Source organism: Molossus molossus, unplaced genomic scaffold (assembly GCF_014108415.1).
Source record: "Molossus molossus isolate mMolMol1 unplaced genomic scaffold, mMolMol1.p scaffold_m16_p_11, whole genome shotgun sequence".
NCBI lineage: Eukaryota > Metazoa > Chordata > Mammalia > Chiroptera > Molossidae > Molossus > Molossus molossus.
In genome coordinates, this window is record NW_023425346.1 from 46853626 (window position 1) to 46997804 (window position 144179).

Here is a 144179-nt window from a genome sequence, read left to right on the forward strand (position 1 = left end):
TTGTGTGGGCAAATGATTTGTCCAAAGTCTTGGCCAGGTCTAGAACTTGAAAATCTGTTTACTACTGCAGGGTCCCCTGGGAGTTTCCAAATACAGCCTGGAGCAGTGATTAGAAATTTTAAAAGCTATGTTTTGAATTGCCCATTCCTTTCCAGGTTGTTTTTATTTTTTTTTCACCTTCACCAGAGGCTGTTTCTCCATTTATCCTCAGATAGAGTCAGAGGGAGAGAGGGGGAGAGAGAGAGAGAGAGAGAGAGAGAGAGAGAGAGAGAGAGAGAGAGAGAGAGAGAGAGAAACATCGATGTGAGAGAGACACATCGATTTGTTGCCTCCCACATGACTCCTATTAGGGCCAGGGACAAACCGCAACCTAAGTACATGCCCTTGACCAGAATCGAACCCACGACTCGTTGGTCCACAGGCCGATGCTCCAACTGCTGAGCCAAACCAGCCGGGACCCTTTCCAGAACTTTTGTACGTCATCCTAACACTGCTGGCATTCTACTCCCTTCTCTGGAAAACTAGTTTGACTAATACTATCACTGATGGGATTGTTCTCTGCAGGTGAATGGAGAAAGTAAAAGTATTCTGAATCATCCCTTTGAGAATTAGATGAAGCTTTGGGGTGGTAGCCGATACCCACAAATTTTTGCATATAATTTTCTTGGACTCATAATCTATTAAAACTCACTGTTACCACTGAGTGTTGATTCTCTCAGTATGATATATATATATATATACACACACACATACACATATTATTTATGAGATATACTGAGATATACTGTGAAATATAATGTGTATATATGCATATAAATATGTATATAAAAATACAATACTTTAAAAAAGTCCAACATTTCATAATGTAATACTCACTGCTTTTTTCAGTTGTCAGTATATTGCCTCTTCTCATATCATCAAATATTGAATAATCTCATAATAATATGAGTCTACATTGTATGAGTACATCAAATTATATGATAAATCCTCTATGTCTAAACAATAATTGTTTATATTTTTCTGATATTTATAATGATCACTAGAGTTAAAATTTTAAATATATATATATATGATTATTCTCTCTGCAGAAATAACAAGAGATAAATTTTAAGATTTTGACAAGAAATGCCAAATCAATGAACATTTACTTTGCATACTAGTTTCAAAGGACTGTAGTATTTTGTCTTAGTAATTGATTTTTACATTGGAATACACATGATTATTTAGGAATATTAATACTCTTTAAGATCTCCAATGACAAGTTATTATGGAGTACCCAAGAGAGAATCTGGATGACATTTTTCTGATTTTGCCGAGATTCTGTGCTTTTATAAGCAGCAGTGGACCCTCAAACTCCTCTGAAACAGGTCAACCAACAGTCAGTTCTTATTAGCAGTTGAAATATGTCATGCAGCTATGTCTTCTGAAGAGGCTGAGGGTGACAGCTATCGGGCTTCCTGGGCTAGCTACAACATCAATTGACTCACATTTAATTTGAGGCCTTGGGATTTCCCCACCTTTGCTAGACCAGCTTGTCTCATCCATCTTCCTTAACTGTGCCAGACATCTACCTAGACTACAGAGCCACAGCGGCCTTCTCTCTAAGGTCTACCTACATTCTCATATTTGCTATTTTGGTTAATAGAATTTTTATTTGTTCTGCTTGTTTTATTAATAGAAGACAAGGCCTACAACAAAAGATATTCAACTTAAAACTACACTTTTAATAGAGATAGAAATAAAAGTTTGTTAAAATAATTGATCTAAGATCTTGTGAACATTTAAGTCTATTTTAACCAGAATTTGAAACTAGATAGGTGATGATTACAACATCTTCATTATCATTATGTTGCATCTTAAAAAAAGTCAAATATATTATTTTCTAGATGACTCTGATGAAAAGAAAACAGTGCTTTAGGTTTTGAGGTAATCTTTTTATGCAGGCTATGAGGACTGTAAAATAGAGATGTGTGAAGTAGGGGACTCAGTAGGAGTGGGGATGGAGGGAGTCAGACAGACAGCCGCGACTTGACTTCAGGTCTTTCGTCTTACGTTGTGATTTCAGGCAAGATGCTTACATTTCCTCTTCTACAAAATGGGGCTCATTATAATATCCGACTACACAAATGTGAAACCCTACCACATTCCTGGCATCCAATACATACTATTTTTATTTTGATTCAGAATTATATCATATTTAGCAAATCACCCAAGGTAGACTATTTTTCCAACATGGCATTTCACTTTACATCACCAATTCCAGATTCCTGGATCCACTTACCTCTTTCAGATGATAAGTTAGTAATTATTCGTTGCATTAAATTTAAGAAATACAGGTAAAAGAGAAGAAAATAAAATATCCCATTTACCTAATCAGTCAATTAGAAAATATTTGTTTTGTACTTATTTAATGTGCGAGGACCCATCCTCGGCACCAGGCACACCGGGTAGATGACACAGATATGATCACTATTCTCATGAACTCTGGTTAAGAATTAATAACCTAGAGAGATGTAACAATAACCTACCCACATGCCCCCGACCTGCATGCTGAATCTTGCACTCCTTGAGCTATTTGTAACGACCTTAACGGCCTTTTAAGATTTATTAAAATTTCTCCATTATGCTCCTTTTCCTTTATGCACTTGGTCCCATCCCATTTGACTGTTCAAGGTCACTGAGCCAGAATTGTTTTCGACTCCCACGTCATTAATTTTTTCACTCTTCACTGGGTCATTTTCATAAAAATGTGCTGTTACTTCTCCCATTTAAAAAAGTACTGTCTTCTCCTGACACCACGTCCCCTCTAGTTACTGTCCCTTTCTTTGCTCCCCTTTGTAGCAAAACTTCTTGAAATAATTACCTTCTCATACTCATTACATCCACCCATTCTCTCTTAAATCCACTTAAATTAAACTTTAATCCCACTGGCTCACGTAAACTGCTTGCAAGGCCATCCACAGACTTCATAGAGATAAGTGCAATGGATAGTTCTTAATCTGCCTTTTACTTGACCCACAGAAAGTGACATAACCAATCACTTCTCATTGATGTGCATTCTTCACTTGACGCCTTTTGGGTTTCCTTCTACCTCACTGATTGGTCCTTCGTAGTCTCTACTGCTGGCTACTACTTCTTGACATCTTAATGTCAGGTCTCAGTTTTAAGCTCTTTTCTGTTTATATTTACTGCCTTCGATATCTCCTACTCTGCCATGACTTTACATACTACCTATATTCTGAAGATCCCACAACTCGTATATTTTGTCCAGACTGTTTTCTGAACTCCATTCCCCAATGTCTCACTGCCTTTTCAATATCTCCACTTGAATGTATAATGGACAGTATAAATTATATTCTCGCCTGAACTGAATTCCCACTCAGCCCCGCTACCTGTGGCTTTCTCCATCTCTACAGATCATATTTTGATCCCAGCTGCTCCATTTTTCATCCTTTCTCTTTTTGTAGCACTCACAACCTGTCAATAAATCCCACTAGAACTAACTTCAGAACATATTAAAAAATAGACCACCTTTTACACCTCTACTGCTATCACCCTGGTCCAACCCTCCTACGAGGGTTCCTTTCTTCCTTTTTTTATAGTCAATTTTTAACACAGCAGTTTGCCAGATTCTTTTAAAAATATGTCAGATGTAACCCTCTTCTCAAAGTTGTCAAAGGCTTCCTTCTCTATTTACTCAGAGTAATAAAGTCTTTTATTAGCCAAAAGGGCCTATATAAACAGCCCCCTTCACTTCTCTGACTTTATCTCTGACAACTCTTTCCGCAGTCATTCTTCTTAATGATTCCAGACACTCATGGCTTCTTTACTGTGCTTTGATCACGGGAGCTTGCTCCGCCTGAGGGCCCCTGCTCCTTCCCTCTGCCTGGAACACTATGACTCAAGCAACCCTTGGCCACACCCTCTACTCCTTTCCATTCTTTCCTCCTCTCAGTCAAGTCTACACTGTCTACTTTATTTAATACCACAAGCTGCCCCTGCCCTGTACTGCAGATCACACTGCCCAATTCTATTTTTCTTTTTTCCATATCACTTTTTAAAATACTATAAGATAGTCTGTGTATTCTAAGTATATAACATGCATACATGATATATGTGATATATAAGCATAACATAATATTATATTAATTGCTAATTAATGTAGTATTTACTAGAAAGTAAGCTCCAGGAGGGTAGGTATTTTGATATGTTTTGTTTATTGATATGCACTAGAATGGTAACTCACATCGTAGGAGCTCAATCAATATTTATTGAATTAATGATTTAAAACCAATGATATTTATTGCAACTTCAAAATAAGATAAATGTTACTATTTAAATCAACCTTTACCTTCATCAGAACATAAACAGAATTCTGAATAGGAAGCAAATAATTGAGTTCAATAACTGAGAGGTCTCCACCCCTTAAGCAAATTCTTTAACACATAAATTTTGAACTGTTTTCTAAAAGTTTTGTCTTGGCTCAAAGAGTATTTTTAATTAGTAGCCTTTTAAGAAATGTAAAAGTATATTTCAATTTGTTTTAAAAAATGTCCTTACCCAGCCAGTGTGACTCAGTTGGTTGAGCACTGTCCCATGGACCAGAAGGTCATCAGTTTGATTCCTGATCAGAGCACATGCCCAGGTCGGGAGCTTGATCCCCAGTAGAGGGCATGCAGTGGACAGCTGATTGATTTCTCTCTCATCAATGTTTCTATCTCTCTCTCCCTTTCCCTTCCTCTCGCTCTAAAACCAATAAAAACATTTAAAAAATTTAAATAACATAATGTGTAGCCAGATTGCTTTTTATAATAGGTGCCTACCTTTATAACCCAGGGTAGAAGAAGAGGAGCTTATAATATTGAAACCCATCCATAATTTGGGATCCCCTCCAAAACATTACAAAGCAGAAACTGAATCAATCACTTGTGTTACTCTCAAAAATGAAATTCAACTGACTTAGTGACAAGTACAAAATTTAAATCCATTTTATATATATTGTGATTTTTAAAAAATTGAAGTATATTAATAAGTATTGTAATTTTTTTTTCAAATAATATTAAATGTATTAAGCAAAAAATGAAGTTTTCTCTACATTTCCCTTTGATGTACTCCCCTCCTATGGGTAAGTACAGTCAATGCTGACCGTGTCTCCTTTCGAGCCTTTTTCCATGTGCAGTAAAAAATGTTATCTTGATTTGGGACATAGTGATGAACCACACTCATTTTTACATCTGCAGAGCATCCCATGGTGTGCGTGTGTCATGACTATTTTCATATGGAAGGGCATTTGAAATTCTTTTTAAACTTTCACTATTGCAAATAGTGCTACAGCAATCACCTATGTATTTCCATGAAATATGTTCCTAGCCATTGAATTACTAATAAAAAGATGTGGGCATTTAATAATTTTGACAGGTAATGTCAGATTATTGAACAAAAATGCTGTTTCTCCAGTGATGTCAGCAAAAGCCTGTTATCACAGCCCTTTGCCAACACTGGATATAATCAGTCCTAAATTCTGCCAATCCAATCTGACACGTGTGCAGGTGTGTGTGTGTGTGCGCGCGTGTGTGGGAGTGGGGTGGGGGTGGGGTGTGATCTATTGGTGTCTCTGGGATCTAATTTACATTTCCCTGACTATTGGAGAGGTTGAGCATCTTTTCAAATGTATATTGGCAGTTGGAATTTATTTTTTCTATTAAGTATTTACATAGGATTTAAAATATGCCCAGTTTCTCAATATTTTAAATGTTACTGAAATATTCTAGAGGTACCTGAATTCCACCTAGAAAACAGCATATATGTGCAGGTCATTACTTTCAAAATGGAAAGTATTTCTTTTTGTGGGTATTTTTTTATTACTATAAGCGTAAACCATGATATCCTGGCCGGCGTGGCTCAGTGGATTGAGCATCATCCCATGGACTGAGAGGTCCCAGTTTGATTCCTGGTCAGGGCACATGCCTGGTTTCAGACTCGATCCCAGTAGGGTACGGGTAGGAGTCAGCTAATTGATGTCTCTCTCTCACAACAGTTTTTCTATCTCTCCCTAAAAAATAAATAAAAACATATATATTTTAAAGTATATTATAATAATGGTAAAAATAAAAGATACAGATATACAGAAAACTATTTTTAAAAACTACTAATAATACTGTCAAGAAAACTGTTAAAACACTTACAATGACAGAGGACCCACTATTAACATTTGGGTTTGTATGTATACTTTACATGGTTTAGTAGTATACTATTTTCCAACAGTGACAAAGGGTGCACATATTGTTTTGGAAACTAAAGTACTTAAAATTTTTTAAAATTTATTTTGTTTTTATTGTCAAATTTACTTTCTTAAGAATAATGCCTTATTATTGTGGCATTCAGACGCACTTAGAAAGCCTACCTAAGTGATATTTAAGTGGAAAGTCCCTCAAAATATTCACTAGTAATAATTGAACATAAAATTTTACTTTCCCTGAAGTGTCATGGATAAAACATAGCCTTGGGGTTTGAAGATGTGGTCGAAGTCTCATTTCTGCCGTTTACAAATAGTCTGGCATTAAAAACAACTTCACTCCTACTCAGCCCTAAATGGGATTAGTCACACATACCTCTCTCAAATACTCTGAGGATTAAACGACAATACTGCCTGTCACATGAGAAAGTGCCCAATAAATGTGATTTGAATTTGAATTATCCAAACGGCTCCATATAACTATATCTTATAACAAGATTTATACAGGAAAGATATTCTTTTTACCTTATTTATTTATAACCAAACATCTTTGTCTTATCGTAAATAAGATTTATGTTTAAATGTTATGACATAAAACATAACAGCTTTACAAGGTCATCACATTTATTATTTTGAACAAAAGGGAGTCTAAGTTGTTTTGAAATCATTATGTCCTAAAAATTAAGGAAAGAATAAACATGAGCAAGCACATAAAACCTACCGGTGACCTCTGGGGGTTCTTTATTTGTTTTTTAAGGACATCACAGTGACATTTTTAATCATGGTATCTCCACACTTCTGTAGAGAATCTGTTGTGTATAGGATAGTCTTTAAAAAGAAAATTTAGCCAGAATTATTTTTTTAAATAATACAATCCATATTTGTGGCATTTTTCAGAACTACTCCTTTAAGAATTTCTAATCCAGTCTAAATAAAAAGGGCATTAGCTTTTAAAAATATTTTCCACTGCTTACTTTTCTATTCTTTTAACTTTTTAAAAAATTATTTTACTGAGGTAATGTCTGAATTTTTTAATTTTAAGTAGTAAAGACTTTTATGGCTTACTTAAGGAAAACCACTTTTGAATTCTTGAATTCTTTGAACCTGGCTACTTAATCTACTCTTAGTTATATTGAGATTGCCTGAAAGGCCTTGAAGGAACTTGAGCTGGTGTTTCATATTGTGAAGATGATTCTATTTATAATCTGTGTTAATAAAGACTGCATTGTTGTAAAGTCTACATCTTAGAACCCTATTAAGGAACCCTATTAAGGTAAAGACCAGAAATGGTTGCCATTCTTTCAATATGAAATATAGCTTTGCCAAATTTACAACTGAAATCTATTCATTTAATTGGGAGAGTTAAAAGTCAGGGTAGAAAATGTAAATTTAAATTTAAGAGGCCTGTCTCAGAGGGATATGGGGTGGGAGGAGTGGGAAAAGATAAACCAAAAAACGTATATGCACATATGCACAAGCTGGGGAAGGCAGGAGGGGGGTGGGAGCAGGAAGGAGGGGGTCAGTGGGGGAATATAGGGGGACATCTGTAATACTTTCAACAATAAAAAAATAAATACATAACTAAAAATAATAATAAATTTAAGAGGTCAACTTGAAAGTTTACACCTCTGGTCAATTAATCAAAGTTAATAGCAACTATCTGCTTACAAAACTAGGCTGATATAGGACTAGGGCTCTCTAGTGCTGGGGCTCAGTCAGACTTTTGCTTTGCTTAAGCAATATACTCTCATTACTTACTCAAGCTTAATTTAAGCTTAAATGTGGTATCTCTCAATTACATATAATATTATTGTTCTCAATGAGCTGTTACATTTTTCTTCTATGTTATTCCATTTAAATCTTCACAAAATTGCTGAAAGACATCTCTTCACTAGGACTCAAATTGGGAAGAATTGGGGGAGTGGGAAATATGGCACAATTTAGCATGACAAGGAGATGGAGACTATATTTTTCTACCCATTAAAATCACCCTACAAGACCACACAGGCTCTAGAGTACAATGAAGATCCATTGTTATGGCAGCCTGAAGGAGCTTTTGGTCTTTCTGTAGACCATATGGTACAGATGATGTGTCCTTTTCCATCTGTATTGATGTCTAGAGATAATCATCAAAACGACCTTGGAAATGTTCAGAGGAAATAAAAAACAATCAGACCAGCCCATGTCTTCCCATAGCTGTGGCTCCTCACTGAAGAATCATAACATTTTAGAATGGGAAGCATATCAAGTCTTTAGCAATTAAATTGCCATTATATTGATAGGACCTTGAATAATTTAATATCTAGCTAAATAACTCTAGTCTTAGCAAGGACTTCAAGATGTGGTAAAGTCATAAATGTTATTCCCAGACCATGCTGATCACTGTCAATGATTTGAGGGCAAAAAACAAAGACATTAATAAAAACTCACCAAATTCTCAGGCAAGGCATGAACAAAAAAGGAAAAGGCACAATATTACTTTCCTACTACAGAATATTATTGTACATAATACCTTATTTTAGAGAACAATTCAATATATCAATAGTCCTGTGGATGAATTATGATGTGGCCCTGTGGGAGAAAGAAAACCAACAAGGAAGAGCATGGACAGTTTGTTTTGATCAGAGCATAAATGGTATTAACAGGTCAATTAAGTCCCAACAGTTCAGAATTAGCTAAGAGTCATTGTCTTCCTGGCGCAGATCCATTCTAGCTGTTTGAACTTGCTTTAGGTTTCCCATAAATGTGCGCGTCCATCATTCCTGTGGACAACAGAAAAAAATCAGAGAAGGCCTCACTTGCTGAGTAGAAATAAAGATTTGCCCATCCTTGTTTTCTAGAACATTGTCAAGGCACAAATTCTTTTAAATGCCTACATTTAGACTGATGTGGATAAATGTGGAGAAATGTGGCTGACCTATTCTGTTTCCTATTCCTTGCTTCCTTATGTTCCTTCGTCTCAGCACATGTCTTAGGAGGCCACCATCACTCTAGGTAAATGATGTTTTCTCCTCAGTTCTTCTGCACTGGAGTTAGGACTCTGACAAGAACAGCTGTTTGATAAAATGACAGTGGTCAGCTTTTCCTCACAGTCTCTCTGTCTTTTTAGTTTTGTCACATCACCTTGCTCTCTGCCCCTCACCTCCTAAGGACGACTTTTCTTCCATCTCTGAAGCTGCTCTCAGATCCACCTTCTTTTACCTTTTTCTGTCATCTGCTTCCAGAGCTGCATAGCTTTTGCAGTCCCTTCCGATGCTATCATTCTTCAATTCCAAATCCACCCGAGCTTCATGTGTAATTCCAAGGTCATTTCCACGTGGAGTGTTGAAGCTCATATTTTACACTTGCTAGATCAAGCTAATACCCCTGGTCATTTCAAGTATATTCCGAGCCCTAGGATACATATTGTTATGCGTGCTTCCCACTCCGTATGAACTCTATACAAGAATATTGAATCAGACATATAAAAAGTTCCCACTAAGAGAAAATGAAGTATCTTTCACACCTTAATTCCAAAATGCCTTATCTCCCCCAAAATCTTTTAATGTCCCTCAAGACCCAAGTGAATAGTGGGAATTTTAACTGTCTATCTGCTACTGATCTTTTTCTTTCTCTGTTGTCCCTGAGTGCTAAATCACAACTGGGGATGAAGAAATTGCACATTGAATGTTCTGAAGAGTATCCAGCAATGGTAGAAGTCAGTTTCAAAAGCCCCTGCAGATCTTGATAATAACTGTTCTTTTTTAATTCTAGCTATTCATTGGTAAAATACAAAGCTGGGAGCAGAACAAAGTTGTATTCCCAGAGGAATCTAACCAGTAGCACTTTATAACAAAGTAAAAATTACGTTTACTAAAGTGCATACATGCAAACTCTATGACTATATCATAAATTATTGAGTTATCACTCTGGATTTGATAGCAAGACAGGAGTATGTAGATTATTTTAAAAATAACATACACGTTCAGAACTCCATACGTTTAAGATATAATGTCAACATGTTCTCAAATGAGCCAGATACATAGAAGGAAATCTTCAGAAAACATTTTAAGAATCACTAAAGAAATACAGAAATTCAATAAAACATGTAAAAAAGCCTTTATGTTTATTTTCAATGAAGAACTAGCATTAATTTTCATGACATGATAATCAAAAAAAGAGCCTACATCCTTGGTTGATGGAGATGTTATGAAGAACCACCCTCTAAAGTTTAGGGAACTCACATTGTGAGTGAGGCCAGTGTTCTGACATACAATCATTTCCCTTAGCACACATCTTTCACTTATAAGCATGTTGGATAGGGTCATTCAAATAAAAATTTAAAAAAGAAAAAAAGCTTCTTCTTCTTCTTCTTCTTTTTTTTTTGCAAATAGGTAAATCAGATCTCTGCAGTTATCTTGACCAGTAATCTGGATGGAAACCCAACCATCCATTCCAACACAAAGTTCATCCTTAGTTACATTACTAAGGTGAGTTATTCTTTGATATTGGCAACATAGTTGCCAGCTACAGATAAGGTAGGAAAATAAAAGTCGATATTTATTGGGTTCACCATGGACAGGGTACTCTGGTAATCTCTTATCTCCTTTAATTCTCAGCAACCTGAAAGGTACAAATTACCTTCATTATGTCCCTGTACAGTCATCAACAGACCACATAGTACCCCCTCATTCCTTGATTTTAGCTCTTGTCTCTTCTGAGCCTTGGTGGTAACCACTAATTCTGTCTTATTTCCCTGGTCCACTGAGTCTCTCCTTATGCAGAAAACATTCTCTCTTTTCTTACAACAAAACTTCAGCTCTCCCCACCATCTTCATAATCAATTTATGATCTTGTTTTCTAATTCACCGAGAAAATAATAGCAGCAGAGAATTATTTTCATAAGTTTTCCCGCTATATCTCTGCCTTCTATTTGTCGTGATGGATAAGCTGTTTATGTTCCTATTCAAGGCCAGATTCTAAACTATGCACTTAATCTCATTCCTTGTTGCTTACCCAAAGATCTTGCTCCAGTTGACAGCCAGCTCCTACTTCATCAATATTTTACTCGACTACATCATTTCTATCAGCATAAGTACACTTTTTTTCCCTTTAAAGTAAAAAGTCTCTTTTCTCCCACACCACCTTGCATTTGTTATACCATTTCTATCTACCTCCTTTGCAAAACCACTTTGAAACAGCTCCTTATATTCAGGTCAGGCATCGCCCCTACCACTTCATCAAAACTGTTCGTCAAGGTCACAGTGTCCTTCGTGTTCCTAAACCTAACTGTAAATTCTCAGTCTTCCACTTACTTTACTCATCAGTAGCTTTTGAGACAGTTGACCACAACCTCCTGTGTGTTACCATATGTGTTTTGTTTGTTTTTACTTTGCTGCCAGAAAAACCACACTCTCCTCGTTTACTTCTGTCAAAAGTTCAGAAATAACACACATAAAACCGATGAATCACTGAAGTAGTAATTAGTAAAAGTTTATTGTACACACATCAAAAGGACTGTTTGTAAACCGGAAGCTCTCAAACCAAATGGAATGAGGCTGGGGGAAAATTGTTATAAAGCAGCATAGTAGTGAGAACACAGTGACTAATATTCTTCACAGTGATTGGTTATAACATTAGAGTTTTCAGTGATTACCTCATATTAACCTTGGAAACAGCCCAAGATTTGCTTATGATTTCCAGAGGCATAAGCAAGAAATGACCCAGGTCAAGTTAATCTTGCAAGATAAGCTAAATTAAGCTTTGCTTATATGACTACACTGGATTTGTCTGCTCAGGGAATTTTCAAGGTTAGCCTCCATTTCTTTGTGTTTTTTTAAATTTTATTTTAACACCTCTTACCAGGTTTGCTACCTCTTCTCTGTGTTCTTTGCTGGTTCTTCCTCATCACCCCCCTCATAAGACACTAGAGTACACAAGACTCCGTCTCAAGCTATTTCTGTTCTCTATCTACAATCTAGGGGTCCTAAATATTATACTATTTTTTAATGGAAAATTTTTATTGTTTGCTTAAAACCCTTCTATACACTTCACCCACATGGAGGTAAATTGATTGATGACAGATAGTTAGATAGAAAGAACTACCTATTTGACATCTCCACTTGAATAGACATTTCAAAGTTAATGTGACCTTACTGAACCTTTGCAGTCTTTCTCAGCACAGAATGCTAACTCCCTCCTTGTTATTGCACAAGAGAGACTCCTTAGAGTCAAGGTTGTCTCTTTTCTTTTCCTTCATCCAACATCCATCAGAACTTTTTGATTCTACTCTAAGATATTTTTTAATAAACCATGTATTACCACCCTTACTGATCCATGCCTCCATCATCGTCCTTTCAGATTATTTTAACAGCTTCCTAACTAGTCCCTCTTTCTACTCTCCTCTCCTACACTGTATTTTCACCATAGCAACCAGAGTCAGTCACCTTTAACTTTATTCAGCTCATTCACTCTTCTGCTCAAGACCCTCCAGTGACTCTAATTTACTCAGAGTCAAAGTCAAAGTCAAAGTTCTTACCAATGGGCTACAAAAAATAGCATGTCTACTGCCCTTCTCCCTCCCCATCCTCGACGCCGTCTCTTCTCACTCCTTCCCTTGCTCACTCACTCTTTTCTTACAGTTTTGCCTTCTTGCTATTCCTAGAACATGCCAGTTCCTTTGCATTTGCTATTTCTTCTTTCTGGAAACCTCTTCATCCCAGATGTTTTCATAGCTCACTTCCTCACCACCTTCAGGTGTTTGTTCAAGCATCACTTTCAGAACGGCCTTCTCTAAGCCCCGATTTAACTCTTGCCGGCCGCCTCCAGGACCCCTTCACTCCTATGCCCACTTCTATTCTCTGTGCACTCAACACTACCCAATATACTCTATGTGTTTCTTAGTTCTTTTCTTTTTTACATATTCGTTTTCTTTGTTCCTTTCTTCCCCCTGTTTCCACTAGAATAAAAGGAATTATTTTTTCTGTACTTAGAAGTATGCCTGCAACCTGGTATATGAATCATTTTATTTCAAAAAATTTTTTCTTTATTGATTTTAGAGAGAGAGGAAGTGGGGAGAAAGAGAGATAGAAACATCAATGAAAGAGAACATTGATTTGTCACCTCCTGCATGACCCCCTCTGGGGATTGGGGCCACAACCTGGACATGTGCCCTGACCAGGAATCAAACTGGTGACCTCTTGGTGCATGGGTTGATGCTCAGCCACTGAGCCTTATCGGCTGGGCCTGAGTTTTCATTTTAAAAATGAGATTTAGAATGTACAAGCCCAGAACCACACAGCAAATAGGCTATGCTGCTGGGAATAGAACCCAGGCAGTCTGACTGCTGTGGCTTGTCAAGTGCTCTTCTCCTGGGCCTGGTAACCAGATGCTGGAGTAGGAGCTGGAGTGGCAATGACCAGCTATAACTTACTTACTCATGAATGGTGAACCTGGAATAAGAGAAGTTGTACTTTCAATACAATTTGGTGAATAAAATGGAAACAACTAGGAAAGGCTCTTAGACCAGTCTTACCAACTCAGAAGCTGACCCTTAATGGATGAGTAGGCATTAGCCAGATAGAGAAAAGAGGAGATATATTCGGTGATAGGAACAGCATGTGCAAAAACATGGAGGTATCTAGTTGCATTTTATGTTCAGTTCCTTATTTCTGGGAAATATAAAAAAAAAAAAAAACATATGATTTGATAGAAGAGAAGTCTGAGGCCGGAAGCAGATGGTGGAGGGACTTAATGTCATGCTAAGTACCTGACAGTGAGTCATTCAGGAGTCTAGCAGGGGAGGTCCTGATTACAGGTGTGTTTTTGGATTGCCCACCTGGGGGCGGTGTGAAGAGAGAGACTGGTAAGCATACTAGTGAAGTGCTCCAGCTGAACAAAGAAGGCCTGGACTAAAATAGCAGTGGTTGTGCCGCTGCTGAAGAAGGAGAACAAAGAATCTTTTGGAGGAAAAGTCAGTGGTTCTTAGCACCTAACTGAGTAAAACTAGGCGTGCAGGCAGGAAAGCACTGAGGATGCTGACATCTGTCTTGGCCTCGGCAGCAGGAGCAGCGGTGCCGGAGGAAGACAGCGGATGAAGACAAGCCTGTCTGGTGGGAGCGACGACAGGTGCACTGTCTGACACACTCACTTCGAGATGCCTTGGAAATACACGTGGTGAAATGAATTTGAAGGCCTAGGGAGATGTCATGGTTGGAGACATAGACATGAAAAGCATCTGCAAGAAGTGAAAAATCAAACCCTGAGAATGGACCAGACTGCCCAGGCCAGAAGCGGGCACAGGAAGCAGAGAGCGAACACCGGGCAGTACCGCGAGGGAATACTTGCCCAGAGAGGAAGAACCCGTCAGGGCAATCAGGAATCAAAAGGCAGAGATGTGGAAGATAATTAGTGAAACTGAATGCAAATGATAGAAGTAGAAGATTTTTTTAAAGTGCTGAGAAATAAGAATGATAGTTTCTTCTGAAAAGATCAGTTTTAAAGCAGTGGTGGGAGCAGATGCCTTTTTGAAAAATGGATGAGAGATGACACATTAGAATCCTTTTCAAAAGTATAAATGGATACAGTGAGAAGAGAAGTGAAGCAATATCAAGTTAGTGCAAGAAGGGCTTTGTTTTGGTTTTCAAATGAGATAAGATGTGATCTGGGCTGATATTTAACCTGTACATCCTGACATTACCTACCCACTGGTTGTTTATAGCTGGCACCAGATTTGATTGGCAGGTAAATCTATTCTGATTGGTCAGAATCCAGAGTGACTAGTCAGTGTAGAGTCACTACTAAATATGTTTTATATTATCTTCAGCGCGATTATAGTCTAAGGGGAAGAAAGCAGACAGGAATGATTGAAGACACAGAAGAATGGCAGAGGTCAGCAAACTGGCCAAGAGTCACATTTGATCTACTACCTCCTTTTTTTTTTATGGTCCTCAAACACAGAATAGTGTTACAGCTTTAAATACTTGAAAAAAAATTAAAGTAACAAGAACATTTTACGACACCTAACAGCGTAATGAAATTCAAATTTCAGGGTCTATATATAAAGTTTTATTGGAACACAGACACATCCATTTGTTGACACATCGTCTGCAGCTGCTTTCACATGACAGCCACGGAGCCAAGTCGTTGCGACAGCTACCATGTGTCTTGCAGAAGAACAAAATATTTACTGTCTGGTCTATTACAGAAGAAACTTGTTGACCACTGATTTATAGTACAATTTCTGAGAAGAGAGAAGGAGACGATGGGATCAAGGGCGCAGGCGGAGGCATTGGCCTCCAACAGAAGAAAGGATGCTCCGTCCTATTAAACTGGGGACGGGTGACAGGACTGTGCACATGTAAACAGCTCTGTGGGCGCGAGAGGAGAAAGAGCAGGGAGCTCTGCCCCGCCGCCTACGCTCCACACTCCAAGTCCAACGTGTCGGCTGCCATCGATCACGACGTTCTAGAGGACAAAAACGGTGTCGGGCTCGTCTCTGCCTCCCCCACAGCTTTCGGCACTCAGCCTTTCTTTCAGCTGCTCTCACTACATATTTAATGGAATCCCAGGTGAAACTCTATTATAAGCACATTCCTAGAAACCTCTGCCCTTAGGGCCTTGCGTTTAATTCTCTGAAGACCTGGGCCCACATTGATTCAAGTGCGATGTTGTGTTGAGAGGTCTAACAAAAATGGAAACTGGCTTCTTATTTAGTTCATTTACAGTTCACTAAATGGAGTCACTATAATTAGAGTTCATATTCCTGTTAAAATTTGCCCGCGTTTCCCTTTTTTATTCAGCCTGAATAGTTCTATAAATCACTAAGGTGTTTTGAGAATAATCACTATACAAATAAATGGTATTAATACAGATTTTTTGAAAGCTACTCACAATGTAAAAAAAAAAAAAAAAGAACAAATAAAGTTGAAAATTTAATAAAGAAAAATTGCCATAAGGTAGCATATATGGCAACACTTATTTTATTTTACCAGCATGGTGAGTTAAGCATTTGAATTTATTATTTTTTTTTAATTTATTGATCTGAGAGAGCGAGAGAAATTTTGATTTGTTGTTCTACTTATCTATCCATTCTTTGGTTGATTCTTGTAAGTGCCCTGACTGAGGATCAAGCCCGGCACCTTGATGTATCAGAACAATGCTCCAGCCCACTGAGCCACTCAGCCAGGGCCTTAAATGTTTGAATTTAATACACTTGGATATACACTACTCTTTCATGGCCATTGTCACAATTTCTATGGTCTATACTTGCTCATACAAATATATTGCCAGCTTGTACCTGAAAGGTATTTATATTTGTGATTTCTAATGAGTTATCTGAAAGCATAAGAACAGTCCAGATGACCAATTTGAGGTCTGCTTTTATCATGGCTTAAATATACATCTGCACAGGCACATATGTTTATAGAAATATACATATGTTCATCCTGATTACTCAAATCACCAGGTATTTATAATTCACTTAAAAAGAAACAGCATGGCAGTGATAATCATATTGCAGTATATACATAGATCAAATTAACACATTGTACACCTTAAAGTTACACAATGTTATATGTCAATTGCATCTCATATAAGCACCAAATTAAAACAAAAAAAAAAAGTAACAGCATGTATGTGAAAGTGTCAGTGATTTTTCCTATTAGTCTGTTGTAAATGCAAAAATTAATTTTGCAAGCACTAAATTCTAATGTTCTTTAGTCCCCCCAATAAATCTTTGCATCTCCAAAGGGAGCTATACATGTGATGACCTATAAAGATATTCATCTTGGCATGATCATTCTTATCATTAATCTTCTAGTATGGCATAGATTGCTGAAAGGAATACTCAGGTGACTGATGATAGTGTTATAGTGCCCAATGACAGAGAATATATCTATTCAGGCAACAGAACAGTAACTAGGCAACCTCACATCTACAAACTAGTCTAACTCAGCTATGGTACAGCACAAACTTAAAATAAGGTGATGTGTCAGAAGCTGTTGAGACAGAAAGGGAGAAAGAAGAAAATATGCAAACAGCCCAGATGGTGTGGCTCCAGTGGCTTGAGCATCGTCCCATGAACTGAGAGGTCCCGGTTCAATTCCTTGTCAGGGCACATGCCCAGGATGTGGGCTCGATCCCTAGTGGGGGCCATGCAGGAGGCAGCCGATCGATATTTCTCTTTCACATTGATGTTTCTATCTCTCTCTCCCTGCCTCTCTCTAAAAAAATCAATAATTTTTTTTTTAAATGTGCAAAAATAAACAAATAAAGCAAAATATTTTTCCTGTTAACTCATATGGGAATATGGAAGGTTTAGATTCTTCTTTCTGATTGTATTACTTTTCAACATCACACAATTTTGGCTCTTTGCCATGTTCTTTTTTTTTTTTTATCCTCACCCGAGGACATTTTTCCATTTTTGTTCAGGTAGAGTGGGAGGAAGAGAGAGAGAAAGAAACATCGAAGTGAAAGGAACACATCGAGTGGCTGCCTCCTGCACGACCCCAACTGGGGCAGGGGACAAACTGCAACCGAGGTACGTGCCCTTAGTGGGAACCGAACCCAGGTCTCTCTGGACCGCAGGCCGAAGCTCTAACGCTGAGCCAAACCAGCCAGGGCACCATGTTCTTTAATAAAGCATTCTGGTACCAGAAAAAAACAGTGCTTGGTCCAAGAAGGTGAGAAAGACAGTGATAAAAATAGTCTGTCAACTGTTGATCGCAACTGAAGGACATGTTCCTTTAAAGTCCCTTGTTCTAAATGGTATTAAACTTCTCACAGGTAAAGTCTGGGAGAAACAGGATATGGTTGACAGTTGAACAAGGTTTTTACTAAGTATCTTATTTTAGGCTTTCTAACTGAACAACACTGAGACACATTAGATCAAGATAAATGTTGGGAAGCTGACATTTAAAAAGAAATGAACAAAACATAATTTATTAGCAGACTATTCTTTAGAAGGTGTCCCAGAGTCATCCATGAGTAAAGAGAAGGGATGTGTAATGGAACTAATAGCTGTATTAATAAGGGAAATCAGGCTCTCTTGTCACCGTCTAGCTTTAACATATTATAATTTGAAAATGTAAATTAAGAGATCTGAAAGAACAAATAGGAAAACTATTAAATTTGTATTTTAAGTTATCTTCCTAATCTCCTATTGGTCCCATATTACTGCTACTCTGTATGTCATACTTTTTAAACACCAACAGACTATTTTTTATCTCTCCTTAATCCAAGGACAAAAGGTTACAGTTGGGTGCTATGACTTTTTAGGCAGCTCACGAACCCTTTTATTATTTTACCTGGAAATTTCCCTCTTGTAAATGATGGAATTAATGAACTTCTTTCCTAAAAATAATTTTTAAATGGGAATGTCAATTTCAGAGAGCATAAATATACTCTTAGAAGCATTGGAAATTGCTCAGTGACTTCCGTAAAGCCCCTTTGAAAATGGCCCATTGTGCTGGACTGTGTAGTAAGAGAACCGGGTAGCTAAACTCTTGTTAGCACTCATCTTGACCACACTTTTCATGACCACCCGTGAGCAATCCTTACCTGTCCATCTCTTTTCCTGGATCCTCTTCTGTCATGTGATTCTACAGAGCCAACCCAAGCTTTATGCTATCTTTCCTCTCTCCCCTTAAGCCATGTGTTCTCACTGAGTGATTCCATGTCTGCCCACAGTCCTCATCTCTGACAGTGTCCGCCCAGACCCCCGGAAGCTTGGCTGCCATGTGGCAGCATTTGCTACCAAGCTGAGCTTGAGTTATTCAAGTTAATCTGTTTTTGACAGGAAAAAAAGCAACCCAGTGCTCAGGTGAGAGAGTACTATCTAAAAGCAAAGCTCAAAATATCTAGGTACAATTTGGTTAACTACTTGATCAGATATGAAATGCGGGTCCATATGTTGAATCACACATTCTCCCCTATGTGCTTGGCTTTCAGATCCACTCCATTAGTCATCTGTCTTTAATCTCTACACTGTTTGTTTCACTAGTGTTCATGATGTGATTTGGCTCACTGAGGTATAAACATTTAAAAGATGTAAAATGCTATTATTTTTATATTTAGTTATAGCTGTCCACTTAACATTCCTTTAAACACTATCCATTTACCTAACATAGAAAAGAAAATACTTTAATTCCTTATATTAGTGACTAAGAGCGACTACTTGTCAAATACATTTCTGCAGCAAAATAATAAAAAACCAAAGTACTTGAGAGAAAACAGCATTAGTTTGAGCTACAAAAGTAGCCACTTGAAATATTTATGCCTTACTTTTCCCATCAGTAAAACGGGATAAAGTTACAAGTGGTTTTCTACCTTGCATGGCTATTTAAGAGTAAAAGAAATCTTTCAAACATCTCAGAAGAAAATTCAAGTCCATCAAAAGGTTGAATACATTTAAGTTAGGCAGCACAAACTCCCTTTAAAAGGCCAAATGAAATTGGACTTATAAAGACACAATGGTTGAGCTCTTTTTTCTTTTTCTCTAATAATAATTACTTACTTTTCAGTTCAGTAATGATTCTTCTGATGTTCTGTGTTCTTGATATTCTACAAAATGTCATTTCAATTTTGGCAATATATTCAGTGAATCCAAAAAAGAACTGTTCATTTGGATTTTGTTCTCTCTGCAAATATTATAAAGTTAGGCATTATATTTATAGAAGACAGAGTAAATGTAATTTTATAATTAATACCAGTGTTTATAAAATTACAGCATTGCAAGAGAGGCCACATTATAATCTCTTTTGTCCTAGGAAATGCTCCACAACTAAACTGAAAACTTACTATTTTCCACAGCACGGTATATTCCTTGCCTCAGGAGGAAAGAATAGACAAATGTGTCTGACAAAAACTTCGAAAAGAATGTCTACTTTGTAAAGCCTTTTTCTTTCTGGTCCATCTGTTGTAGGTTTATCAGTGGAGGGAGTTCTCATTATCAATCAATGCCTCAATCAGCATTTCTTATGTTAATGACTATTAAAGTTCAGTAAAATTAATGCTGAGTGAATATAAATAAAAGGCTCTTCTATGTGTAATATTAACACATGGGCATGTTAGTCTATCTTTACATAGTTTTATTGAATACATGCCATGAGTGGACAGAAAGCTTCTGTTGATAGAGCATTCGTAGAATGGCTTACATATTAGCAGATGTGTTAACCCAAAATGTGAAAATGTTTGTGAAGGCCCATTAGTGAAGCCCGAACACAACTCCCCTGGATGTGCGAATGTCTGTACCTTAAAAGAGATCGACCTGTGACTTCAGAGACTTAGATCAATGATCATGTGTAGAATCACAGGGACTACATGAAACAGTGGAAGCACAGCTCTTCTGTCTTTGAAAGAAAACGAGGAAAGATGTTGTCAAAGATGGCAGTGATGACAATGGCACTTGAGAAAAAGGCCCAAGAAGTTGTATAAGTTGGAGGAATTTTTAACAAGGCTGAAAAAATGTGTTACTAGCTGTGGAACAGAGAAAAATTTCAAGATAGCCTGTCTGGTCCAATTCTCATAACCCTGTGGTGAGGGGGTAGGCAGAGGAAGTGTGTGCAATGCCTCCAGCTTTTCATCTGTTTGTTACTTAGACAAGCTCAAAAAAACACAAACAGGAAGCCAGTGTTAAACAATGACTCTGTTCTCTGAATAACAATCTACATGTTCCCAGCATTACCAAGCATTCCACAGACAGCTATTAAAACTTGTGTCACTTTATGTCTATATTCTAAAAACACTTTCTCAAGAACGTGTTCAACAACTTTGAGCATCTCTAATGTGAAGGGCTTGTGGGAGCCTCTAAGGATGTAACTATAAAAGATACAGAGCCTTTATCTTTGTGATTCCAGTTTATTGGTATTTTCTAGAAATGCAAACACCTTAATACAGTTTGAGGTATAATGTATAGCAGAGTAATAAACAGAAAACGTGGAAGAGAGAGAAAGGAATGACCTTTTCCTGCCCTTGTGTGAAGGATATGAGGATAGGCTTTAAGGGAGGGCACTTCTGAGCTGAGACTTGAAGGGGAAGCAGCAGTTAACCTGATGAAGGGAAGAAGTAAGTGGGAGAAATCAGAGAACCATCTTACAGTAAAACTGTGCTATGAACAGAGAATGGGCTTCTATTCCAGGCTCTTTTATTAATAATCAAGGATTTATCGGTCAACACATACTAAAAGTTGCCCCCCAAATCATTGCCTGAGAAACACTCTCCAGCTATGTTGTGTTTGATTCTTTTCCAGTATACAATTGATAATTCGAACAAAACCCACTGTTAGTGTGTCTGAGTTCAGAAGTCCTTAGCATCATGTCTCTCTGGGAGAGCAAGAAAGCAGGAGTTTAACATCTGGGCCTCTGCATCGTGGGCACTCTCCAACTAAAAGGAAGACTTAGTGTGAAGACACTAATATTTTCAATTAGATGCTTTCAACTCAGGCTTTCCAATTTTCCTGCTGTTAAATTTTAGCTGGGACTACATAATGCCTGGCTATAGATGTTATGTGTTTTTAATTCTCAAGATTTCCCCCCAATTTTAACATGTATTACATTCCTCTAGTGTTCTTATCATTTTTCGAGGAGGGGAGAGGGTAAAAGTACACTCTCTTTCCTCCAGACAAGCAAAATAATTAATCGCAACGTAGGGCTCAGCTGGGTCAGAGGAGTGTTGCTAACTGACACGGTATTGTGCCACCTCCAATCACCCCTTTGGTCCACTGCCACTTAGAGAAAGAGTGAAAATATATAGGTGAATCTCCTTGTAGTACCTCAAAAGCGATTTCAGAAGAACATCATAGTGTGTGGTTGCTTGAAGAAAATGTTGAAAAGGAGTCTGTTCATCAGTCAAAAGCGATCACCTTTAGGGAGCCTGGTGTCAGCAATAATCCAGCCGAAGGGTGGGGTGTGCAGGCAGAGTTCAGTCTCCTTGAAATCTGGAAGCTTAAGCTTACAGCAGTTGAAATCATTTGAATAATATTCTTATTTTTAAATGCTTTTATTATTAAATTTATTTTAGCATAATTAATTTCAATATAATAACAATTCTAATATTATTATATTTTATATTGTACTAGTAACAGAAAACAGAACACTTGTAAAATGTAGAAAAATCCAGTCAAAAATCAAAATCACCTATTACTTAATGTCCAAGAGATGACTCTTTTTATAATTTTGGTTCCATATTTCCAATTGTTTTATATTTAAAATATTGTGACCACAGTGTATATGCTGCTTTATACTCACACATAATCCCTCAGTTCCTTCAATTTCTCTCCTGTCTTCTACTATACATATTAGTTGTAATTATATTTGTTTATATTCCTGGCAGAGTGTTTCACTAATTATTATTTTGTGAATATTTTTATTGTTTTTATATACTTGTAATTATTCTGATTGTAATGGCTGTCTGATAGTTCACTAAATTGAAAAATACATATTTAATATATTAAGGTGATTTCAAGTTTAATTATTATAAGTGTGTGTCTTGAAATACCTTTGTATTTAAAAGCCTCATTCTTCTTGTTGTCCATTAAACCATAAATGTATTGCTGCTACCTAGTTCCACAATAGCCATAGAATATCCTAAATTAGAGTAATGAGGAATTAAAGTAATGTAGCCATAGCTTGCTAGGTAAAAAAAAAAAAAAAGCAAACAAAAAATACTGCATAAATACAATGTAACAAACAAATGTAGACAATGTTAAAGTCACCTCACTGTGAATGGCTGGGAAACAGCAGCAATATAAGACCCAGTTTTTCTCTCACCCATCATAACCTCAGGTTCCATAGATAGCTATCAGTAACTAACGAGGCAAAGATCCAAAGCAGCTATAGCCTCCGAAGAGTAGCAATTGCTACAGTGTTCACAATTGTCAGCTAACGTTATCAGTGGTCATAATATTCAGATAAAGTGTGTTTACACTTCTCTCTCTTCTTAATCCTAATGTGCTTTGCTATTCACATAAGAAATTCTTAGAATATCTAGAGTTCATTGAGACTGTGATCAAAACGTTTTTACTAGTTTATTTACAAGACTAATGGTTTTTCCTCAATGGTATGTTGATATTCTAAACTAAAACAGGTTTAATTTAACACCACATTCTAATGTGAAGGAACACATATGTACTATGATCACATGTGTACATAATGATTATAACAGTATAATAAGAGTGTATAATTTCCTTCCCTCCATAGATAAAAATGAGAACCAAACATGTTTGGATCATGGTTTCATGTAATAGTGCTCTTTGATAAAAATAGACATGAATAATGAATACTAAATAGGAAGCTGACTATATGAACCAGAAAGAAAATGCATGCCTCGTTTCAAAGAAGCCAGTCACTAGCATTAATATCAAGCCACAGGATTAAGCTCATTAAAACATTTGCCTAAAGGAGAAATCTAATTTATTTCTTGTATTTCTTCATGTTGTATGATTAATATAAAGCATGGAGGTGGATTTTGTGATCTGGATCATGATTTTAACCTGCATAAAACACTTTTATATAATTATTTTATATGAGTACCACAATTAAGTTCAATTGGTAGTATTCCAGATTTGAAGTTTTATTGCGAAAAAGGTAGTCCCTCTTGTTCTTTCATTCTTTTTTTTTTTTTTTTTTTTTTTGGTATGAGACCCTAGCGGGAACCGAACCCAAGATTCTCTGGTCTGCAGGCCGATGCTCCAACCGCTGAGCCAAACCGGCCAGGGCTCTCTTATTCTTTCTTAACCTTTAATCAGGTCACTGAGAGAAATGCTATACTCTTTTTTTAAAATAGGTTTTTATTGATCTTTGAGAGAGAGAGAAAGGGATAGAAACATCCATGTGAGAGAAAAACATCAATTAGCTGCCTCCTGCACGTCCCCCGCATGTGCCCTGACCTGGAATCGAACAGGGACCTCTCAGACCATGGGAGCCACACTGGCTGGAGAAATTCTCCACTCTTCAAATTTAGCTTTGATGAAGAGAATTGTGTATCTGCATAATAGATTTTGTCTATGAAATCTTCTACCAGGTATTAAGCATTCAGACACCAAGATGGTATCTTTGTATCCTTAGAATCTTATTTTCTTGCCTGGTGCATGGTAGGCATTCGGGATTTGCCATTGAATAGTTCCATAGCTAAACTTCCTCTTGCATTTATAACCTTGGTTAATGTATAATTCATGTTGTCTCCCAAATTAAAAATCCTAGATTCAGAGTTTTCTCTTACTCTCAGGCTCGGTGTTGATTCACTTCCTCAGTATCTTTCTTCTCCATCCCCCGGGCTGCCACTGTCTTCATTCAGATCTTTATAACTTTTCTGGGATATTTTAACAGTCTTATTTGGTCTCCCTTCCAGGTCTTCTCTTCAATTCATTCTCCAGAGTTACTTAATAAAACACAGTTGTAATCAAACCACCTAAACACCTTCTATGAGTACAAACTGAATCACACAAATGCACCATCTCATCAAGATTAAATAACCTCACCATTTTCATAGTGGAGTGCTTAGCTTCTTTCACACATACATTAGTCATGCCTCAGAATCTGTACGCGTTTTATCCTTTCTACTTTTCCACAAAAGAACTCCTGTTTACTGTATCCCTTAACATGTCTTCCCCACGTCACCTCTTCTGTGAAGTCCACCATGAGTGCCTTAGGTAATAAGCTTCCAGTAGAGCCACCCTGCATTAAAGCCACAAGTACTGGATACTGACTCCATTACATTGCCAAATCACTAACCAATTTGTCCCTCAGTTGTCTCATCTATGAAATGGAGATGGTAAAAGTAGCTACCTCATATGCTTTTTGCAATGGTTATATGAGTTAATCAATACATGCAAAGCACTTCAGTCTTAGTAAGTGCTTGATAACTATTTTCTATTTTTATATAGCATTATTCACTCCGGTCTTCATGTTTTTGTTTTTGTTTTTATTTTGTTTTATTGATTTTTTTTTTAGAGAGAGAGGAAGGGAGAGAGAGAAACATCCATGTGAAAGAGATACATTGATGGGCTGCCTCCTGCACGCCCTCTACTGGGGATCAAGCCTGCATCTCAGGCATGTGCCCTGACTGCGAATCAAATAGGGACCTCTCAGTCCATGGGACGACACTCAGTCTACTGAGCCACACCATCTGGGCAGTCTTTATGTTCTTGTATATTCTTCTGTTATAGAACTTATCCCAATATGTTATAACTATCTCATATCTGCTTCTACTTCTCGGTGGAGAGCCACTTAGCTTGCAGACTGACTGACTCATCTCTTTAACCTGTAAGAGAACAGAACCAGGTTCTGAACATATAGTACTCAGTGAATGTAAAATGAATGAATGTATGAGTGAATTAATGAATTCACAAACTTAAGCTGTTTTTGTATGTCTCTGTTATACAAATCAAAGTAGATTCAATATATTAGCCAAGTATTTGTAGACTTTTTCTGGGGCCTTGACCCCAAAAGCTGTCTCATAGGCCTTTTAATTATGGTTCAATGTTCCTATTGACATGAAAAAGCCTCTGGCCCTATTAAATAATAATAATAACTATTATTATTATTATTTCCTGCTCAGTTCATATTTGATTTTTGCATATGCTGTTTTACTCCAAATTTTTTGTCTTAGGTTACACATTTAATTCAGCATAGAAAGAAATCATTATAATCAACTTTGATGGTCACTAAGAAATAAATGTATCCTTTGTGTTCTCAGAGAGGTTTGCTTCATTTACCCTTTTCTCTTCATCAATGCTGTTTTCTAATGCCTTTGTGGTGATAAAGAGACTGAAGGGTGGAGGGAAAATCTGGATACTTTCCTCCCTGGGTCACTTTGGATAAAGACTTCTTTACAGCCATGTGCAGATGATTTATGTACATATTTTGTATGCAGTAACAGCAATTATAGAACTATTCCTGCCATTTAACCTGCATCAGTCTGTGTGGCCACTCACTGGCCGCTTAACACCTGCTACTTGAGTAGCTTAATATCCAGATAGGATGAAGAGTCAGAAGGATAAAACTCCAACAGGCTTATTTACTTGATAGGTAATAGTGTGTGGGAGGGTGGGGGGAGAGGGGGTAGAGCCTTTATTTGCATTATCCAAATTATCTGGGGTTTATTTTTATCTTTGTAGAACTAGGACATGATTGTCTTTCCCCTACATTTTCCCCTAACTTAGAAATAAGATAACAGAAAGAAATGTAAATACTCTTCTGTATGTACTTTATTTTTAAAAAGTTCTATTGTTTACAATCTTTCAGCGCCTCCAAAAACACAACATTCACAATATTTGATATTAACAATTTTTCACAATATTTGAAAGTTGACCAACCGAGGACCATACAAATCAAAATACCTATGAACTTACTAAATCTGTCTAATAAAACTAGTTTAATGCTCTCCACTGGTCATCTATAATTGGTAGATGAATCATTGAACCATTGGTTTTTAAGGTTATAAACGAGATCAGAGACCAGTTTATCCCACCATATTTAAATTCTTTCTTTTCTTATGACAGATTCCTTTCTTCTCAATCTTCAGTCACCCTTTAGTTCAGGCCCTCATATTTCTTCCCATCTCCTCCTCATGAGACTCTCTGCTGCCGCCTCGGTGCCCCACCGGTCTAGTCACTCCTCGGCTGTCATAGTTGTCTTCTTCACTGTGACCATTTTCTTATGCCTTGGTGACTTCCCAACGTCTTACATGTTGCACAAATCTCTTCACCTCAAGCTGCAGACCACTTCAAGGAGAACCAGACTTCCTTTTTCTCCTTCACCTTCCCAACACATACCTAAACCTCCTGTCACCCAATGTCCTCAGAGTTCCTCTCATTCATTAGTAAAGCTCTTGCCCTTGATTCTGAGCTTTTCTCAAAGAATCATTTACAGCTGGGAATCCCCATTTTCCCCCGATAGTTATGCAACCTCTTAACTATTCACTCAAAGACTCCATTCCTGCAATATAGTCTTCTCAGATAATTCCATCCTTCTTTGCTCTGGACACTGCCTAAATTATTTTCTTCTCTTTTCCATCCTCCTAAGTCGTATTTTCTTTTAATACACTCATTAAATGTACCCATTTCATTAAATAATATTCTGTGATTTTGAATATACACAGGACGCTGTCCTTTCATGTACTTTAGGTTTACGCGGCTCTGTCATACACATGTAAATATTTTCCAGTTATCAATGGCTCAGTAACTACCACAATTAGTAGTTTAAAACAGCAACCATTTTATTATCTTATAACTTCTATAGGACAAGAATTTGAGAAAAGCTCAGCTAAGGGGTTCTTCTCCACATAGTGACAGCTAGGATTACTTCGTGGTATCCTTCTGGGGGGCGGGTGGGCCTGGAGGGTACAAGATGGTTTGGCCTATGTGTTAGGCATCAGAAAGGCCACAACACTGGGCCCAGCTGGAACTGTGGACCACCATGCCTGTATGTGGCTTCACCATGGTAGTCTCCGGGCAGTTATTCCTCTCACACGACAGCTCACGGCTCCTAAAGGAGTGTGACAGGAAGGTCAGGTAGAAGCTACCAGGTTTCCTAGGACCTAGTCTTGGAATTCACAGAACATTACTTCTGCAGCCTCTATTGGTTAAACAAATTATTGAGACTAGGTTCGAATAAAGGTGAGGGAAATTAGATTCAACCTCTTCATGAGAAGGATAACATAAAATTAGCAGTCATCATATACGTATATATATTTGACATTTTAACGTATGTAAATTATTTTTAATGATTATAACAATTTCCTGATTTTAAGAAACAATATTGAATATAAAGAAATTGTATGGATTGTACATAACATGCATGCTAAGTCAATAAAATATTCAAAAATGTGTCCCTACTTTGCCACCTTTCCATAACATGCTCAGCAAAGTTTTTTTTTTTTTAGCTAGATAGACTGTAACCTTCTTGGAAATAGTATGTATTTCTTTTTATATCCCTAGCAACTGTCTCAGAGCTTGGTACATGGCAACCTCTCAATAAATATTTATCAAATGGAATCGAATTAGTCCTGGATTTTGAGGCTGTCATGGCCAATTTATTGACTTCCATGAATGTGTTGTAAGGTAGAATGATCTGTAGAGATAATCCAGCCTGGTCAAGGGTAAATCCAATAGGAGGTACTGGTACATACGGCAATTAATACAATTCCAGGAAGCACAGGTCATGGTATCAGTAAATTTTTTCCACCTTCCTTCATGTGGTAGAATATTCAAGGGATTATCCAGTTTATCCATTTAGCATGTTTATGCCCAAATTACTGCATGAGCTACATAGCAAACATTTTGGATTACTTCTGATAAGCTTTAGTTATTTTGTAGAAAAGGGAAGCAAACAAAATGATTCTATTATGGATTTTTGTCATTAAGAAAAAAATAAGCTAACAGAATCAATAGTAAGAATCAAAAGACCCTTTTTCAATTCATAGTAATTTAAAGTAAATGACAACATCCTTTTCATCTTGGGTGAATTTTGCTTCTTTAAACTGTCATCTTGTGTTTCTTTGCTAACTTCAAATTTAAAGAACTCTTGGCTGATGAAACTGTTATACAAGCACAGGCACCGTTGTTCATTGTGTAATGTGAGAATCAGAAACTGCTGCAATTCTCTTGGAAGGACGGGTATATTTTGTAATTTGTTTAATCCTGAAGCAATTTAATGAGATTTGTTTTAAATTACTAAATTTATTTCTATTTTTTTTCTGTATGTATTAGGAAAACAATCCATTCTTGTTTCCAAAAGTCTTATCTATTTATTATATCAATTTGTCTCTGTTATTAGGATAATGCATTTAAAATTATTTTAAACAATCATTAGGATTTACATCATTTCTTCTCATTTAACTAATATTAGTTGACAATGCTTGGTTAAAGCCAATTTAGGGAACTCAAGTAAAAAATATATTGCTATATATTCCAATGACATGCTTTCCAAAGACTTCTCTGTTCCTGTTTTGCAGACTTGAAAACTAAGGCATAAGATGCTAGAATACCTCATCAAGGTCATTTAAGACAATAGCAGACCTGGGAAGATTATTACTATTCCAGAATCATTCTGTTTCTTTCTAGATCTCTCTAGCTCTATTGTCCGCCTTTAAATACCTTTTTCAACATTAATGAATTTAATAGGTTCTTATATTTAACACATTAAGTTTGTAGTCTATAGTCTTTATATTAGAGACTCACTATTTTACTGATAATTTGCTTTCATTGCTATTTCTATATTGCTTGTATTTATAGTTTTTTTTCTTATTGTAAAATATTTTTTACATGCATTCATATTAACTTCAAATATATGTGGTTTTTGTTTTCAATTTTACACCTCTGGCCCCTCCTATTCTCTAGAATTTGGAAGAAACTTAGTTTTCTGCTGATTCTTTTCTTCCATTTGGCAACCATCTTATTTCATTGTTTTTGAAGTGATGCAGTAAGAGAAAAATGGCTGCCTTTTGTTTATTTCCTTGTACATTAACATGATGACATCATCAAAGATATTAGCTAGAATATACATAGCTTAAAAAACCCAGAGGTGCATAATAAGTCAGAAAGAGTCCAGTCTATTTTTTTTTTTTTTCTTTTAATGCCTCAAGGTTTTTAGCTTTAGTGTAGCTCTTGATGCAGAGGGAAAAATGAACATGAGCATTTGGGAACAAATGCATTAAAGCTGTGGCATTTAAAACATATCTGAATATGTTTCAGTGTTAAGAAAACCCAACAAAAGGTATTTACTTGTCATGAAACACTCTAAATTAGTACTAACCCTACAAAAATATTGTAAAGATATTAAATCATTGTATTTAGAGACTGGACTTTTTAGCCATACTTGCCTATCTGGCTTAAAATTATTTTATAAAACTTCAATTGACACAAAAAAATTTTGTTATAAATATTTCCAAAACATAATTTTTTAATGGAAGGCTTAAGCAGGTATATAAATTTGCTATTTTTAAAATTATTGAATTATTTACAACCACTATTAAAATGTACTGTACATCTAACTATACAGAAATTTTGTTTTCTGATCTTTATTTATGGTGCTTCTGACTTTTCCTTCTGTGTTCTTTGTTGCATTTTGCATTATTTTCATAAGATTTCCACTGGGATTAGCAAACAGCTTTCAATTACCAGTTCAACTTAGACAGACTATTAAAAAATATAAGAAATAGATTTTTAAAAATCAAATTCCAATACCTCAATGGTTTTTTCATTTGCAAATCCACAATCCATTTTTAAATTCTGAGAAATAAGTGTTTAGAAAAATAATTAGACTATACAGACACACATATGTGTATCTACATATTAATTTAATATCTATACAACAGAAAATTCCTGTATATGTTGAGTAGTCAGCTCTGAAACTACTTGTTAACACTGAAATCAGATAAGGTAAACCATATGCTTTATTGAGGAAAGCTGTCTAAAATAAGTTACTGCGATTTTAAGAATTAATATGAACCACATGTTCTTTAGATCTTTACATTGAAATCTTCATTGTTCTTTTAAGTCAGCTGTTCTAAGAATGTGTCATCTTTTGAGAAGATAAATTAATCATCTACCTCATTTATATACATCAATAAAAGAGATTCACCCTCTCATCTACTTTGTCAAAAGTAATTAGAAAATCTCTATTTTTATTCATATATAGTATCTGTTAGTGATTGAAATTTTCACAGAGGAGATTTTGAGGGAAACAGCCTCTTATCCTTTTAGAAAATAACCTCCGCCAGGAAAGAGAAACACCAGCAACCTAACGGTTAAAACATACTGTCAAATCATTCAGTTGAGCAAGGCTCTTTAATAACATTTATACAAAAGTACTTTCAGAAAGCAGAAGATAGGAAACGGCTTTTTGCTAGTTCCCCTTCCTTAGACAATTATTCAGCCTCTTATTAAAATAAAATCTAGCTAACTTCTTTTGAATGCTGGCTCAAGCATTTTCTATAATAATAAAAAATCTTGTGAAGGGATTTCCATAAGTTGTGTTGCATTAATGACTTAGAGCAGCTTCATAGTCTGTTATTCCTTCCTCCTAGCAGACCTCAGCTGATAAAAATATCCATAGACACAGTGAAGTCAGTGGCATGCCTGGCTTTCTCAGACAAAACTCCCATGTGATCACATATAGGCAGCCTCACTGAGGCTGATGCCGTGCAGCTAGCAGTAGGTAATGAGTCTTTGTGCAGAGTGAAGCTCTTGTCGCTGAACAATAAAGCATACGGCACCGGCAATAAAACACAGGGCTGGCAAATTTAAGAAGATTCCGCTGAACCAGGAAGAACAGTGCCTTTGGTGATGCTGACACATATTATAAAATGATAATCAATTTATTTTGGATTCTAATGAATAAAGACTACAAGGACTAAGACTACAGCTATTTGAACAGGTCAGTGATTTTATAAATTACTCTAACACTTCTTGGTTTGATTGGATTTAAATTAGAATAGGCTGGTGTTTTGCCTTAAACAAAAACTTTGCAAGATATTTGCAGTGTGTTATACGAAGGATGCACTTGAATTGACCCAGTGTGATTAAATTCTTGATATTGTCAGATGTGATAGAGAAATGTTTATATGATTATAGTAAATTGAAAAGTTATTTATCCTATTTAAAAATTTATGAGTAAGAGAAAAATTCCTCCAATAATTTCTAATATTCTATATATGCAGGAATAATATAAAGCAGAATACTACTAATAAATAGCTCAAATAAAAAGCTTCAAATTTATTTTTCCAGTATTAAAAAATATTGCATTGCAATACTTTACACATCTTATAAATTAGATGAAATATCATTCAGCATTTATTAATGTCTTTCGGTATACTTCAAAAGGAAGGTTTGGAATATTTAATTATTTCAATAAAAATATTTTAAATAAGAATTTTGAAATGCTAGTAATGCTATTAGAAGAATGTATTTTATATTTAAATATAGTAATATATTACATATCTATATTTCTCTGCTGTGTACCTTTTATTTTTCATGTTCTATTTCCTTTGATAAATGGAAAATGTTATTACATAAAACCTTTTATTTCATAGATATTATTCACTCACTAATGGAAAAACAAATTAGCTTAATTGTAAAAAGAGTGGGTTATGTGATGATGCATATTTCCATTGACTCACCATTTAGAAAAGAATATGTGTCTTCATGTGTATTTATAAAAATATGTACACACATGACCTTCTGTATTTAGAAAATAACCACTTCATAGGTTTATGAGCAATAAAGAAGTTTGTGTTTTAAATAGAGAGATTGCTCTGAGTAGGAAGACAAGGGAAGAAATAACTGTAACAAATAATAGCACGACACTGAACATCTTTGCGGAAGGACAAGTATGAATCTTCAGATTTAAATGCATAGTTTAACTTTGCTCTACATTTTTACTGCTGCATTGTTTTAAAGACACCCTGAGACCAAAATCCTTTATAATTAATTTCTTGGACACCATTTAGGATGATTGTCTTTAAGACACTAGGGCACATTTCATATTTGATGAAATTATTATTGTGACTTTATGTATTTGTACAGTGGGAAAGTAAGTTTATGCCTAGAAAACGCCGTTCAAACCACAACAAAAAGAAATACCCTATGCTCCCTGATTGTGTGCAATACTATGTATCTGAAATGGAAAAAAACAACAACAAATCAGCTGTGTTTCAAAAACAAGGGAAGTTAATAAAAAATTTAAATTGGCTTCCACATGTATTTAAATGAAGTATTTGACTATGTGGGTTTCCTTAGTTACCATAGTCGATGTGACAGCTTCCTTCGGTGGGGAGCAGGGAAAGCAGGACTGTAAAACAGAGTTAAAAAACACTTAATCCATTAATAGACCTGGGGGGCCGTGATGCTGCCAGCCCAGGGAAGCCGGTGCCCACTCCCCATCGCAGACTCCAGTTCTCCGAGGTTCAGGTATTCTGGCAGAACTGCAGCTCACAGTCCTTACCCAGCATTCCGTTTCAGCTGCTGGAGGACTGCCCGAGCCTTATGCAAATGAACCAGCTCGGAGGCTCTGACTGCAGAAGCTGCGGAGGGGGGCAGAGGGAGTTCAAAGGTCACGGGGCTGGTGGAAAGCTGGATCAGTTGCTTGAAAAAAAATGCATTGGGCTCTTCTGCAGCAGTTTTGCAGCAGTTTAATGAAGTGCGCTTTATTTCTCAGAGTGAAGATTTTACAGCGTGTGCCGTAATCGTTTAAAGTGCACGCAGGTACGGTGACAGATTTCCCGATGCGCCTGATTTTATTTCTATAAAAGACACTTGATGAGTATTGGCTATTTTAATTCATTGCGGAAATTAGCAATGTAATCCCTGTTTTCAGGCTTCCTTCACCAGTTTATTCTTAATGTTTTCTGGCTTTGAAACATGGGTGTTTTTGTTCAAATGAAATGATTTCATGGGAGAAAATACTGGGTTTGGGCTTTAAAAATTGCAGTTTTTGTTAAAGTGATTGCAGAGAGACACCTGGGTTGAAAAATCTAGATAAATATCAGGACTTACAACTTTTAGAGGATTTTCACATTTTTAAGAAATGTATTTCAAGTAAGAACGGGTTCCTAGCCTATGGTTCTTTCGAGGTATCTGGAATTAAATAACGGGGTTCTTTTGTTCGCATCCCACACGACATCATGACAGTTTTAATAAGTGACATTTTCATTTCATTTTAGGAGAGGGTGTCAGTTTTGAGTGTCTTTACTCTACATTTTATTGCTAAACACCTTATCAGAGAAATTATTTCTTATTTTGGTGTTGCATCCTTTAAGTGTTTCTTTAATTTTTCTAAATGTTATTAATTTGTTTTGGGACTTTTTAGACTATGCTATTTTGAATTCAGCATGTTCAACTTCCTATGACATTTCCTTTTGGTTAACTTAGGTAGTAAAGTGATCCCCATAAATGTCACAGACAGGACAAAAGTCTTTTTTTCTATGCACTAAACATCCCACTTTTGTAAAATGTGTGATTACATCATAGTAGAATCTGACCTTTACCAAACAAATGTGTACTCACTTTTATTGTGTGTATTGCTTTTTTTATTTCTAAAGCATATTTGAAATACATTTAAAGCATGGTTAAACTATGTTTATCCACATCATTAAAATTTTTGAATATATCAATTTAGCAGTTACAATGGTGATGAGAAGTATTGCATCAATTCAGCATCTGTCTACATCACAGGTTGTATGTGTACGAAAATAGTTTGGAAAGATGAAGAGGCAAAATAATGTTTAGTCATGAAATTACTGCTTTATGTTTTCATATTTGCATAAGATATTTTAAAATGAATTTTATGAAGCTTACATACAAAGAGCTAGCACATGTTTAGATAAACTTAATGACTTTCCACCGAAGAGAGATTGTTCATTTATTATCATGATTAAGACTTGGTAGTTTGGCAATGATGACTTGATTTTAAATTGGGGGGAGGATGGACCAAAATAGGAGGTTGACCAATGAAACAGTGAAGGACAATTGCTTTAAATGTCTATGAAATGACTTTGTTGTAGTCATTCAGGTCCAGATTCTCTTACTTTATCACTCTGTGAGGACATTATGACATTTATCCAGGATCCCTGAGATTATTTTAGGAAAAGGAATTCATGTTTTGTCTGGTTTTTAAAAATATAAAAACTGCCAATTTTTTCTCTTTTGAAACTTTCATTAATGACTGCAGCTAAAAGGGGTATATTTCAAATAAATTGTTTTTTCTTACGTTGAATGGAATACGCTGTCCTCTCTTTCAAATAACATATTTGTAAATGTTTGTATGTATATATAATTTATTATGAATATATATACATTTCATATATATGTATAACATATATATATTGTATATACTACCTATGTATACATACATATATATTTTTTCTGACATCCAAATAAAATCGTTCTAATGACCAATCATATTTAATTCAACAATTTGGAAAAATAAAAATTTATTTTATTTTATTTTTAACTGAGGTTGTGCCCGTACTTTGTATCTACTAACCTCTGTGTATGTTCTAGGCAGAGCACAGGAAGGAGGAAAGGACCCAGTTAAAAATTCATTTAGGCAGTCCAATATTATTAACTTTGTAAATGTAACCACTGCCAGTTAGCATATTCTGAATGTAGAGATAAAAATAGTATGGACAAAGGAGAGCCTGCAAAGATTCTTAGAAAAAAGCATGGTATTAGACAAATGTGAAATAAAGAGAATTGTTGAGCTTCAGTGAGCCAGGAGAGAGTTTTATATATCCGGCAGCAAATTTATGGCTTGACTATCCTGGATAATTTGTCTCTATGCAAATTCACTCAAAACTTTGAAGTCATTTTTTGCATTTGCTTGAACCATACTGCCATCCAAATCTCAGCAGCATGTACATACTAAGTTCATGATCTGGATATTTAAATGTATATAAAAATGTATTTGTATAAATGCACTTCAAATCAAATTTGGAAAGTAAAGAGTAAATAGAGAAATGTAAAAACAAGTCATTGAAGGATATGTGGTTGGTGTACCAATAAGTGGTGTTATATCAGACTTCAAAGAAATTTTTAAGGACTTTTCAAAAATTAATTTCCTGCATTCTGATTACCAGTCTGTCTTTGTCATCACTTGAAACTAAAGACCATATTGTAAGCTTGGAAAAGAGTTTAGGGCAAACATGTTGTACCCAGTCTTGCAGTATGGAAGAGAGTCTAAACTCTACAAATGACTGTTGTCATCTCAAAATAGCAAGTGTATGTTTTAAGTTGTAGTATTATTATGTGTGTCCTTCTCCTGAACTTCAAGTGCCTATGAAATCGAAAGAATAACAAAATTATATAGAAAGAAAAGGCTCAAAATAATTGAGTATTCAAAACAATTATATTTGTTTATTTTAACCTGGTATTTCTTAAGAAACAATCAAAACATTGATTGCCTTTTTTTTATTATTTATTCTTAAATTTATATAGAATTATATTAATGTTATTGAAAAGTGTAAGTACAATAAAATTGTAAAATTCTTTCTAAATTTTTATTCCATATTATTAGACACATAGCAGTGCTATAATAATACTTTGTCTAGGACAGTTGGAAAATAATATGTGCTAAATAAACCAATTTTCCAAATAGGTAAAATTTATAACTTTATTGTCCATATTTTTTATGTATTAATAGCTTTCATGAAACAAAATATAATACATATCATTCTGCTTTGTTGAACAAAGTGGTAATCAGTTTATTCTTTTCTTTATGGCATAAGAGTAATTATTCCTACCAGTACATGGACTTATTGCAAAAGATAAAACAGTTCTCTAACACCAAGTGGTGATGCTATTATATGCTTTTTTTGTATATAATTTTATATGTTTTTAATATATTTATATGGTTTTACTAATTTTACTCTGTTGTCGCATATTAATATTTATTGTTAATACAGTTAATAATTGCTGTTTATCTGAGAGCAACTGAAAAACCAAGCGTATGCACTTTGTTTTACATTAAATTTTAAATCATTTAGACTTTGATGGGCAAAGGGAGAGAAATAAACATCCCTTCATACTTCTTCTATGGAATGAACTTCTGACACATGTATATATATATATGTGTACATATATATATACACACACACACATATATATACATATATATATATACATAACTAGTACATTGAGCATAAAAACATAGAAAATAAATAAAATTTATCTTAGTTTTTCTTATGTTCAGGATTTTGAAAATTATGTTTGAACTCTACATAAGTTAGAGTTATTGCTACAATGAGAATCTGCCATATTAAACCATCAACAGGAATTTGAAATTCTTTTGTCTAATAGGGAAATGAGAAATCGCTAACAGGTATACCAGAGAAAACATACAGACCTTTTTTTTTTTTTAATTTGTGGCAGTTGACTCATCATTGGTGTCATATACCTGATCTTGCCAATTTTAGGAGTTGTGGTCTATTTTATGGGCAAATCCTGGGACTTTGAGATTCACCACCTTTCACCACCAAGCTAGCTAGGAAGAGTTGTCACTTGGGCAAACCTTCAGCTCCATGTAAACTTATGAATCCACATATTCATTTAGAATGCATTTAGTCGTGCCTGTGTGTGTGTGTGTGTATACATGTACACACTTTAAATTTCCCCCAAATCACATACAAGAAACATAAAATAACTGAACTTTCTATCCCTATTTCTTTGAAAATATACTAACTTAGTTATGTGTTAAGAATCACAAGGTAGCTAATACCACCCACTGATAAGTGTTCTCATCCACTCTGAAGAATTTTGACAATCTGAAGGAATGTTGTTCCTTGAACTTGGTGTCAAAAGATACTCTGTGAGAATGAGAACTAGTCTAAAATATTGTGGAAAAGCTTCTTATTCTGGAAGCTTTTTTGTCCAATAACTACTTTCACAAACCTGGGTTATATTGTTAAATGCAATAAAACCTTGTAATTCATGAACAACTGAAAAAAACGGGAAAATATTACATGTGTTTTCTTGATAGGTAAGTACTTATATTATGTTTTGGGTATGTGAGTTCAAGCTTTATAATGGAGTGTGAAGAAGCTTAATAGGATAGTGGTTAGGAGCTTAAGTTCAAGTTCAAGTTGCAAACCTGGTATCACTTCTAAAATATGTTCTGCCTCTGAACAATCCTTGTGACCTTGGACACGGTACTTGAAATCTGTAAGCCTCAACATTTTCATCTGCAAAGTGCGGATAAGTGTGTCTACATAAAAGGTTTTTTGTTTTTTCTTAAAATGAAATGGCATAATGCATGCCTGGCATATAATAAGAGTATTATAAACAATAGCTAATATTTCTCAAACCATAGAAATGTATTCCTTGGTGTTGATAAGGCAAGTTCAGCTAAAGCTTAGAGTTAGAGAATCTTGATTAAACAAACACTTTAGATTTCAATGGATGAGAAAAAGACATGTTTTCCAACAATAGAAACCCACCAGGAATTTATTGGAGGTCATACGTAGGTAGTACTGAACAGCCGATGATACCTTCTATTCAGATAGGGCACATAGAGAAGGTAGTCACTGTCAAGTCATCAAGGTTCAGACTGTATGTGGCTTTATAGATACTGTAAATCTTTCTAACTAGGAGAACAGTATCCACAAGATCCTCACATATGTGCTAAATTATACTTTTCTGAGCTCTCTTATTTTATATCCTTTATTGCTTTTAAATATTTCATCTTTGTGTCTTTGCTCTGCTATTTTTCTATTTCCATGTTGACTTTGTATAATTAAGCCATTAGTCATTCATCTCTGCTCTATTTAGACATCCTGTCTCATCCATAGACTATGGACTTTTCGATTATAGAGAGAGCCTAGCCCAAGAAATGTTTGCTGAGCCAATGCTGTTATGGAGCATAATGAGTGTAATTCTACCTAATGATTTAAAATTGCTAATTTGTCTGAATCATGAAACAATTTCTATGTCACAGATCTATTGCTATTTTAAACTTCCTCTATATCAGAATGGTGTTTAGAAATATTACATTAATTGGTCACTAGATTTTTCAAAAGAAATTTAGAAACTATATCTACATTTTTTTTAACTTAAAATTTATTTTAATAGTAGCATAATTAGAACTGCTTTTTGATTAATTTACATTGGTAACAAGTGTTGGATAATTGGTGGGGAGGAATATAATGACTCTCTGCTTTTGTGTAACTTAATTTGAATGGAGAAACTTCTCTAAATAGTGGGTTTCTGACTTTTATCAGATAGTATGAGTTTGGTGTGACTTATTGCTATTGTGAACCCGTTTTAATCTCTGTGAGCAGAACCTTCACCGAGAGTTGAAAATCTAGGTATTTAATTTTACACTCTACATTATTTTTACTAATTGCTGCTTAATGCAATGTCAGCTGCTGAGAGAAGAACTATGTATTGTTCTCTGCCTTAGGTAGTAAAAATCTATATGGTGTTTAAGGTGGTGATTTATTTTAAAGAATGTCCAAAGTACTTTCTTCTACTTATTCTAATTCTAAAATCTCCGTTATTTTCTACACAGTGTTTTTGGCAGGATCCCAGTGCTGGGAAAGGAATGGTTCTAAAGTTTGGACATATTTTATTCCAATGTCTACTTCAGAATACTTTATGAGGCAAATGTTTTCAGGAGTTCCTTTGCCTTCAGACTATTCTGATTATTCTTCTGAAGGAAAAGGGTATCATATCTCTTAAACATCCTTCGATCTACACTGGCTAGTTTACTTTAGTATTCAATCAGAAACATCCTAAAAGTCTGAAGAGAGAAACTTCTTAAGAGCTGAGGAGGAAAAAAAAAAGTTATCTTCCAGGGCTGCAGTAATAATTCACAACTATGTGGTCTTTTCTCCCCCTTAATGTGGTAAGTCTTGCCAGTCATCTAAGGAATTAGGCTAAGTACTGTTCTTTAGTCTTAATAGCAAGCATATAAAATAAATTTTTCATTGCCACTTTTATTGTTAGAGTGGGAAAAATAGGCTTACAACAGGCACTTGATCAATTTTCAACAGTTTTAAAAGCCTTATTATGTTCTTGGTTGATTTTCTCTGCCCTTGCTAACTAAAAGAGCATCCTGAATGTGAGCCTTAGGAAGGACTTTGGACTCCCAGTCCTTGTATTTTATTACAGCATGTTGCCAAATACCAAGTAGTGATCAATGTTTAGGGTTAAGACGCATTAAAAATCCATTCTGGCTCTTTTTTAAAAGAACATATTATTTATTTTTTCATTCATTTTTATTGGTTTTAGAGAGAGGAAAGGAGTCAGAGAGAGCGTGTGAGAGAGAAACATTGATGGACTGCCGCCCACAAACATCCTGACCAGGGATCAAAACTGTAACCTGGGTATGCGCCCTGGCTGGGAATTGAACCACCACCTTTTGGTGTGCAGGATGACACTCCAACCAACTGAGCATTCTGGCTATATTTAAATATATATGTATGTTTTTATTGATTTTTTAAAGAGAGAAGGAGAGAGAGAGAGAAACATCCATGGGCTGCCTCCTGTACACTCCCTACTGGGGATTGAACCCACAACCCAGGCATGTGCCCTGACCAGGAATCAAACTGGGACCTCTCAGTCCATGGGATGATGCTCAATCAATTGAGCCACACCAGCCGGGCTTGGCTATTTTTAATGGATATTAATCCCAATGACAGGTAACAGTAATTTTTTGGGGTCCCCTGAGCCAGAGAGAATCATAAAGAACCCGTTTACTTTTAGTAAGTAGAGTGGCCATCCATCCCTATATCAGCAGGGCATACAGTAGTTTAGCCATTGCACTTTGTACACAGTGAGAGAGGAGAGCATGGACATTAGAGGCACCAGAAGATCACAGCTTTTATCATTTACTCCAGGTACTGGGACTGCATTACATCAGAGCCTATTTTCACTTGTTATGCCCTGCCCCTTATTTTGATAGAAGTGAAAACTGAGATGTGGAAAAAGAGAGGTATTCCTCTTACTTAACATTAGGCCACTTGTTAGGAGCTGATCCAGGATCGGACTCCAAATTGAGGACCGTTCATTCACTGAGCAGGTACTGGAGTGCGCATTCAGTTCCCAGAGAGCCTGATAGTTAAGGGTGAGAAAATGTCATGTATATCAGCAATTGTGATACAGTGTAAGAAGTACTGCCACACGCATCAGGCAGGTGCTATGAATGCAGAGGGGTCACAACCCAGTGTGGTGCAGGCCAGGGAATATTTCCTGGAGAAAGTTTGGGTCGGGCCTCTTGGGCAAATGATCTAGACTTCTGAAACTTCCGTTTCTTTGGTTAAAACTACTTTCTAGGGTTTGGGAGAAGATTACAGAGAATAGGTACAAAGTATCTGGCCCTGGTAGGTACTCACTAAAAGCTGACTAGTATTATAATAAATGGAATGAAGCAATGTGACTGTGTTTTAGGAAAGACAGACACTGTTTTGAGGAAAATATACTCAACCTAGAACCGTTATAGTCAAGTCTTCACCAAACTACAAAGTTACAGACAAGGCCATTTTGAGCAGCCAAGAGAGTACTGAAGAAAAAAACCCTTAACCGTGCTTGGGAATGCCCCCAGGGGATGCAGTGGGCCCTTTGGCACATGTGGCAGGAGAAACTGAGGAAGCCAGACAGAAGCCTTCCTTAGGAAGCGGGCAACCCTAGCACCAAAGGGAACAGGAGGCTGCAGTTGCCCACATTCTATGGTTGCTTTGAGCTAATGTGTTCACAACGACTCATTCCTCCAACTTCTGGATATCCACCCAGGCTGGGGCAAGGGTCTAAATGACCGGAGCAGAGGTTCTTAACTGAGAGTCATGGATAGATGGCGTGCATTTGTGCTTCTCTGCACTTTTTTCTGGGGAAAGCATTCTTTCTTTTCTTTTTTTTTTTTTTTTTTGCCATCAAATTCTCCGGCTTCAAGTCATCAGCTGCAAAATGTTGAAATCCTAAGCACATAAAGTAACTCAGAACTTTAACTCAAGGTCACAGGCAACTCTGGCGCAAGGACCATGTATATAATTGGGGAGCCCGACAATTATTTCTTAAACAAAAGTATTCATTAGGCAGGAGTGAGTGCTCCCAGGGCTCTTGGCTTAAGCAGACCCCTGGACAAGAGAGGCGTGTTTGGCCAACTTGCGCTTTGCTTCTCGCATTGGCAAGTGACCAGCAGCGTTTTCACATTGGTGGTGCCCCATGGAAACACCTTGTGGGATTTTACTTGGTGAAATATTTGCCAAATCTTATACTCTCCGTGGCAGATATATTCAGTTCTTGCCAAATAGGTTAAGGCAGATATGGCCCTAGTTCTATGGGAAAAAAATATATACTTTTTTGTTGTTTAGAGAAATGCATAAGCATTCTGCAGAGGTGTGGAGTCATAAATGTTCAAGACATTAAAATCTCAAGCCAACTTCTTAAAGCCATGATCATCTTATTCAGCAGAGGCCATAGCTTGTAGTCAGAGTTTGATAATAGTGTAAGGGCAGCTGAAGGGTCAGCATTAGGGCAGAACATCCCAGGGTCCTCAAAATCATGGTTTTAAAAAAAATTAGAGATGAAAGCATTTAATATAAACTAATTTAGGTGAAATTGTATCCTGATAGTTAAGAATATATTTGGATAACTAAAGATATCACACCAAAGAATAAAAATAGCACATTTATTATTATTTCTTTTTAGCTGCGCTCTCCTTTCTTAAATAGTGGAATAAAACCTATACACCATCAATTGAGCAACTGTCCTCTTCCTCCTCTATCTGGCCCAGCTGACAATCTGCTTGATGAAGTGTGACATTGTGAATAATCCTGCTTTTGCCAGCTAAGCTTTTCCCACCTGCTCCCACAGATGAGCCACGCACCAGTATTTTCGTCAACCTGTTTGCAATGCCTTTCATCTCATCATTTGAATTTGGTGAAGCCCGGCCCAGTGCTGATTGAAGCAAGCAGGCTTACCTTATCAAAGTCATTGGAATAGAACTTGATCACAGTTTCTTAGCTTTTTGTTCTTGCTGGAAGAATTTGATGAAAACAAAATAAATATTTTCTTCTTTGACAGATCATGAAGAAATATCCCCAATATTGTGTTGTTTAACATGCCACCTTCAGGTAATGCCACCCCACCAGGCAAAAGGGTCTTTGTTAATGACCTTGCAGCTAAAAGTCACTTTCACTTTGATTAACTACAAAACTAGCAAGGAAGCAATACGAAAGATAAACCCAGGCTGCCAGGTACAGCTGAACCGAGGGCGCTATCTGCCTCCCTTTGTTCCTGAGCGAGTAGCACATAATGCTCCTGGTTGAGTACCCTCCGTGGAATAAGGACCTACCATCAAATAACTTGGGAACTCACAGCTCACCATCTTTTTTTCACTGATCCTTGGAAGAGACAACATCTTCCTAAAAAGACATCTCCATTACTATAAAAGGAAATTCTTGCCATGCCCAAATTGCTTTTTTTTTTTTTTGGTCAGATGGAGGGAGAAAGAGAGGAAGAGAGAGAGAGAGAGAGAAACATCGGCGTTAAAGGGACACATCAAGTGGCTGCCACCCACACAACCCAACCAGGGCCGGGGACAAACTGCAACCGAGGTACATGCCCTTAGCGGGAACCAAACCCGGGTCTCTCTGGACCACAGACTGATGCTCTAACCACTGAGCCAAACCAGCCAGGGCGAATTGCCTCCTTTTAAATATATATTTCGTGCATCAGTGATAGGCCAAGCCTGCCCTTCACCTGTTAACCACCACCCACCCACCACCACGTTTTTTTTTCAATTGTTTAATAAATTCATAATGTACTCCGATGAGCATATATGTTTTATTTACTGAGTTTTATCTGATTGGGTAAGGACAGAAATATTCGTATATGGTAGTTGGTAGGTGACATTTCTTATGTAGATGTGTTGGTGATTTCATAGCCATTCTGTTTTCTCACCAGGAGCCAAGAGCACCAGTTAGGGTTGTCAGAGGAAATGCAGGGTGCCCAGTTAAATCTGAGTTTCAGATAAACAAAAATAAAATAAAAATATATCCCAAATGCTATTTTCTTCATCTAAAATTCAAATTTAACTGAGTGTCCTATATTTTTATTTGCTAAATCTGGCAACCCTAAAGTGGTTTTTCTTGCTCCTCAGAAGGCATGTGTGTGTGTGTGTGTGTGTGTGTGTGTGTGTGTGTGATCATTTCCTTAAAATACATAGCAAAGCATTCAGATAGGGACAGATGTAAGAAGGAAACAGGATTAAACAGATGAATATAAATGGATAGTAAGAACTCAATGTGTTACCTAGGGAAGCTGTGAAATATTTGAGCTTTTAAAAGAGTGACCTAAGTAAGATTTCAGCAAATACCCAAAGTTTAGCTTCAGCTCTTCTTCCAATGGTATTAAAATGTACATTTTTTATCTAAAAATGTTTTAATCCTCACCTGAGGATATGTATTTATTAACTTGAGCGAGAGAGAGAAAAAACATTGTTGTAAGAAACACCTATCTTTTGCCTCCCGTATGTGCCCTGCCTGGGATCAAACACCGCATCCTGGGTATGTGCCCTGATGGTGGACAATCGATGCTCCACCCAGCTGAGCACCCAGCCAGGGCCCTAGCTAACGTTTTGGTTTGGCATCTTTGCCAAGCAGCTCTCTACTTATCTTTCCTCTATATCTTTCTGGCTTCTGATTTTTTTCCCCCAGAAATATATTAAATAAAATAATTGTAATTATAACCATAGAAATCCTAGTGTAGTTTACCAGTATTTTTTTTTTTTTTTTTTTTTTGAGGAGAGAGATGGAAACATTCATACCTCTTTTCTTCATTAAATATGCTGAGAGGCTTCTGAGCAATTGTTACATCTAATACAACTATGAAAAAGATCTATATGTTCATCAAGAACAACATATATCCAAGATCACAAGATGTTTATTAGAATTTTAAAGTAAATTAGTTGTTAATTAAATTTGACAATTGAAAGGGCATGTGGGTGCAGGAAAAGAGGTTGCTGTCCAAGTGGTGAAATCATGGACCATATTCATAAATGAAATAATAAGATAAATCAATGTTAGCCAAGAAGAGGATATTGACTTTGAAATACAATTGAAATTATTGAAGCCTCTGAGAGTCTCCGGAGTATTACCTAATTGGGTGGCTCTCTGCCTACTGGCCATGTAGTTCAACGATCAAAGGGCTGGCATCTGACCCAAGAAGGGCTAAAATGTTGTTCACCTCTTGGAACATTAAACTTGAAATGTGAGACAGAGAGAGCAGTTGCTGGGCTTAAACTTGGTAACAGTAGCACTCTAGAGAAAAGATCAAGGAATTTCTACAGTCATAATCATAGAAACTGTCCTTATTCCTACATTTCCTCAATGTTGGGTTTTAGCTCTAGCTCAGATTGCGTGAACTAGTTCAGTATGTTTTCAACAGATGCCTTTGTGCTTAACTTAGCCAGAGTTGGCTTTTGGGTTGCTTGCAAGCAAAAAAAAAAGTATGATGTTTTGAGGTCAATTTCATTTCTCATTCTGATTCTCATTCAATCAAATACACCAGATATTTTGTTAGTCAGGAGAAAGAGTGGTGATTTCAATGAACATGATTTCTGCCTCATGCAGCTTTCGGTCCAGTAGAGAAAACAGACACTAACACTGATAAAGAAATTAAAATAGGAAATGAAAAGGTTTCACTCATTCTTCAAGCAAATATTTGTTAAGCACCTATTATATATAAGGCACTGGACTACACCCCTGGAACACTAGTAAAGAAAACAAAGATCTTTGCCCTTAAATATTCTAGCTGGAAATGAAAAAAGTAAAAAAGTATTGGTTTTTTTTTTCATGTAGAAATACATAAATAAATAATATGATTTTGGAAAGTGATAAGTGCTCTGGGAAAAGAAATTTTAAAAATGAGCCAAGAGAAACAGTATATCAAAAGTCCTAGAGGCCGGAGAGAAATGACAGGGTGGAGAAACGGAGAGATTATTAGACCTGAAATATTGACAGCAAGGTTAATGGCTCAAAATGAAGATGAAGAGGTTAGCCAAAATAGATTGTTAAGGACTTTATAAGCCATTTTGAGGATTTTGAACTTTATCCTAAGGCAATCCAAAGCCACTTAAGAGTTTTAAAATACAGTTGACACGATCAGATTTGCATTTTAAATTTATCGTTCTGCTGGCAAACTGGAAAACACATGGAAAGTGAATAGTAGTGGATGGGAGAGAATAATTAGGAGGTTTTTGTCAGAGTCCAAGTGAGAAATGGTGCCCTTGACTAGCATGTGTTTCATGAATTGGAAAACAGTAGCTGTGTGAAAATGGCTGTTACCGAGGTTTAGACTATCAGCTGCTCATAATTGCAATAAATGAATACCTACCCTTATCTTCTGCTTAAATTATTATATTCTTTTCTTACCCAGTGAGGTAGTATAGATGATGTGCTCTATCACTCCACTATTAGGTCTAGATCAAAGATAACATACTGGTAAGCAATGGGTCATTAGACCCTTATAATTTGTTAGGACGTCTTGCTCCACTCACATTTTTTTAAAGGCAGTGAAACTAGACAGATATTATGCTTGGTTGTTGTACGAGCAGTTTATTATTTAAGCAGTTTCACGGGTATATGTTCAAGTTATGCCCATGAGAAGGGAAAGCCCATTCATCCCGGAGAAAGGATTTAAGAGAAACCATCCCTCTCCCCAGCTCTGACCCTCCACACTCAACGAGTACCGTCTCCCAGGGAAATAGCCTCAGATCGTTTCTGAAACAGAGACAACAGCTGTTGTAATTATTTAAATTTTCATTTCTAGCATAGATACTAATTCTACTCTAAGCTGCCAGTTCCTTCTTTTCTTTGAACTGGGTCTGGCTCAGGCTCTTTAGTACCAAAAATATAGATAGAAAGTATATCCAACCTTCAACTCCATTGTTTCAAGTCTTGCCAGTTCCAAATGTAATTACAAAGGGAAAAAGAGACTTTAAATTCTCTTAACATCCCTCCAAAGATTTCTTCATTCTTGAAGAAGTGAGAAAGGAAGAATATCACCTTTCACCATATTGGAACATGGTTCCCCGTGGCCCAATTGAGTGGCCTTAATTCTTGAGGAATCTGCCTTTCCTAAGAAAGCTGGGGGAGGTAGAACAAGGGAGTGGAGTTTAAGGACATGGTTTTTAACTGTTCTCACTGCAATATTTTATTATAAAAATGTACTTTTAAAAAAATAGGTTTCCATCTTGTATTACTTTGTGTCTTGGAGCTTCTCCCTCATGAATTACTTTGCATCTTGTTTGAAGTGAACCATTTTAAAATTTATATCCTGTCCTACTTTTATTTCAAGAACTTACTTAAAATATCTTTCTTTCTCTTCGCCGTGCTCAGATATGCATGAGCCCTTTCTGCATTTCTCACTCTTTTGGATGGAGAAGATAATGTGCTATTCTGAGTAGTGGTAAAATCAGAGTCAGGATAAAGATTTTATTCTCAAGAGAGTGGACAATGCAATATCTTCTTATTGCTATATGGTTGTTTTTTTTTCTATTGTTAATATAAGTGCAAAAAGGACATGGGTTACAAAAACAAGCAGTAGAACATGAATTTGTTCTCAATTCGACGGAGCCCAGCATACTGGATGTTTGCTTTTCGGGGGCAGGAAACATGTTCTACGCCCTTTTGTACACCCTACTCCACCCCCTTAGGGAGTCAAGCATATACATACCAGTCCCTCAACACATGCTTAGATGGGTGGAGTACATCGAAATTAATGATAGACTTAGGAGACATCTCATTCTGTACTTAACTTTACTAGAAATCACACCAGGGATGTCCTTTCATCTACGTTAATCTAATTTAGTGATGTAAAACGAGTGCATATGTCTGAGCTAATTTATGTATAGGTTTTCCCCAAACTTTCCTCACTGAAAGGAAAGTTTCTGTCCTTTAGCCAACTGTCCATATGTCAAGGTCAATGGGGAAGGTGGAGAAAGCCCAATGAGAAGGGAAAGCCCATTCATTCCAGAGAAAGAATTTAAGAGAAACCATGCCCTCCCCCCCTCTCCCCCTCCACACTCAAGGAGCGCTACCTCCCAGGGAAATAGCCTCAGATAGTTTCTGAAATCAAGACAACATCCAGCAACCAGGTATCACAGGGACTGATTTCACCTTATTGCAATATTGAAACGGAAACTACCGAAAATTTAGAACTGATTTCATATGCTTCACTGTGCTCAGCTAATTAGATTTCTTACATTTTACAACTTGAGTATGGTGTTTCGCCTACTTACCTGTGTTTCCTTCAGATAAATTTTTTTTATAAGCAGTAATCATGTAGGACTTTGGGGGACACTGCATTCATTTTCACTACAGAATCTCATGGACTCAGGTGGATTTTCTTAATTTGGAAAAAAATAAAAAAAGGAATAGAGGTATTACAATAAAATAAAGTGTCAAAAAAAGTAGTGCCTTTTGGTAACCAAATGGTCAACAGCTCATATTTAATTTAAAGTCATTTTTGTTCATTTGAAAATATTTTTTGAGAAAACCTGCTTAGTGATCCTTCCAAGGTAAAGCTCAGCTCATGTATAAAAAGCCACATAAAAATGACTCTGGAGACCTTGGCTGCACATCCAGCAGTCAGATATTTCAACGCTTCGTTGCTCCCGCTCCTGTTGCAGGTACATGTGACAGCGCCGCAGCTATGAGTGGAATTTTAAAGAGGAAGTTTGAAGAAGTGGACGGCTCCTCGCCCTGCTCCTCCGTGCGGGAATCAGATGACGAGGTGTCCAGCAGTGAGAGCGCTGACAGTGGGGACAGTGTCAATCCGTCCACCTCCAGTCACTTTGCCCGTGAGTACAGAACCTGCCTGGAGCCGCCTGTCGGGCCCTGCAGGGGGCCTAACTGTGTCATCTTGGTCATTTTCTTCAATCTGCATTACTACTTTTTTGTTATAGAATTGATCTAAAAACAAATTACGAGTAAGTAACAATGAAATATGTCGGAGGCTACAAAGGATTCTTTTATTTAGGTTGCTTTCGGCAGTAGATTATTTGGTTGTGTTATCCACATGATTCAATGAAAAAAATGGCATTTTGTTATTATTACTTTTCGAAGGAAGCACCCTAATCTGGGAGTAGTTAGGAAAAGACAAGTAAAGGCACAAAGGAATGTATCCTCCTATGCCTGAAACAGTATCCTGGGATGTGTCTGGGAGCTGCAGGTCTAGGTCAGGTTGAGAAAGAGCTTAGCCAGCCACGCACTAAGAGATGAAGAGCAGCAGAACTCTCTCAAGGGTGCGAGTAACGCAGTTTAGACCGCGTTCCTGCTCACCCTTCATTCTCTCATCCCCAAGAATAATATTTAAAGGCCACAAGGAAGAAAGAAAATTTGTGTGGTTTCTCTTCGATTTCTTTTCTGCCACACTGTAACATCATCCCTTCCTGTCAGTCAAGGTATTATGAGGTTTGAAAGAATGATGAGAAAATTTTGTAAAGTATTACAATCGACAAGCTAAAGGAAACTTACTAGTAATGCTACATAAGCTTGAATTTATGTTTCCAACAGGAAGATTGCAATAGATCATGATATCAGGTAGTCTTAGTTTTTTTCATTTTCAATGCAGTGGCTTATTATGTTAATATATGATTCTATAATATAGAATTTATTTTGGAAATATGACAACCCAGAAAACCATAAGAATTAACTATATTTTTAAGAGGTGATAAAAAAAACATGAGACAAATATACTAAAATCAACAGTACTCCTTTAAGGAAGCAAAACTAAGAGAGATTATAGTAAAAGGGCAATTACAACTATTATAGCAGGAAAAATCATAAAATATTTAGGGACAAGGTCATTCTGTGATGTAGGTAATCTACAAATACATTTACATATGTCATGAGGATATGTTTTTGATTCAAAAAAAAATATCTTTACCAGTTGTGCCTTAATATTAATAGTGATAATAGCAATGGCATTATCAACTAACAGGGTTTTGTGAAGATCAACAGAGCAAGTGAGATAATATACATGAAAGAACTTTGCAAAGTGTCAAATGTCTAAACACACTATAATGAAAAGTATGATCATAGGTAACATTTACTGGAGACATGTTATTCTCCAGTAGCTTTATATACAGCCATCCTGAAGTGCCTCTTCCTTCAGTTGACAGAGGGTACAGCGGAGGCTCAGAAAGGCTAAACATCTTGCCCAAGGTCACACAGGATATGAGCCTAGAGGTAAATACACTTGTCCCACTCCATAGTCTTCAACTTTTTCACTTTCTCATTCTGATGCTTAATTATATAATATTAGACATATCTTTCAAATATTACTCATTGTGAGTTATAAATAATGCTCGCATTAGTGAGGAGAGGCTACCTTTCTGATTATTATGATAAATAAACCTTAGAGCTTTTCACATTAATTTATAAATATAGGAGTATGAACTTAATTAAATTCTCAACTGGATTTTCTTAGAAGGTGTTAGAATGATAAAAATCTTTTCAGAAAAATAAGCTAATGAGAATAAGGAGATATTTTTAAAAAGAAGTTGTAAATGTTGAAAAGCCATTCCAGACATCAAATCATAATAGAAAATTATTTATAATTTAACTTTTTTGGTACTGGCTAGATCTAGGAAAATATAGAAAATCTCAACATGTTATATACAAAATTTAATATATAAGAATAGAGCATTATGGAACAATGGGAAAGGAAAGGAGTATTTAACAAATGGTTGTGGTATTAGAGTTTGAAAATTAAGTAACTTAGATACACATCTCACAACATATGCCAAAATGCATCATAGATGGATTAATTAGATACATTAAAAAAAACACATCATGGGGGAAGGTGCATATTTGCCAGACATTTGGTAAAATCAATATATGAGCTTTGAAGTAACAGAAAAAACTCACATTGCAATATACTTAACATATTTAATAATATAAAAATATTAAACTTATCTGCTACCAAAAATTAAAAAACCCAAAGTAAAAGTAAAACAATCTATACTGGAAAAATTTTTTTAGTTAATATGGTATAGGGTTATTTTCTAGATAGAGTTTAAAAAACATGTAATTTTTTTCGATAAATACTAAAACATCCTAAAGATAATCTACGTAAAAATATGATTAGCGAATATTTTTAAGCATTTTATAACAACGGTAATAATGCAGATTAAAACACTATTCATGAGCCCTGGCTGGTAGGGCTCAATTGGTTGGAGTACTGTCCTGTGCCCTGGAAAGTCTCAGGTACATACCTAAGTTGTACGTTCGATCCCTGGTCACAGCACATTCGGGAAACAACCGATCTCTCTCTTTTCCTCTCTCTCTCTCTCTCTCTCTCTCTCTCTCTCAAATCAGTAAAGAAAGAAAAAAAATACTCATGAGATTTTCATGGAAATTTTATCTTCATGAAATTAGTTCTCTATTCAGTGAAAACTACTAATACTTAAATACTGGTGAAGGTCACAATGTAAATCTTAGGTATATACATTGCTATTGGTAGTAGTGAAATTTAGAAAGTAGTTGGAAATATAAGAGCCATAATATTCATATATATGAGTTCGTATTTAAGATCATTTATCTGAAGGAGGAAGCATCACAAACAAAGGGGAAAGATGCATAAATGAAAATGTTGGTGCTTGATGGTAGCACCAAAACATATGGTATGGCTTGGGGGTGAGGACAAAGAAGGTAGCGCATCTAAGAGTGGGGAAACGATACGTTAAGTTATGGTAACATTTACAATTAATTTATTTTCATGATACTTGTGAAGACTTTATGGCAATATGTAAAATGTTTAAGAAATAATGTTAAGAAAAGCAGAACACAAAATTTAGACCCCTACACTGTCAGGAAAAGTCTATGCATGGAAAGGGCAAAGAATGCTAAGGTGCCTTAAGGATAGAAACTTATTTGACTTATTAAAGTCTTAGAATGATGGATAAACTTTCATATTTATTTATTTTATTTCTGTTAATATTCTGGGTATCCCACAGCAATTCAGTTTTAAATTCAAACTAAAATAAACTTAGTTCAGATTGTGTAAGTATTCCAACAGCAGATTGAAATGGCATGATCAGCTCAATCATGCAGTGTTCAGCTAACTAATAAAGACTTTTGTGTTATGTCCAGCAGAAATTATTTGAAGAAAATAGACATATTTTATGATGTCCAAAAAGTTTTTGAAATGTTTTAGTTCATTACTTATTATCAGTGGTAGTTGGTAATGATTAGCTTACTAAATTGCTGATTTAACTTTATTTTTGTTGTGTCCTTTATTTTATTTTATTTTATTTTATTTTATTTTATTTTATTTTATTATTTTCTTCCATCACCATATAGACCCCTTTACCCTCTTCCACCTCCACATATACCCCTCACCCCCACACTGATTTAACTTTGTATTAAATAAAGTCTGGCAGAGATCTTTTCATGACTTTAAATATAATTAAATGACTGATTTAATTAAAAGTGGTTTTTATTTAATAGTCTGTTCAAGAGAAAGGAAAAAAACAACAATTCTACATAGAATATTTTCTGTATGAAAGATCTGAGCATGTTAACCAATGTGAAAGGGGCAGTTAAAGGGACTTGTTTCTGGGAATATATTCAGATTATTTGCTAATACAACGATTGATGCACACATTTTAGAAAATGTTTTATTTATTTTCATCTAGGTTAAAGTATGTATTCACTGCAGTGGTCTTATCTGCATGTGAATCTATGGATATACACTTTTGGAAATGTTATTAGTGATGAATCCTCTTTCTTTAATAATATATTTTCTTACTTTCAGAAATAAAAATGATTAACTTAAAGAAGAATTTTTGATGACTATCAAATTTGTGTAGCTTGAGGAAATCAAATTTAGTTTCACATTCAGATTATTAAAAACATGGTTATTTATTTATTTACTTATTATTTTTATTGTTTTTACTCATCTTTATTGTTGAATATATTACAGATGTCCCCCCTGAACTCATCTTTCAAATTTAAAATATCCTACACACTCAGTGCTTTAGAAGCACTAACATGTGTTACATAACATTTTGTTATCATTGCAGAGAGAGAAATTGATAAGATTATTTGGAACATGTCAGTAAGCTGTGATAGTAGAAATGTCCATGCCATTCTAAGCTTTCTGTAAACATATCCAGTTTGCAGTCCATCACATTATGATAATAAAAGCTGCAAAATACAAATCACTGAAGATGTGTGCCTTTTTCCTTGGACTTCTGAGGTTTGCTAAGCAACTGGCATGCCTAAGAGTGATCAACCAAGGTCATATCTTATACTTCCCTTGAGACAGAAGCAGCTGGATTCTGTATTGCCGTGGACGCTTTGCTTCATCAAATCCCTGTGGCTCTGTAGCCAGTCAGCCTGTACTTGAGTGCTGTCAAAAGGAGAGCTACAGAGAAGCCAGAGAGGACTGATTTGTTCCTCTCTTCTCAAGGTTCTTGGCTCTTTACATGAATAATGAGAAGCTGTGTGATGAAACACCCTCCCAAACGGAGCACATTATTTTTCCTGAAATGGAGTGCTTCTACAAATAAATGCATAGTAGTTAGGAAGTGAAAAATATCAAGGGGTAAAAGGACAGATATTCTAAATTGCACATGAAAGCAGGTTGTGGATGTTTTACAAAGGGCTAAGATTTTCTAATTTATAAACATTTTAATTATCTTCAGTTCATTTGATATCCAAAAATTGTTGTGTATTAGAAGACATTATTGTACCCATTTTATAAAAGTAGATATTAACAGTGAGATGAATTTTGAATATACCCAAGAGCTGAGATTATAATCTGTTTTTACCTTGCTCCCTACTTCCTTTCTTCTTTTTCTCTTTTTTTCTCTAAATACACAGGGCATAAATATGCTGCCATGTTACCCAAGTCAGAGCCTTCCTCTGACTGCACATTTTATAATGGATTTGAAAATAAATAATCAATAGAAAACAGATTTTGACGTGAAGCTATACTATACTGGAAGTGTGACTAAAATATATCTCTTCTCTACTAAGCAGTTAAGATGCCTTGAAGATTTAGATTTCGTTTCAACAAATACAGTCTATCTATGTTACAGGCTCAGTGCTGGGTGCTTTCAGACAGGTCAAAATGATAAACTACCAGTAGTAAATACAACTTGGAGATAACAGTACGGGCCACGTCTTCCCAGCATTGTGGTATTAATTTGAGAATTTACTATAGCAAAGACAAATGTAGCGATCTACCCCTGAATCCGTGATTTTTTAATATATGGAGGCAGCCCCCGCTGGTTTGGCTTAGTGGTTAGAGAGTTGGCCTGCGGCCCAGAGAGACCCGGGTTTCGTTCCCACTAAAGGCACGTACCTCAGTTGCAGTTTGTCCCCGGCCCTGGTTGGTCGTGCAGGAGGCAACCACTCGATGTGTCCCTTTCACTTCGATGTTTCTCTCTCTCTCTCTCTCTCTCTCTCTCTCTCTCTCTCTCTCTCTCTCTCCCCCCTTTCTTCTCTCTCCCTCCCACTCTATTTGAACAAAAAACAAAAAATATATATATAAGTGTGTGTATATATATATATATATATATATATATATATAGAGAGAGAGAGAGAGAGGCATATTCAGGTGGAAAATGAACACAGTTCTTTTAGGGGAAGCCTTTGACTGAGCAGGAGGTAAGACCAAATGACCCTCAACAATTCATTTCTATTCTGTGAAAATATGATTCTAAGAACAAGGATCTAATAACATCTTAAGTTAGAGCCATGTCCAAATAGGAAAAAATAAGCAATTTCAAGACACCTCTGAACAGCTACTATTATGAAATTCCCAGACTCTCTGCATCCCCTTATGTTGGAAAAGAACCAATTAGCCAAGTTTTGTCAGATCAGATGGAACCGGCCGTACATCTACTACACTAGGCCATGTGTCCACACATGGACCAGTTCAATCATTAGGTGTTGAGTTTAGTTTGCTGGAGATAAGGGAGTTAGGGAGTTCAGATAATTATGAGTGAAGGAAGATAGATATGAGCTAGTGGTCCCTTTTGAAAATACTGTAAAGCCCATTGACTGGTACGAAAGAATCGTCTCAGATCATTTCATCTGAGAGATCCAGTAATAATGAATCAGAAAGTTAACAACTGCTGCCTTCTCTGACCTTACTTAGACCATACTTCTGGCTTAAATGTCTTCTCCTCTGCCTCCCAATCTCTCTGACTAAGAACTTCTATACTTACTACGAGGTTCACGGCAAGTATTTTTTGTCCCATGAAACTTTTATCAAGTCTCTCATTCTACTCGGTCTCCTTGCCATTTCCTCAGAATCTCCTGCTATTTCACTGACGTTCAAATACATTGGCGATGCTTTTCTACCTCCTTCCCATCCTGGTATTCCCCAGTAGCCCATGCTATAGGCAGCCCTCTGTCTCATATTTCCTTGATCACCTCTATCTACTCCATTCAGGTCCTGTACATAGCTGCTCATGTCCATAGCCTCATCTAGAGTATTTTCAGAAACTAGAAGGGCTCTGCAACCCCTCCAAAATGTCACATTCTAGTATTCCAAACTCAGGCCACACCCTTTTCCTTCCACTTCTTTCCTCCCTCCATGCACTTTTTTTTTTAACCTCATCCTCCTGTTTTCCCCAACATAGCATCAACCTCTTGTCTTTACATATTGTTCTGCCCTTCACTATTTGCTCCATTATTTCAGGGTTTTTTTTTTGAAAGCCAGACTCTTACCCATTTTTCTTCCAAAGCCTTCACTCCGTATTTCCTTTTTATTCAAAATATCTGAAAACTTTAAGAAGTTTTGGAGAAAATGACAAAACTGTGAGTTTCTAAACTCAGCTACTCATCATTGCCCACAACCATGCTACTGGGTGCCCACGGCTGATTTTCTCTTCGTGTCAAAGCACAGACTCCACAAATCGTTCCACCTCCTACTTCATGCACAGCACATTTCCTTCACTCGTCATCGCTGACCCTGCCTTCACGTGTGTCCTTCTCTGCAGGCTCCTACCTTCCGCCTTTCAACAGGGAGCTCAGAATGAATTGGGAAGGAATGACTATAAGCTCATCAAAGACAGGAACTGGGTCTTTGTACTCTGAGAGTCTAGTAAGCAACTAATATTTGTATAAATAGATGAAGGAATGGATACTTATTAAGCATTTTGTATGTGCCTTTCACTGCGCTAGTACTAGGGGCTAGAGATAGAAAAATAAATGAGACATGATCTGGTTCCTGTAGAATCTCACAGCCTAATAACACTTTAGCACTTCTCCAACATTCACAGTATTCTGTTTTACATTATTATTTGCACACACACCTTATCTTTTTTGGTGTTTTATAGAGTTTAAGCTTATGGTCTTCTCAGTACCTAAACTGGTCAAGTACTATTAAATACTTGATAACACTTAGCTATGTAAAGGATTGCCCTTTATTTTAGTCATATTAAACCATATAAGTGAAAAAAAGATGCATTTATTGTAGGACTTCATACTAGCATGAACAGTAGTGGAAATAAATACCAATTTACAAGTTAGTTCTGTAATTTACAATTGTGATATATCAGAATCCTCATTTATTGATGATTATATTTGAATACATGTAATGCTGAACTGTGCTTTAAATGGGGTCCCACTGTAATTACGTATTCCTAACATGTTCCTTTCAGATTTCATTTGCCTGTGTATAGGTTTCCCAGGCAGAAACATCCTGTTTAATTGGATGCTCTGCAGGTATGTGTGCAGTAGTGTGTAACACGCTTGAGGGAATCCAGGTTGTGTTCACTTTCACCATCCTTGGTGTCAGCTAGGAAAAAAGGCATTGCTCAGTCAGATACCTAACATGATATAAGTACAGTTCAGTGAGTTGTCATTTGGTTTGGTTTACATTCATGATCAGGACCTCACATTTAGCCTTTGTAAAAGGCAACTTACTAGATTCATCTTTTTATTTCAGCTTGCTTAGATTTTTTAAAAGGTTCTTTTTGTCTTCTTATGCATGTGCTCTTTCTCCCACAGTCATGTGTTATGGAAATACGTCTCGAGTCCATCCACTTCTCTCCTTTGTTAGTATCACACAGGTACATGTAACTTCCATCTCTCCCGCACCACCGCACAAGCATCCCAGCTGCTCTCTGCTGCCTCTCTCTGGGTCTCGGGTTCTTCTCTCTGCAAGAGTTCACCGGACCACATCATTTTACTATTTACATGGGAGAATTGGTACCTCTAGAGATGAAGGGTATAAGAATGGGCGGTATACTTAACTACTTTCTCACTTTATATTTTTAAAGGAGCAATCAGAAGTATGTGTGGCAAAACAGTAATATCCATTATTACGGGTAGTCAGTGCATGTTTTGTCTGGAGGTTTGAAATGTTTTATAATTTTTAACAAGTTTCACAAACTTGTCACTTGGGATAAAAGTCTGTGTCACCCACCATCTCCATCCCATTCTTTTCCTTTCTTTCATGGTACATGCCACAACTTACAACTGTTTTATAGTATATGTGTTCACATGACTACATCTGTTTTGTTTACCATGTATTCCTAGTAGAGAAAAGCAGAGGCGGCCCATAGCATGTTAGAAATTCTCAGGCCAGTTTGGTTCTTAAGTAGAACACAATTTAATATATTCACTCAGCACATTCATCTTGTCCACAGTGATAATCAAGTGACATTGTCCAATGTTTTCCTCAAATCCTTTCACACAAATTAATTACCTAAGTCCTAAAATGTAGGGAGACATAGCTTCGCCAGTATTAGGCTTTAGGCTGCTTCTAAAATACAATATGCAGCCAGTCCTGCCTAACTGTTTTCCCCCAGGGGTGTTAAAATAGAGTATTATTTCTTCACTTGATCGTCAGTGAAGTAGTTGCCTGTGTTTAGGAGCCACTGTGAAAGAAAACTATTTAGACTTGCTATGCTTTTTCTTTCCCAAGTGCATCAACTGAACTTCTGAGAATGGGACTCTGCTACACATTCCTTGCTTGTCATAACTGCAAAAGCCACAGTTGAGGAGCCAGAAGGTCCTCAGACTAGTGTCAGTTCTGTTATAAGTAGCTGTGACCATGGGTCAATCATTTAACCTGTGTCTTCATTTGGAAATGTGAGAATAGGTATTATAATTTGCATAAGAGTCAAGTAATCCTTCTTCCCAAAAAATATAATGCTCCTCTGATACTCCTATTTTGCTTGCATTGTTTATAGTTTTATGTATGAGGATATCTTTGTGTTTTCAAAGTTTATGCTTAGGTACCATAGTGTACCTATATATAAAGTCCAGTAGGATATTTCATTTGGAGCTTTTAGCTTATGTATTTAACAACAACAAAAAGAAAATCATGTGAATTGTTTTAATTAATTTTGTTTTTGGATGTTCTTATTAAACAGATAATGCACTCAAAGTATAGTACATTAGAACTATAAGTAAAATACAGTTTAATAATGTAGGATGGAGTAAAAGTAAGTGATGATGGTTGGAGTAAGCAGTTGTATATGTTGGTTCATTGACAGTGAGATATTGGAAAAATAAATAGAATATTCATTACTTAAACATTTTTTAAAATTATATTCAAAGCTATCTTTAATTAAAATGTATAAGTGAGCACTCTGGAATATCTCATTACTACAAAGAAATACTCTAACTCAGAATTTCAAAAGAAAGTCACAAAAGAATGAAGAATTAGAAAGAATGATTTATCTGAAACATTTTTAAAATACATTGTCATTTGATATCATGAAATGTTATTTATAAAATTAAATGTCTACATTTGTCTCATTTATGTGCTAATTGAATTTAAAATTGGTGAGGTCAACCTTACATGTCAACAGAATGTACAAGGTTATAGGCAGTGTATTTTAAGAGGCTTTTTTGCCTAAAATATCTTTGTAACCATGTGACTGAAATTCCCATCATGAATGTAATCCCTTTGGGATCATCTTTTTGTGGTAACTATTAAAAATCCACATATAGGTGGCCTACCTAGTTCTCCCTGGTAGTTAAAAATGTAATATCTGGACTCAAAATGCCTAATTTCTCAAATTCTCATCAAAGATTGTCAACGCAGAGGAAAGTAATATCATATCTCTAACATTTGGTCTCCTCATCTATAAATATTGATTTAAAAAAATAGTACGTATGTTATAAGTTTGATGTTGGCTTGAAAGAATGACTATATGGCACAAATCAGGCAGATAGATCAATGGAACAGAATAGAGAACCCAGAAATTGACCCAAGACAATATGCTCAATTAATATTTGACAAAGCTGCCAAGAGCATACAGTGGAGTCAAGACAGTCTCTTCAATAAATGGTGTTGAGAAAATTTGACAGCTACTTGCAAAAAAATGAAGCTAGAACACCAACTTACACCATACACGAGAATAAACTCAAAATGGATAAAAGACTTAAATGTGACTCATGAATCCATAAAAATTCTAGAAGAAAATGAAGGCAACAAAATCTAGACATCATACGCCGCAGAATTTTCACTGATACATTACCTAAGGCAACAGAAACAAAGGAAAAAATGAACACATGGAACTATATCAAACTTAAAAGTTTCTGCACAGCAAAAGAAACAACCATAAAAACGGAAAGGAAACCCACTATATGGGAGACCATAATCGCCAATGATGCATCAGATAAGGGGTTAATTTCCAAAATATATAGAGTGCTCATACAACTCAACAAAAAGAAGACAAAGAACCCAATTAAAAAACGGGCAGAGGACCTAAATAGACACCTCTCCAAAAAGGACATACAAATGACCAAGAGACATATGAAAAAATGCTCAACATTACTAATCATCAGAGAGATGCAGATTAAAACAACTATTAGGTATCACCTCACACCTGTCAGAATGGCCGCCATCAACAAATCATCAAACAACAAGTGTTGGCGAGGGTGTGGAGAAAAGGTGACTCTAGTATACTGCTGGTGGGAATGCATACTGGTGCAGCCACTGTGAAAAACACTATGGTATTACCTCAAAAAGTTAAAAATTGAACTGCCATTTGACCCAGTGATCCTACTTCTAGGAATATACCCTAAGAAACCTGAAACACCAATCAGAAAGAATATATGTACCCCTATGTTCATAGCAGCACTATTTACCATAGCTAAGATCTGGAAACAACCCAAATGTCCATCAGTATATGAGTGGATAAAAAAGTGGTGGTACATGTACACAATGGAATACTATGCAGCTATAAGAAAGAAAGATCTCTTATCCTTTGAGATGGCATGGAAGGACCTGGAGAGTATTATGCTAAACGAAACAAGCCAAGCAGAGAAAGACAAATATCACATGATCTCACTTATTTGTGGAATATAATGAACTACACAAACTGCTGAACAAAATTAACCCAGATACATAGAGGTGGGGTACATACTGACAAGCCTCAGAGGAGGAGGGGTTTGGGGGGGGGAAGAGGTAAACCACAGAACTTACATGCATGTATGCATGACCAATGAACATAGACAACAAAGCTGGGGATGGGGTGGGGGTAAGAGGAGGAGGGTGTCAATGGGGAAAAAATGAGAAACATCTGTAACAAAAACAAATTAATTTAAAAAAAAAAAAAAGAGTGAATATAGGCAAAATGCTTTACATTGTAGTGAACATTTAATAAAACTCCAAAAAGTGTTAGCTATGATGATGATGATGTTTTCAATGAGGGACAACACAAATTTTACTAATAGTTCTTCTGGGAAACTACCTATACAGAGAGGAGGTCTGTTTTTGGTAGAATGGGAGAGATATAGATTAGGGATACAAATCAAATATCTTCAGATCCAGGCAAGTCATAATTGTGAGACAGCTACCAGGTGTATGACAAGAAGGCATGGTCGAGCTAGGGAATACCTTCTAAAAGGCTTTCTATTTACTAGTAATAGCAATAATAATAAGACTATCTAATCCAATTAAATTCCTTTTCAGTCTATATTCAATTTACCAAATACCTCTTTGCTACTCCAGATCTCACTAACATCATTCAGGGGACATTCTGAGATTAACCACAGTTGCTATGGAAATAAAATTTTCCAGAGTATACTATCCATTCTTGCCAAAATTATTCCTAAAAAAATCATCAGGGTTCAGAATAACAATCATAGCAGTTATAACTGTCATTCATTGATTTTTCATTAAACATTCAATGGTAAGTACTGCACTTAACAGTTTACACGATATCTCACTCACTTAACACAACCTAGGAAGTATCTGATGCTGACTCCAAGTAGCTGCCCAGAATCACAAAGCTAATAAGTAATGGGGCCAGCTTTTGATCTTTATGTCAGTCTGACTCTGGATCCTGTATTTTTACAATATTGTTTCCCATAATTATTGTTGAAAACAACATTACCCACTTTTTTCATTCTAGCATCACTTTTTAGATTTCTGAAAACATCCCCTAACAGTTTCATCCAAATCAGAAAATATAGTCTAGTCTACTGCTAATTAAAAATAATAATAACAGCCCAGCTGGTGTGGCTCAGTGGTTGAATGTCCAACCATGCACCAAGAGGTCTCTGGTTTGATTCCCAGTCAGGGCACATGCCCAGGTTTTGGGTCCTATCCCCAGTGGGGGGCATGCAGGAGGCAGCCAATCGATGTTCTCTCTCATTGATATCTCTCCCTCTCTCCCTCTCCCTTCTTCTCTCTCTAAAATCAATATAGAAAAAAAATTTAAATAAATAGAAATGAATTTATTACAAAAATAAAATGATAACACATACATTCCATTTTAAATAGAGAAGCCTGATAAATTTCAAATGATCTGGGTTCAAATGAATAAGCTGTATTTGCTTACTAACTCTTCATGCATATAGTTTCTTGTAATGGAGCCATAAACCTTTGTATTGAAATGTATGGCTGAGTCAGAACTCTGTCCTCTTAGATATTTTTCCAAAGATGAACCACTTAGTCTTTTTCTGAGTAGTATTTTCTTGTTAGAGTAAAAGGAGCATGCAAGAAGAGCTGCTGACATTGTTCTTGTTCTGACTGAGCAGGTAAGACTGGGCCCTGTGGCCCCTGTCAGCCAGGCCCAGGCCCCTGCAGGAAGTGCTCCTGAACTGCAGAGAAGAGGGTACCTTGGCAGCTGCCTCCCAGTTGATTGACCACATCAGGCTTTAAAAATATCCGTGGGCTCATTAGCCCCAGCCATTTGCAGAGGAGCCGTTTTGTAGACCATCTTAATGGAAACGCGGGAGAGCTTTTATGAATGCGCTTCAAGATAAGATTTATGGGAAATAGTCACAGCAAGTGTTTGATGTCTTGGACATATTCTCCTGAACTCTAGGCATTATCAGAACATCAATAAAGCATGCCTTTTATGTAAATACCAAGGCAGAGAAATAAATGTTGGCACAGATATTTCTGGAGATTTTTCTGTAACATTTATCAAGGACAATTTACTAGAAGAATTAGATAGTAACTTGAAGCTTTAAAGACTAAGAAAGGGAGGGGGGGTGGGGAAGATAATGCAGTCGATTGGACTGAGGTTGTGTACGTACATATCAGAATATGAGACCAGGAAAGGAGAAGCGGTAGCATGCAGGAAAAGCATTTTAGGGTGGAGGCCAGTGCTTGGCTCAGGCACACACACGAGTGATCAAAGATGCGCTCTAAAACCAGTTGCTACTGTCCCAGTTAGCGTCTCTTAACGTTTCCAGTTAAGAGGTGGAATCTATTGCAACCTCATAAAAAGGGTGGGTTTCTTTTCAAACAGTGAAAGAAATGCAGGATTCTAACAAATGTTCACCACACTTTCCATGTAGTAACGCACAGTTCTCACAGCAATCCTAGGAAATGGGTATTACTTTTCATCTTAATGAAACTGGATTTCGGAGGAGGTTGCTGACTTTTCCAGGGTCCTTTAAGTTGCAGAACCAGGTTCAAACTCGGACCATCCTCACTCCAGTGTTTGAACTCTTAACCATATACCTTTCTATGGAACCTCGAAGGACCTGCTCAGTGAAACTTTCTTTTCCTTCTCTGATATGTAGTTTTTAATCTAGGCTTGATTTTAATACTTGCATATATCTTTGTGGGTGTGATTTTGTTTTCTAAGTATAAAGTCAAATAATTTAATTAAAGTCTTCATTGTACAGCTTTTATTTGTATTGCCTAAAAAGTAAAAACATTTATAGATGCTCTTGCCTTTAACTCTTAATTTTTTTTTTTATAAAGAATACCTTTATATTGTCTAGGTGATATTTACAAAACCGCAAGATGCTTCCCAAAATATAAGATGCTATTTTCTGTACAGAAAGATTTTAAAAGACACTTTTGTGGTTATTCTTGGTAATCAATTAGTTCTCTAATTTTCAAAATTGTGTTTTATATAGAATAGCAAAATCAATTACCTTAGAATTTCTGAATAATAGAACTATGCATGTGGAAAATTTTTATAGGAATACTATATGACCTGCATTAATTTTTCCAAATGTTTAAGGACACGTGAGTGAAAATATCAGTTATAAACATCAAAACAGTGAAATCCTAAAAAACATTGTATTACACCTCTCAAATAGTTTCTTTACTTTTGTCTGTGTGTTTATATTGTATAGATTTAAGAAAGCAACAGGAAAAATGTGGATACTGCAAGTTAAACTTAAAATTATATTATTTCTGTAGCTTTTACACTGTGCATCACACCAAAAAACTGAAAAATATTATTCTAGGAGTCATATTATTATCCTACTTAGGAAAGAAATCATTTACAAATCACTTGAACAAATGAAGTTTCTACATGTTTTTGATGTTTCAGTTTTCTTTTACTCATTTACTTAAACAAAAATGTTAACCACCCAGATCAGGTGGCTCAGTTGGTTGGAGCATCATCCCTTACACCAAAAGGATTCGGGTTGGATTCCTAGTCAGGGTACATACCTAGGTTTCAGGTTTGATCCCCAGTCAGGGCATGTACAGTAGGCAACCAGTCAATGTTTCTCCCTCACATCAATGTTTCTCTCTTTGTCCCCCACTCTTCCTCTCTCTAAACATATCATCCTATGAGGATTTAAAAAAAATGTCAACCAATATTTATATCCAGACTACACTCATCTCTCACTTGCACTCAGAAGTTACCAATGGATACAAAAGTTGGGCAAAAATCAATTAACAATTCCTTAAGAATCAATTGATTAAATAGAATTACAATAAAGAGTATATTTTTAACAGTATTGGTAAATTATAGGCTGTGAATTCATTATATCAAAAAATGTATATTAAATATATGCATTTATATGGGGAGCCCATTGTTAAACATTTACCAGAATACTATTGGATTAACTTTATGATTTTTAAACCCATCCTTTTTTTTTTTTTGCATTTTTAGATTTTTCTGCACCTTATTCATTTATAAAGTGTTAGTGTTAACTGATCAAATAATATTTTGTGAATTTTTATGAATATTAACTTATCACAAACCCTGAAAACTAAGAATTTGGGGAAAAGAAACTACATTATAATGAAATTTTAAAAGAATGTGAGTTCTAATTTGTAGATGTTTTTATTTAAGTATTTTTTTTACAATCCAGCTTTTTTCTTATGTTTATCAACTATTGATTTGTGGCAATCAGCTCAGTTAATTAGAAGGTGAGGCTCAATCCCAGACTGACCCCTAGATCAGTTTCCTCCTCTTCCATTGACAAAGGCTAGCTCTAATTCTGATCAGAGAGCTACAATGTCTGTTTCTTTGATAATACAAAAACTGGCTAGAACATAAATAAATAAATGAAAACATATTGCAGTTATAAAAAAACACAGTTCAAAGTGTGTGGTGCTCAATAATCTCTGTACACAGACAAGAGTCACATATACTATCACAGACAAGAGTCACATATACTATCCAGTGGTTCTCAACCTTCCTAATGCTGCGACCCTTTAATATAGTTCCTCATGTTGTGGTGACCCCCAACCATAAAATCATTTTCGTTGTTACTTCATAACTGTAATTTTGCTACTGTTATGTCTTAGGTGAGCCCTGTAAAAGGTGTCGCGACCCACAGGTAGAGAACCATAATATTCTATCTGTGAGTTTTCAACACAGTGGTGGCGGGGCTTTTTGCTGTGTTGTCTTCAGTTGCTTGAAAAACTATGGGCATCTTTTTTCACTTCTTGGAAACTGAAGTGTATTATCTCATTAACATTGCTGCCACTATCATCAACATTCACCGATATTTAACACCCAGATAAGGTTGTCATTGAATTGGACTCGGTGAAATTCCAAGTGAGGCACCCTTGCTGCTGAGGAACAGTAACAGTGGAAAGACAATAGGAACCAAGAACTAAACAGACATGCATACAGATTCCACGATTGCATATAATTGTGTAGCCAGCATTAGGACATCTTTGCTATCCCTTCACCTCTTCCTCCTCTCCACAGCCCACACAGAGCGAATTACATCCCTGGAAGGATTAGGGAGTACTGGGAAGAATAACCTCCGCAGGGCTGGGAAATGCTCTGAGGTTAATTATAATGAGTTTAGTCAGAGAGCCAAATTCTGAGTTGGATTTAAAGAATGATGTTTTAAATGTTTTTATTTATTTTTATAGAGAGAGAGGAAGGGAGCGAGAGATAGAAACATCGATGTGAAAGAGAAACAAGGATCAGCTGCCTCCTGCATGCCTCCTACTGAGGATCAAGCCTGCAACCCGGGCATGTGCCCTAATGGGGGGAAGGGGGGTAGAACTGGGACATCTCAGTTCATGGGACAATGCTCAATGATTTCGTAAAGCATTAGAGCAGCAATTTGCAACTGGTGTGCCACAAGAATTTTTAAAACATGTAATACCTGACTATTTAATAGGGCACTGACCTCTTTTCTCTTAGATTGTCAAATAGAAAAGTAACAACAGCCAACACAATAGCATCCAATGTGAATGAATCAAAATTATACCTTTTTTGTTGTCAGATCAGCAAAAAAATACATATTTTTGGTGTGCCACTGATTTTAGTAATTCGTTTACATGCGCCATGAGATGAAAAGGGTTGATAATTGTTGCATTAGAGGTTGGAAAAAGAAGTATATAGAAAGGTTGTGCTGGATTATCCTTATGAATGTTGTTGTTTATGTGGTGTGAGTTTGGGAGGCCGTTCAAAAATACTGTAACATGTTAGGAACACTTTTTTCCCCATTTAGACCCATCCTTCCCATTCCTTCTTTGGGGATAATTAATATTAGGGCTTTAAAGTCATAAAACCATCAGTCATGCCCAAGATACTCTGACTTCGTCTGTAACAGAAGGGGCGCAGGGCCCCAGCAGTGTCCTGCATTGTCTGAATTCCAGAAGAAGTGTTACAACACAATTTTTTAAAAGAGAAAAAAAAATTAAAGCCAAATCTCTTATAACTTACAATGTTATCTAAAATTGTTCCTAGAAAGATACAGAGTAGATGAGGGATTTATTATAGGAAAATCACCTCTTCTGTGTCCTAATTTTTTATTTATTGAGTTGTGAAATTAAAAATCACACAGTATTTTTTTTTTCTTTTTACCTACCTAAACTCCTTTTGAGTCACATTCACACAAACCAAAGATTACAACTGTGGAATCACACTGGATCACAAAATATTTCATTTCATTAGTCATGAGCCTAGGACGCAAACAGTGCTTCTTGGTGATTGAGGTTGCTGGGACCACATCTGATTCTGACACACATTGTACCCCATCACTGCTGGCAAAATCTTGATAGGCAGAACTATCAAGAGAGATCATGTCTTTCTGAATCAATTATAAAGTTCTACACACACAATGTCAAACATCAAAAAGAGAAGAGTTGGAAGCTCAGAAAGTCCTGTTTTGTATCCTAGAGTTCATTCACTGGCAAATATCCCCCAGTAGGCAATTTTGACCTGGATTATCTCCCTACTAGTTCAGTGTGATAAAGATACGGAATTGCTTATACAACCAGTTAAGTCAGGACTGAGAAATTCCAAGGCTAAAGAATTTAAAGAGTTCTTTCAAACCTACCAGTGAAGTCATTTATTAAATTATTACTTAGGCCATCCTTGTTACTCTGGTTGGAGGACTAAAATCTTTAAAAGAGTAAGGCCTGGAAATCAAAGAAAAATCTTCAGATGAAAGTGTATATATATATGAAATGGGCACCCAAAGAAATACAACTTATCTTTTTCTCTTGTTTTGGGGGATTTTATAAATCACATAAGCAAAAATATTTAATTGCAAATGTTTTAAAAAGTAGAATTAAAGGCACCTTGGTAGTTAATAATTACTTCTTATGTTTTTCTATAAATATTACAGGATAAGGCATATAAGCACTTTACAATTTTATAGTTTTTCTTTTTGATCAATTTGATGCAGCCAGAGTTTATGCCTGTATAAATCTTCCAAAAATTATTTATCATATCTGATCATTTACTGTTCAAAAATAGAAAACTAATTAAACATTGTAGAGTGAATAAATATTTTAAGAAAAAAATTTTTTGGAAATCTATGCAGGTTCTGTTATAATTAAATAAAACATGCTTACTTAAAATAATTACAAGTCCAAAGTGGCTTTTTTCCATGTATTCTCAATCAAAAGATGATGTAGGGAATGGTCAAAATGATATTAAAAAGGGAACCTCAGATTTAACGTTGAAAACCCATTGCTGTAGGTACTAAAATATGATTTATTCAGAAAAAGTATATGTCCAACAGGATTGATAGGGTAGACTATTCAGCATTTATTAGTATCTCATAGATGTCTCTGTCACCTCCAAATAGATCACTTTGTTCAAATTAAAGCTACATAAATGTTTTTTTAAAGAATTGTTCAGTAAGTTAATAAAACAGGAAAGATCTTATTTAAATATGGCCACAGAATTTGCAAAATATTGCAAGCACATCCTATAATTTCCCATTGTATTCTGTAATGTAAGCCCATAGTGGGTAGAAGAATATTGGTATTCCATAAATACAGTGGCTGATATCTTACATTTGGTATTTGCAAGGTGTCTCCTCATTCAAAGGATGCTCACATCTTTTCATAGACAGAGTTCATCTGAACAATATTACATTATAATTCCTTTTCTACAACCAAAATGTCAGTGTTGTCTATGCATTAAGTGGCCTCACACTTTGTTTGCCATCCTGCATTGTTGTCCTTTCTTTCATAGGTGTGTGTGACATATATGATCATGTATGTAATTACATACATAATGATCAGTTCTTTAGCGGACCTCTTTCTAGTCTGCTCATCTTCAAATTTACACTTTAGGGGGGCAATTACCACCATATTGTAACCTCACTTCTCTTACCTTATTTTCACTTCTTTCTCCATTGTAAAAGAACGTGAGAGCATGGTCACGTTATGATACATCTTGAGCTGGGGATCAAAAGCAATGACAGTGAGTTCCCAGCAAGCAGCCTCGGATCGCCGTAGTCCCGGGTGCTTGCTGGTCTTGTCTGACCACAGCTGTTCTTGGCAGCCTTTACTGCGTGTCCCACCAAAACATGATTACTTGTGCTCTGCCTGCCTCCTTCAATCTTTTCATTGAAGTGCCACTGATGCCAACTTGGGCTTTCTTTTCTGGCTTTTCCTCTGACTTTCCTCCCAGCAGGCCCAATTTTCTTCAAGTTTTCCTCCATTTGATATGCTAAGGATGGAAAACACACACACAAGATTAAAACATGGCCTGGTCCCTCAATAAACTCCTAGTTGTACTGACCGCAAAGGAAGATGTAAACAATTTTTACTGGAGCATAAAATGAGTGGGTGGAAATACGGGAAAGTGTGCAGAGCAGCACAGAGGCAGATATTACTGTTTAAAAGGGGTATGGACCAAGAAGGCATCACAGGTGAGGGGGTGTTGGAGCTGTTTTTGTTTTTCTTAATTGCAAATAATATTTTTTTATTAAAGAGAATTTAGAACAAGTTGTCATAACATTTTCTATCTTTTCTTGTTCTTGTACAGCCTGTACCAGTGAAAAAAATTAATCGTTTTTAAAGTCTTACCGCATTTTAGCCTTCATACCTGTGTGCACATGTGCGTGTGTGTGCGCGCATACACGCACACACATGTGCATACACTTTATCTTGCTTCTCCTATTGCCTTGGCCTCACTTACTCTTTGCTCTTGTTATTGTGACTTCCCACTTGCTATTTCTGTGTGTGCTATTAAATGTTTCTACAGAGGAGAACATTCATTTTGCTCTTCAGAGCCTTTAGCTTTACCACTTAGAGAATTTTCTTCAGATCATTTAACACGTTCTCCTACACTTACAAATCTTGAAAGGCAGGCAGGACTACTCTGTACTGTGCTTTCTGTTCTGAGTTGAAATGTCTCCTTTTTAATAGCCATCTCACTGTACTTCCACATTAAAAATTATTTCTGGAGCTACTGTGACAGTCATAGAAAAGAGTATCTCTCAACCTGAATACAAAATGTTCTTCTTTGCAAATAAATAGATGTATTTTAAATTCTAGCAGCCTATTTTCCTTCTTTTATACCTGCATTTCCCACCATGTTATTACCCAGCTAAGCCTTCTGAATTCTCCTTTGGCTTTATAGATCTCTACATGAGTTAGTTCTGGGTCTGTACATTCTTGTAAGAGTCAAAATATGCATATTAAAAAATAATATATTAAAGAGAAGCATACATTTAAATAGCTTTTTCTTTGGTATCTATGTATTAGTTTGACTGCTATAACAAAATAATAGTAGCTTTAGCTACATTATGAAATAGAGCTTATGCTTCAGCTTATTATATAGCTTAAACAAAGTAGAAGTTTATTTCTCTCTAAACAGAAGGGTCTAATCCTAAGTAGCCCAGTGCTGAGATGGCGAGTCCCTGGTTTGGGGAACTCGGCTCCTTTCATCCCGTGAGTCGGCCACACTACACACAATCGCTGTCTGTGTATACAGTTGGCTCTTTGGTGTCTGCCACTGTGCTCACATTGCTCCAGTGGGTAGGGGGTGAGAAAGAACGAGGCAAAGAGACACTTTTCAGAACAAGACCCAGAAGGTGCACCTACTATTTTTATTCATACCTATTGGTCAGGATCTAGTCAATTCATGACCCACTGAGCTGCCAGGGAGGCTGGGTGACCAGCTTAAAATGACATCAAGATGTTAGAAGCAGAACATCAGTCTCTATGCCAATGTACACTCAAACATCTCCTTCTCCCGCACCCAGATCCCCTGTATTAAATCCATTGCCCTCCACCTTTCTGAAGTCCCCCTCCCTTGATATAATCAGGCTCTTGTACTACATGGTATTTATTGGTTCTTTGATGGCCCTGTGCAGCAGAGACTTCAGCAATCAGATACTGGATTTCGATGCTATGCAGTCACTGATGGTCTCTCCCTCCCTCCTGAATTCCCACTTTGGGGATTTGGATCCCATTTCTAGGTGGCTGTTGTCTAAACTTGTTGTCTCCTGCCATTACAGTTCCGACTGTCTAACTTCCCTGTTAGAGCAGCCATGTGGGGTGACTCTGGCTTGTCTCCGCTCCACAAAAGCAACTGTGTAGTCTGGCTTTTCCCTGATTTCTCTTATCCTGTAGCACAGGAAGTCTGTCAGCTTTGTTCCGTCCTTCTCCGGTGCTTCCTCTTGTCACCTCCAAACCCTAGGAACAGTCCGGAAAGGGTCCAGCTACCCCGCTCAGCTGCTGCAGCTCTGGGACCTTGTGTCTCCTTTCATCCTGAGCCCTAAAGACGACTTGGGAACACTGTTCTGGAATTTCGTGGGGAAAGAAGGATGATAGTCCTTGTTTTACATAATTCTGGCTTTTTAATAGAAGAATTTAATTAAATGTATATATGTTTTAAATCCTGCCCTGAGGACATGTTTTTTATTGATTTTAGAAAGACGAAGTGAAGGGGGGGAGGGGGAGAGAGAGAGAGAGAGAGAGAAACTGATGTGAGAAGCATTGATTGGCGCCTCCTGTACATGCCCTGCCTGGGGATCAGACCCACCACCTGGGTATGTGCCCTTCCTGGGGATCATCGAACCCACCACCTGGGTACGTGCCCTGCCTGGGGATCAGACCCACCACCTGGGTATGTGCCCTGCCTGGGGATCATCGAACCCACCACCTGGGTACGTGCCCTGCCTGGGGATCAGACCCACCACCTGGGTATGTGCCCTGCCTGGGGATCAGACCCACCACCTGGGTACATGCCCTGCCTGGGACTCGACCCACCACCTGGGTACATGCCCTGCCTGGGGATCAGACCCACCACCTGGGTACATGCCCTGCCTGGGGATCAGACCCACCACCTGGGTATGTGCCCTGCCTGGGGATCATCGAACCCACCACCTGGGTACTTGCCCTGCCTGGGGATCAGACCCACCACCTGGGTACATGCCCTGCCTGGGGATCTGACCCACCACCTGGGTACATGCCCTGCCTGGGGATCAGACCCACCACCTGGGTACATGCCCTGCCTGGGGATCGGACCCACCACCTGGGTACATGCCCTGCCTGGGGATCGGACCCACCACCTGGGTACATGCCCTGCCTGGGGATCATCGAACCCACCACCTGGGTACGTGCCCTGCCTGGGGATCGGACCCACCACCTGGGTACATGCCCTGCCTGGGGATCAAACTCACCACCTGGGTATATGCCCTGCCTGGGGATCAGACCCACCACCCTTCAGTGCACAAGACAAGGTTCCAACCAGCTGAGCCACACTGGCCAGGGCTTATTCAATATTTTTACTTATTTTAAGCTTTTCTATACATATGTTCAGGAGCTAGGATAATCTTTATCAAAACACAGGTCCAGCTTTGGGATTCTGAACCTACGTCCCACCCTGGTTCCATGGGGCTCCTGCGGGAGTGACCCCAGGCCCCCAGGCCGCTTCAGGGAAGCACCAGGGGGGCCGCGCCAGGGGGGCCGCGCCAGGGGGGCCGCGCCAGGGGGGCCGCGCCAGGGGGGCCGCACCAGGCCAGGCCTGCCTTCCTCCGATGTCCTCCCGAGTCAGTCTTTTTCCCTTTCATGTAAGCTCACGGTTTTCTCATTTTAGGGAGTAAATTACCGCAGATGTCTGTGGGTTTTTTTTTTTTCCTCCTTGTGTTTTTTACAGTGTGGTGAAATTCCCATTAAATAAAATCAACATTTTTTAAAGTGTTTAATTCAAAGTAAGATATATTTTCAAAATTTCATCTTGATTGTCTTCATTTTACCATGCAGGATCAAGATACATGTTTTATTATTATTTTTAATTAACATGTATATATTCAAGGTATAAACCATGATGTTCGGTATACATACACATAGTGAAATGATTAGCGCCCTCAAGTTAATGAGGACATCCATCTCCTCACATGATACTGTCTGTGTGCATGTGTGAGAGGGAGCACCAGAAATCCGCTCTCTCGGTGAACTTCCTAACATACAGTGTTATTAACTAGAGCAGTGATTTTCTTTTCTTTTTTATTTTTTTTTATTTTTTTCTTTATTGATGTTAGAGAGACTGGAAGGAACAGAGAGAGAGAGGGATAGAAACATCGATGAGAGAGAACACCTCCTGCATGCTCCCTACTGGGGATCGGGCCCACAACCTGGGCACGTGCCCTGACCCGGAATCGAACCGACGACCTCTTAGTGCATGGGTTGATCCTCCACGACTGAGCCACACCGACCGGGCTAGAGCAGCGATTTTCAACCTTTTTTATCTCATGGCACATGTAAACTAATTACTAAAATTCTTCAGCACATCAAAAAAATGTAGTATAGTTTTGCTGATCTAACAAAAAATAGGTATCATTTTGATTTATTCACACAGGATGGCTACTGTTGTGTTGGCTGTTGTCATTGTTTTGTTTGTTTGTTTTTTGACAATCTAAGGGACAAGAGATCAGTGCCTCTGACCAGTCAAGTGTGACATGTTTTCACAATTCTTGTGGCACACCAGGTGGAAATCGCTGAACTGGAGTCCTGGTGCTGTGTATTACCTCTGGCATACCGCAGCTCTGTAAGGGCTCCTCCATGTGAAGGTGCTCTGGTACCTAGCATCCCCTGCTGGCCAGCTGCTCTCATCCACTGTTAACCTGGCACCTCGTGGATTTCCCCGTAGAAGTACCCCCTCTCCACCAGGGCTGCCTGTGTTTTCTTCTCTTCACTAAGAAGCCTCTGTGCAGCCTGCAGCCCCAAGGAAAGCCGGAGTCCTCAGGTCCCTTCTCTTGCCCTGCCTCTCTCATTCCCCCTCCTTCCGGACACCTCACTCCTCTGTTCCCTCTGCCCACTCCGGTGTCTCACCCACCATGCGCTAGGATTTGCTTCGGTGCCAGACGTTAACACCCGTCCATCTCACAACCCAGTGAGGTGTAGATCCTCTCGCTGTACAAAGAGGAAACAGGCAGACAGGTTAGGAAGCCTGAAGAAGGTGGGGAACTCAACAGCAGTGGCTGAGCCAGGATCAACATCCCATTCTGACTCTGGAGCCAATACTGCATGTCACACTGCCTTTCTGACACTGTTCTTTTTAGAGAAGTCATGCCGAGTAACTGAAACAGTGTGACAGTCCAAAAGACCCCATTTCAAATCCTGGCTCCACCTTGGTGGTTGTGTCCTAGGCCAGTCACTCGACTTCCCAGTGAATTTCCTCACCTGTAAAATGGGCGAGTGATTCATTCTTTTGTTCTAAATATTCCCTAAGCATTCTCTATGTGCCAGCCACAGTCTAGGCATTTAAGTTATGGCAGTGGATAAGAACCATGTGATCCCGCTCTCAAGGAGCCCACATTTCACTGAGGAGACAGGTAACATATATGCAGACCACATAGTTGTAAGTGCTCTAAAGACAAAGCAAGGAAGAGGAGAGAAGGAAAAAAAAAGAGGTAAGAAAGGCTTTTTCAAGAAGGTGAAATGTAAAGAGATGCAGAGTACGGGAAAAAGCCCTGTGGCTGCCTGGGATATGACTAGTCCAGGCAACAGGAAAGTGCAAAGCTGGATTTAATAGTAATTCAGAATCTTGTAAAGATTAATTTAATCCACATAGCATGTTTGTTGGTATATTTCAGGTACATACATGTCTTCTTTCCCCCTTTAAGTCTGCATGTATTGCTAACACTCAGTATTTCCTTGTGGGAAGCATATTTGAGAGTTGAAGACATCTAACAACTTGCCACGACGTGGTTTGTTTCTCCATCCTCCAAGGGAGCCAGCCGAGCCCGCTGCCGCCGCCTGCCTGCTCTGCCCCCTTTCCCGCCACTGCTCTGTCCTCTTGCACCCCGTGGCCAAGGGGCTTCACCTTCAAGTGGACTAATCTCTCCCCCAGGTGAAAGCTCCTGATCCACACTTTTTACCAAAATAATAAAGTTACTTATATTTGTTCCCAAACCAGAGAACAGCCCCACTCCTGCCTCCAGGTTCCATGCCCCCAATGCCATCCCCTTTCCCCATTAACGCAACGGAAACGTCTTAATTTGTTGTTTTGCGTTTCCTTCGCCATTGCGTAGCCAGTGTTGCCGGCCTGCGTCACAGGTGATACATGTTGTTTTTTCTGGCTGTATGCTTGCATGCAATTTAGAGGTTACGTTTTTGTGGCTTCCTTTGAACTCCTTCACCTCCTATTCCACTGTTCTTTCAGCCCCTGCTGGTTATGTCGGATCTTCTATGAATGAGTCTTCTTCCTGCTCAATATCTGACCACACCGAGTCCTTGTGGGAGCCATTTCACCGGGCTTGATATTTCCCCTCAATATTCTCCTCCTACTCCCGGCCTGAGAAGGCATTTACCTCTAACACAAGTCACCCATCGCCTCTCTTCAGCAGGTGCACTCATTTTCCTACCCTTTTATCGATTTCTCTATTGTGCATTCTGGGCCAGTTTGCTTTTCTTTCCATCACCTGAAATCTTTTGCCATTTTCCCTGAGAGCTTTTTTGTGCTAGCTGCCTTGTCTATTATAGCCACAGGTAGCATTCCCGAGTTCTTTTCTCTGTCCTTCTGGGCCTGGAAGTGGGCGTAGCTTATCTTCACTGAGAAATGATTTGTGACCGTCTCTCGAAATAACCTTTTCTACCTCTTTTGAAAGAACACACTTGAGAGTGTTCTTTGGAATCCCTCTTTCCTTCACCTTGCACTGATTACTTGAACCACATGCAAACCATGTTTTTGGGGCCCTCCTCTATTGGTTAGAAATACTTTCTACCTAAAAGGAAACTCTGTCAAGTAAGTAATATTTTCTTCCTCTTGACGTATGACCTTGCACCTTATTCTCCACAAATGCTGCCCCACCTAATTTTAGTCTATGTGATTGAACAAATGCCTTTCTGTGATTCTCTCCACCCAGAGACATGGTGAGGGCATGACACCGGTTCTTTCATAGATGAAAATTTATGGTCAGAGAGTTTGTGCAATCCCCACCCCCTGCTCCAGCCCACAGCCAATGAACAGAGAGTTGCCCCTTGGACCCTTTCTTTTGTGGACCCCTTCTGTCCCCAGGGCCCTACAACACACCGCCCAGCCAGTTGTACTGGAGCTGTTAATGCCGTACAGTGCTTGATGAAACAAGCAAATTCTATTGGAGCTTTTGTTGAATTCCTGAAGAGAATGAATGAGTGGTTTTTAGCCTTAGCCTACTCGGTGGAATTGCATCAAAATGGTGTCCAGCAACCCTGCTCTGGTGTCATTTTATAAATAAACCTTACACTTGATTTCTGGGTGATTTTTCCTATTCTTGCTCAGTAGATTCACATCCCAGTTCAGCCCTGAGGGATACACTCCAGGTTCTTCCCTAACCGCAACCACAAACATACTGTTCTTTCAGATCTACTCTGTTTGTGTTAGGCCATTGTATGCCCTTACCCCTGCCCATTCTACTTCTCTTGTCCTCTTTGCTTACCATGTGCTATCGCTTTTCAGTTTCTTTCTGTACTTACTGTCTGCAAAGTTTCTCTTCACAGACCAGTGGTTCTCATCGTCAGCATCATGGTGAACTGCCAAATCAGAAACACTGGGATAAGGCCCAGCAAGCTGTGTTTTAACAAGCCCTCTGGGGATTCTGAGAATATTGGAGCCCGTGGGAGCTGGTATAAGCACCTTAGCATCTCTTCTTGCATCCTTCTTTAGTGATAATACCTTTGGAGCTCAACATTCTCCATGTTGGGAATATTTACACCATAGAAATTGGCAAACACTCCAAATCAGAGCTTTTTATCCTAACAGCAATTTGTTAAACATTTCTCAGCTCACTACTGCCTCCAGATGACTCTGATACACACTAATGTTTGAGAATGTGTTCATAGATCATATTTTATACCCTGCTCAGGAGGATTAGTCTGTGCTCTGCTTCTTCAAAGTTTTACCAAGTTTTACCTTTCTCCTTCGAGCTTCAGATTCCAGGGACAGATAAAGAACTACCCTGTGTGCTCACACTCTGTCTCCTCTGATCCCAGTAAATAATATGTAACAACAGCAAATTTTACGTCCCTGAAACTCTCCCACATCCATGTTGCTTATGGTAGCCATACTTTTTCATTTCCTGGTCCATGCATTTTATTCACACAGGTAACACTACTATGATTTTTCTCCAAAATGCTATGAATTCAGGAGTGCACGTACGATCCCCTGCCTGGGAAATGGCTGAAGCATCGCGGGGATGGGTCTTGTCCAAGGTCATCTGGTTACTTGTCAAGTCAGAAGAGACACTAAATTAGAAGCAGAGCGTAATCTTCTTCTTTCAGGATCACTTGTGATATAGTCTATCAAGTGAGAAATGAAGCTACCTCTTGACATGTGAGATTCAGAAATCAAATTAGGAAACATTAAACTCCAGAATCATCAGATGACTGTGTTTGTGAAAATCTAGCAGCCTAGCATTAATCCTATTCGATCATCCTCCTTTCTTCCCTTTAAATGTTTTCATCTTTATTTATCTTTATTTTGCACTCTACCTTTCATCGACTCCCTCTTCAATTCCCGGGTGCCCTGCCTGCAGCATTCAGCAAACCATTTCTTCTCTCAGATCTAGGCGACTCCAAGCTGATTTCCTGTGGTTCGGTGCTCAGCCACTTAAAAGAAAGGTTGCAGCTTTTTCTTTTGTAGTCAGGTGGATTTGATTGTTTAAAACAAGCTTTCTTTCAAAGAATCTCGCAGACTACACAAAAGCTTAATCATTGTATCTGTGTGTAGACTAAAATAAGACGCAGGGTGCCCCATACAAGGATGCCTGTTCTTTGATTTTTTTGAAGGAATAAAAGCTCCTTTTGTCTCTTTTTCTGTCTGATGAATTAAACTCTGCTGTTCTTGGTGAACAAGGAATTAATTCTAAAATAGTGCATATGTATTTTGAAATGGTCTTTTTGTTTCCTACTGAGACAGCATTTAGAATAGTGAGTTTATTTCTTCTATACTTAGATCGGACTCCCTTTTCTCCAAGTGTTTATTCACCCTGCTTTACCCATTTGGAATGCCTTCTTCTTAATCACTTTGAAATCCACCATAATTTCTCCTGTTTGTTAGCCCCTGACTTCTCCAGGACATTAACTCCGGTGAGTGGTGGACACATTTTGGGTTCCCATGAGAGCCTGCCATGGAGTTTTGTACCCTCAGCTGAATGCCAGCAGCTTCCCAGGCTGGGTCTCCAGAGTCTCCTCCACAACTGCTGTCACAGTACCTCTCTTCCTCGCCCAGACGGCAGGTGAAAGACCAAGCAGACATTTCATATTGACCCTGTGCATGGCTATAACTCTCACTCATTGTGAATTTCAACACTATTTTAGGAAATGTTGACCTTGCACAGCTATCCTCCATGGGTAATTGTATCAAAATCATTTTATTTCTCATAGCATAAAATTGCTAATATTCAACATGTTCAAACTCACCTCTTTGATTCGTCAGAACTAGTGGAGTAAAGGCCTATTGCCCTCATTCATTCTACGTGTATTAAAAGCCCATCCAGGGATACACAGGGATATGTGCATGCCCCAGGGAGGCTAATTATTTGCTCAATGTTTTCTTATTAGGGCCAAGGTTCTCAATTATTGTATACCTCTTTCATTATGTTCAAAATGAGAGATTTATAACCTGCACTAAATATCATGTAACGTTGTAACTTAATCGTAATTGCCTTGCTGTTGCAATTTTCTGAACCAGATAACTTCTGAGGAGGCATATAACAGGGTTTTAAATGTAACCGATAAAATAAATCACGTGCTCCCAGTAAACAGCAGCTATGCCATGCATCACGCACATTCAGAATTTCAGCTCCCAGTTGAGTGCAACTTCAAGCAACTGACTAGGGGCTGAGGCCGCATATGTGCAGGCAAGTGGCTCTTCCTGCCGTTGCTAGGAGCAGCTTGTGTGCACACCGTGCATATCCTCAACAGATGAGTAGTGTCAGTGAAGACTTTTTTATATTCTCACTCATGGGAGCTGTTTACTTTGGTGGGAACAAGACCAATTTACAAGCTGCCAGTCTCCTGTGGAAATCCAGCTTCACTGGCACGCATCTTTTATTTATTCCAGTGATATTAAGTAACCCATTATGGAGTTACTTAGAGAAGCCCTTGGCAATTGCCCAGCTCTCCTGCCTTTAATATATTAGAGATATATAGGGAAAGCAAGATGCACGCCACGCCCCGGAAGACAGTCCAGCAGATGAGGCAGACGTGGAAAGAGGTAAATGACACAACTCAGCAATTAGACAATCAGAATATATCATTGTGTTTAAATAGTTTTATAGCAATAATGTATTTTAACATTACCAAAGGTCAGCAAATTACAGCCGTTGCGAGCCAAACCCATCCTGTCACCAGTTTTTATATGTTTTGCTGGAACACAGCCACGCTTATACATATGGCACGTGGTCGTGGCTGCTTTTGCACGATGACAGAGTTAAATCATTGCAAGAGACCAAACGACCCCCAAAACCAGAATGTTTACTATCTGGCTCCTGACAGAAAAGGTTTGTTGACCTCTGTAATGAAATATGTATAAACCTGTATCAAAGGGGTGAATTTAAATTCTATTGGCATTTAAAGCATTGACTCAAGACTTGCTTATAGTATTTTCACAATATTTGTGCTGCATGGCGAGGCCCAGAAATGATAATGAAATATGACCATCATCACACTAATGATAATAGAAACCATTAAGCAGTTTATGTGTGCTTAGCATATAGCCTAGGTATTAATTCTGAATTTAGTGAGAAAATATTCTTTTTATTTTCTTATCAATGCCACAGATCTGTCATCCTATTATGGAAAAAAAAAAGTGAGATAAGAGAAACCAAATGTTCTCTCTCTCTCTTCATTAACAGTCTGTCCCCATACTGGGATTTTAAAAGCGTACATTTACATTTTAAAAAGCTAAGTCTAGAAATCAAGAATCTTAACCCATTTATACTTAAATTTTTTTAATTTTTTAATTGATTTTAGAGATAGAGGAAGGAAGAGGGAGAAGAGAGAGAGAAACATCAGTGTGAGAGAGAAACATCAATCATTTCCCTCCCTCACACACCATGGCCAGGGATGGAACCTTCAACCTGGGTATGTGCACTGACCAGGAATCAAACCAACAACCTTTGGGTGCATGGAACGACGCCCAACCAACTGAGCCATGCCCATTTGTATTTTAGATAAATTCTCCATCAGAATACTTCCTTTTGATTCATATAAAATAACTTGGACCAAATGATTATTTCTTCATGGGATATTTCCAATAAGTGTAATCATGCCATACTCCATGATTCGCCATATCTTTATATTGCTACTATTTGTATCACAACTTCGCACTCTCAAGTTTAGTTGAACAACATGGACTAAAAGACTTACCAGCTGTCAATTTCCATTTCCTATCTGCAAAATAGAAGCCTGTATCTCAGCTGTAGGGCTGTGCCAAAAATTAATGAGATAACATCTGAAACACAGCACTGTGGTGCATGTGGAAATGTTCGTTTTCTTCCTTTTTTGATACATTCTGTAATATTTGAACATTTCTCATGTCATATTTAATGCAAATGTTCCTGTCACCTTAAACTTAGTGGAAAGACCCACCAAGTGAAACAGACATTGATTGTGGTCAAACTTGTCTCATGTCTCCTAAAGCATTCATCGCAGTCTTTGCCTGATAATACCATTTCAGTAGGGATGCTCGACTCCAGAGGACTGATAATGCAATAACATTGTTATAGGAGGCAGCCAGGACTGTCTTCTATTCCTCCATCGCTCACATCACCTGTACATATATTGGAATGTGGAACTAACCTCCAGGAGTCTGCAGATTTTGAATCTCTTTCTTTAAGAAAGAATGCAGTGTCCTGTCATGAGGCCTCAAATTCTGGCATCAATAATATATTTACCTTGTTATTTTTCTAGGATTTTTTTGTTAGTCTGCATGGAAATATTTAGATATTTTTTTAATTACAAAAAGAAAGCAATCTCTTCTGAGAAATTGCAGCTTCTTTATTCTTGCTTTATTCAACATGCTAATGCTTTTCTTTGTTTTCTGCATAATAACTTGAATCCCCTGGTTTACAAGCTTTCCAAGACTCCCCACTGAGTATAGAATACAATTCCATTTCCTGATCACAAGATTTAAGCTTAAAATTAAGCTAGCCTCTTTCCCTATTTCTTGTTGAATGTAGGTCTTACTCCTTTGTTCATGTCCTCCATGCTGAGAATAGTGCCTGGCACATAGTAGATGCTCAAAAAATCTGTTAAATTTAATCTGTAACTGAAGTGTGAACAGAACCTCCTCTACAGTCACCCACTATTCTTGGCTCCTTGAGTGTGTTCTGCCCCTTACAATTTGGGAGTGCTTTTCAGAACTATTGAAATTTTATCCATACTTTCAAAGCCCTGCTTCTATGATTCTTCAATAACCAAGATTAATTTCTTTTTTTTTTTTATCTTCACCTGAGGACATTTTTGCATTTATCTTCAGATAGAGCAGGGAGGAAGAGAGAGAGAGAGAAACATCGACATGAGAGAGACACATCGACTGGCTGCCACCCACACAACCCCAACTGGGGCCGGGAACAAACTGCAACCGAGGTACGTGCCCTTAGCAGAAACCAAACCTGGGTCTCTCTAGTCTGCGGGCTGACGCTCTAACCACTGAGCAAACTGGCCGGGGCTTAATTTCTTTATTATATTTTCATAACACTCCTTACATCTGTTACAGTATTAAAGCAATTCATTCATTCCACAAATATTTGTTGTTGTAAAATATCATTTATAAAATGTGTGTTGAACATTGATCCTGCCATATGCTAGGTGCTGAGGACACAGTGGTGACCCAGACTGACAAAGGCCCCGTTCTTACAAAGCTTACATTCCGATGGGCAAGATGCATCATGCAGACAAATACATAACATTGGGCAATGGTATAGACTCGGACAAAAATAAAGGAGGAGAAGCAAATGGGAATGCTGGGTGGGTGGCTCTCCTAGACAGGAAAGTGAGAGAAAAAGGCAGGTGAGTAGAGACCTGGATTACTCAAAGGAACATGCTAGGCCTGGTGCTGGTGGCTGAGAATGTAAAGACCCATGAAGCATGCTCCTTGCTCACTCACATCATGAAGAGACCTACCTGTTAGGTGACAATAATTGCATTCTAGGGTATGGAAAGAGTACACTGATACAGCCTGTGGAGGAAAGTCATTCTAGCATTGCTATGGTTGCCTTGCTATTTTATGTGCTTCTTTGTGCTGTCTTGGTTCTCAGCAGAGGGAGCTGATTCTCCCCTCCCGTGAATTCCTGTGCACACTGAGCGCCCCTGCAGCCTACCTGACGAGTGGGAGAGCTGCCGGAGCAAAGCAGCCAGGCCAGGCCCCTGGGGCACCTGTGAGGTCATCCTTCCCTTCTGTTTGAGAAGTTTGCTGTGATCATCGTGGAGATAAATAGGTGGAATCTGCAGAAACTTTTATTCTTTTCTCTCTGGATGTATCAAAAATGTGCCCCAAGACCACACAGGACAGCTTGATTCATCTCGGTTAACAAAAGCCTGTCTCTGTTTCTCTGAGGGTCTTGGTCGGTGGGTTTAGGCAGGGGGGTGGGTCTACAAGAATGCAGACGTGTGATTTGGTGTTGTTTTGGTTCCTGGTGTCCAGTTGCATTTCTTGTCCGGTCTCTCCTGTGGCAGGAAGTTTGGTGTTTATTCTCCAGGGGTGGGGAGGTTTGCAAAACAACCATTAGGAATTATATTGCCTGTGTGAGTCCTGACAGAAAGAAAGAACAGGTGAGAAAGGAACAGGAGAATGTGTGCCCCTGGAGGAATACGCATGGCATCATAGGGCGTCTGTAAACACAAGACAACTACCTATTTTAAATTCCTAATTTTATTATATTATGTCCATAGGAGACAATATTGTGTTGTCTACACACAGTATCTTAGATTAGTCTGGACTGGCCTGGACAGTAGACATCTAAATGTGGTCTAGGTCCAGGGCAGCTCACCAGGGTCACGGACCCGAATTACATGATTCTGTAGAATTGAAAGCCTAGTTGAGAGTCATAAGTAGTCATTACACAACAAAATGAGCAACTTCCCTCCACCCCCGGCTCCCTCTTCCTCTCTCCTTACATATCCTCTCCTTTTCTTCTGAATGGCTCCACTGAGAGCTATAAATCTTCTACGCCCATTATGCAAAGCCCTTTGGCTCCCTCCAGCTTCCACTCCTAAACACACATATCCAAATACAGCATGGGGAGCAGCAGACCCAGAGGTAAAGAAACCTATTTTTTTGTTGTAACCCAGTTTTTTGAATCTGTGTAAACACATGGCACTGTGTTTTACTAGTATTCCTACTAACATTAAAAGGAACAGTGTCTTTCACTGGGTCAAATAAACTTTGTTCTTTTCAACTGGGACTAGTGACAAACTCCTATGTAAGCAGATTGGCATTTTATGCAGAAGCCACTTCGAAATTGTCTGGGTTACAGATGCTTAATATATATTTATTCAGTGAGTGAATAAATATGAATGCAGGGGTGTGTAATCTGATGCATGAATGAACAAATAAATTAGGAGTGGATAGGCGAGGAACTCTTTGAAGGAGCGAATAATGTAGGAAGATGATCTATGTGTTTTTAGAGATCTGTGAATGAGGATAACAGTTCTGGCTTCATCAATAAGACGCATCTTGAAAAAATTTCCCAGCAATGTTGATGTATTTGTTTTATTCAAACAAATCTCTCCCATTGAGTTCTCTTATCTAATAGCACCAATGTGCAAGATAGGACAGATGATCACTGTTATCGTGTATGACCTTGGCATCACTAGAACCAAATGAGCAAATCAACCAGATAACCATGTTTATCATGAATGGGTGTAAGCCTGTAAAAACATACGTAGATGATATTGTATATGTAAATCACATGCATATTTAGATTCTAGCCAAATTTAGATTCTATGGATATTATTTTACCCATTTCAAAATTCCATCATGCTAATGCTGCTATACTTCTATTTTTTTAAATAACTAGAGTATTAAGCCTTAGTGGGTTCATTGGCTTTAGGCTCGTTTGGTTGTAGCGGCGCTGGAGCAGAGCACACTGAGCTTTGGCTTATGACTGGCTGGCTGAGACTGAGGCAGTCACTGGGAAGGAGGGTTGCCCCTTAAGACGACCAGCAGCCCTTCTCACAATACTGTGCTGTCCTGGCAGGTACAGTTCTGATCTAAGTCTGTTTTTTGGCTTGGTTTGGTTTTTAGCTAAAATATGTGATATAGTGGAAAGAAGTATGGCAGAAAATGATGCTGGATCAAATAAATAGGCAGGTCACAGAGCTATGATTCTAGGTTAATTAAGCCAACAGCAGGAATTCATAAAATAGCTTGGAATTAAAGGACTAAGTCCAAGTCCTGAGTGGGATGAAAGAGCTAAACAAGACGAGGGTTCTGCTGGGAGAGCTTGGATTCTAACAGGGAGGTGGAATCCAATCTAGAACCGAGAATCAGGCTGCTTCAAACTGTCTGGGTCTTTACATGGAGATTTGGCAGAATCGCTACTGTCCCATGGGTTTGCATCTGCCTTGAAAGGAAGACCAAACTAAGTGTATACCTGGCACGCTGATGGAGATGGTATTATTAATATATGTCCCAGCTCATTCTCATTGGTTTAGAATTAGGTGGGACTGGTACTCACAGCTGGTTGTGAAGGGACCAGCAAGGAATGACACATTCATAACTACTATGGAGTGGTTTACCCTCTTAAACCTACTTTATGGAATTCTATGAATAAGTACTTGTGCTTATGTTTTAATGGAATTTTGAAAATGTGAAACATATGGTCATAAGTGCTAGAGTATAAGATGACTCATTTATAGTAATGCCACTTCATGATATACTAAACATTTTTATTGTCTTAGGTTCAGAAAACTATAGAAGTGTTTCTTAAAGTACAAAATAGAGGACTTACAGTCTTTGTGTTTTGCTTTTAGTGATGTTCATTGAATAAATGTTGGAAAGTTCAAAAGAATATAAAGAAATGTTTTTAAAAATTGTAATGCTATCACTACCAAGACAACCAATATTAGCATTATGGTTTTTGTCTCAGTATTTTTGTATGTAGTATTTGTATAGTTACACGTTTTTTTCCCTAATCTGTTCTTTTTTTCATTGAACACTGTAGCAGGCATTTTCTTGTATTGCTGAAACATCTACAAAATCTTATTTATTTTTATTGGCTAAAAAAATATTTCTTCATGCAGACAGACCCTCACTGTACTCAACCATTTTTACAATGTCAAGCATTTAGGTAGTTGTCAATTTGTCATTGTTACACATAACTTAAGGAGGAACATGTTTGGACATAAATAATTTTCTAAATTTTTTATTATATCTTTAAGGTTGATTCCTAGATTCAGAATTATCTTTATTCAAAAAAGATGAAGATTTGTTTTAAGATTCTTGGTATACATTAATAAATTTCTTTCTGAAAATGTTAAATTTATATACCAATCAATAGTATAGAAAAGTACTCATCTCTTTGTGTTGTCACAATTGAAGATTATCATAATTTTATATTATTTGCTAATCACATGGGAGAAAACCATATTTTGTTAATGTTTGGTTTTTATTTCTTTGATTATTTGTGAGCTTGAACATTTTTTTACCTACTTTAAACATTTGATTGCCATTTTTTGCCAACATCAATTAATTGTTAGAAAAATGCCCAGTGAACAGTGAAAAAGTACAGCCAGTTTTCATTATTCAAGATAGTTATTTTCCATAAAGTCTTGGTGAGCACTAAATTAGCAAATACCGAACCATTGTTTCTAGAGAAATACAAGGTTAGGTTTCTGGGAGCCTCTGGTCATAACATTTTCATTCACCAATCAATACATCCCTTGTTTTGTGTGTTTCTGTTTAAAGACACCCTATTCAATACGTATCATTGACTGATGAACATTAGACTCATGGCCAACAGCACTGGAACTCGTGCCCGAACAGCTGATCGGACATGAATTTTCTCTGCGAGCCCATCAGAGCCTTTTGTGGGTTACAGCACTAACCAGCACCCCAGCACTATGCTGTGGGGGCACTTCAGACAGCAACATGACCTCCCGAAAGCACAAAAGTGCAACTACTGTGGCACTAACCCTACCACACTAAGGATGCTTGTCCACACTGGGAGAGCTAAGCAAGAGGGCAGACAGTCACCTTGTTCAGCCTCGGCTGGGAATGGGAGGCAATGCAAATGTTCCCCCACTCTGCGAGAGTCCCTGAAACATGACACAGGGCCTTGAGTATGGATTTGGGGGTTGCCAACTAGTTTAAGAGAGGAGGCAAATTCACAAGCACAGAATCCATGAATAATGAAGATTGACTATATCTTTATATTGTCGTGATCTGGCTACAGGTGAATGGTGATGAATGTGGGTGAGGTAAGAAAGGAATGAATAGACAGATAAATATAGATTAATTCATTTTATTTATTTAGTTTTTTTAAATCCTCACCCAAGGATGTTTTACTATTCATCTTCAGACAGAATGGTAGGTGGGGGAGGGAGGGGGAGAGAGAGAGAGAAACACCCATGTGAGAGAGACACATTGACCCCGACCAGGGCTGGGGACTGAACCACAACCGAGGTATGTGCCCTTGACTGGGATGGAACCCACGACTCTTTGGTCCGCAGGCCCACGCTCCAACTGCTGAGCCAAACTGACCCAGGGCGAGAGTAATTCATTTTAAAGAGAACCAGTAAAAAGAAAAATGTTCCTTAAAGCCTATAATTTTGAAGTATAGATGGGAGTTGCCATACCCACAGCAAGGAGAGAGCAAAACGGAGAATGAGGAAACCAGTAAATAGGTTGACACCCGAGAGAAGCAGCCCACAGGAAGTGGATAGGCCACCAACGTGGCGCCCACAGAGGTGAATGTGAGTCATTTACCAGCTTGTGACCTTGGGTGAGAACCTCTGTGAGCCGCCATCGTCTCCTCCACAAAATCAAATTTAAGATACCCTCCTTAGACTACATGTTTCTTAGAGATACATTTTGTCTCTTATTCACAGTTATAGCCCTAGGACTTTGCATAATTCCCAATATATATGTCAATTATCTGTCAGATGCATATGTCATATACTCAATGCCCTAAAAGTACCAAAAATAAATGTAAGAATCAAAAAAAAAAAAAATTAAAGTACAGAACACTATATGTTTAAAGTACAAAATAAAGCATTTTAATTGTAAAACCCTGGTCATATGGGATTAGACACTGCCAATAAATAGTTAGCACCTATCGATCACTCTACTTCAAGTACTCTGCTGCTTTATAGATATGATTTATGTGAATTTAAATTATATGAATGAGTTCTTGATTTCTTTATTTTTTTTTATTTTTTATTTTTTTCTCACCCAAGGACATTTTTCCATTTTTGTTCAGATAGAGCGGGAGGGAGAGAGAGGAAGAGAGAGAGAGAGAAACATCAATGTGAAGGGACACATCAAGTGGCTGCCACCCGCACCACCAACCAGGGCCGGGGACAAACTGCAACCAAGGTACGCGCCCTTAACGGGAACCGAACCCGGGTCTCTCTGTACCGCAGGCCGACGCTCCAACTGCTGAGCCAAACCGCCAGGGATTGATTTCTTTATTTTTACTCAACACTTATATAGTACTTACTATGCTCCAAGCATTGTTTAATGCTTTACAAATACTAATTTATTTAATCCTTGTAACAACACTATATAGGAGGTATTATCATTATTAAAACCATTTTATGCATGAGGCCTAGAGGAAGTAACTTTTCCAAGGTCACACAGCAAGTAAGTGGTAGTCACAGGATTTGAACAAAGCGCTTTGGCTTCAGAGCTCATGTTTATAAACTCTATTTTGTCACAACATCTCTAGGAGATTTCAGTTAAAGAAACAGGGATTAAGTAACTGCCCTCAGGTGGCAATGAACCTTCTGGTGTGTCTGACTCCAAGCCTGTGTTTTGAGGATTGATAGCTCCAGGCCCCGCGCGGTCTGGTAATGAAACAGCAGAGCCTGTCGGCGGTTTCTTATGCTGCTTCTAAGAATCAGGCAGCTTGCTTTCTTCCCTCCTGTTTTAATAGTGCAGCTAGACTATCGCTGCCCCCAGTCTAGATTGTGTTAGGGTGCTCGTGGAATACAAGAAGGAGGCAGAAAGCGTGTTAGACCATTCCACAACTAAGACAGGGAGGCAGTATGTTGTCAAGATGAATGCTTTGAGCTACGGACTGACGCTGTCTGCATTCAAATCAGGCTGCTCTGATACCAGCTGTGAGATTTTGATAAATGACTTCACCTCTCTGGACCTCAGTTTCATTTATAAAATTGGTACAGTTCTACCTATTCACACCATGATTGTGTTGATGCGAGGATTCAATAAATGAATACCTAAGAAAGGTCACTGGCACATAGTAAACATACAAATAAAACTTCACTCATAAAAGCAATACTTTAAAATGATCCAAATGTGTCTTTTACCCAGTCTCACTTCTGTGTACTAGTAGCTTTCCAAACTTTTGTGACCACACACCTCTATCATTAAAATTAGCATGCATACCAATATCTTTATGTTATGTATAAATTATGGAAATGTATTGCTGTAGTAATAGATTCTATGCGGTTTTAAACTAGACCACAAAAATAGTTCACCAAGTCCTAGTTTATCTTTGCCCAGTACCCTGGATCTACCCTGGTCATGGCACCTCCCCTCCCTAAAGAGTTCTTTTCTCAAAGGTACCTGTGGCCTCCTCCAGTCTGTCTGCATTCCAGCGCCATACTAAAGAAAAAGGGTAACTTCTGAAGAAAAGTAATTCCATCCATAACAGTCCCTTAACTCTCCCAATATTATTCACATACTCAACATCCTGTATTAGTTCCATTGAATTATTTATCAGGGGCCAGAAGTCTGGGGGCCAAGGCCTAGTCTACCCTAAATTGATTCTGTTTCTCACTTTTTTCCTTTTTCCAACTCTAAAGTCCAAGAGTCTCTTTGGTGAGTAAATTGGTCTCAGTCAGGGGTCAGAGATGAATATTTTGCTTGTGTAAGTCACTTACCAGTCAAATGGAGAGCCACTGAAGACTGTGTGCCTGAGAGGGAGGCCAGAGGAACTGGTCAATGGACACTGCTGGGAGCAGAACTTGAGTTTGCTTCAGATGGTAAATGAAACAGAAATCTTGAGAAGTGATACTCTTCAAGGTAAAAGAAGTTGAATCCTGCTTTTGCAAAATACAGCATACTCATTATTCTGCTTATGTTTTCCTCTTGTCCCAGGGAATATAAACTCCTTAAATGTAGGGATAAAAAGGAAAAGAAACCCTTCTACTTTATATAGTCCAAACCTGGGGTTACTTTGGCTTTGGAAAAAATATTTTTTGTAACAAATAACCCATATATCACAAGAGTAGCCTGGAAAAGGGCAAACATAGATCCTTTGGGACTCTTTCTGTGTATCCAGGAGGTACCTGAGTGGGGAAAATATTCACAGATCACAGATGTGATAGGAGAGCTGTGGCTGATACCACTCCTTGGAACTGCCAGATCATCTCAAAGGTCTTTGGATTGATTTTCTCTTTTGGCAACATGTTTGCGAAGGGAAATATCCATGAGCTATGAAGAGACCTAGAGGAAAATGCTATGCCTCACAGTCATAAAAATACCTCATTAAGCGTTCTTCAGGAACTGTTGTAGTTTGTAGGCTCTTTTTAAGAAAAGATTGTTTTTTGAACATTGCTTTCACACACTAAATGATAGTTATATCTATGTGTGCTTATGAAATTAGCATTTTACAAGAATTATAGTGTTTAATAAGAGTAAGAACATATCAATAAACCCCACTCATTTATAAAACAATTACATATTGAATATCTACTCTATGACATACTATCCAGGTTCCTGAGATGTATGAATGTACAAAATAAATAATACTTCTGTTGGGAGATACTCCTCCATGGGATTTCGCATCCCTGTGTGTCTTTCTGAGGCCACCAAAAATGCACTGACCTAACCCCTCTTTACCTGAGCCAGTTCTCAGGGTTGTGTTTGCAGCAAGGGACCTTGAGGGATGAGGTAATGTCTCCTTCTGGGACAAAAACAGGCTTGCTTACTTGCTCACTGAAAAACAGTGGTTTCAGGCCTTTTGTATTAGGCTTTTGGTATAATGCAAACCTATTGTGTGTGTAGTATCTATCTGTCCCGCCCCCCAAACACGTTGCCCCTGTAGAATTTGGGGAACAAGAAATACCGACAGATACATGATGTTTATAACGCTTGATATGCTAGGAATAATAAAGCAGTTTGTTCTGACCCAGGAGTCTCATGTCTTTTGTCCTCATCCATGAAACATTAACAGAACAACTTTTTAGCTTGAGGGTAAATTCAGTCCCAGACATGACAAATCTGTGCCTTCATTCAGTTTTCATTCCAGCCCACATTGTTCTATCCTGCTTTCATATTTCAAGAAGAATTTTAAATCCTCCTTGCTGCCCTGGCTGTTTTTGCTCAGTCATTAGAGCATTGGCTTGAGAACCAAAGGGTAGTGGGTTCGATTCCTAGTCAAGGGCATGTGCCTTGGTTGCAGGTTTGATACCCAGCCCCAGTGGGTGTCATGCAGGAGGCAACTGGTCAACATCTCTCTCACATCTCTCTCTCTCTCTCTCTCTCTCTCTCTCTCTCTCTCTCTCTCTCTCCCCTCTTCCCTTCTACTCTATCTAAACATCAATGGAAAAATATCCTCAGGTGAGGATTAACAACAAAACTCCTCCTTGCTTATTTCTGCACCTTGTCTCAGGGTCTCATCACCTGGGCCTTTTTCTGATGTCTCAGCACCACCACCACCAAAGGAGAAAATCATCTGTCACAGAGCACGCTTGTCGGTGACATTTCATAGGAAATTCATAAACCTTGAGCAATATGATTTTATTTTTACAGGACAGTCACTGCTCTAAGGCAAAGATGACAATTTAAATAGTAAGAGACAGAATCATTCTGTAGATCTATCACCACTGGATTGCTAAAGGCAAGATTTCAGTCTTGTTTTTGCTGTCAGTCAATACCAATTAGCGATATTTTATCAGCAGATTTCTCCAGGTAACTGCTTGGTTTTTAGAGATGGGTTTACAAGCTCATTATTGATGGACTGTTTAGAGGTTTATTATGATGCCATGGTTGGTTTGTTATGTTAGATCTTTTGGTATGTAAAATACAGCACATTTCAAATGTTTCTAATAAAAAAGTTATGTGTGCCCTCTAGCGATGAGGGTGATGTGTCCTCTCTTTAATACTTTTTTTCCTTCATTGAAAAATACCCCAGGAAATTATATCATCTAGAAATTAGTGAGGAAGGAAGATATGTTGACCATGAGGCTGCAGGGGAAAGCTGTCAAATGTCATCATTTAAAATTAAGAAAAGTATATTTAGGAAATGTAAATATTTACTGATTTAGCCCATAGTTCATATATTCATTCATGGCATTTAGGCAAACTCTCATTGAGTGAGTCCTAGGTGCCCAGCAGAATACCATTTGCTGAGTGTTCCCCAAGGAGTGAGATGCAGTCCTCAACCCTACGTCTTGATTGATTACGCGTGTAGGAGAGACACACACTAATGTCATCAATATCAAGGCAGGGATGCCCTGGAAATGTGTAGATGGAGCACTCACCGTATCCTAAGGGTTCTTCTATGAAAGCCTTTCTGGAGTTGACATTTGAGCTGAGTCTCAATTTTATTTTTCTAGTACCTACTTGCTAACAATTCTAAACTAGACATTGTGTATAAGCAGTTTCTTTATTTACAGTTTTAAAGAGTATTAAATAGGCAATAAGAAGTAGTATGAAGACTAAGCATATGGTTAACCAAAAAATAGGTATGTTTATAGAAAAATCATAGAAAAAAATGTGTCTTTTCTGTTTTGATTATTTATTGAATATTCATTGATTATTTGATGCCCAAATTATTTTGACAGCCAGCAAACAGAAGGTACCTAAGTAAACCAAGCCCCCCCGCCCCCCACCTCCTCACCTCTGCTTTAATCCCAACTGCAGCCCTGGATCCCTTTTTAAAATTTAGCATTTCTGGCATATGGAGCCAATGATACAGCATTGATTAATCTCTTCCTTTGATGTTTTATCAATGTATTTTTGTAATGTATTTTTATTTGGGGTAAATATACCAAAGTGTTTTAAGCTTAAGGATAAGAGGAGAAATCAAGCTTCCAGAGTGCATCCTTCCTGGTAATGTTCAAAGTGCAAATGCATAATCTTTGACCTGATGTTGCTCTCCAGGATGACTTGATCTTAGAAGAGTTTTGTTGCTTTTATTGTTGAGGATTTTGTATTTGTTGCCGTTGTGGTTAAGTCATGTTCTGACCCAGATTATTATGATATATTGGGCTTGATGGGCTATATTGTTGCACCAGATGAAATACTGTGTGGGGAAGTCATTGAGCAGGTGGAAAGTGCTGTTTAATCCTCCTAACAGGAAAGGCTCCTGGTGGTATGGAGAAAATGTGAAAAGCAGCAAAACAGTTTGGTAGGGCTGAAGAATAGCAAATGTCTCCTTCTGTCATTGTGTGAGACGTTTAATCAAACGGCCTGCCTCATGCAGCTTTATTTTGCATTGAGATGTTCCATGTCCCTCAAATATTTCTCCGATGGTGGTAATGAATTGCACTGCCCTCTCGGTTGTAAGAGCTCGGGTATTCTGCTGCGGAGCCATATGGTTCCCATTTATTTTAATGTGTCTTTGACATCAGGAGAATTGCTGAGACAGCAGAGGAAAGTGCTTACACCTTGGACTGCAGCCAGAACTGCGACTATTTATGTTTGGTAACGACTACCTTTTCCCCAATAAGAAATGGTATGGTCTTAAGATGATATCCACGTAGAGATTTTAATAATATGAGAGTATAGGCTTTTATATTTTGGAAATAGCTGTTACTTTAGTAGCAGTGAAATGTGTTTCTTTAACATGAAGTTTTAGAGTTTAATTGCACATATGAGAGATTAAGGAAACAAGCTGGGAAGTAGGTGGTACTTATTTTCTCACGCTTTTTATTGGGTTTAACAGCATCATCAAGATAGTACTCGGCATATGTAGTGCTTTCCATCTGTGATTCTTAAGACATTTTACAAAGGTAATTATTTCTGATAATATTCCTGTGAGGTAGATAAACATAATTCTGAAATATTAGTGCAGGAACTGAGAAATGCAGATGTTCATTACTGTAATCTGTATAATGGATCTTAGCTAGTACTAGACTTCAGATTTTTAATTGGTTCTATTATTTCACAATTCATCATGTGCCCAGTATCAAGACAGAACAATATTTTTCCAATTAATTATTAGTAGCATGATAAGCTTACAATAAAAAAGCATTTAAAAAAATAAGGATACAATTAAAAAATATCTCAATAATTACATATGTTCCATATGTAAATATTAACAATGATTCTGTGGAAAACTTAAAGATTGCTTGGAAAAGTTGAATGTTGTCTAAAGAAATGCACATAATGTGAAAAGAGAAAAGAGCTGGTAACACTGATCAAAATTCTGTAAAATGGTTTTACCAGTAATCATGTCAGGTGGATAGCTGAGTATATGGAACAGGAGAAAACATTCCCAGCCTCCAGTCTTCTTTGGGCAGAACTGATTAGAATGCAAGGCCTAAGTTTAGCAACTACTTTAATATTACATTGTGTTTCAAATATTTTGCTCAAGGATCTTAATGTATAAACTTTACTTAAGTGACGTATCATGTAAAATGAAGCCTGAAAGAAGACTGCATGTCAAACATAGCATCGGCGCACCAACATTCATGATGCCTAGTACTATAAATTTGATGGATGAATTGCAGCAAAAGGAAAATTAGAATGAAAATTAGTAGATCGCTCAGTTAGTGGCACTATTTTAATCTATGGTTTAATCGAAATGTGTTTCAGTTTAACAATTCACCCTCCCCCATGTGATTTGCGTTTTATGTTGATGGCTAGGACATCCTGCAGGCACAGCACATTTTCATGGGGATGTCAGTTTAATGGAAGGGGGGAGGATCGGTGCTAAGTCAATTACATATTAAGATTATATATAAAAGAGAACATGTTTTCTTTTTCTAACTTTTGCTTTTTTAATTTTTCCATTTCATTGCATAAGGTGAAAATATAGTATTTATTCCTTGTGTACTGACAAGTATGAGGAAAAAATGATCCCCTTTACTCTCCTCTTTTTTTTAAGATTACTTACAAGAATTAGAAAGTGCAAGGAGCACCTTTAATAAGTGAAATATGTGGATGAAAAATAGTTAATTCTGAAAAATGATGACTCTTTGTGAATTAATCACTTTAATTATTTATGCCATCAAAGCTGGAGGTCAACCTTTACACTTAATTTTTATGTGCAGCTTTCTAAATGTACATCAGAATCCTGGAGGTAAACCTTGCTTTTTTCAGGCTCAAAATTGCAAATAGAAGATTATGCTATTAAGCTACCCCTCGAACGTCAAAGTCGGCTTGCGGCTGCTGTGTTGTAGCTGAGAGGCTCGGAGAGAGCTGGTCCCTCCGTGCAGGTTTCTCACTTGCTTGTGTGCATGTAGCCGACAGACTGCATGGATGACGACGTGACATGCATGTTTATGATCCAAAACAAAGCTTTAGTCATCCAGCCTCAAGTCATCCATCCATAAAATAACATAACGTCCTTTTATGTTATTCTATTCTTGCTAATATTTTTGTTTAAATGCATAGGCATTATTTGTACATCTCTTGATAGAACACTTACTATTTCACATATTCTTATATGAGGCGGTTTTATTTTTGTTGTTGTTTTTATACATTAATGACCTACACAAAAGGGTCTCCTCTTAAATTATTTCACTCAGAAGCTGCAATGCACAAAAGATGTTATTAACCTTGAGGGCAACTCGTGAATATTTTGAATGTAATATTAGAATGGAAAATACAGTTAAATGGTTAAAGTACCTAATTTTGTCTGTGAATTATAAAACTATTCCTCCTCTACAGAAGGACTGAAATCAGAATGATGACTGGTACTAATGTATGTTTATCGTATTTTACATGGTTCCATCTACTTGCTCTTTACTGGCTAGTCCATAGGTTGGTTGGTTGGTCTGAGATGGGAAGAGTGGCATTTAGGGGCTGAGGAGCTACAGTTTTTAAAGCATTTAGAGCTGTCATTCACGCCACAGGGAACAAATACAAATGTGGACTTGACATCACAAGTATCACTATAGGTGGGACCTGTTTTTCTTTGCTACTTTCATGGTAATAGGGGCAGTAGGAGAAGAAAAGAAATGTTCTTGGTTTGTTGTCTATCTGGTGGATTCCAACATTTTCTTGCATTTGCTCACTCTGTCTCAGTCTCTTTTTGGAAATGCAAAGCACTTTAATTCCTAAATACCGGATATGTGCAACATTACCCATAACATGTCCAGCATTTGGGAGAGGCTCTTTTGTTTGTGACTCTTTGTGTGTTTTATACCTTCATAACTGAATATAAAATGCCTCACCGAGTATGAAGTAATGTAATAGATCACTTTACATACTTTAGGTAATACGGATTTTGTGCATGGTTGGAAAGAAAATATTTCCTATTAGGCTTTACTTTCATTTTGCCACTCATTCACCCAGGCCCCAAGAGTCTCAGTCTTTTGTAGTGTCTCCCACTTGAATGATTTACAACTGCCCTAAATGCCTTGCTTGAGCAAAATAACAAAGGACCCAACTGGGGCAACTCTATTCAGGAAACTTGAGGATGTAACTTCAAGGAATCAAGGATGAACTGCTTTTGATAGCAAACTAGACTTTATGTTCAAAGGAATCATTCCTCTATTTCTTGGTTGCTAGATCAATTTTTACTCCTTACTTATGATTAAGATTTAAGACCAAGTGGATGATACTCTCATCAAGAGGGGCCAACCTTGACAATCATGCCAAGATGGATAAAAATGTGAGCATATGATCACAAGAAATTTGCAGAAGTCATTTGTAAAGATTAGGACTTAAAAAAAAATCTTAATAACTTTAACCATTGAAAATTGATTTCATATCTAGTAGGCTAATTTTTATAGTATAAACTATTTCCTGATGAGACTGGATTTTTGTTTGTAAGCTAGGCTTCCTGACTTCATACATCTGATTTGATCTTGACTTGTTCTTCAAAAGGTAAAAAGTAACCTGCACACTTTCAGAGCCCCTGATTAATTTGATCTGTATGTTTTAATTGCTCTGGGTTTACCAAGATAAACAAGTTTAATTTCAGCAATCTCTCTTTGCATCTACTAAATTTCCCTCAGATAAATGAAAAATAAACTCAAAATATAAACTTACAAATTATCTGATGTTTTCCTTTTGAGCATAGTGCATAGGAGAGAGAAGTGTACTAGTGATGTTAGATCCAAATAGTAGAATTAATATTTTCCATGATTTACCTTTTGTTTGCATCAGATGGGACCATGAAATTTCAAGTTGCGTGTGCCAAATTTAGTGCCAAAGTACTTATCTCTGTTTACTGCTTTCTGCTTTTCCAGCTATACCAGGGCTTTGCTGATAGTTGTTGGTGCAGAAAGGAACCAGTCTGCGTTGAGAGGGTGACTGGCTGGCTGTGCCAGTATCAGCTCCAGGGTGGCTGCGCTATGATGGAATCAGTGGTCTGAATCTGGTCTTCAACTTCACAGGCCTATCCATGATAGGCTCTGTGCAGAGAAGGCAATTTCAGATGGCATGATGCACACTAACCACATGCACTAATGGCTAAAGTATAAATTTGAAACAAATTACTTTCAGTAAGAAATAAAATTGATGCACCAACTCATTAGTCTTATTGACTTGAAGGTGTATTCCAATTTATATGAACAGGTCGGTTTATGAGTGTGGAAGTGGAGCAAAGTCAGTTGAATTTTATTAGAGACTGCTGTGATTCATCTCTGATGCTCTGGTATACTTGTCTCCTCTGTGAGATGAAAATATTCTGAATATCGGTCTCACTAGAATACTGGCTCCCCCCGATGGTCCTGAAACACACTACCCCATTTTTAGTCTTGACTTCCATTTTTAATCCACTCTCTCCATGAACTTGTATAATTTATTATACAGAGTATTTTATTTTATCTAATTAGTCTTACTCTGGCACTGTAAGTGTTTCCCAATTTTCTTTTCCATTCACTTCTAAAGCATTGTTTAGAAAGAATAACTTCTGCTGGTAGTTAATGTCAGTCACTCTGTGCTCTTTATTTTTTTAATTTATAAAGCTCAACATTATCTTCATAATATGTGATCATTTTACAGCGACACAAGTGTGCCCTGCTGTGGTAACCCCAATGGTGGCCCCAAGCGCTGTGTCCTGGGCAGTGTCTGCAGTCCTGTTGCATTTGGACCCTTCTGCTTCAGGGTGGTAACTGTGAACTGGATCAAAGAAAAGGGGCTGAGAGACACCACAAATGTCGTCTTGTACATGAAAACAGACTAATTATTTTTTAAAGCAGTAATGACAGATGACTTCTCTCCTGCCTTTTTCTTGCTCTTGACCTCACTGTAGTAAACTGAACACTAAACTCTGGGAGAGACACAAAGTTGAGTTCAATCATTCTGCAAAGGGCCCAGATTACCAGGTAGGTATGTGGGGGTGGGGGGTTCAGATTCCCTAGGGCAGATGTGTTGAGTGAATTTGTCTGTTTTTCCCAGGCTCGAAGAACACAAACTCTCTTTTTATGACTTCATTTTGTGTTGTTAGTCAAAGTGGAGCCTGCAGGAAGGAGATAGCCCATAAAAGCCCATTCTGGTGCACCAATTCAATCCGCAGAGGGACGTGGGTGGCTCCTAAATCCAGGAAACCCACACTTAAAATATCCCTCATAAAGCTAATCTTATAGTATTTCAAAGCCTCCCTCTTAAACATACTTTGTAGGCTTCTCAATCATTCTTTTTGCAGTGTTATTTATAATATGCAAATGCTAAAACCAGCCTAAATGCAGATTTGACTTGCAAATGCTGCTGGGACCAGAAGCAGCACTAATCCTAGTGCAATTTAACAATGTTAGCAATGCCAAGAACCCAGGTGAAGGGCCCCTGCTCTCTATCAGAAAATCCTCTTTAAACTGACTTTTTGGGAAAGGGTAATCTGTTTAGTTTTTTTTTTTTTTTTTTTTTTTTTAGAAAACAGTGGTGCAATACATTAATGCAGAGGTTTGAAGAGTTCTTAGAATCTAAAAATACAGGTACAAGCTCTAAATAAAGTTTTAAGAAGGAAATTTGTCTAGAGTACCATGAATTGTCTAAGAAGAAATAAGTAATGAAATTGTCAGGGATGCTTATAATAATAATATTAAATTAGCACATTCATTTTTTCTTATCTGTAAATGGATGGCCTTAAAGAGAATGGCTTAAGGGCATCATTTTTATGATATCAAGGGTAAAAAAGGTTGAAGATTATCACCCCAAAATCTTCTGAAGCACTGGCCTGCTGTAAGGGTGACAGATGAGGTTGTCAGATTACTAGGCAGATTGTTGAATTTTGCTTTCTATGGTAATCTTTTGCGTTTTTACAAATTCTTCCCTTTTTTGAGATGATTTAAACATACAGTTATGAAACAGATCAGAGCTTTTAAATCAAAGTCGAACATTGTCTCTGCAGCCAGGAGTATATGTTGCAGTGAACATGCACAAAAATAAATGGGAAATTTATGTACGTGCTTGAAAGCATTTGCTTTCTGACAAGCTCCTCTGGACAAGCAGAAGGGAGTAGGGGAAGCTGGGAGAGCTCAATTCTTGCTCAGATGGCCTATTTCTCTTCCTCTGTATCCTTCTGAGTCTGCTCATTCCATCTGAGCTCATCCCTGGAAGTGCACGTTTCCTGGACAGGAATCATCATCTGGTTTATTCACCAATGTATCCAGTCATCTAGAAAGTGCCTGGCACATAGTAGGCCCTTGGTTAATGCTCGTTGAATCAATAAATCTATAAAATGAGATTAATCATAGCAGCCTCTGTATTTGGCTTAACTATTTTATGAGGTAAGGTAGAGGAACGAGACAAAATAACGTGAACCCACTTGGGAGAAGATTCTTATATAAACTAAAGTGATGTTGTAGTTTGTTTTTTGTTGTTGTTGTTGTTTTTTCACTGCTTATGCAGCCTTCCAAATCAAAGTCATCTCTGAAGACAGTAGCGGTTGACATCTCTCAGCCATGTGTAACTCCCTGGATGGCTTCAGCTCTTGCTGTGACATGATGTTTAAAATCCTGGGCTCAGAAATGGTGAATCCCAGCTTCACCACTGGTTATATGACCTTGGCCGTGTTATTATTTAACCTTTGGTGACTTGATTTCCTCAAAATGGAGACCTGGGTAATATCAGCCCAGGGAGTTGTAAGGAGAAAATGAGATACTTCATTTGTATAATACAGAACTTGGGAAGCACTCCATAAATGTTAGTTTATATTATTTTTTTTGCTATCCAAGGATTTCTTCTCAGTTCATTGTTTCTTCCTGTCTGTGTTTCTACTTGAGCATGCACATTAATTTCCTAGGGCTGCTGTAGCAAAGTGCCTCGACTCAGTAATAGAACAACAGAAATTTCTTGTCTCAAAGTTCTGGAGATTAGAGGATCAAAATCAAGGTATTGGCAAGGCCATGCTCCCTCTGAAAGCTGTAAAGGAAAGACTTTTCTTGGCCTTTTCCAGTTTCTGGTGGCCCCAGACACTCCTTGGCTTTGGCAGCATAATCCTCATTGCTATCCATCTTCATATAGGCTTCTCCTTGTATCTTTAAAGAGAGAGAGGAAAGGAGATGGAGAGAGATGGAAACATTGATGAGCGAGAACATCAACTGACCACCTCCTGCATGCCCCCCACTGGGCATTTGGCCCACAACCTGGGCGTGTGCCCTGATCGGGAATCGAACTTGCAACCTTTTGATGCATGGGTCGATGCTCAACCACTGACCCACACTAGCTGGGTTCCCTGTATCTTTCCATCATCCCTCTGTGCATGCCTGAGTCCAAATGTTCTCTTTTTATATGGACAGCATTCATTGGATTAAGACTCACCCTAATGACTTTACCTTAACTTGTTTACCTCTATAATGACCCCAGTCCCTGAAGAGGTTACATTCTAGGGTGTTGATGGTTAGAACTTCAACATATATTGGGGGTAGTGAGGCACAATTCAACCCATAACAACATAATTCCATATCTTCTCTTCAGTTCATTGTGCCTTTCCATGCACAATGGAGAAGTGCCATGCAATCTTGCACCAGACTAGGAACTTTTATGTTTAAGATCAGTTTTGCCACTAACTATCTACGCTGAAAGAAATCACTCAAATTCTGCAAGCCTGGGTCACTTCACTATAAAATAAAAGGACTGGGCTAGACAATGTCTAGCACGTCTTTCAATTCTAAAAGGTCCTGGTTATAACGTGACTTTCTGTCAACTACAGAGTGTATCTCAATCCTCCAGGGTGCTCTGTGCATCTTGTCATCCCTGTAACTAATAATAAAATATCTCATGGCATTTTCAATTGTCTCAATGTACACTTAGATTAAAATCCCACTGTTTGCAATGCTATTTAGTGAGATTCATATAAAATAAAAGCTTGTTAGATTTAGACTGTAAAAATAGCTAAATATGCCAGTATGCCTGTTTTGTAAACTTTTATTGCATTTTGGAATTTTCAAAAATAATTAAATAGACACTTTTTTTTTTTAATGCCAAATGGCTTAGAACAACAGAAATGCCCTCGATATCAAAATAAGATCCATCGCATGAAGGTTTGTAGTATGTGTCTTTTCTGACTATAGCCCGATGCAATTCATGGGTAAAGCAGACAAGCCAAACTTCCGAGGTCTGGGGAAATAAGAAATTAAATTCTACTACTGATTCATAGACTACTGGCAACTTTCCTAGAAGTTTGTTTCGACTACTGCTATTTACAGGACTTAAAAGTCGACCCCGCCACAGCTAGAAAAAGATTTCAGAAAGGGAATCGAAATGTGTGCTGAGAGATGACTGTTTCCGTGTCTCCCCTCCAAAAAGGATTGATGGAAGATGCAGGGGGCCGTTTCTGAGTCTTCGCCCCCTGTAGAGCTGCTGCCCAGGGGGTTCACTGTACCCTCCTTTCTCTTGCAGCCCCCTCCATCCTGAAGAGGGAGAAGCGGCTGCGGACGAGGAATGTGCGCTTCAGCTGCGTCACGGTGTACTACTTCACGCGCAGGCAGGGCTTCACCAGCGTGCCCAGCCAGGGCGGCAGCACGCTGGGCATGTCCAGCCGGCACAACAGCGTGCGCCAGTACACGCTCGGCGAGTTTGCCCGCGAGCAGGAGCGGCTCCACCGCGAGATGCTGAGAGAGCACCTCAGGGAGGAAAAACTGAACTCTTTGAAGCTCAAGGTAAGCAGCGTTTGGGACTTGCCCTTTGCGAACACCCCGGGTCCTTTCTTCAGTGTGGTTGACTTACCATTGTCATATTCACGGGCCAAGCTGGGCATTTTACGCAACAGACTGCCTGCTAAGGCTTTTAAAATATATATTTTTTTTTTAAAGCTAAAACAGGATAGTGTCTTCGCTAAAAGTAATGGGGAAAATTCACCCGACGTTGGTTATTCATGATTCATTCCGTAAATGGATGTTATTGAGTAATTCTGGGTCATTGACCCTGTGCTTGTTCTTAGGCTAACTGGTATCAAAAGTAGATATGGTCCCTTTTCTCCCGGAACTTACATATTCATAGGGAAGAAAAATATTAATCAGTAGACAAAATTAAAGCACGGCCTCCTGAAGTGCTCTGAAGGAGAGTCGCAAGGTGCCGTGAGCGTAGCACGGGAACTGGTGTGGTCAAAGGTCAAAGCAGCTTTGCTGAGGGCAACGGCAGCTGAACTGAATCTGAGTGGGCAGCGGGCCGAAGGGTTGGCGAGGTTGGTTCAGGCGGCAGGAAGACCTGGGGCCGCTCTGGGCGGGAGGAACGGTGAGCACAGGGCGGCGGCGGGTGTGGCTGCAGCAGGGACGGAAAAGTGGGGTGACATGAAGGAGTTGGGACAGGACTGTGTAGGTCGTGTTAGAGCCTTTTTTTCTCTTCATCCTAAGGCCATCAAAAATCATCCAGCAGTTTTCAGCATGGGGTTGGGGTGGCAGGATAATGTGATCTGGTTCGTGCTATGTGAGACTATTTTGGGGGTAGGGGCAGCCCTGTTGTGGTGGGGGTTGGGGGAGGGGAGGCACGGGAGTTACACTAGGTCAGAGGCTATTGGCAACAGTCCAAGAGAAAGGAGATGGTGAGCTAGATTAGACTGATGAGAGGGGAGATGAAATAGATGGGCAGAGGGAGAAGTTCAGAGAAAAATCAACAATCCTTGATGATGGGTGATTTGGAAGGAAAAGAATGACTCCTGAATTTCTGGTTTATGAAAGTGAGTTGTGGATGAGAATACCTTTCTCCATGGCAAAAATATGACAAGGAATCTAGAAAGAGGTGCAGGTTGGGGCCGGGGGTGTGCTGAAGGGGCAGATAATGAGATAGTTCTTAGACATACTGATTTTCAGAGGCTTTGGGTGGGGAACCTTTTTTCTGCCAAGGGCCATTTGGATATTTGTAACAGAATTTGCGGGCCATACAAAATTATCAATTTAAAAGTTAGCCTTCTATATTTAGTCAGGCTAATTTGGTGAGGCATTTGATGTTAGCTGGTATTGATTTCTTGGTCCTTATACAGCCCAAGGGCCACACATTCCCCACCCCTGAAAGAGATATCTGTCAGGAGGTGTCTAGTGTTCGGCCACATTAGAGATTAATTGGAGGAAAACATGGCTCAGAAAACTTCTTTCATTGACCAAGGGCATTTTTTATATTTGCATTGATCCATCAACCTATCAATATATAGAAAATGCTCTCCCATCATTATCTAATGACAAAAAAAAAATTTTCCCGGGTAATCCAGAGACTTAACATAAAGGCTCACTCTTTGACTACTGAAGCACCATAAGGTATTTTGTTACCTGTGCCATTAGTTAGCAGAGGTGTGATGTATGTTTAAAACACTTTGTTTTTATGTATTTTGCAATTTATGCATGCGCCTTCTTCCCAACTGCACAAGAAGGCAGTCACTTAAATTAAGCTGGGTATAATCAGCGGAGAGCATGTCTCATGTTTCCTTTGGAGGTATTTTTGCCAGATTTCATTGACAATTCCTTAAGATTTTTTGGGTAGCAATCCTTTATTATTGTTGTTGTTCATGACTGCTTTGCATGTAGCTTAAACTAATAATAATTTTCAGATTTGCTTCAGAAATATACCCTCTGCTTTTCTAACCCACTGCAAACCAACTCTACCCCTCACCCAAGGAGTGAAGTCATTCTCCAAACTCAGATGTTGGCGGAACAATAGTAATGGCTGCCATTCATTGAGTGATTTTTATTTGCTGGGTATTTTATCAACATTATTTAGTTTAATCCTGGCAAAGACCCAGTGGAATATAAATTATGAGACTGTGTGTAAAACTAAAGTAAAAGAAGCACAAAGATATTATATAGCTGGCTCACTCGACAGAAAACTGGTTATATTATCTTGTTACTTCCTCTTCTAAAACTAATTGATTATCCCCTTTAGGCCTTGGGAAAGACAATCTGTGTACCTATAGGGAGTCGTACCTTTCTAAGGTTTAGTACTGTGTGTAGTGGCTTTTAACAGCTGGGGGACTATAATTCTGTCTGAAAAACAAAAGATTTATTGTGAACTTTGAAACACACTGTACATGTGATGAATATTGGGGCGCCACACAACTGCAGAAACTTTCTGCCATGACAGGCGATGATATATTCTGATACCGTAATTTGTATTCAGCTACTTCTATGCCTTTTCTTTTAACAAGCTGAAGAAGCAAAGAAGCAAAAAGAACATTCTATTATCGATTCTTTTTTTCCATTGTGCTTTGTGCTGGAAGCTGGAGAGGCCATCATCTGAGTGGATGTCATGTCTTGGTTGATCATTGATAAGTGGAGAAGTGAAAACATGTAGCTTTTCCTTTTGGTGAAGACGTAAACAAAATGCATTTGGGTAGCATAGCTTCTTCCAAATGAATACCAAACACAAACAATAATGGGATTGTAAGATTTCCTGATCTCAGCCTCACTGTACTGAAAGTATTCAGAAACATGCATCACATGAACCTAATAAAAGATCACAGCAAGGTGGACCAGTTTGCTAAAAAAACAAAAAAACAAAGAAGAATTAATGGAGGAAAACTTGTATATTTTCATTGTAATTCCTCTAGCATATTGACGTTTATGGTTTTTGAAATAACACCGACTCTACTAGTGTAAGGTTTAGCTATCCAACATCTAAAATTAGCTATCCAAAACATTAGCTGTCCAAAAATTTTACTCTGATGCTTGAAATTTCACTTTTAATATTAATAACGTTTGTTTTGAAATAGAAATTCCTCCGAGGTAAGTAGCAAAACAAATGTAGCTAAATTGGTTTTATTATTTTCATTGGGGCAGCAGGAAGGTCACTGGCACAGAAAGGGGTCCAAAGAGGAAAGCCAGGATTGCTAAACACAAGCTTTGCTACTTCGGTTTTGCCTGGAGGCGGACCTCTGTGAGAGGCAGTGAGCTGCCTATTGAGTAAGTAGAGAGAAGGCAGCATCTGAGGAGACAAACACTTTCCAAAGCCCTCATTTTGGAGACCAGATAAAACACCACGGGAAACTCATTGGACTTGGAACTGAGTAGTTTCTCTCCTACTTATTTGAGAACCAACAGCTCCAAAGCAATAAAGAGAAGTTTTTCTTTCCACTGTGCCTCTGTGTCTTTCCAGGGTGTCTCTCTGGGTTCCAAACAGAGAACCCAATGTATATCATGGCACCTCTTCCATTGGGGCCTAGGAGTGGAGAATTAGTCAAAAGAAACACTCACACTTCTTAATGTTTCCTTATAGTATTTTGAGAACAAATTAAGAGTGAAAATTAGTTTTTCATTGTAAAATTCTTCTTACTTAATAACTCATCTCTAATCCAATTATGAGAGGTTATATTGAGAAATAAGGTATACAATTAGATTTGTAGAATAAATCTAATTTTATTTTGGGGATTCAAGTGTATCCTTTTTGTTGGTTATGTTGGTCCAAACATTGTCTAAAAACAACTAACAAAGAAAGCTGATTGAATAAAATGCATGTTCCTGGAAGAAATAACTACCTTTAGATGTCTAAATTACAGAGCACATTTCTTTTTCTCTGTCAGGATCATTCAAACATGTCATACTCGTCACAGTAATCCATGCAGTCATCTTAATATCATATTCTTTCCCAAATTAAGTGCTTAGATTTCATCATCTGCACCACACTGTTGAACAATTACATTAGCCTTTATTCCCATTTCACATGTATCTGTAAAATGCATTAGGCAGCCATTTGAACATTTCAAAGAGTCTTGGCATTCCAGTTGTCTCTGGATTATATCTTACTGGACTCTACTACCTTGTTCTGGGAAATTTAATTTAGCTTTCACAGCTTTGACTGGCCTCTCTTCCTCAATGGTTTTTCCACCGGATTGTTCTTCCTCTCCTTTCTGAGATCAAGACTATATCCACTTTGCTACTATTTCCAGTGGCTTCCCACGTCTCTCAATTTCTGGGTCATGTATTCCTTGAAGAATGCTTAATTTTTTGTATCTCTTTCCTCATAAAAAGAATTGCCAGATGGTAATTCTTCCTTTTTTCATCAACCTTTTAAAACTCTCTATCTAAATCTCCTTCACCCCAAATCCTACATTTATGACTGTGTTTTATTCATTTAGTGACTGACCCATGAAACACTACAATTCTTCTCCTTCGCCCCATCCCTGCCCCATATATCCCTACATCAGTCCTGTGGTTTAGCTAACCTTCAGGTAAAGATCCTAAGTGCCCCAGGAGATAGAAAGGATTGGGGGTTGGTGAAAGATGGTAGACACAGACTCTTATCTCAAACCTACAGTTACCAAGTTTTTGGTTGTGTTTTCTAAGTTATTTCCTCATACTACAATTTGTTATTAGATGAGTCAGAGTGTCCTGGTCATGGTACTTTTTAACTCCACTTGTTCCTACAGAGCTTCTCTATGAAACACCATAGAGATAACTCAAGAGCATACTTACTGCCTTTGCTTCCTGAATACATTCCCAAATGGAGGCCTGTTTCAACACCAAATGGAAAACTTGAATATTCCAAATACTTGCTATGTCATATGCACAACCTATTTTGATAAGTACAGAGACAATATGCCTAGCCTACGAGATGGCGACTGGGAGATTGGCGCTCAGCCCTGGGCAAATGCAGTACATTTAAGAATATGTTCTTTCAAAATATTTCAGGTATTTTAATTTAAATGGAACAATTAAGCATATCTAATCAAATCTTTACATGATTCCTGGGCAATAAACATTGATCTTCTAGTTTGAAATCAATTGAACTGATTCCCCTGACTAAAATGTTGGGTGCCTCGTATGGTGTGCTAGAGCCAACTTGCAAAAGATGATCACTAAAGTGGATTGGGCACATCACACCTCTCCCCCGTGGTAGCTTAACATCTGCCATGATGGGGAGTATGGGAATTGACATGGGAATTGACATGTACAATAAGTTAGAACCTATTTTTAAAGAGAAAGATCCAGTTGTTAGATATTTCCCAGCACACTATTTGGCTTATTAGCCACCGCTAAAGGAAACTCTGTCTAAGCTAGAAGGGAAGATAAAGAAATGTATGAAAAGTTTATGTGTCTTATATATTGATATCATTATTCTTTCTGGTGACTTTTGAGATGATATGTAAGCCAAGCACTCTGAAAATTCTGGTTGTTAAAATTCTTATATGGTGACAAAACTACCAGAAATTCCTGGTTCTTCAAGGGCATAATTAAATTGGTTCCAATTTGCCACCTACAATTAATAGCTAATGAGCTGAAGAATTATATTGGAAGATTTGACTGAATATCCAAATGGTATGAAGGTTTTTCTTTTGTTTACCAGAGACCTTAGTGATTAGGCCACCTGTCCAACTCATAGCACGAAAACAGGAATTCCTGCAATCAAATACATACCTACATGTATTTTGATAGACAAATCCAAATCCATATTTGTCTATCCAGCCTCTTACTGCACATATCTGGTGATTCAGAGCATGCTGCTTTTTTTTAGAGATCCCTTGCATTTATGCAGCTTTCATTGTTAGAAAGCTGTTCTTTCTGTTGACCAACTTGCTACCATCTAGTTATACCTTTTGACACTAATTCTGCCCTCTAGGCACACCAACTAAATCTGGTCCCTATTCTTCAAACTGTTTGACAATAGGTTATATGGGCTCCATGTGTTTTTTTCTATAGGATTAACATCCCTAGATCTTTTCACTAATCCTCCTAGGGCATGGTTTTCAGACACTTTATTGCCTAGATTACCCTCCTCTGGATATAGTGCTGTTTATTTATGTTCATCTCAAAATATGGTACCTGATCTAGATATGGTACTCCAAATGGGATCTGTCCAGCATATAGGAACAATACGTTATCCTGTTCCAAATTGGAGGTGTCCTATGTGTGGGTATAAACTAAAGCCAATGTAGATTTTAGGAACTTGATCCGTTTGTTTGTTCATATTAAGCTGGTAGTAAGTAAAAAACAAACAAAATCATGCAGCCAAACAAAAACCAGGTCCGGTTTGCAATATTATATAAATCAACACTTGATAATATCTGTAAGGCAAGAATCCTTTTTAGTGCTGGACATGGCATACAGAGAGCAATCAACACATCATTTTAATTAGATTAAACCTGATCTTATCATTTGAAGAGACATTTTTAACTGTTCAGCTAACTGAAAATCCATGTATCCAACCATAGCCTTATTATTCAGCTCACATTCCATTGTTCCATGTGCAGAACATAAAAAAATTTGTCTGAGAACCTCAGGACTAGGCCAGTGGTTTTCATTTGTGTTCCATGAAGTCAGGGCTCTCTGTGCACTACACTCTCAATTTTATCTTTTATCTCACTTTTATGTTTCATATTTATATGTTAGGTTCTATGTGGATGGTAATTTCTCAAATGGACATTTTGTCTCTAGTGAGCCCAAGCAATAATCTAAGAGTCACTATTCTCTTTTTCACATGTACAGAGACCATCTGTTTAAATAATCTCTTCTAGAATATTGTCTAGACTTAGCTTTTTTCAAAAACAATTCACTCCCATTGTGGTTATCTTTTTTTAAAATTTATTTTTCTTTATTGATGTTAGAGAGAGAGGAAGGGAGAGGGAGAAAGATAGAAACACCGATGAGAGAGAACATCGAGTATCCACCTCCTGCATGCCCCCCACTGGGGATTTAGCCCACAAACTGGGCATGTGCCCTGACTGGAAATAGAAATGGCGACCTCTTGGTGCATGGGTCAGCGCTCAACCAGTGAGCCATACCAGCCGGGCTGATTATCTTTTAATTCCTTTACCCATGACTCTTGACAGATACTAGACTGAGCAATCATAACTTCAAGTTTTTCCATTGCTCTTCAACAAATTCCCTGTGCTTGGGGATTCTTACATAAAATAGTCGAGTACTCTTTCACTGTCTCCCACCTCTGTTATACCTCAAATCCTCCCTAACATATCTATTGCCTATTACTGGTTTGATAGAGACTATAAAATCAGAATAGAAGGAGATCATTCTGCTTTGTGCCTTTTATCTACCCTTCTCTTTTATTTGTCTTTCATCTCCTCCTCCCAGTTAAGTTTATAACTTGCACATATATTTTGTTGCACTTAACCGTACTATATCATATTTATTAACTGGTCATCTCCTCAGTGGACTGGAAGCTCCTTGGATAGCAGAACTGGCATGCATTTGTAAACCCTGATACCTGGTATACAGTGGCTAGCAGCATAGCATGGTGACTAAGGATATTATTTATTCGTTCAAAAAACATTTTATTAATCAGTTACTGTGGGGTTGCAATTAACAAGGTGCTGAGAATACAGTGTTAAGCAAGCCAGATGTGGTCTCTGTTCTCAATGTGTTCACATTACAATGGGGAAGCTATACATGAAATAAATCACTAAAACTAATATATTATTACAAAAGTAGGCAGCAAACTATGCGGATTCCATGCAGGCCAGGGCATGTGTGTTAAAAGTCAAGAGTAACATATTAGTTTGACAGTGGTAACTGTCTTTTTATAAAGGCCACCTCCACATGCCCACAAAATAAGTTCCCAAAAGGAATGCTAACTGGTGAAGTGCCCATAGCTTCAGCTTACTTCCTGTCTTCTTTGCCCTGAGCCCTTTTTCTCTGTGTCTAAATCATACTTTTTATTTCTGAATGAGAGAATGCTAAGGAAGCTTATACTTCTCATTCTCTCCTGCCCTACAGCACTGAGATCAGCTCTTGGTGTTTAGCTGCAACCATATCTTTTTCTTCTATACAGTTTCTCTATTACTCTAAGAATGTTTACTCCAACTGGTCTTGCAAGACTTGTGCAAGCTTTAGAATCAAATAGTCCTGATTCTCAGTAAATTACTAATTAGCTTTGTAGCTGGACTTTGACAGATTATCCTCTCAAGTTTCCAAATTTCTCAACTATAAAAATATACTTACTTCATAAGATCATTTGCAAATGAGGTGAGATAATTTATATAAAGTATGGAGCTCAGTGTTTGGTGGTCAATATCATCATATTTCAGTGTCATCATGATGGGTCCTTAGCAACATCATCATTGTCACAATAGGCAGTAAATAATGTTTGTGAAACTGAATTTTTTTTCACATGCTTATTTTCATTATAATACTTACAGGTGTTATTAACTTTACAACAACTAGTAGATTTTATTAATAAGAACACCTTATTAAAAATGTTTTTATTGATTTTTTTTAGGGAGAGAGAGATAGAAACATCAGTGTGAGAAAGAAACATCCATCAGCTTCCTCCTGCATGCCCCCTACTGGGCATTGAGCCCCCAACCTGAGCATGTGCCCTAACCCGGAATCCAACCAAAACCACTCGGTCCATGGGACAACACTCAATCCACTGAGCCACACCAGCCAAGCCGTTCTACCTGTTTAAAACATTATAGTCCTTTTATTTGTAGAGTGGATTTGGACAAATTTACATAGTGGCTCAAGAGCTAAGTCCCATGTTAAGTATCATCATTGAATAAAATAAACACATACACACACACACATGAGTCCTTGACCTTGAGAACCCTCCAATGCAATATAAATAAATGTACACACTTATAGGATAAGTATAAAATAAGATGAAGATCATTAAATAAAATCATGAATTAAGTTATTACTTATCACCTATAAGATGGCAAAGGCAGGGGAATAGAGGAGCTATTCTCTGAAGACCTGCTCTTTATTTGCATTTTATTCTTTGATTGTGGACCAAGATAGGAATGGATCCCATACAAGTCCAGTCATCTGGATAAATTAAAGGCCAATGAAAGCTTCATGTTGTGACTCACCTGAGGCCTTTGAAACTATTGCTGTTCAGTGTGGAATGCCTTCTGCACCCACTAGTTCATCTAACTGCTCCGCCATCCTCAGAGTTAACCTTAGATATGAATGTTTTCCCTCCTTACCCCACCTCTAGGTACCACATACTCTCAGATGCCCTGTGTTCCCTCAGCCAGGAATCCTTATAAACTGGATTGCCGTTACTAGATTTCTCATCTCTTTACTCCAATCCCTTGTGATCAAGGCTTGTGTCTTGTGCACTGATACACCTAATGCCTAATACAAAATAAGCACAACAGACTATTCAACATATGCCACATATAGGAACACGGTATGTGTGTCAATATCATGGCAGTTAAGGGCACAAGCTGTAGAGTCAGATGTCTGGGTTGTGAATTAGTGCACGTCCTCACTGCTTGCGACTTTAGACAAGTTATTTAGCATTCCTGTGCCGCAGTTTCCTCATCAGTTAAATGGATAGAATGATCATATGTATCTCGTGAGATTTTTGTGATGCTAAACGAGTTAATGCAAGTAAAGTGCTCTGAGCAGTACCTAGCACACAGACTCCAAAACCTTGTTATTAATCGTATTCTTGTGTCGTATCTGTTTCTCCCACCTCATTCACCCCTACCTCCAACTTCTCTTTTTTTCCACACCCACTTACACAAAAACAAAAGCAAGTTGAGGGCCAGGATTACTTGGTGGTCTCCTGAAACCCCATCTTTGGCCAGCTTTCTTTGAGCTGTTGGGAAGGCAACATTATTTGGAGAAAGAGTGCTGAACTAGAAATGGTGCAAGTCCAGGTTGCCTTCTACAACATCTGTCTCAAAAGAGAACATCTTTTTTAATGTGTTGGTTACTCTATAAGCATTTATTTTATAAGCAGAAAAGATTTCTAGACACATTGTGTTTGATTTTATGTTACAGTCCCAGCATTACATTAGATACTGTCAGAACTTGGAATCGATCTGGAAGATATAAGGAAAAGCTACTAAAATAGGGGTCAGGGAGTTAGGTTTTTTAAGCCTGCTTTGGGGAGGTCACAATTAATCTGAGCCTCGTTAGTGCCAAAAATAAGGAGGCTGCATCTGATGAACTGAAGTCTAAGAATTCAATTAATCTTTTTTTTTTTAATATGGTAAGGACATTTAAAGCAACACTTGTGTCTAGAGAAAAATTATGTTGTGTATATATGATAGAATATCACTCAACCATGAAAAGGATAACTATCCTGCTATTTACAACATCGAAGGACCTTGAGGGCATTATGCTAAGTGAACTATGTCATACAGAAAAGACAAATACTGCATCGTCTCGCTTACAGGAGGCGTCTAAAAAAGCAGAACTCGCAGAAAGGGAGGGTAGAATGGTGGTTACCAAGGGTTGGAAGTGGGGGGGGGGGGAGTCGGTCAAAGAAACAAACTTTTAGTCATGAGATGAGTAACTTCTGGAGATGTAACGTACAGCAGGGTAATTATACTATTATATACTCTAAAGTTGCTGAGAGAGATCTTAACAGTTCTCACCACAAAAAATGTGATAGTAACTATATAATGTTTTGCTATACTGTGAATCCTTATGCAATATATAAGTGTATCAAATCAACATGTGTACACCTTAAACTTACACAATATGTCAATTATATCTCAATAAAATTGGAGGAAAAGAATGTAAAAAATGAACATTATTGTGAAGATGGTCATGGAGTAAAAGAGTGAGCAAAAGCAGATGTGGAGATCTCAGAAGACTCCCTGGTTTCTTAGCGCTAGATCTTGAGACCACAATCGACATGAGTTGTGGAGAGAAATAAGGAGCTCATTGGCTCCCCGCCATTACTCTAATATGAGAAAATGCATTTAAAAATAACCTTTGCACCCTGGCCAGTTTGGCTCAGCGGTTAGATTATCATTGGTCAGAGAACTGAAGAGTCTCAAGTTGGATTCCCAGTCAAGGGCATGTGCCTCTGTTGCAGATTCAATCCCCAGCCCAGTCCGGGTTGTGTGGGAGGCAACCAATCCATGTGTCTCTCTCACATCAATGTTTCTCTCTCTCTTCCTCTCACTCTCTCTCCCTTCCTCCCTCCCACTCTATCTAAAAATCAATGAAAAAAAAAACCTTGGGTGAGGATTGAAGAAGAAAATAAAATAACCTTTGCAATACACTGATTTTAAAAAGCATTTAACCTCAGAAGGTTTGGCCTGGGTTTTAAAGGAGCAAGTGTGTACAGACTGGAGGAAAAGACTGGGGAAGGACTTCCAGGGCACCGATGAGAATAATCTCTCTCAACGGCCACATTCCAAACCAGAAACGGTGAGGAGAGGAAGAGAAGCCACTTGACCAGGATGAACTCGAATGTGTCCAGTCTTTATTAGAAATGACAGAGATGATATTGAAGAGATGAGGAGGAAACCTGGCCAGATAATTTCAGTGCTAATGTGAGATTTTGAAAATCTAGAGGAGGATCCTTGTGGGTTTTAGAATACAAATAAAAACAGTATGTAACTTTGTGGGCAGGACTTTTAGTTTCTTAATTGAATTTTTATTCTGAAATGAAATTATTGTCATTTAAGTATGTGAGAATAAGAGGTGCAGATTTTATTCCAAAGGGCACTTGTATTTGGAATAAAAACCATCTATAGTTTAATTTTTAAAAAATTCTTAGGTGCCAGGTGGTTTCTCATGATGCCCTAAAATTTTTTTATGTTTTTAAATGTTTGCTAAAATCTTGTTTTTTTGTTGACTTTTAGATTTTATATATTGTATGATAGCAACCAAAATATTTTTAATCAAACCCTGTTGTTATAAAACGGAGGGTTTTTGTTGTTTTTGTGATTATTACCCGTTACACAGGGAGCATAAATATTATGGAAACATTATGGAGATTAAGTAGGAAGGAGGTATTGAAACGAGTCCTACTAACCAAGTCCTGGGTGTTCTCATGTGCTGGAATCGGAAGCTTGACGAGGTTCTCATAGGCAAGCCAAGAATTAATGAAAACAAACCTAAATGCCTCAGAGGTGACAAGACGGGAAAGGTAACTCTTCCAGTTTATTAGTGCAGCTTTTCCTATCACAGAGAATTGAGTAGATGTTAGGCAATTACACACTTGAATTCCTTAGCAAATCCGATCTTTATGGATAGAAAGGTGCTTCTGTTTGCAAATAAGAATGAACACAAATGGTAACAGCCACCAATGAAAGTAACATCCTAATAGTGGGCATCCCAGAAACATGAAAACAGCTTCACCAGTACCTTTATAAAAAAATGCCAAGAAAAGAAATAAATTGCAGCTCACACCAAGAAACAAAACCTAATAAAAGGCAATGCATACCTTTGCAAGAAAACAGATTTAACCTCTGAAATATTCAAAAAATACAATTTAGTAGTTTTTAAAAATACATTTCTGCCCTGGCTAGTTTGGCTCAGTGCTTGGAGCATTGGCCTGCGGACCATAGACTTTCGGGTTTGTTTCCCACTAGGGGCATGTACCAAATAAAATAAGATAAAATAAAATAAAAATGCATTTTAGGGACCCTTTGGAATAGATGTCATTTTTAATATTCACTTGCTACTGTGTTGTTTCCTCTACTCGACTGCAAAGACCAATCTTCTATTCATTTTCCAATTCATCAGAGTCATCCAGTTTTGGATTTGGAGTCAATAGTTAATATTCTTATCTGAATGTCGGACCTTTTTGATGAAGGTGAGAGAATGATGTCTGATGTCACCAGAATAGTTTAACTGTGTAATGACTGAGCCATGGTTAAGATAAAAAACAAACAAACATGGTAATAATTACAATTAGTAATTATTAATAAGTTTATAAATTATTAATAAATGATGAATAAATTTAAAAATTAAAGAATCAAGAAACCCTGTGTATTTAGAACTTATTTAGAATAACCCCTTACAGAACTTGGGCTTTTATTCCTGTGCTACTCCCCAGAATACATTTTTTTGCTCATATTCAGAGAATACATCTCTTTCCAAATGCTTCTTTGTGAAGGAAACAATGTGTGATGATAGAACAGTAAGAAGTGAAATACTGATTCAGGGTTACTGATGGATGAAATCAATTTAGAAAAGAAGCAGAATAGTTGTGGGTATATGAGACAGTGGTCCACGGGAGCGGTAATGAGGAAGGTATTGCTTCGGGCACAGGATCGGGTGAACTCCTTTGAGGGTCGCGTTTATTGTTTCGGGTGCCCGCCGATGCGCCCCTGCAGGCACCACCCCCTGCTCCCGTCTTACTGTGAGCACACTGACCTGACTGATGGCTTCATATCAGGCGCTCGTTCTTGGAATGTTCCGTAGGGCAACCTGTGTAATCCCAGTAGTACAATGCGGCACAGCTTTATTTCCTAGTACCTGGTTTTGCTGGATTCCCAAAGACAGGGTGGTCATTACAAGGACAGCGTGTTTGCTGATTTAGGCAGCAACGGCTCCCACTCAGATGCTATCAACCCTGAACAAGGACACATTTATTCCAGCATCGGAGCTGCCCATCACGAGCTCAGTCTAAAGATAGCTTTCCCTGATGGGCATCTGCAACCTTTGGTCTCTTTCACATTGCAGTGGCTGAAGGCTCTAACAACTCGAGCTCTAACATTAGGAGGTTAAGAGATCCAATTAACAGCCTCTGTCACCGGTCCATTTAAACGCTTATCGTTTTGATGCCTTCATTTTCCTCCCTGAGACTTCTCTAAAGAGAAAAATAAATGGAAGTGATTTGACCCACAAACACTTATTGATTATGGGAGCCTGATGTTATATGTTCCCTTGTTACTAAGTATAAAAGTTAGGATTTTAGACCCTGCCGATGCGAAGTCTCTTCTTTGCTGCTTTGTGTCTCTAGATGACGAAGAATGGCACGGTGGAATCCGAAGAAGCTAGCACTCTTACAGTGGACGACATCTCTGATGATGATATTGATTTAGACAACACAGAGGTAGACGAGTACTTCTTCCTGCAACCCCTGCCGACGAAAAAGCGGAGGGCTCTGCTGCGGGCGTCCGGCGTCAAGAAGATCGACGTGGAGGAAAAGCACGAGCTGCGAGCCATCCGCCTGTCGCGAGAGGACTGTGGCTGTGACTGCCGTGTGTTCTGTGATCCAGAGACATGTACCTGCAGCCTGGCGGGCATTAAGTGTCAGGTAAGGATTTGCGTTTCAGGGAATCCAAAGACGGAGGGTAATGCGCCTCCCCCTGAGGAGGCCGGCGTGTAGCCTGTAATGAAGTTTCCCAGCTGTAGAAGAAAACGTAGGGCGAGGCAAACAAGACACATGATTCGGGGAAAGAGAAATACTCATGCAAGGACATTTATGGGCATACACAATGTGCTCATACATTTCAGATATAATGTGAAAGGCTGCCCAAGCTGCAGCTGAGTCAACCGACATTTATTACACCAGCTTATTTTGGCTTTTTTACAAGTGTTCAGGCAGGTCGTGACCTCCCCAACACTTGAGTTTCTATTTACTGATCCATCCAGGGGTTTAAAATGATGACTGGTTAGAGATGGTATAGACTAATGGAAAAATTACTAGACCGAGACTGAGAAAAAGGAGTTCTCCTCCTGCCTCTGCTTTTTGCCAGCCGTGTGAAATGAGCAAGGCAGGTCAACTTCCGCGGCTCAGTTTCCCCATCTCTGAAAGAAAGGGCTGATCTAGACCAAGGGTTGGCAAACTGTAACGCACAGGCCCAGCCCGGCCTGCCACCGGCTTTTCCAGAGGGAGGTTTATGGAAGCAGGTTCTGTGTGCTTGTTTGTTTACGAGCTGTCGGCCACCGCTCCGCGCTCCCGGGCACAGCCGAGGAGTGGCCGCAGGAACCGCGGGACCGCAGAGCCTAAAATATCTACGCTCTGACCCCTTACCAAAAAAAGCTTGCCAACCCCTGCATTAGATGATTCTCAGGTCCCCGTTCGTCTATAATATCAATGGGGCTCCATGATTAGTTAGGCGTCATTATTTTAGGTAGAAACTTGTTTTTTTAATGAGGAGAGCCCCTCAGGCAGTCAGAAGGAGAGGACTGTTCTCACCAGCTGAACAGTTGTTCCAAGTAGATTCACAGGAACGGGCTTAATGAGTGAGAAAACAGCTATGGATTCTGGTGCTGACATCTGCTAGTAATTTTTATTGGGCCCAGGATGAGTGTGCAAGAGTCTGCCTTCTCCTCTGGAGCACAGGAAATTCTCCGAGTTTGGGTAGGTGGCCAACAGGGCATGTTTTTTCCAGTTGCCTGTGCTCTGGTCTGCATACAGGTTAGTTGGAGGAATCTGGGACAATTAGCAATTATCTTCAGAGTACCCTTGGATGGCCCAGAATTCCCTGTATCACTTGATTCAAGCGTTCAGTCCAACAACACTTGCCAAAACCCACTACTCTATCTACAGAATCCAATCACTCAAATCATCTTAAGATATTGATTAAATGAGCATCCCCTTCACTCGAGAAGCTTGTAGTCTAAGGGAGTGGGGAGAGGAAGGAGGGAGCCAGGACCTAAACATGTGCGCCCACCAGTTAAAGTCATGAATGCGCATGCTCATCGCAGCCCTGCAGTACACATGCATGCGCCGTGTACGGGGATCCGAAAGAACGAGAAGGCACACCAATGAGAGCAAATATCAGGCTACACAACACTGAGTGGTGTCAGTCTGGGCACCTTGGACTGAGAAGTTCATTTTATAATAAGCCAAGAAAAAAGGAGATGACTAGTATGGGGAATGTCATATAATTTAGATTTAAAAATAGCAGGTGGAGAAGAGGGCGGTAAGCATTCAAAACTGGGCATGTGAGCTGGCATGCATCAGAAGGAGAGGGATCTTAGAGAAGGGGCAGATTGAAAAAAGGGGAACAAAGTTAGTGGGATGACAAGAAGGGAGAATGGAGGAAAAAATAAATGAAGCACAGGCGGGGTCAGTGAACTAAAAATATACACCATATTTTTAATATACTACTGTAAATAATTTTTATTTTGAATATAGGTTTTTAAACTAGGTTGACTCTTATGTTTTAAGCCTTTACTTCCCTTTTCATTTCTATTTGCAGTTTGATTGTCATTTGTGCTGGTGAAATTGGAATTAAGTAATCCCAGATTCAAAGGGGTTGCTGAAAGGCACTGGGTTTTTGTTTGGTTTGTAAGAGTTCCATGGGGCTAATCTGTGTCCTTCCTTCCAAGGTGGATCGGATGTCTTTCCCGTGTGGCTGCACTAAAGAAGGATGCAGTAACACAGCAGGTAGAATTGAATTTAATCCTATCCGTGTCCGGACTCACTTTTTGCACACAATAATGAAACTTGAACTGGAGAAAAACCGGGAGCAGCAAATCCCCACGCTGAACGGCTGCCACGGTGAGATAAGTGCCCACGGCAGCGCCATGGGCCCCGTGGCTCACTCCGTAGAGTATTCTATCACAGACAATTTTGAGATTGAAACTGACCCCCAGGCTGCAGTACTGCACCTGCAGTCGGCTGAGGAATTAGATTGCCCAGGAGAGGAGGAGGAAGAGGAGGAGGAGGAGGATGGGAGTAGCTTCTGCAGTGGAGTCACCGATTCTAGCACGCAGAGCCTGGCACCTAGTGAGTCAGATGAGGAGGAGGAAGAGGAAGAAGAGGAGGAGGAAGAGGAGGAGGAGGAGGATGAGAAAGGGGACAGTTTTGTGGAAGGTCTGGGTACCCACGCCGAAGTTGTCCCTCTTCCTTCCGTCCTTTGTTATTCCGATGGCACCGCCGTTCACGAAAGCCACGCGAAAAATGCTTCTTTTTATGCCAACTCTTCAACTCTGTATTACCAAATAGATAGCCACATTCCAGGAACTCCTAACCAGATCTCTGAGAACTATGCTGAAAGAGATACTGTCAAAAATGGTACCCTCTCGCTGGTGCCTTACACCATGACCCCAGAGCAATTCGTTGACTATGCCCGGCAGGCAGAAGAGGCCTACGGCACCTCCCACTACCCAGCGGCCAACCCTTCTGTCATCGTCTGCTGCTCCTCTTCGGAAAACGACAGCGGTGTGCCCTGCAATAGCTTATACCCTGAACACAGATCCAGTCACCCTCAGATGGAATTTCACTCATACTTGAAAGGCCCCTCACAGGATGGGTTTGTCTCTGCATTGAATGGTGACAGTCACATTTCAGAGCATTCTGCCGAGAACCCTTTGAGCCTTGCAGAAAAGAGCAGATTGCACGAAGAGTGCATCAAATCACCCGTGGTTGAGACTGTCCCTGTTTAGTAGCTTAGATTATTCTAGGACCTGCTCTTCGATTTAAAGCACTGTATTTAATTGGATTTCCTGGGCTCATGGACGTTTGAACTGAAGACCAAGAAAACTTGGACTGTGATGAATCTTCCAGGCTGTATTTTGTTTCCTCCTTTCTAGCTGTGTGTCTGTGGCATTGCACAAATACAGTCTCCACGAGGCGTTTTAAAGATATCAGACTGTTTTGATAGAAAATGCTAATTTTAAAAAAAGCGTATCTCACAATTGCCTACCTGTCAAACTGTGTGAAGCCTGCCAAGTTGTGTAGACCAGAGCTCCAAGTTTTGGATTATCGGGCCTGTGCAAAATTGTTAACTAAGACTGGGAAATAATAAGATTTAGAGTCCTACTTTTCGATATTATCTGAAGATGATGGTGACTTTTTAATGTAAAAGTAATTATTGTAAGAAAAAGATTTAATTGTTCCTTGTGTATTTTATTTATGGTAGTTAGGAGTCATGTTTTGATGAAAATGAACAGCAGCATGTTCTTTTAAGCTGAAGATGCATAGTTAGCACCACCGAGCATGCCCACATGGATTGCATCTGGAATCCATTCACGTTTTTATGCTCATAACTGATCAAATTTGCAAATACTTTCTTAAGGGTGAAATAGGCCTATTTTTGCTATTTTGGACAAATAGATGAGTCTATATGTGCAGGTCCTTACACAGTTTTCTCTAAAGTGAAGTTAGGACAATCCTTTGGTGAGGGTCCAGTTCATTGCCCTCCCTCCGCTGACTCCAGAGATGGAGGTAGAAGGAATTGCCTTTCTTTTTAAACAGCATCATCTTGGTTCTTAGCTTGGACAGCACCTTTACTCTCTACTCCCTTACGTCAAAATGCACTTTAGTGCCCCTTCATGGGACATTGTGAGGGGTGGGGACTGAGAACTCTTTGAGATGAAAAATAAATTTAAAAAAAATTTTTTTTTAACCTGTAACTATTATAAGGTTCATATAATTAATGTAGATGAATCATCTAATGATACTCTATGAAGGAAAAATGACCTGTTTTCCTTCACCACTCTGAAGACCTAACTCAGTAAAAGCAGAGGAGGCTGAGGAACATGGAAGAGACACACCCTCAGCAGCCAGCCTTTTCTACAGCGTGATCAATCCACCTCTACAAAATGAGTGTCTAATGAGATTTTCATTTAGTGACTAGCTGATTGAAGGGGGGGCCTCTACCAAAATACTCAACTAGGCCTTACTTTTCTGAAGCATTTTGATTTATCTTGCCTGGGACATTTAACAGAACAGTCCAGAACACATTGAATAGTTTCTAATTACCTCACGTTCTCTTGTTAAAGGGGACAGTTAGAAATCAAACATGCACGCCCCACCTTTAGCTTCTCTGCACTTGGTTCATCGGAGGACTTCTAAGATCCCATTTTCCTGTAAATTAATTTAGGTAACTAAAAAGTGTGTTTTACCTTTTTTTTTTTTTCACATTTTTTACCTATTGTTTTATCATTTCACACTTCATGCCTCTTTGAAATGTGGACATGCCTTGCTATTCAGTGACTGCATTGCTACTTATATTTTATGTTTTTTAGACTTGGATGTTTAGAAATATGGCTATAAATATATCGTAGATCTCAGTTCCTTAAAACAAAATACTATTTTATTTCATCGAACTTAGAAATGTTTGATCTAAAGAAAGTCCTCCAATGGAAAAGTTTCTACTAAAACTTGACTTGGGGAAAATGTGTTTACACGGCAGCTCTTCCACTGTGCAGTTGGTTCCTGCCCCTTCTCTACCCGCCACTGGGCCAAATTCATAACCATTACTGTTCACATTCAAGGGTCTTTGGGTTTGTCCTCATGGAGGTAATAGTTATGAGGGCATTCCTTTTGAATGATAAGCCCTTTGGGCTATAGGATTGGGGTTTTGCTCGGTCAGTAGTATATCTGGTGTTGTCTACAAAGTTGAAGTTTTTAGTGCTTGATCTCCAAATTGTCCCCCTTATCAATACAATCTAAAGAGCACAGACCCAAAGAGATAATGATAAAAGGCTATCGTTCTTTGTTCAAGCACGTGAAAGAATCATGTGTGCCGTATCTGCTGGACCATGACAAGCCCTCAGTATTTACCTGTGAAGCACCCAGCTTAGTCTTGGAACACAGAGTATGGCAGAGCGGGGAAGAGGTGACTCTGGCTGGGGCAGAGTTGACGAGTATAGAATGTCAGTCCAGTGTCTGAAAGGATAGAGATTTAATTCAGTTCAGCTTCATTTTCCCAAGAAGGTTGATGCCTACTTGGTTATGTTTCACTGGTCTCTGTTTTGTAGCTTCATTTCCAAAAGGATGCTTAACCTAGAAACAGGTAAACAAACAAATAAAAAAAACCAAACAAACAGAGTTGATCTCCCTATCTGTCTAACTGGGATAAAAGTCACTGCTACTCAGGAGAATTAACCTTCCAACCACAACAGCTTCCATTCCAAATGTTCATATCCACAACCTAACCCCTGAAGATCTCCCACAAACTACATATACAGATTACCTATTAAAACACCCCCATATCACACACACACACATGCACACGCACATGCACATGCACACATATGCACACACACACACACAAATAGATGTATACCACACACTGGAGAACAGCAGATTTTAGGCAATGGCCAATACTGAGTACTGGATTTCCCTACCCTAGAATCGGGTTGGGTTTTATGATCTAAAATGTAGTTTGAAAAAGAGTATAATTTTTAAAGCTATAGTTTGAAAATATTGGGTCAAAGTTGCAGATAATGCTAATAATGGAATCATTTCCTTGTTACTTCCATTCCCAGAAAAGCTGAGAGAGCACCATGTTCCATCCAACACCCCCCCCCCACACACACACACAGACACTATTAGCCCTTCTATTCAACACATACTGCCTACATGCCAGGAAAGCGCTACAGTTTTTCTAAGCTTTTTAGAATGGGGATCAAGCTAGACGCAGCCAGTCGGGACACTTAAGATCTTTATATGAAGCCACAAGAACATGAACTGTGCAGCTCTTGCGTTGCCTAGGTGGTATATCTAACCAAATTATAGTCTTTTCTGACACACAGCCCTTTAGTCATTCACTGTCAAAGGCAACACTTCTTGCTTTGGTCCCTGTTGTTTTAGCACCAGCCTCTACCTTTTTATTGGTGCTTAATTCCCAGTTAGAATTCAGGCCAAATTGACTGGCAAGCCAAGTGGCTGGAGCAGCTTGCCTTTCCTTTGTCATTCTAGGTTTCTTTGGGGAGAAAGAAGTCAATGAAAGAGATTCACTCCCCCCCCCCATCTCTTGATTATTAAGACATAAGTAAAATCTGTTTGTCTTATGTCTTTTGGTTAATGGAATAAAATCGTTACTTTTTGAAAGGCAATCTTTCTTTGTGATAAAACTATATTTTTCTTATTGTGCCAGCCACATATAAAATGTGAAGTTAATATTTATTAGAGTGATAAAATCTTCACAATCATATTATGACTCAGCAATACCCCCCACCCCACCCCATCCCAAAAAACACTACTATGAGTTATAGAAATACAGGCCACAAATTAATCAAAAAGCAAAAAGATTATAGGTGATTATGTTCTTTAAAATTTTACACTCAGATGACTTCTGGGCAAAAATCTGGTTTGGTTACCATTAAACAGAAAAACATATCATGATTTATTTTCTATTCATTGATATATCACTGATTCTTTGATTAAACTTCTTGTATTATTACATAAGTTTATATAACCCTTTGTTTGTGATATTTAGAATTTATTAAGTAACAATCCTTTCTTTCAACAGATATGCATCGAACACCTACTGTGTTATAGAAACTGTCCTAGGTGGTAAAAGGGACGGGGGAGGACCACTACAATTTCTAAGGGATTATAATGATGAAAAGTGGCATGAAATAATCCTCATTATAATCCTTTTAATTTGTGATTTTATAAAGTGATAGTAAAACATATGACATCTATTCCTGTCTAATTATATGCAAACTGGAACTAAAAGGATACTTCTTTTTTTTTCTAAATTAATGAGACTTCCCGTATCCTCCTTCTTTCCTCTGCCCCATCTGACATTGATGAATTAAATCTGGACCCAGCTAGAATAACTGAATTAAATGAAAAAGATTTTTCAGCTAATTGCTTCTTCAGTGTGAGACCTATGTGAGTGATGCTAAATTTATAATAGCAAGCTCCTACTGGACAATTTCAAAGGCGGGTTGACTCATGCATAACCCAGGAAACATTTCAGGAAACCTTTGGAACAACAATGGGGAACACAATCATCTTCTATTTATAAACAGCCTATCAAAACAGCAAAATCCCATTTTCAAGTTTCACAGGCATTGTCTTGCAGCCCGTAGAAAACAGAGAGGTCATTCTGCCCTCTCATTTTTAGCTGGGGTTACAAACCGTCAAATTGGCAGGTGGAAAATTGACATCCTGAGCAGTCAACAGGAGACTGCCTATTTAAAAGGTGCCACAAAGCCTTCTATTTTTCCAAATATGACTTAATCTTTCTCTTTCAAATGGCATCTGCTCCTTTGCTTTCACAGACAGTTTGGAGTGTCATTATTGTAGTCAGTGTATAAAATACCCACCTTAAATGGAAGTGCCGGCATGTTTTCAAAGGCAACATTTTACTGTCGTTTGAGACTGGAACTCTCTAAGAGATCCCTAGCCACAACTGCCGCCAAAAGCTTGAAGCCTTAATCACTTCATTCTAACACAAGTTTGTGACTACTGATTATATTATTCTTTCTGAGCTCTGCTAACGTGTGCTAGAGTAACTTAAATGCCTAAGCCAAGTGCTCCAGCTTTGCACGTATAGCACAGCTCATCAGATGTTTTCTGTAGCACTAAAGAATGTAATTGACTACATTTAACTAAATAATATGCAATTTGAAACCTCACTAGAATTATGAAAGTGTCAGGGTGGGGTGAAGATGGAATATAAACTTAATAAGTGATGATATTTCCTTGAAATATTCCTATTTGTTGTATTAGGGAAAAGGAGATTCACAGATGGACAAATGGCAGCCCAAATTCTAGAAGGGACAGTACAGTGTGGACACGCTCGCAGCCCCGGTGGTGCTCACGGTCAGCTGCTCACTGTTCATACCAATTACATCTTACTATCTCAAAATCATTTGATGCTTTAAAAAATAAAAACTGCTATCACATGCTAAAGAAACTACTTTGAAGATTTAAACAGATTTTATATTAAAATGACTGGTAGACTATTGTCAGAAGTAATAAATATGGAAATAAAGGAGCTCTTTAATATTTTAGATGTCAGTCTGCATATTCAATGTGACTCTCGAAAGCAGTCACTCTAAGTTTCACATTAACTCTTTTCCTATCTTTCAACCTAGACCATGAGGTTCCCCTTTCTAACCAGTGCAGGTATTGTTTTGTTTTGTTTTGTTTTGTTTTTCTTTCTTATTAGAAATTCAAACTCAAAAGCTTGATATGAGCTGGGTTTTCCCTGGTGAACAGTCCTGGGGTTCGTCTAACTGTACCGTCTGGATAGTAAATGTCATGCCTTGAGTTTTGTATCCTGACAGCGTGACTCAGACAGAATGATGAGAAGCAGGAAGGTATATACAACCAGATTCACAGCCTAAACCAGTTCATTTCCTATACGCAATTTTTGTAACCTAATGAACATGTAGCCCACAATTTTAGTAAATACAGGTGCTTGTTACATTCATGGAAAAGTAGGTCACATCAGAGATTTAAGTCACATTGTTGATTGCTTTCACTTGTGGTAAATATAGCATTATATATATCATTGTACAGGGTAATTTTTTATTTGATATATTTCATTCATAATTCAAGAAAAGCCAACTCCAGGGTGTCCTTTTATTACATCTCATAAAAGTTTCTGCCAGAACTGAAGTTATCATATTTCAAAGGAATATGATAAGATTTATTTTGGACAATATTTGTATTCAACACGCTAATGATGCCACTTCCTTTCTTTGAGTAACACATTACCACGGTGATAGTCGAGTTCGTTCAATAACTCTCATTTTAGTGATGTGTGAGGCCAGTTAAATATTTTTAAGATAATGTATATTGATTAGAAGGAGACACATTTATAGTAGAAATAAGCCTTGCCCTTGTTTAAGTGACCTAATTGAGTAGTTTAGTTGTGCGTTTGAAATGGCTTTTTGTTAGGTATCCCTCTCCTTTTTCTTTTGGCTTTCTCCCGATATTTTTATCTGACTTAGGGGTATCTTAAAAGTTATTTATTAATCAGTATTTAGAAGAAAACTGAATTGGAAAATGTCTTTTGAAAAATTATCTAAGAGCTTCTGTCACCGGAGATTTTCATCCGGTCCTTGTGCCACTCAAGGTAAGACCAGAAACCCCCTTCCCGGAGGTCTGGCTTCCTGCGTAAAAATGAGATTAAAATGTCTAACTTTATGGAGTAATTTATCCAATTTTGTTTTGCTCTTTTTTATGTTGGTGACTAAGCGTGTCTCCTTAGCCATAAATAAAGCCAATCAACCATCTTTAAAACAAATTCAAAGATCTATATATCACTTAGAAATTTTACTTAGATGTGAAAGAGAAGGAAGACATGAAATAAAATCCAAATCTGAATTCTGCTATATGTAGGAAAAAACCTAAATATCTAAATATCTAAATTGCCTGGAGTTAGTATTTTGTTTGTTTTGGGTTTTGTTTTTTTTTAGCATTGATCTTTGGGTGATTTAATAATACCGAAACAATATCTGAACTTGGTAGACTAAATTTTGGGAGCTGGCAAAGTCATTTCCTTTGTACCATAATCAAACAAGGTCCACTGTCAAAGGTTACTGTCTGAATCTTGATTCATGAGGCACTAGTCATGCCAAACGGGCATCTCAGAAGTTACCTCTTTTCAAGGATACTCACAATGGCCAACTGTGTGTGAACAATGGAAAATTTGAGATTCTTCTGTGTTGTTTAAATTTTATGGTCCTGAGACCAAAAGAGATCTCCAGAGGTCATCTTTCTCATCCATCTACCTCCAGGGAGGACTGTCACTCGGGCGTGCCCCACAGGAGAGATACCCATCTATTCTTTACATCTCTGGGGAAGGCAGTTTCCTTGGCAACACAATCCAGATCTCTTAGGTTTTTCTCACAATAAGAAAATAACTTGGCCAGTCGTTGTGAACTGGGCACCTGGCAACAGTTGTGGTTATTTGGGCCATTGTACTGCGAGACTTAAAAAAGTTGTGTTTCCCCTGCCTTTGATAATTATTAATTATATTGGTGATTCCACAAGTCTCCTAAGAAACTAGATTTAGAAAATAAAGATGTGGGTATTGAGACAATTATGTCAGGTCAAAAATTATGACTTGCTCTCGACAAATGATCATTTTAGTCGGGTTTTTTATTTTTGTTTGTTTTATCATCGCTGTGGAGTCAGGTGACAATTTCAGGAAGAGTGACTGTTTTGGAGAAGTTACAATTACAAAAAGTGAGCATTTGTCTACCTTCTTGCTCCTAAATAAATACCTTCTCATTAATCTTTCTTCACCCTAAAACGACAAATGAGAATCTCAAGTTTTTCCACTTCTTCTGGGAAAGTTGGGAGTAGCTATGTAGAGAGTTGGATGTGGAATAAAATTATTCCAAAAAATCACCCACCATTTGATCCCAGCCTTTGTCCTCATGCTATTTAAACAGTAGCTGCCTGCTTTCCCAGGGATCAGCAAAATGATTTAAACATTTATCATCCCGACAAGGCCTGAAAACCAAGGGAGGCCTCTGAGAGGGTGGTGATTTTTTCTGATTACATCACTTGACCCAATCACCCCTGCAGCTTTTAGAATGTTTTTTGTTGTTTGTTTGTTTTTTGTCATTTGCTTGTTTTTCTGTTTGCTTAGTTGCTTCTCACTTGGAGTCAGAACTAACTTGAGGATGAGGAGCACCCCCAAAGTCAGTTTCTTTTCTCCATGGGGTTTTTAAAATCTAGGTACAGCTGCTTATCACCCCAACTTGGATGCCCTTGGCAAATGACAGCCACAACAGTGTGGTTGCTCCCCACAAACAACAACACAAGGGAAATAACCGTCTTTGCTTTAAAATAAAATTTTAAAAAGCTATAGAATTTTATGTAAAGAATGTTGAATCATTTGGCCCATGTTTTAATTGACTTTAGGCACCTCTATGGAAATAAGTCTGAAGGCGTAGTTTGTGAAACATGTTTCCGAAGTGTTTGATGTAAAATAAATGCTAGACATTTACAGTACAGAAATAGTTTTAAAAAATTAAAAACCTGTAGATGATGACTCTGTTCCTGAGATCCTCAGCCTTTATTGTGTCCTAGTCAAGGTGATCTGCTTTCATTTTAGTTTATTGCATTTCTGGTGTAATAATAGCCTCTTAAGCTAGAACTATTGATACATATGTACTGGTTAATGCCTGTTAATGCAGAAAATGGCACTTTGTTATTTCAGTGTTTTCCTCAATGTCACAGGGTATATCAATTTGATAGGAAAAGGTCATTTGACATTGGTCAAAAATGCATTTTCCCCATTTGAAATATATACGTATAATCAGTTGCATAGACAGATGTCACCTTTTACAGTATCTTTACCTTGATCACAGTCTTAGATATCAACTGTATCTCCACTTTCCAGCTGCCATAGAAATTTGGTACATTTGCAAATTTTGGTGAAATCTGGTAAGCTGAGTGGGATGGTGGATCAGATGACCCAGAGCACCTGGGTGTTATCCTTTCGTCTATGTTGAACCGTTCGGACATTGGGAATGGGCTTTACACAAGGGAAGTCTTTTAAGAGTATTTTGTTTTGTTTTTACTGTGGGGAAAAAAAAATAATTTAAAAACTCAGTGATATAAACTCACTGTAACATTTTTTGACATTGTGATTTTATCTTTTAGTTGATTTCTCTTATTATTTTTACTCAATTTCCGTAGTAGTCTAATCACATAGAAAGGTCGGAAGAGGGAAAAAATCAAACTACAGTTGACACACACAGTCCCTATACACTTAAGATGTCATGTTGTATGTGACAGTTTCTAACTGATTTCTCTTGTGTATAAGTTATAACATCAAAGATGCCAAAGGGTGTATGAAATAAGCTACAATAGTATTCAACAGAACTTAACCTGGACCTTACATTGTAATAATTTATTCATATTAGCTGTAATCTTCTGTATTTATATTTTCAGTATTTATTATGAATGACATGGAATTCTGTGTATTTATTGTGGCTTTTTATTGCAGTGTGTATATATATATACATATATTACAAATAAGCATTTTTAAGTCCCATCCTTAAGTTTCTTTTATTAGTGGCACTTGTACTATGCTGTTCTTTTTATTATATATTGTACAATATCTTGTCCATTTGTTTGCAGCAGAGTAAAACTGGTTTCTAAGTTGTATCTACTTTTGCATTTTTGTTGCATTTTGTATAAACCCTTTGTCACAAACACACTCAAGAATACCTCCCTCCCTCTGTGTAACAGAGGCATTATTGAAAAGTTGTGTGTGAAATCTGTTCCTGTGAGGTGGCTCATTATTTTATCCTCTCAAAGATGTGTTACCTTTACGTTTGATCTCTAAGTGGAGATATTTTCTTCCTCAATTATTGAACCCCTTCATCAGGTAATAATGTATAAGTAAATATGAGGGCCAGAGAGAAGACCCTTTTCAAATGAAATTGAGGAGGATATTTTTCCAAAGACAAATCCAGCTCCTTTTAAGTTGTATCCTGTAATTCACCTGTTCAGTAGTATCTGTGTTTTACTTTGCTTAAAGCAAAGTGATTCGTGATCTATGTGATTTGGTGTTTAGAACATAGGGACATACATATGCCTATCTGTTTAATAATGGTGATTTAAGGTAACCAAACTTACTTTTATTGGCAGTAGAATGAAGAGAAAAGAAAATGGATACTTCCTAATCTATTATACGGAAGTCACTGTCCTCAAACAACTTGTTTTCTTACATTTGGACACTGGATATATATATTGAATCCTTTCCCAAGTATATTTTTCCCATTGATTTTTAGGAAGGAGCGGGGTAGAGAGAAGGAGAGAGAGAAACATCGATGTAAGAGAGACAAATCAATTGGTTGTGTCCTGCACCCACCCCGACCAGGGCCAGGGATCAAACCTGCAACCCAGGTATGTGCCCTTGACTGGGAATCAAACCCAACACCTCTGGTCCATGGGCCAAAGCTCTAACCACTGAACCACTCAGGCCAGGGCTGGATCTATATTTTTGACAGTTCAATAGTAATATGTGATTGTGTGATTATCCCAAAACACAAATTTGATTGTGTTGATCACTTAATGTAAAAAAATCTGTGGTGTTCCTTCCTCATTGCCAACAAGATAAAATCCACTCTTTGGAATGCCCTACAAGATCTGTGTACAACAACCTCTCTAGCCTAGTTTTGCTCATCACACTCTCGTTGCCTCCCGTGGCCTCTCTTGCCCCAGGAAAGACTGCTTAGACTTCACCTGCTACTCTGCTGCCCGCCTGTTCAGCTTGCCTCCTTTGCCCAGAATACACACCCCACAACTCCATCCGACAGCACAGTTCTAATGACCATCTACTTATTTTCTGATCCTCCTGAGAACTGATCTTTTATGCCCAATCTGAACACATTTATCAGAGCCTCTCTAAGTCACATTGCATTCACTTGTGTGTGTCTACTGCCTCTGCAGGACTCCCTGAGAACAGGAAACATGTCTTGTTACTCTCTGTATCCTCGTCCTCCAGCTTAGTGCCTGGAACATGGTAGATGCTTAAAATGCGTGTACTAATATATGTGCAGTACAGAAATGAGTGGTGCATTTACAGGAGTTCAGATGAAGGAAAAATGACTGGCTGAAAGGGAGAAGGAGTCAGACTCCGAGGGAGGGAGAATTTCAGCTGGGAGGGGACATTCCATATTCAACAGGATGGGACAGCTAGAGAAAAGGCTGAGTCGCCACTAAGTTACCCTTTTCTGTGCAGGGCACAAGGAGGTTGCTAAGAGCAGATGATTTGCCTCTGGGAACAAATGAGAAACCAGATGAGGAGAATCTATTCAAATATTGCAGAGCTTTAAAGAACTAGTCCAAAGAGTCTGCCTTGTATCCTTAGAGAACTGCAAATATCCCGAAGGTATCAGAAGAGGAAGTTCAACCAAGCAACTGATGTTTAGTTGTGTGGAGTCTGGTTGGTATGCACAGACAATCTGGGAAGATGGGAACCCCAAAGTAAAAGTCCTCCTGTTGCAATCACTATTCTATTCATTAAGAAAATAATTATCCAGGACCTACTCTGTTTAAGATACTGTGCTAGATAACCAGAGGGATGCAGTGAACAAGGCAGACAGGGTCCCTCCAGACAAGCAAGTGCAGGGGTCTAGGTGATTATGGCAAAGAAAGTGTCAATTACCTGAAGGCCTATTTAAGTGTGAGAGATTAAGAGCAGCAAGATTACGAGCTTAATATTCTGTGGGTGTAGTGTGGGGAAGGAGTTAATAGATATATCATTAGAATTGATGCTGGGATACTCCATAAATGTAAAAGATGGACAGAAAGCAATGTGAGTCTAGAGCTTAGATCAGGATTAAGATTTGCAGTGAACGGGCGTTTTAAGAGGAGACCGTAGAGACAGGGGCATAATGGAGAGAATGGAATCTTTGAGACCTGTGTTCTCCAAAAGCAGATGCTGAGATGGAGTTTAGCAAGCAGAGTCTATTAGGGATACTGATATTGTGGGAGCTGGGGGGAGGGAGAAGCCCCACCAGGCCATCGCCACCTGGGTGCTCCGGAGTATAAAGGGCTCTCAGAGCCTGGTGGGCTGCAAGGGGCCAGGCCTTAATAGCCACCCTGCAATCAGTCATCGGCTGGAAGGCGCCCCAGGAGGGGAGTGCTCTGGGGTGAGTCGGTGCTCTGGGGTGAGTCGGCGCTCTGCTCGGTAGGAGAGGAAGCACCCAGACAATGCTGAAGGCTGGAGGCTGCTTGCTGACAGCACTCTCAGAGGCCAGGAAGGCACAGTTGCGTCTTCCCCAGTCCATCCCTCAGAGCCATCTCTTCATCTAAATTTTAGGGAGCAGGCCCTCTGGGATTCTGAAAAATCTTAAAAAGCATGGTTAGTAGAACAACCTATAACCTCTGCCACTCCAGCCAGTCTCAGGACCACAGCGGATGCTCATCCCCACCTTTCACTGTGAATTCTACATTGTCAGCTTCAGCAGCCCCCTCTGCTTCCTCAGTGGCTTGCGTGCGGTGGGACCCAGACCCAGGAGGTATCTAAGTGGACATTCCTTCCTGTTCCCATTGTCCCGCAGTAGACTCATCTCTTCCTGATGACCAAGCTCAATTCCCTCTACCACAATGGTGACCCTTCTCCCTGCCTACAATGCCCAGGCAGCAGTAATAGCTTGAGTTCTTTGGGGATCCTCAGGCCCCTGATACCTGTGTTCCCGCTTTGGGAACCAGGACTCCAGTCCGGCAGAGCCTGCGCCGGTCGGGACAGAGGCACGCTTTCCCCATGGGTCGTGCTAAGTGGGGCCCTCCTGCTTTCATCCCCGGGGGAGGAGCATGTGGGTTCCTACTGGAAATAAACACTATACAAAGGTTTTTGATCCAATATACATACTGCGTCCTGAAACCTGGCACCCCATCCTGCAGAGTGCCTCCCCCACACGTGCACTTCACCAGCACTGTCAGCAGGCCAGTCCACACGGTCAGGCCGCCAGCGTCTGAGTCCGCGACGTGACCGGTGGCGCTCAGGGTCATGGGCCTACGCCCGCACCTGTTCCCTGTGAGTTAGTTCACCTGCTCTGACATGATGTTCGCGAGATCCAATACGGGTTGATCAAGTGCACTGTAAGCCCTGCAGCTGAGACAAATCAGACTTGGAAAGATATTTATATATACAGGCTGGGGCAAAAGTAAGTTTACAGTGTGAGTACGCAAAACACAGAGTTCATTCTGTATTATTATTTAAATTATTGTATTATTTTCCATATGAATCACTTGTAAACCTACTTTTGCTCATCCTTTGTGTGTGCGTGTGTGTGTGTGTGTGTGTGTGCGCGCGCAGAGGGGGTTGAAGAGAGAGAGACCGTAGTTTTTCCAGGATGGAAAAAGTCTAATGTAATCACTCTGCCAGCAAGTGACTAGTCAGCAGACCACTCACCTCTGTGCACGAGTCCATATATACCCTCACGGAGCCCACAAAGAGAATGACTGGGTGTACCACCAACACTGCCCACCGTAAAGGTTGCCCCTAGCCACTGCCTTTCAAAGCGACCCCTAGTGGGGCTGCAGCGCAGCAGCTGCCGATGTACGGCTTGCACTGCGTCCACTTACGGAAGGAAATTGCTGTTTTCTTCCTCCTCGCCTGCTGGCCGGAAAGAACACTTCACTGGGAGTGAGGGGGAGCCGAGGGAAAGGTGCTGGTCCAGGTGGTGGGTGACACAGAAGACAGGGCTACCCCTTCATGCCACTTCCTATGCTTTCCAGTCCTGTTGTCAGTCCCAGTTTTTCTAGACTGTCGTACAACAGAGTCCAGCCAGCCCTGTCTTCCCTTTGGATTGAGTGGCTTTGTTAGAACCCAGCTCACGACACCGGCTTCCAGAGGAGTGTCACTTGGTATTCCACAGTCAGGTACTTCGTCTCTACACAGCCTCAGCGACATATGAGGAACTCTTTAACAAAAGGCACATGCATTACTGCTATAGATGGCGATGCTTGGATCTCAGGGCCTCTGTTGTGATTCTACCACGGGCACTTGCCGTAACCCCCACACTACAGTTTTGCCACCACAGGACCTCTAACGCCATAGTGTCTGCGAGCCACGTGGCCCAAGCAGAAGGGCTTGAACACTGCAACCAGGATCTGCTACCCGACCTTGTCGGCTCTGTGTCCCACACAAAACTGATAGTCTCTCGCGTTGCCCAGTTTGTGGTCAGATGAGAAGGTGCTGAATCCAGACCTTGGAAGGCTTACCAGGTATTGTGCTTCTTTCCTCATGGTGGGAGCTGCAATGTGCAATAACCTAGCTCCACTGTGGAGATGTCCTGGAATGCCCCAGACCACAGGATCCTTGAAGCTTACACTGATGTAGCGGGCCCTTGAATCTTCAAAGGGTTCATCTCCCACCCTCCAGAGTGTGTGTGTTTTACCAAGGCCTCCAGTGTGCCGACAACATAACGCTCGTCCTCCCTGACTAGCATAATATCAATGGAGTGTGGCCTGCAGAGTGCCGAGAGTCTGGATCTCTTCGTGATGTTCTGGGACAAAATTGCATGTAAATGCACTGAATTGACACCTCGGCTGGGCAAGGAAATTCTGTGTTCCACCCACCATCGGATCCTTTTTCCTAACTGGAATAAAAAAGAATACCGTTGCGCCCTGGCCGGTTTGGCTCAGCGGTTAGAGCGTCGGCCTGAGGTCCTGAGAGACCCGGGTTCGGTTCCCGCTAAGGGCATGTACCTCGGTTACAGTTTGTCCCCGGCCCTGGTCGGTTGTGCGGGTGGCAGCCACTCGATGTGTTCCTTTCACATCGATGTTTCTCTCTCTCTCTCTGTTCCTCTCTCTCACTCCCACTCTACCTGAACAAAAAATGGAAAAATGTCCTCTGGTGAGGATAAAAAAAAAAAAGAATACTGTTGCCAAAGCAATGGCCTCATCCAGGTCTCTGAGGTTGGTTAGTTTTCTCTAGCAAAGGTACTATGTCTGGCACAGCAACTGGTTAAACTGGCGATAATCCACTCATCCTCCAGGATCCATCCATGTTCTGCAGGGGGCCACTCACTGCGTTGAGGTGACTTAAATGCAGATATACTGGGGACCACCAGTTCTGCATCCTTTAGGCCTTTAAAGGTATCACTAATTCCCACTATTGTCCCGGGAATGCAAACTTGTTTTTTATTTGACCTTGACTGGAGGAGGGGGCAGGAGTGGTTTCAGAGATTTCCTCTTGGCCTTCCCCACTGTCAGAGCCTTTCTCTCTCAGGCAAGGTCCACTGTGGGGATTACATACAAATATACCAAATATGTCAATCCCAGTTTTGCACTTGGAAATAAGAGAAATGACGGCTGGGTGGGTCTACAGACCACGTCTCTCTTTATTACCTGGTTCTCATATGTCCTATCTTGAACAGGAGGTTCAGGGGGAGACTTCAGTTTTCCAGGTCATTGTCAAATCTCATACAGTGTCAAACATCCCCTAAATGTTTGGGTATTCTCTTTTTTCTGGTGCACAGTCCTCCAAATAAATGGCAGTAGGTCCCTTTTTGGAAGCACCATGCAGTCACGATCACGTACACTTGTATGATGTAGCTGGGTCTCTCCTTCTAGGGACGTGGCCTCCTCTCAGGTTATCGTGTCCTGTGTCTGAAAACTAACTCAGGTCTGGAGAGTGGGTAAGAGATATTATTTCTTTTTCTTTAGTGATTTTTAGAGAGAGAGGAACGGAGAGGGAGAGAGAGAGATAGAAACGTTGATGAGAGAGAACATCGACTGGCCACCTCCTGCATGCCCCCCACTGGGGATTGGACCCACAACCTGGGCATGTGCCCTGACTGGGAATTGAACCGGTGACCTCTTGGTGCATGGTCAACACTCAACCACTGAGCCACACCAGCCGGGCAGATATTATATTTCATTGGGGTGATTGCCTTTAGGTTCCTGGTCATCCATCCTAATTCTTTGTCATGGTATAAAGAACCCTTGTTGGCTACCCATCTATTTTGTCTTCAAATATACCACTTCTATTAACCATTTTTATAACTGACCCTCTGTGGGTCAGGAACCCCTGATGGCTACTCTGCTGTTTGTGATGATAATGACATCATTTGGCTTTTAGCAGTTACATGGCTCCACCTGTCCCCTGTGCTTCAGAGTGCTTTCATCCCATCGGCCTGCCACCTCGGGCAAGGACGTTCTGAGCGCCACGTGCCATCACTGATGGGTCCACATTACTCACCAAGGGACAAGTGCAGTTCCAGAACTTCATCTTATTAACTGCTTTTTTGGACCATTCCTGGTACCAACTGTCAGAATGGGTTTTCGAGAACCAGACTGAAATAGCTTGACATGCAGGATATTTATTAGGTAGCAGTGCCTTGTGGAAGCAACAAGGAGAATGCAATTGAACAGAGGGATAAGTTGCACTGTGATGCAGGTCTGACTAAGCCTCAGCCCAACCCATAGGGAGCCCCAGAGACAACGTGGTCCCTTCGAGTTGTCTCCCAGTGAGCAAAATGGCAGGTCTTTATAGCCCTGCCATCATCAGCCATCAGATACCCTGGGTAGGTCACTTTTGAGCAAGGCATCTCTCTGAAGCTGAGGTCACCTCTGAAAGAGAACATTCAGCACTGAAAGACTTTGGGTGATACATCTCCATGTCTATCACATCAAAAGAAGAAGACAAAGAGATAAGTGTAAAGTCTTTAACTTAGGTCTAAAAAACAAACACATATATTCACCAGTATAAGATTTTTCCTTCCTGACAGACCCCACATGGAATGCTGAGTTCAGTTCTGGTTACTGCAGATTAAGAGGAATATTCGCTTTCTGGAATGTGTTCAGAGGAGAACCATCAAAATTGTGAAGGAGTTAAGAATTACAAAAAGGGAGGACTAATTAAAATAATTGATGTGTACACTAAATAGAGGTTTTTTCAGATAACTAAAGAGGCTGAAATTACTCCCTGTGCAATAAATAGCTAAAAATCTAAGAAGCCAAAGTTGTCATGATATAGGGAGAATAATTTTAATAATTAAAAACAAACAAAAAACAATGCAGTCCTGGCTGGTTCGGCACAGATGGTTGAACGTCGCCCCATGCCCCAAGAGGTTGCTGGTTCAATTCCCGGTCGGGGCACATACGCAAGTTTCGGGCTTGATCCCCAGTAGGGGTGCCTTCGGGAGGCAACCAGTCATCGTTTCTCTTTCACATCAATGTTTCTCTCCCTCTCCCTAAAATCAATAAAAACATTAAAAAATAAAATAAAAAATGATGCAACTGTAAGTTAGCCAGATGAAGTAGGGAAGAGGCATTTATGGTCAGAGCAGCTATCTTAGGCAACGGTGTAAAGTTCAGGTTTGCCAAATATAAGACCATGAGAGTGGCAAAAAGGGAGAATGAACAAAAAGTCAAAGCAACATCATCAAGATTCACGTAGACTTTGCTATTCAAGAGTGCCAACACGTGTGAGATTTCAAAGGAATATGTCTGAGAGCAAAGTAGAGTGGATTACTGAAGGTGTATGAGACAGGAAGCAGAGAAATCAAGTGAGAGCCGCCGGATCAATGGACCATGTCTCTCTTGCTCATCAGGTGAGAGCCGCCGGATCAATGGACCATGTCTCTCTTGCTCATCAGGTGAGAGCCGCCGGATCAATGCACCATGTCTCTCTTGCTCATCACTGTATTTGCAGTACTTGGCACTGTGTCTGCACATGGAACAGGCTCAAGAGATGGTTTCCTGAACTAAGAAAATGTCTGTGGAAACACAGAGGGGGCAACCTGTTTGTGAATGAAGATTAAGAGAGGAGTCGAGAATGATAGATGTCTCAGTTTGCACCTGGTGGTACACTTGCTCTAGATTGGAAACACTGACGAAAGAGTAGATGGTGGACAGAGGACGGTAAATGGAGGGAAAGAAAGACTGCCTTCTAATGTGTACCTAATAATCAATGATTAGGAGCTATTCTTGTTGAAACTTCTCAACAAAGTCTCCACTGATGTGCCTTCTCATAGATGTGGCCTCCCCCCATCCGTAGGGAACAACCTCTGCTTCTTTGTCAAGTTTTCACTGGTAAAGCAAAGCAGCAAGCCAATTACTGAGATCATTCAGATGAAAATTTTACTTTTGCCTGAATTAGCCAGAGAATTGAAGCATAAATGGACCTTTTCACTTGACTGATTGAGATAATCCCCTCACTTTTCCGGGAGACACCTATAGCTGGGAGGCTGTGTTTGGTCACCGAAACATGTTCATAAATGTGTGTTATTGACTTTTCTGGACACAACTATGCTTGGCTCGGTGCCACACTCAAAACACTTACTTGCCCTCATCTCTTTAGGTATCTGAAACAGTGCAGAGAATTCCCATACCTGGGGAAACTCAATGCTTGAATTCTTTCATTTGGGGCCAGCCTGAAAACACATTCGTTCAGGCCCCCAGAAGAGGGAAAATGGCATTGAGGGGAGTCTGGGAGGAGGTGGCCAGGCAGGAGGTTGGCTCAGTGGATAAGATGCAAGAAGTGAGAATTAGCTCCAGGTGCATGGGAACAAATGGCTTTTCCTGAAAGAAGTGGGTAGGTGGACTTGAAAGAAACATGTAATTTACATTTATTATTGGAGAGGTGAGAGAAGTTAATAAAGAGACCAGGGTAGGGGTAGACATAAAAGCAGCGGTATGACTCAGATCAGAGCCTTTGGCCTGGATCCTATGCAATAGAAGCTTTTTCTAACAGCATGGGCCACGGGCAAAGACTTTCCAAAGGAGCAACACGGCATCTGAGCTATCATGCGGCATTTGCTCTCTCGTGGCTTGCTGTGATGATGGCCTGGGCACGTCCCGGCCACGTGTGGTCAGTGATGACCTAGAAAATCCACTGAAGAGAGAGGGGTATATTACAAAACCCTCACAAACTTTAATTCTGTGAGGAAACGTTGTCATGTAAATATGTCTGTAATTACTTTGTGATGGCTCCCCTTACTGGTCAACTGGCAGAATGTCCTGGATCTGCAAGAGAAGCGGGGAGACACACCAACGAGGCGTCCTACTTACCTTCCAAGTTTCCTGCTTTAAAAAAGAAAAGTTGCTAAAGCGATTTTATTTTGTGAGTGTCCAAGTAAAAGAAAGGAAATCTAGGCCTGGCACTTATAAAATCCACCAGAATTATTTTTTGGTTTTTATGTTTATTTATCTTTTGTGGATGTTGGAAGACTCTGATGTTAGGATTTGTTATTATAAATAATATGACTGCTTTAAGCTTCGTCACTTTTTTAACGTTTGTATCACATATAATTTTTAAAAAACGTTTTGAGGTAATGGTAAGATACATACATACACACATCAGAATTGATATGTCTAAATGAGCTGCATTTTTTTTGTGGGAGAGAATACATGCTTAGAATAAGAAGCCTGTCATTGTTCAAAGCCATCTTCAATTGTATTTATTTGTTGCTTTGTGTTTTGAAATATACCTTTAATTGTGGCAAATAGCAATACCTTAATATTTTACATTTTGTAACCTCCATAAATCATTCAAAAGCAACTATACTGAAACAATAATGAACTAATAGTAAAGTTAAGCCATTGTATCTAAAAAATAAAAATAAAATAAATATCTTTCAAATTGTTCCCCAGAATTACTCCCAAATAATCTTTAAATTGTCAAATAATGTACTAATTATATATCACCCACCTCTCCCACAAGCTATATGTATGTGGCTATTTACTTACATATGAGGACTGAAATATTTTATTTTAAAATGTTTTTTTATCCACTCATCTAGTGATGGACACTTGGGCTATTTTCTGATCTTAGCTATTATAAATAGTGCTGCTATGAACATAGGAGTACATATATTCTTTTTTATTGGTGTTTCAGGCTTCTTAGGGTATATTCCTAGAAATGGGATCACTGGGTCAAATGGCAGTTCAAATTTTATTTTTTGAGGAAGCACCATATTGTTTTCCACAGTGGCTGCACCAGTCTGCATTCCCACCAGCAGTGTACTAGAGTCCCCTTTTCTCCACACCCTCACCAGCACTTGTTTGAGGATTTGTTGATGGCAGCAATTCTGCCAGGTGTGAGGTGATACCTCATAGTCATTTTAATTTATATGTCTGATAATTAGTGACATTGAGCATTTTTTCATAGTCTCGGACATTTGTATGTCCTCTTTGGAGAAGTGTCTGTTCAGGTCCTCTGCTCATTTTTTAATTGGATTGTTTGTCTTTCTTTTGTTGAGTTGCATGAGTACTTTATATATTTTGGAAATTAACCCTTATCTGATGTATCATTGGCAAACATGTTCTCCTATACAGTGGGTTCCCATTTCATTTTGATGCTAGTTTCTTTTGCTGTGCAGAAGTGTTTTAGTTTGATGTAGCCCATTTATTAATTTTTCCCTTTGTTTCTCTTGCCCTTGGCAATGTTTTGGTGAAAATTCTGCTATGTGTGATGTCTGAGATTTTGCTGTCTACATTTTCTTCCAGGATTTTTATGGTTTCATGAGTACATAAATGGATAAAAAAAAAGTGGTGGTACATTTATACAATAGAATGCTATGCAGCTATACGAAAGAAAGATCTCTTACCCTTTGAGACAACATAGAAGGACCTGGAGAGTATTAGGCTAAGCTAAATAAGTCAATCAGACAAAGGTGAGTATCACATGATCTCACTTATTTGTGGAATCTATTGAACAAAATAAGCTAATGAACATAGATCCAGAGACATAGAAGTAGGGAACAGACTGACAAACGTCAGAGGGAAAGGGCGTAGGGGGCGGGAATAGATAAACCAAAGAACTCATATGCATATATGCATAACGAATGGACACAGGCAACAGTGTGGTGAAGATGGTGGTGTGTAAGCAGGAGCAGGAAGGAGGGTGTCAATGGGGGGAAAAGAAAAGACATCTGTAATACTCAACAATAAAGATACATTTAAAAATAAGATGTTTTTTAATATCTATATATAGATATCATCAAATATATTTTTTTACTTTTTATTTATTTATTTTTGTTACAGATGTTTCTCCCTTTTTCCCCCATTGATACCCTCCTCCCAAGCCACCCCCCCCCCCGCATTATTGTCCATGTCCTTGTTTACGCATACATGCGCATAAGTTCTGTGGTTTATCTCTTCCCTCCCCCGACGTCCACCTCTTCTGAGGTTCATCAGTCTCCACCCCACTTTCATGTCTCTGGGTTTATTTTGTTCCTCTGCTTGTGTTCATTATATTCCACAAATAAGGGAGATCATGTGATAATTGTCTGTGTTTCATTGGCTTGTTTCACTTAGCATAATACTCTCCAGGTCCCTCCAGGTCGTCTCAAAGAATAAGAGATCTTTCTTACAGCTGTGTAGTATTCCATTTTGTACATGTAACACAGCTTTCTTATTCACTCATCTATTGATGGACACTTGGGCTGTTTCCAGATCTTAGTTATTGTAAATAGTGCTGCTATGAACATAGGGGTACATATATTCTTTCTGCTTAGTGTTTCAGGCTTCTTAGGGTATATTGCTAGAAGTGGGATCACTGAATCAAATGGCAGTTTAATTTTTAAATTTTTGAGGAAATTGTTTTCCATAGTGGCTGCACCAGTCTGCATTCCCACCAGCAATGTACTAGAATCCCCTTGCATACAGTAAAGACAGCCTCTTCAATAAATGGTACTGGGAAAATTGGACAGCTACAAAAAAATGAAGCTAGACCACCAACTTACACCATACATGAGAATAAATTCAAAATGGATAAAAGACTTAAATGTGACCCATGAATCCATAAAAGTCCTAGAAGAAAATGAAGGCAACAAAATTTTCAGACATCACACGCAGAAGAATTTTCACTGCTATAATGTTTAAAGCAATAGAAACAAAGGCAAAAAATGAACACATGAAACTACATCAAACTAAAAAGCTTCTGCATAGAAAAATAAACAATCATCAAAATGGAAAGGGAACCCACTATATGGGAGAGCATAATTGCCAACAATACATCAAATAAGGGGCTGGTTTCCAAAATATATAGAGTACTCGTACAACTCAACAAAAGGAAGACAAAGAACCCAATTAAAAAATTGGAAGAGGAACTAAATAGACCCCTCTCCAACAGGACATACAAATGGCCAAGAGACATATGAAAAAATGCTCAATGTCACTAATCATCAGAGAGATGCAAATTAAAACAATTATGAGGTATCACCTCACACCTGTCAGAATGGCCACCATCAACAAATCATCAAACAACAAGTGTTGGCGAGGGTGTGGAGAAAAGGGGACTCTAGTTCATCAAATATTTTTGTGTGCATTTTGACATCAAGAAGTCTGAGGAGACCATTCAGTCACTAGTACTGGCTAAATTTTTTACTTTAATCTAAACCAAGACTAATAAACCTTGCTTGGAAGACAAATGATATTGGCAAGGGAAAAAAAAAATAACAACACTAAACTGATTTTTTATTAAAGCGTATCCAAAAGATGGGATACTCTTGAAATTAACAGTTTACATTGAAACTGTTCTCATCAGAGTTTTCAATCTTTCAGGTTTTTTTTTTATTTTGGTATTTTCACTGTGTTAGACAAGAGATGCTAAATTGTGCTGTTTAGTAACAAACAAACCTCTAAATCCCAATGGTTTAAAACATGGTTTCACTTCAGGTTCATCAGTGGGTAAGGTACTCTGCTTAAGTGGCCCTCACTCAGGTACTGAGACAGATGAGCCTCCACCATGTGAAACATTGTAGGCAGGGGAGGAGATGGGCTCATTAAGCATTGCTTCTGAAAGGTCTCTAGCTGGAAGTAAGACGCATCACTCTCACTACCGTCACATTGGCCGAAATAAATAAATCATATGGACAGAAATAGAATTGCATTTTACTCCTATTGTCTTAATTGATTCCCAACAAAGATACTTTAATTTCTCATAGAAAAAAAAAAGGGAGGTTGGGTAATGCCATCCTACTATGTGCTTAAAAGGAGAACAGAAGCATTGGGAAACAGCACCAAAACCCATCCCACTCCCACTACATGAGTAAATAGATTTAAATGCGGGGAAAGGGAATCAAACACAGCAGTAGGATACAGTGACATTTATATTTTGATTTTATTATTTAACAGAAAGAGGCCTAATATTATATTTGCTGAATCAGTTTAATGTCTGAACTTCTGTCCAAGTCTTACTTTTTACTGCCAAAAATAGTGTTTAAATTGAGCTCTCTGGAGAGTCCACAGTGATTGATTGATTAGACTGTGGTTAGGGCCACTAAGGATGGATGTGAGGAGTGGGGCAATGGTGTGAGAGCAGCTGCTTTTAGGGCTCCAGCCTCAATCTTGAGCGTTGCTATGGTGACAGCTGCCAGTGGGAACCCACTGGGAGCCCAGTAGGCACACTGCCTGCCAGACCTTTGTATCAGACAGTGCACCCTCCCCAGCCTTTCAAATACCAGCATAAAGAGCTCTTTAGACAGGGTGTTTCTACGTACTGCCCTAGGAGACAGTTTATTCTGCCTTGAAGTGTCAATTGCCAGATGTCAATTCAGAGAGACAAACTCTATTTTCTCTTTCTCTCTCAATTCTTTCTCTCATTTATTTTCATAGAACACCCCACCCTTTCCCCTATTTTATAGTTAGAGAATTAACATTTATTTATGGAATAACCTCAATTCACAAATTTAGACATAATGGAAAATCCAATGAAACAAAAACAGCTTCTGACACAGCACTGCCCAACAGGTGCTCTTCACCTGTGCTGTTCAACACGGTAGCCACTTGCCACAGGTGGCCACTAAGCACTTAAAGTGTGGCCAGTACAACTGGGTAACTCACTTTTGAAATTTATTGAATTTTAGTTCATTTTTATTTTAATTTAAATGGCGACATGTGGCTAAGACTACTGTCTTAAATAGCATGGCTCTAGAATCATATTTACGCCCAGGGAGTTGTACGCCTTCAGCCGGCCAGGGACGACCATCCTCAGCACCTCCCTCTCGTTGGCAGTGGCATGTTTATTATCTGCTCTAAAGCACATTATTGTTATTGCCGCATAAGGTGTGCCTTGGTGTGGACTAACCGCCTCTTCTAAATGTAATTATGTAGCCAAAGAAAGAGGAGGAGAAGGAGGCGTGATGACTTGGACCATTACAGTTAATAATCTTCTAGAAGCACAATGTTACTGTTTCTAAATAATGTATTCACCACCTGACTGCGATTCTGCAAGAGAACCAGATCCTAGCTACAAATCCTCAGCACTAGTCCCAGACGGTATGCTAGTTAACAGTATTGCTGAGGGAAGACACTCAGCAGGATTTTTTTTTTTTTTTCATCCTAAAATGTCTCCTGTGGAAAGGGAGATAATAGTATTGACCACGTGTTTACTAATATTACAGAAACCTTATATAAGTTACATTGATTCCTTTTAACAAAGCTACAAATTATAATTACACACATTAATACAGAGGAGGAAACTGAACTTTAGGAGGGTTAAATGGTTAAGATGTCCCGGCTAGTAACCGGAAGAAGAAAAAGTCATTCAAACCCTATTCTGCCTATCACCAAAACCCTTTTTTTTTTTTTTTCACTAAATTTCATGAGAATGTTTCTAAAATTCCTTCCAACCCTTAATCATCACTAAAGTGAGCACCATGTATTTTAACATTTTGAATGAGCTTTCCATATAAACAAAAATAGCATCCTTAACGGTACTCTATTTTTAAAAATATGATAATGACTGTAATTAGACACTTACTAACCTGGACCCATCTAAGATGTCCTCTTTCGGTGCCTTTCAACTTTGGCTTCGCATTAGAATTACTTGGAGAGATTTTTAAGAACACTGATGGCAGAGATCCTTCTCCAACCAATCACAGAAGAGTCTCTAGGCTAGAGGGTTAGTCTGTTATGTCCCTCATTTGACCCGTGTGCAGGTGGGACCAGGCACCAGGGTGTGGAAGTTGCCGAAGCCTGGCTCTGTGGAGCCACCTGCCAGAACTCGGTGAAACTGCCTCCTGGAGAAAACCCCTTGGCACCTTGGTCGAGGTGTTTCTTTTGGTGGACACATGCTGAGGGAAAATGCCAAGCTGAGCTGAGGAGGCGTCTTTCACAGACAAGCCTCTCCTGAAGACGGACTCACCATGATGCAAGAAGGATTCTTTGTTCTGAGCCTCAGGGCTCAGAAACCTGTCACACATGAAACCAAAAGGAATGCAGTGCAGGGAGGGCAATTATCTGTGCAGGAAGGACTTGCCAACCTTATTTTGAATTTCACTCCGTGAGCTCGGGTGCGATAGCAGTGCATGTCCACGTTCAGGTTGCAGCAGGGTTTTGAAAGGCTTGCCTGCTGGCAGGTAATTCCACAGGAAAGCAGGTATTCTGCAGCAGGATTCCCTCACGGAGCAAAGGAGTTTGACAGCAAGGATGGTTCATAGACTAGAAAAACAGGCTTGCTTATATTTGCACACCTAAATCAACTGCCTTTTGTTTTCCTTTCTTGTATTGTTTTATCCAAATTCTATGCAGAATTTTCTCTTGCAGAAAATAAAAATAATAAAGCAATTGTAGACCAAAACTTCAGTAGCCCTCAATACAACTTAACTCCCACATGACTTTAAAGAGCTTGTAGTTTATGATAAAATACTGTTTAACTGATTTCACTCCTCTACTTATCCTCAGAAATTTTGAGTGACATGCCTTTTCTCACAGCAGTGATCCTCCAACTTAAAGAAGCTTCTTCTTCTTTTTTTTTTTTTTTTTTGTGGTACGTGCCCCTAGCAGGAACCGAACCTGGGACTCTCTGGCCCGCAGGCTGATGCTCAACCTCTGAGCCAAACTGGCCAGGGTTAAAGAAGCTTCTTTAAAATGCATGTTCCTCCTAGATGGGTTTGGCTTAGCAGTTAGAGCGATGGCCCACGGACCAAGGGGTTGAGGGTTTGATTCTGGTCAAGGGCCTGCCTCTGGGTTGCGGTTCGATCCCCAGCACTGGTGGAATCCCCAGTCAGGGTCATGCTGGAGGCAGCCAATCGATGTGTCTCTCTCACATCAATGTTTCTCTCTCCCCCTCCCTCCCTTCCACTCTATCTAGAAATCAATGGGAAAATATCCTCGGGTGAAGATGAACAAAACCATAATAAAATAAAATAAAATAAAATAAAATGCATGTTCCTGTACTCCACTCCTGGAGGTATAGAATAGGACCCATTCAAATCTGTATTTTAAGGATTCCAGTAAATGTATAACAAGTAATTATGATAAATAATGGTCCCCCAAACATGTCCACAGTTGTAATCCTCAGACCCTGTGAATAAATTCGCTTGAATGACAAAAAGGACTTGGCAGGTGTGATTAAGTTAAGGATCTTGAGATGGGAAGATTATCCTGGTTACGCAGGTGGGCCAGTGTAATCACAGGGCCCCTATAAGAGGGAGACAAGAGGGTCAAAGTAATAAAAAGGGGATGTGACCACTGGCCAGTGGGTGGAGTGATGGGCCGTGGAGATGGAAGAAGGTGCTCTGAGCGAGGAATACGGCCTGCCTCGAAGCTGGAAAAGGCAGGGGACAGCTCTCAGATCGTCTCCTGAAATCTCCAGAAGGAACGCTGCTCTGCAACATCTTGATTTTTACTTCTGATCTCTAGAAGGTAAAATAATAAATGTATGCTGTTTTAAGCCACTGAGTCTGCGGTTTAATTTGTTA

At 38.7% G+C, this 144179-nt stretch overlaps 1 protein-coding gene across 1 annotated transcript; it reads left to right on the top strand.

Annotated features, from left to right (window-relative positions):
• Nucleotides 1–31334: 31334 nt before the first annotated feature.
• CSRNP3 (cysteine and serine rich nuclear protein 3) lies at nucleotides 31335–118697 on the top strand. The gene is made up of 5 exons (XM_036254604.1): nucleotides 31335–31587; nucleotides 48331–48501; nucleotides 100171–100430; nucleotides 114367–114663; nucleotides 116688–118697. Exons 2-5 carry the CDS (start codon nucleotides 48354–48356, stop codon nucleotides 117744–117746), a joined length of 1764 nt encoding a protein of 587 aa, XP_036110497.1. The 5' UTR covers nucleotides 31335–31587; nucleotides 48331–48353; the 3' UTR covers nucleotides 117747–118697.
• Nucleotides 118698–144179: the final 25482 nt, after the last annotated feature.

Bases quoted from the DNA above. Each gene is read 5' to 3' on its own strand.
- CSRNP3 (XM_036254604.1), top strand. From the start codon at position 48,354: ATGAGTGGAATTTTAAAGAGGAAGTTTGAAGAAGTGGACGGCTCCTCG. The intron at 48,502-100,170 runs GTGAGTACAGAA...TTTCTCTTGCAG, and splicing joins CACCTCCAGTCACTTTGCCC to CCCCCTCCATCCTGAAGAGG. The intron at 100,431-114,366 runs GTAAGCAGCGTT...TTGTGTCTCTAG, and splicing joins TGAACTCTTTGAAGCTCAAG to ATGACGAAGAATGGCACGGT.